Source organism: Miniopterus natalensis, chromosome 6 (genome assembly GCF_054644295.1).
Source record: "Miniopterus natalensis isolate mMinNat1 chromosome 6, mMinNat1.hap1, whole genome shotgun sequence".
Lineage (NCBI taxonomy): Eukaryota > Metazoa > Chordata > Mammalia > Chiroptera > Miniopteridae > Miniopterus > Miniopterus natalensis.
The window spans coordinates 88175846-88315076 of record NC_142086.1 but is presented as its reverse complement, the minus strand read 5'-3'; the positions used below and the strand labels follow the sequence as shown (position 1 = coordinate 88315076).

At 52.5% G+C, this 139231-nt stretch overlaps 5 protein-coding genes across 23 annotated transcripts; 3 read left to right on the top strand and 2 right to left on the bottom strand.

Moving 5' to 3' along the window:
* The first annotated feature begins 31814 nt into the window (after nucleotides 1-31814).
* Nucleotides 31815-51315, top strand: PTTG1IP (PTTG1 interacting protein). Its single transcript, XM_087818459.1, has 6 exons — nucleotides 31815-31944; nucleotides 38081-38133; nucleotides 40654-40762; nucleotides 45394-45568; nucleotides 46566-46612; nucleotides 49446-51315. The coding sequence occupies exons 1-6, from the start codon at nucleotides 31830-31832 to the stop codon at nucleotides 49490-49492; spliced, it is 546 nt and encodes a 181-aa protein (XP_087674585.1). The 5' UTR covers nucleotides 31815-31829; the 3' UTR covers nucleotides 49493-51315.
* Nucleotides 51316-62250: 10935 nt separating this feature from the next.
* LOC107537455 (small ubiquitin like modifier 3) lies at nucleotides 62251-69892 on the top strand. The gene is made up of 4 exons (XM_087818458.1): nucleotides 62251-62337; nucleotides 65062-65190; nucleotides 66801-66872; nucleotides 68543-69892. Exons 1-4 carry the CDS (start codon nucleotides 62317-62319, stop codon nucleotides 68633-68635), a joined length of 315 nt encoding a protein of 104 aa, XP_087674584.1. The 5' UTR covers nucleotides 62251-62316; the 3' UTR covers nucleotides 68636-69892.
* Nucleotides 69893-71748: 1856 nt separating this feature from the next.
* Nucleotides 71749-96865, top strand: UBE2G2 (ubiquitin conjugating enzyme E2 G2). Its single transcript, XM_087818456.1, has 6 exons — nucleotides 71749-71854; nucleotides 81983-82018; nucleotides 82111-82156; nucleotides 90242-90360; nucleotides 92261-92401; nucleotides 95136-96865. The coding sequence occupies exons 1-6, from the start codon at nucleotides 71812-71814 to the stop codon at nucleotides 95246-95248; spliced, it is 498 nt and encodes a 165-aa protein (XP_087674582.1). The 5' UTR covers nucleotides 71749-71811; the 3' UTR covers nucleotides 95249-96865.
* Nucleotides 96866-131385: 34520 nt separating this feature from the next.
* LOC148092970 (uncharacterized) lies at nucleotides 131386-132327 on the bottom strand. 11 transcript variants are annotated; one of them, XM_087817991.1, is made up of 3 exons: nucleotides 131891-132327; nucleotides 131627-131746; nucleotides 131386-131485 (listed from the first exon to the last, which is right to left on the bottom strand). In XM_087817991.1, exons 1-3 carry the CDS (start codon nucleotides 132325-132327, stop codon nucleotides 131386-131388), a joined length of 657 nt encoding a protein of 218 aa, XP_087674117.1. The 11 variants fall into 11 exon arrangements, with proteins under 11 accessions (XP_087674117.1, XP_087674118.1, XP_087674114.1 ...); XM_087817992.1 differs by having other exon boundaries at nucleotides 131627-131754; nucleotides 131917-132327; XM_087817988.1 differs by having other exon boundaries at nucleotides 131386-131616; nucleotides 131668-131751; nucleotides 131917-132327.
* A 4093-nt stretch (nucleotides 132328-136420) lies between these two features.
* On the bottom strand, nucleotides 136421-137203 carry LOC107537450 (uncharacterized). Of its 9 annotated transcripts, none has more exons than XM_087818001.1 (3): nucleotides 136924-137203; nucleotides 136692-136824; nucleotides 136421-136598 (listed from the first exon to the last, which is right to left on the bottom strand). In XM_087818001.1, exons 1-3 carry the CDS (start codon nucleotides 137201-137203, stop codon nucleotides 136421-136423), a joined length of 591 nt encoding a protein of 196 aa, XP_087674127.1. The 9 variants fall into 9 exon arrangements, with proteins under 9 accessions (XP_087674127.1, XP_087674125.1, XP_087674124.1 ...); XM_087817999.1 differs by having other exon boundaries at nucleotides 136421-136903; nucleotides 137030-137115; nucleotides 137164-137203; XM_087817998.1 differs by having other exon boundaries at nucleotides 136421-136524; nucleotides 136663-137203.
* Nucleotides 137204-139231: the final 2028 nt, after the last annotated feature.

Below are 139231 nucleotides of genomic sequence, written 5' to 3'. Positions count from 1 at the left end.
ACTTCTCTTCCATGAACTCATGTGTGTCCTTCACAGAATCCCGGGACCTCTCTGATGTTCGTTCTGTGTTTTGTTTCAGGCAGGCTGCATTCCATCATGTCCAAGGCTGTCTTGGGCTCTAAGGCTCTGCTTCTAATTGTTTTGTTTTGTTTTGTTAACCCTCAACTCTAGGGTACTTTCTTCCATTGATGTTTAGAGAGAAAGGGAGGGAGGGAGAAACATTGATGTGAGAGAGGCACATGGATTGGTTGCCTCCCGCACGCACCCCGGCCGGGACTGGAGATCCAACCCGCAACCCAGGTAGTGCCCTTGACCAGGACTCAAACCCACGGCCCTTCGGTGCAGAGGCCGCCGCTCCAAACCCTGAGCCACACGGGTCCGGGCTAAGGCTCTGCTTCTAGATCACTGCTCTCTCCTTGTTACTCTGTGACGTTTGTGGGCCTTCAACTTCCAACAGGCGTCCAGACGAGTTCCGTGGGTGGAATAGAGATGCCACCGCGGGGAGACAGTAACGTGGGGACGTCGGGGCCTGTCCCACGCCGTCTCCGCCGAGCTGTGCCCAGCGTGTGCTCCGGGCGCTGTGGTGTCTGTGCAGAGAAACTCCAGCTCTGAGAAATGACACCGACTCCCGCAGATGCTCGTCTCCAGGACTCATCGGGGGGAGGAAGACGGAGCCACCCAGTGCTCATTAATCCACACAGAAGTAAAAAAGATTAAGCAGCATAGACACTGCGACCGCTGGGAAAATTACAGAAATGAAGATCCTCACGTGCAGCTGGTTTTCCAGGGGAGGAAATGGAGATAAAGCCCTAAGTCCTTAATAAGGCTCGAAATTAACACGCGGATTAGCGCTAACAAGGAGCGTCTGGGCGACGCTGCACACGGCACCCTGCGTCGGCTTTCCTGGCCCGATCCCCGGAGCATTTTCGATGCCGTTGGTATCTGGGCACCAGCTTCTCTGGCTGAGAAAGGCAGGCACCGCCCGCTGCTTCGCCCGCATTCGGCTCTGCAGGCTCGGCCTGCTTCTCAGGGTGGCCCTAGCACGAGTTTCTGCAGAGATGGGGGGAGGGAACCTGAACGTCCACGGAGCTTTGGGGCCTGGCCTTGTCCTCTGACACAGACAAAACAGCTCCCACGAGGAGTGATGGGGGCCACGCATCTTGGGGGGAGGAAGGCCCCCCACATGGATACACCTCAGATTCTCCACCCAGAGTCAGCGAATCCCCAGGAGGTTCTGTGACAAGAAACCTGAGCCACTTGGCTGACCAACTGTTAGGGCTTAAATTATGCACCCCCCACCCCCAAAATATGTCAAAGCCCTAACCCCCAGCCCCTCAGAATGTAACCTGATTTGGGAACAGGATCTTTACAGAGGCGATCAAGTTAAGATGGGGTCATCAGGGTGGCCCTCATCCCATCTGACCGGTGTCCTTTTAAAAAGGGAAGTTTGGACACAGAGACGGGCACACAGAGTCCGGAAGGCGATGTGAAGAGACGGGGAGAGGACGCCTGTGGAAAATCCACGGGGGGGGCGGAGAACTGGAACCCAAAGGTTGCCGGCCTGGGGCAGAGTCTCCCTCGTAGCCTCCGGGCACCTTGATCTCAGACTTCCCGCCTCCCGAGCTGTGAGACAATACATTTCCCTTGTTTAAATCACCCAGTTTGGGGAGTGGGGCTGGGGGCAGATAGAAGGGGTACAGGGGGGATAAATGGAGATGGAAGGAGACTTCCCTTGGGGTGGCGAACCCACGCTACAGCATACAGATGATGTGTTGTAGGATTGTGCGCCCGAAACCTGCATCATTTTATTAACCAATGTCACCCCCAAAATTCGATAAAAAATAAATACAAATAAAAAAGTAAAAAATAAATAAGTCGCCCGATTTGTGGTGCCTTGTTGCATCAGCCCAGAAACTAATGCACCAGCACGTCAACCAGGTGGAAAGTATTAGTGTTGGAGCTACTGCCACCCGGCAAAGAACAGAATTTGAGGGATGGACAGACGATGGAGCCGGATACAACAGCCGTAGGTAGGGGTGACGGGTTGAGGGAGGCGGGTAGACAGGTGCTTTAGAGAAAGGGGGGAGGGAGATGGGGAAGGGGGGGGTGCGGATGGGGGTGGGGATGAGCGTACGCATTTCCCCCGGGGTTGGAGGGGTAGAAGGCACCCGGGTGGATGAGGCAGGATACCTTACAGGTCTCCGCCTCCCCATGTCCTGCAAATACCTCAAAGTGCCCCTAGGGGTCCTGGCTGACACAGCTCGGGCTGGTGCTGCGGGTGGGGGGTGCAGGGGCGGCTCGGGGCTGAAAGAGTGGCCGCCTCCCCCGGGAACCCCCACCACCCAGGCCCCGGGTCACCCCCAGGCCTGCCGAGGAGGGAGCGCGGACACAGCTGGAAGAGGCCCCCCCTGAAAACTAGGGTCGTGTTTGCGTGTTTCGCCTTCAGCAGCCTTGTCTGCACCGGGCCTAAATGTTATCAGGAGGGGACAAATGCCCCAGGTGGCCGCCGCCTCCCCCCCAGGGCTGCCAGCCAGGCTCCTGCTGCAGGGCCCAGCCACCCTGGGGGGAACCACCAGGGGCAACGTCGGGGACGCGGCGTCTGCAGCAAAGCGCTTGCCCCATGCCTCCCGTGGGGTCATTGTTACTTTCCACTGACCAGCTGCCTGCGAGCTCCAGGCGGAGACCAAATGGGGACACGGCCGCCTCCATGCCGTGGAGATTAAAGCCTGACATGAGGCACACCTCCCAACACGGGCTCCCTAGAAGAGGGACGGCACCGAGTGGCCGGGGGCCCCACTGGTGATGGCTGTAAGAGAGGTGAGGCCTGCTGGAGGGGAGGGCCATCCCTCGGCACCCCTCAGACCCGGCTCCGAGCCTCCCCCTCCCCCTCCTCCCCCGACTGCCCATCGGCCCACGTTGGCCCAGCCGGCACCATGCCCCCACGGGCAGGGCCCGGGCGGCCGCCTCCCACGCACGGATGTGCTGCAGGAAGTCCCGTCCCGGACCCAGCGGTGCTGTGGCCTGCGGGACCCTGTCACTGTCGTTCACACCGCGGTCAGCGTCATGCTCACTTGGATGTGAGTGTGCCGTGTAGTGACGTGCAGCCTGCCGCGGAGACAAGCACACGCCAGGTATTTGGAACTTCAGGTGATGCGAAGCCTGCTGGCTGAGTTGCGCTCGGCCCCAGCTTCAGTAACATTCGCCCGTTCACTGGCCACTTGGCGGTTCTTTTCGTTCATTCTGTTTTCCTCTGTCCCACCCTCCTCCACCCAAACCAAAATAAGCTCCTTTTTGTTTGCTTGCTCCGTTGCTATTAATCTACAAGATGGGGCGTAGTTAGCAGCCACCTCCAGGTGGGACTGTTTTTCTCATTCCTGCCTCCTTTAGAGGAGGATGAAACAGTAAATGGGGAAAAGAGAGGAAAAGATGGCTCTGCAGCCGCAGGGTCGTCCTGGGCGCCGGGAGGCTGCTGGTTCGATTCCCGGTCAGGACACACGCCCGGGCTGCGGGCTTGACCCCAGTGGGGGGCCTGCAGGAGGCAGCCGATCGATGTTTCTCTCTCATCGATGTTTCTCTGTCATCAGTGTTTCCAGCCCTCTCTCCCCCTTCCTCTCCCTGAAACAAATAAAAACATATTTTAAAATTTTTTAAAAAATCAAGTCTCTGAGAGCTAACGAGTTGTATGAAGCACCGAGGAGAGGAGAGCAAATTTCGGAGCGTAGGTAAAAACCAAGAGAACAAGATGATCTGATCTCGAGCTCGGGCGGGTGGGGGTGGGGGAGCTTGGGAGCAGGGCTCTCAAAGCTTAAGGAGCGTCTGAACCCCCTGGGGCTCCCCCGCAGCTGCTGGCCGGGTGGGGAGGCCCGGCTGAGAGGCTGGTGTCTAACGGGCTCCCAGGCCTCGCCAGACCCAGCAGCAAGCCCCCCGTGTACGGTGGTGCCTCCATCCTCAAAGCTACACGCAGCCCGGTGTCCACTGCGGCGCCGTTCACAGCGGCGAGGCCGGGAGAGGGCGGGAGTGTCCTGCGGGAGGGGCCTGGGTGGAGATTGGCGCGTGCGTGCGTGCGGTGGACCGCTGCTGGGCCTAAGGAAAGGTGAGCCTGCCGTTTGCAACAGCACACAGGCCTCGAGGGCGTCGTGCTGGTGGGGCAAGTGCGGGAGGCAATGTCTCTCTCCCCCCCCACTCTCCCTAAAACTCTATGGAAAAAATACCCTCTGACGAAGATTAACAAACAAAAAAAAAAGAGGGACTCGGGGAGGGAGGGGACCTATGCATTCACATTAATATTGTCACTCAATAGCCCGGCTCAGCCGAATGTCAACCAGTGGGGCACAGGCCCAGGCTGTGGCCTCGATCCCCAGTGGGGGTCGTGCAGGAGGCCCTGGGGCGATGAGTCTCATCATTCCCATCTCTCTCCCTCTCCCTTCCTTTCTCTCTTAAAAAAAAAAAAAAAAATTGATAAAAACATTAAAAAAATATATTGCCATTCAACAGTGTTAGTGCGAGATCACACATGTGTTCTTCAGTACCTCCATTCCCAAATACTTCGGCAAATTTTCCATTTGGAACTATCTTGTCCGTCGCAGTCCAGCTCGGCGGCAGGCGCACGGGTGAGATCACCGCTGACAGGCGTGTCACAGGCCGGTCACCCCGCGGGCGCTGTGTAGGTGAGGAAGCCGGGACCCCGTCACAGAGCCTCGTTCACTTAACGATCAACGAGAGGGTAAGAGCAGGGATTCGAACCCCTGCCACACTGAGTCGTTCAAAGCACATATTTCTTTTTACAAATATTTACCGAGGCTGTGACAGGCCCTGCTGAGCATGTGGCAGGGGACTCAGCAAATAGCTGCCCACCATGGAGCTCATGTTTTGGGGATTCGGTATCATTTAAATTCCTATTTTCCGTTTAGATGCTGCTAGTTTAGCAATTTTCAGGAACCACCTAAATATAATCCAAAAGGACGAATGAATTCTCTACTGAGACAATTTGGAGAGTGTAGAAGCTGCGAGTCGAGCCTGTTAGTGACAAAGAGTAAAGGAAGCGGAGTGATTCAGTTTGTTTAAAGAGGAATTAAACCCCACGGAGAAACCAGGGCTCGGACGTGACATCCAGGTCACCAGCCACGTCTCCTGAAACAGAGGCAGGACTCAGCGCTTCCGAGGAGTCGCGGGGCGGGAAACACTGAACTCGGCGAGAGGCCCACGGCCGGTGCCAGCGGGGAGGAGGGTCCAGCCACACACATCAGAGGAGCCCGGCGGCTGTGGCACAGGGGAGGCTGGGGGGTCCCGACCACTAGGAGGACCAGCCAACCCATGTCACAGCCACAGTCCCCCTGTGCTCTCCGCTCCTGCGCATCCTGGGCATCCTCCCAGACACCTGGACACGCGTGTGAACCGGAGGCAGAGCCTGCTGCTGTTCCACTCTGGTCCTTGGACCCGCGATGACACCGCGGACACGGGCAGAGCTTCCTTTCCTCTCGTTCTGGTGGTTACTTTTTTAACCAACTCTCATTTCCTGCTGGGGGCTGTGTGTCCCCATGACTATTGATGGGATTCCCGCCACCCCAGAGCTCAGCGGGCCACCGGAACGGCCCGGCCACCCGGGCTTTGTGGGTTAGCTTGAGGCCTGCGCAAGGAGAGCAAGTACCCAGCCAACCTTCTCAAGAAGCCAGTGTTTGGAGGTTGGGAGAAACCGTTCCACGGAACAGACCCATTCAGGTCCTCGGGGGGCTGGGGCTATCCTGGCGGGAAGCTGCTTTCATCACTATGAGATAGAGTGAGTTTTTCTTTCATAAAAGAGGGTGAAGTAAGAGGTGACTACAATAGGAACCAGCAGTGATTTAGAATATCCTCATAACCCCGAGATGCAACTAGTTATCTACCAGAAAGTATAATAGCTCCCGTGGCACAGCATTTTCTAAGCGGGGACGTGAGAAGCATTTTGGGCCCGATCACCGGTTCACCTGATTAAGTATTCTTCACAGAGTGGGTGGAGCTAGAAATAAAAATTAAAAGTATTCGCTTTTTAAAGAACGTTAAGTATACTTCAGTAAAATTTTCCATCGCCTACATTCGAACACGGTATTATGAAAATGTAGCCAAAATACTTATTAAAAGGAAAATGTCTTCAAAATTATTACATCAAGGAGTTGCAATTTAAATGTCTGGGAAAGTGACATCCCAATTTTCAGAGGGCTCTCCTATGTGACCGTGTTAAAATGCAGCTGCGGAAAGAAACAAAAAATCAAAACCGTAAAGCAAAACCCAGCTGCAACCTCAACCCCTGGAGCTGCTGAACCATCTCAAAGGGGAAAAGTAACAAGTAGCAGCGTCTCCTTCCCAGCCCCGTCAGCAAGTGTTTGATGTTACAGCGCAGATTTCCATCAGGCCCTCTGAGTTAACACAGACACGCAACTTAATGCAATAAGCCTGCCTCTCCCGTGGGGGGTTCTTAAAACATAAGAAATGCAGTGCTCTGGCTACTTACTTGGTTTGAATTAATAGCAATATTCATATAAGATATGATTAAGACTGAGTTACCCTGTGACCACTTGCTGCTAGAAACTTTCCCATTCAGTAGAATCTATACACGGCCAACGTTAAAAATGAGAGGGGTTTTTTTTTTTTGGTGACAAAAAGGAAAAAGTATTGGATTGTGTAAATCTTCAAAGTGTTTAATTTGTGTGAGAGCTAAATCCAGAGGCTCCGAAACCTTGGGGGCTCTCGATGTGGATTTTGTTCTGGTTCACACACCTTGAGACAAAGGCCCGTAGTCAAGACGTGGAAGGAAAGAGACGTTGTTTTGTGTGTGAGCGAGATGTAGGGCAAATTTATTCCCGAGGCGGCCTGAGCCGGGCTTCAGAAAATGGACAGAGTGTCTTCTCGGAGAAAGGGCCTCTGAGTAAACTCGCTGCCATTCAGGAGATTTGCTCCGGCACTCCACAAGTGCCGCGGGAAGAAAGGAAAATCTGCTGTCAGGTTTGGGGTGTTTATCAGCCCCCTCGAGACACTTGACCTAATGCTGTCCCCCCTAATCCGCTGATCTGCATGCGGTGGCCTCCGGCCCCAGCCACCGCCGACTGCAGAATTGCCCCGAACACTTGTCCCAGCACACTGATCCCTCGGGACATTGTGCGCCGCTCACCTACCCCCCCGCCCCGCCCGCCGCTCCCCCGAATTGAATTCTGCTCACAAATTGTGAAATAAGTTGTTTGGGCTGGATTTGCCCGGCGAATTGTCCCGCTAATGAAACAGCCTGTTCATTACACAGCGGCAGCCCCGAGACGGGCGCTCCCAGAGCCCGGCCTGGGCAGGTTAACGTTTGCAGGCTGACAGTGGACAAAGCCGTGAGTGGCTGTCCCCTGTCAAATCGGGCTTACAAACAGCTTGGCACACAAACAGTTACCGCGCGGGCGGGTGGGCGCCCCGGACTTAGGGCCCCGCCCGCCGGTGCCCCAGATTTGTAAGGACAAATCGCTCCGTCTTCACACTGTTTGCGAAAGGAATGAAGTGACCAAAAATTAGTTTGTTTTAGCTTTCTCCCCTCCCCCCACCGCCCGCGAGTGAAACGCTGAAAAAGAAAAGGGTAGGAAAAGTGTCTAATGGGCTCAGGGACGGTGTTGGGTTTTGTGAAGGCATCAGGCTAAGCCGGGCCATTGTTTGGCAGGAAACATTTTGTTCTGCTCCGGGCACCCTGCTTCTCGGAAAGCAGCTGAGTTTTCATTCGATTTCTAATGGAATTAATTTAAGATGGGTGGTTTCGAAAGATCGGGGGGGGGGGGAGCAAAAACTTTTATTTCTATGCATGTTGGTACCTGTTGCTGGAACCTGCTCACAACACCTCCTTTGGCCTTCGTCCGGCTCTTAAAACGGGCCGCTTAGGTCGCGGAAATTTTTTCACACGTGGTTATGTGTAGATTAGATAAAACCCATTTTATATTTCTGTGGTGGTTTCCATAGTTTTGTGAATAAATTAAACGAATGTAAAATCACGGAGCCAGAAAGCTTTACGGGAAATAAGAAAAATATTTTTACCACGTGATTCATCGTTAGTTTGGCGATAATTTGGGGGCTGGGTTGGGTTAAATAACTCTTTGGTTTGTTATAACTGCGGCAGAATAGTAAAGAAAACAGTTATACATTTCTGTCGATTCGTAGGAGAAACAAACAGAAAAAGGTAACAGGCTAAGAATTTTCCAAACGCAAGCGCATCTAACAGCTTCGAATTAGGGGCTCCTGCCTTCTCGCTCGGGTGGATCAGATGGCCAGACCCCTTGTGCTACGAGGAGCTACTCTTAAATATTTTTGTAAGTCCATTGCCATGTTTCCATGGACTCTAAAGGCAATTTTTAAAAAATCAGACATTTGGGGAACTCTGCAAGCAGCAGTCACGATTGATTCAGAGTCCTTAAAACCCCTTCTCTTATCTGTGTCTCGTCCTATACTGATATTTTGCAGGTTTGAGTTCCAAACAGTAAGTACGACCTTGGAACCCAAAGTCAATGACAAGTTGGCTCCTGGAAACCTGAGTGAAGCAGAAGCGTGAGGCTGCTAGAGAGGGGGGTGGGCGGCCTTGAGCCCAGACGCGGTCGAACCGTTTCTGTGACGTCGTGCAAACCTATGGGCTCCACTGCGCTTACGTTCTGCAGTCTGGGGACGGGAGCGGGAGAGTCACGAACAGCTCACGGCGACGACCCCACACCCCGGCTGCACGTGGGACGGACCCCAGTGGGCTCTTTCCATTTCCCTTCTCTCCCCACTACCCCCAGAGCTTGCAGACAATTTCCTGTAGCATCCTTTCCTTTTCCGTCAAAACTAAGACTTTTTCCTACTTATTCTTGATGTTTTAGGGCATTTTAAGGACAGAGGCCGTGACTTGTGCGGAAATGTGGGCAACGAAAATGTCCATGTTGAGTGAAATACTACTTTAGGGAAATGTTTGGAGAAATGGCATTTCCCTGTGGAAGCTGTGATGTGATGGCTACTTAAAGATGGAAAGTTATCAGAAAATGCAGGGCTGCCCTAGCCGGGGTGGCTCCGGGGTTAGAGTGTCAGCCGGAGGACTGAAGGGTCCCGGGTTCGATTCCCAGGCAAGGGCACGGATGTGCCTCGGTTGCAGGCTCGACCCCCAGCCCTCGTCGGGGCACGTGTGGAAGGCACCCAGCCCGCCTGTCTCTCTTCCATCGATGTTTCTCCCTCTCTCCCTCCCACTCTCTCTGAAAAGCAATGGAAAAAATATCCTCAGGTGAGAATTTAAAAAAAAAAAAAAAAGCAGGCTGCCAATAATCAGCCCCCTGAGCGGGGCAGGCCTCCCCTCGCAATCCACTCAGATCAAACAGAACCTGGGGATGCCTGAGACCCAAGCTGACCCAAGGTCCATGCAAAGATGGAAGGAGAAATGAATAAACAGGGCTTGTCTTACTCCTGACGAGACGCAACAGCTGCTGGCAGAAGTTATTTTTTAGCAGCAAATGGTGGACTAACAGGCCAAGCCTTCCGGCCCTAAAAAGGAGACCGATGCAGCACGTTAGCAGGAAGGGATGGGCGTTGAGTGGGGGTCTCTGCGGCGGCGAGTGGGCCCCCGACAGCTTTCCTGCCGGGCGCGGGCGCGGGCGCGGGCCCGGGCGTGGGCAGCCACGTCTCATGCGGTTGCCAAGCTGAGTGATGTCTGCGTAGCACCGCACCTGGCCCCGGGGCCAGCGACCAAAACATGTATTATATATATAATATATCTGTATCTACAGATACGCTTGTGAGGGTTTTGAGCAACCCCAGCAGGCTGAAGTAGGAAAATACTAGTGTCTCAGGAGGCGTCCAAAAGAGCCCGTGGAAATGAGCTTAACAAGGTAACCCGACCGGTGGACCTCGCTCGGCCGCCCTGCCAGGTGAGGTTTCCTTCGTCAGACCTCGGGTCGGGGCGTCTCCTCCCTCATTTCGCAGATGAGGAAACTGAGGCTCAGATTTCCACAGGTGGACGCTCAGGCCTCCTGGCCCCAGCGTGACGATGTTCTCTGCCTTCCGCGCGCCCATCTGAAAGGCAACGCTGTAAATGGTGTCGCCCGGTTTCTTGTTGATGCCCAATTCTAATTTCATTTGTAGAAAATGGGGCCTCTGGGTGAGCTCAGTGACTTTTCTGCATCCAGGGCTACCTTTTGCCTCTTAGGTAGTGTGTGGGCCCACGGGAGCCGTTTTTAGATGTCAGTTACACTGTCCACGTGTTTCCAGTTCCTTGCTGAGGTTCTGGTTATTGTTTGGCAACTTGTGAAGTCGAGTTCACGGGCAACATAAAACCAGCCTATTCACTAAGGTCTTTTCACAATAGAACATGGAAAACACATTTTTCACGTAAAAAAAAAAAAAAAAGTATAGATTTGAACGCACTGCACCTAAACCAAGGCCCAAGGGGAAATGAGCAGGAAAGCCAATTAAACGGGTCCTATGAGAAACACCCCTGCTTTACCTGAGGCAGCTTCTCTAAGGCGCCTGAGGGTCCCAGAAACCTCTGAAAGGCGTTCGTACCTCCTTGGCGGCCCCTCCAGGAAGGCGCCCAGACCAGCTCCACGGTACCAATTCCACAGAAGGGACAGAGGCCGAACGACACCACTTGGGCTCCGGTTAGGCCGTCGACAGCTCATTGCCTGGGCCACGTGTTGCCTGATTCAACAGACTCTTAAAACTCAAGGATGATCCGTTTCCCAGATCAGCAGAGATGATCTTTTGGAGAAAGGGTAAGAAAAGAGAAAGCTAGAGCCCCCAAGACGAATTTCATAATCCTGCCGGGACCAGCCCGGGGAAGACCTATTTACGAGCCGCCACGATTTAACTAAAGAGGGGGTCAGGGGATTAGATCCCATGTCAGAGGAAGAGTGGAGGGGTCAAAACCAAAGCCACGACCAAAACCAAACCCCAGGTCAGCTGGGCAGCCGGAGGGCCCTTCTCTGAATTTTAGCTCCGTCCGTAGAAGCTGTGTGGCGTCGGGGCACTTGCTGAGCCAGGTGGAGCTGGTTTCGTCTCCCTGAGGCGGGGGTGACAGTGGGAGCTGCGTCCTGGGGTTGGGGGCAATGGAATAAGTGGACCCGCACCCACAGCACTTACCGGGCAGAGCGTGTGCTCAGGAAACATGAGCTGTTGTTACCGGACGGTCTCAGTGCCCTCCAGTGCCGGCCCTTCCAGGGCTGGTCAGCAGCAGCCGCGGGGCCCACTCTCAGCCCCCCGCCCCAGACCTGCTGAGTCAGAATCTGGGTTTTGATGAGTCACCCGCACCTTAGGGTTTGAGGACCGCTGGCCTGGGGCTCACTTCTGTCTGCTCGCCGAGCGCATCCCCGAGGCCTCGGCTACTTGGGGCATTAACACAGCCCACGCCGGGGTCTTCGGCAGGGTCTCGTGTTCCAGAACACTGCCCAGCATGGGGGTGCCAGGCTGGTTACTTAATGAGTTTTATGATACATTAAATCTTCCAGACCTCACGGCAATCTGACCATTAAAGAAATAACTTTTTTAAGGTAGCCCGAAACAGGCCGAGTCAAGCGAATGATGGGATTAGCGTGGCGAGCTTGGAATCGGGGTCGGACCACGGGCGTCCCTCTCCGTCGGCCACGGCTGCTGTCCTCACGGCTGATTATGGCACATTGTTTCATCAAATTAAACACCGAAGGGAGGTCGTAAAGGCACCGTATGGTCTTCTTTCAAGAGCAGTTAGCCTGGCATTGCACCGGCGGCCTCACCAGGGCTCCCCCGAAACCCCTAAATCACCACACTGAGGGCATTTGCTTTTGCAAAACTACGTCTCCTAACAGTGGCTGCTTTTCGTGGCAGGCTCGCTGCTGTCGGAAGCTCGGTGGGATGTGAGACGGGAGAGTAGACGTGAGGTTAGGGGGGGAAGTCAACTGTTCCCCCGACAGGGCGGGGGGAGGGGGGCGGCGATCACCAGACAGCAGACGCCTGTCCTCACTCCTGCCCCCCGATGGATGCCGTGTTCTCAGAAATCTGTCCTTGGTCCCCTCTCTCTCTTTGTTTAAATTTTGTTTGTTAGTTTATTTTGTTCATTAGATTCCACACATAAGTGAAATCCTATGGTATTTGTCTTTCTCTGACTGGCTTAGTGTATTTGGCATAATCCCCTCTAGGTCCATCCAGGCTGTTGCAAATGGTAAGAGTTCCTTTTTTACAGCTGCATAGTATTCCACTGTGTAAACTGTCCCGCAGCTTTGTTATCCACTGATGGGCACATCTTGACTATTGTAAACAATGCAGTGAACACGGGGGCCATATCGTCTCTCCGATTGGTGTTTCGGGTTCTTAGATATATTCCCAGAAGTGGAATCGCTGGGTCAGAAGGCAGCTCCGGGTTAATTTTTTGAGGTAACTCCTCACTTTTCCGCAGTGGCTGCACCATCTGCGTTCCCGCCAGCAGTGCACCAGGGCCCCCTTCTCTCCGCGTCATCGCCAGCACTTGTTGTTTGTGGATTTAGTGACGGCAGCCGTCCTGACAGGCGTGAGGTGGTATCTCGTTGTGGTTTTAATTTGCGCCTCTCTGATGGTCAGTGACTTCGGGCAGCTTTTCATGTCTTTGTCCCCTCTGTGAAGCAAAGCCCAGTGGGGGCAGGCCTTAGAATCCAGATGGGAATCACTGCGTGTGGTTAAAAGTCTTGCTGAGGCGGTTTCTCTGACCATCGGGGGGGGGGGGGGAGGGAGGAGCTCTGGGGGCGCCGGTCAGGCCCAGTGCGGAGGATCGCCTCACGTGCGGCTGAACTCAGGGGCCAGCCCGGGACGGAATTTCAGGAGTAAAGTCATGGGAGCCACGTTTGGTTGCTATTTGGCCTTTATGTGGCTGGTTTCCTCCAAGGAGCAGGGGCGCCCGCGCGTAATGAGCAAACAGCGGCCCGCATGGCTCCCCGACAGCTCGCGGGGAGGGTGTCAGAGGGGGTGAGCCACCTCCCCTCCTCCAGCTGCGACTCCTTCCCCTCCCCTCCCCTCCAAGCACCCCCAAAATAAGAGGGCGTGACCACCCTGGGCGCGCAGGTCCCGTGAAGATCGCCGAGGGGCACTTCCTACCTTCTGGGGTGTCACTGCTCAGTGCACAGTGGCCGCCACCCAGGGGCCTCCCTAAGGCCACAGCCCCTTCTCTGTCTGCTCAGAGGAGACACAGCCAGGCAGGCAGGGAAGCTTCGAATCGCCGCCTAAAGTAAGACCTGTCTCTGTCTCTCTCTGTGTCTCCCTCTCTCTCCGTTTCTCTCTGCTGGCATTATTGAAAACCAAGATACAGTTGTGTGTGTTTTTAAAGTTTTTCAGAGTATACTGGAGAGGGTAAAATAAAACGTGAAAGTCTTGTCCGCCGCCCCCCTGAGCTTCGCTCTGCCCCAGGGAACCACAGCTCCGGGTGTGTCGCGTGTCCTGAAGGGACCGCGTGCGGCCCCAGCAGTTTCCCAGCACAGACTGGAGTTTCCTCTTCGGTGCTGAAAATGAGCCTGCGTGTTCCTGCAGCTCCGCCCGGGGGGGGGCTGTCTCACCGACAACACAGCATTTACCCTGGAAGTTGGGAGACCCTGTTTTTTTATCCCGATTTTTTTTTTTTTAACCCTGATCGGATTATACAGTATCTCGGGGCTGCTGTTTATCCTTCATAAAATGAACTTGATAAAACTCACCACTTTCCTACCAGGGGTGAAAAGCAATATATAAAATAAAAGGTAGCCGGGACAATAAAATCCAGGAGGGGACCAATCATTTTAGTGACCTCCAAATTCCGAGTTATTTTCCTTAATCAGATTAAGCATTTAAAGCTTCACGGGAGCAGAAGTTGAATCCACAGTTGATAAGGTCATTAGCTGCCAAAGAAGCTACCCACAAAGTGGCAAGGGGACTCTATAGGACACAGAGGAAACAGCTTTCACTGTGGCCGTGCAGGAAACGCGGGGGCCCTGCTGGACGACAGGCGCCTTGGAGTGGAAGCAGCCCTTCCAGCGCAGGCCTAGGACATACCCACAGCTCCGCGCCCAGCTAGGCAGAGGCAGGACCCGGCGACCAGGTTCCTGCACGGGGCTGGCGCACGTGCACGGCCCTGTCACTCGGCGAAAACGAGGGATGCGCCGAACCAATTTAAATGACCCTAATAAACTCATAACCCGGGCGTGCGGGCCGCCTTGGGACCTGCCGTAGCTGAAGCCAGCAAACGAGCAACCTGCCGGGGAAGGTGCTGCTGCGAACACGCCTGGTAACAAGGGGGGTTACTTTGTTTTGGTTTGTTTTTTTGTATCAATTTAAAACCCAAACACTGGTGCGCTTTGGGCCTCTTGCTCTCTGGTTAATTAGCGGCCGTAAGATGTTGCCAGTGGCTACACGGCTGGTAAACATGTTGCGAGGCCCGAGCCCCTGAAGGCCGCCCTGGTAAGTGATATCTCAGCGGGGGCTGGCAGAGCCCTGTGGCCCCGGGGACCGGCGGGGGGGGGGGGGGGTGCAGCCTCTGGGCGCGACCCAAACAGCACTGCAGGCCCTGGGCTGTGCCCGCAGAGGCGGCGGCCTTGTGGCAGTGACGATAATGACAGTGAGGAGACGAACGCAGAGCCCGGGAGGAGGCACAGGAGGTGCGGCGCTCAGGCCTACGAGGCCAGGCGGGGGCCCCAAGGCGAACCGCGATGGAACCCCGCCCTACCCTGCACAGGCCGAAGCTCCCCCCACGGAGCCACACCAGCCAGGGCTGGGCTTAGGTCTTTTTTTTTTTTTTTTTATTAAATATATCTTTATTGATTTCAGAGAGAGGGAGAGAGAGAGAGAAAAACATCAGTGATGAGAGTCATTGATCAGCCGCCTCCTGCACGCCCCCTGCTGGGGATCAAGCCTGCACCCCGGGCCTGTGCCCTGACCGGGAATTGAACCTCAATCTCCTGGATCCAAGGTCGATGCTCAACTGCTGAGCCACACTGGCTGGGCAAATGGTTGGCGTTTTTAAATTAAACTTTCTACAGACACATACAGGCACCTCTGGTTTCTCAGCAGAGGCATAATATGCAGGCTGTCCTGACACCACGGAAGAGGTGGGCCTGTGGCATGAGGGGCTTGGGGCCTAGGGGGGAAGCTCCGCTTACCCAGCCCTCTGATCCCTAACTAGGCAACGCCTGAGCAGGGCGGCACGCCTGGAATAATGTGTCTCGGCCGGGGAGAGTGAGTGAGAATACCTCGCAGGCGTCAAAAATGTCAGAACAGCCTCAGCCCTTAGAACACAGTTCAGAGCGAAAAGTCAATGTACTCTGGGGCTCATCCTAATGAAGCCCTAGAAATACAGGCAGGTGTGCTGGCAGGAGGTCAGAAAGTAAGCAGTAGATGGTGTTTGGAGTTTACGTATAAATTTAATGGTCTGGGAAATAGCTCTCTGATTGGATTTTCCTGCCACTCTGTATTAGTCATGCTACTGAGATAATGATGGGGCATCTTCTTTCTCTGGGGACACAAGAGGTCTACTACCGTAAAGAATTGATTAAATATGTGGCTGTTTCGAGGCAAACAGTACGTAAAATACCCGTACATCAGGGAGCGGCGCCTAAGCCAGGTTAGCAGGTGCGCGAGGCCGCAGGAACCTCGCGTCTCCGGGCGTAGTCCCTGTATCTCCCTAGAACTGTGACTAACCCTTTTTAGTTGAACGACTGCAAAGACTCTGATTTGACACACGGCCCACACAGAACAGACAAACTTAGCTCCTGCCAGCAGGTCATCAGGAGCAACAGAAAGGTGTGTCTTGATGAAGAATTGCCTTGTCCGAGCCACCACTTCATTCCACCCTGTCACCTGCTGCGCAGAGGCAGGAAGAAGCCCGGTTTGCAGAGGTAAAAACACCACAACAACCTCATCTGGCCCGTCGGGCTTGGAAGTAATCGAGTTCATTCCTCTGGGTTCACGTATAGAAAACCTATTGGTTTTTGTATAGCTGACTTTGTAACCAGGCATTTACTTAGTTACCTTGTTTCTAATAGCTTTTCGATTCATCTTTGTGAATTTTGGAGATACGTAATAATAACTCCTGCTCGTAATCCATTCTCCACATTTATCTTTGTGGTTTCTCTTGTTTAGTTGCATTGGCTGGCGCTTCTGGATTAATATCAAGTAATAGTTTCCATAGTGATCAGCATTGTCTTTTTTTTTAATATGTTTTTATTGATTTCAGATAGAGGAAGGGAGAGGGAGAGAGAGAGAGAGAAACATCAGTGATGAGTCATTGATCTGCTGCCTCCTGCACGCCCCCTACTGGGGATCGAGCCCTCAACCCGGGTATGTGCCCTGACCGGGAATCAAACCCAGATCTTCTGGATCCTAGGTCGATGCTCACCCACTGAGCCAGGCCAGCTGGGCAATATTGTCTTATTTTTGTTAATGGGAAAATGTTTTCGCCATTGACCCCTAAGCCTCGTGAAAAGTTTTTCAATTATAATGCGTGTATGTGTTTACATGTGAATTTATTGTGTCCAGGATCTATTCCTGATTAGAACTTTTAAAATAAAAAATAGCTGTTAAGTTTTGCTATAAAGCTCTTTGGGCTCCCAAAAGTATAATTTACAGGGTCTTGTCCTATGACCTAAATAATGAATTTTGATATCAGTTTTCACAATACCAAACTATCCTTGCATTCCTATGATTTTTGCATTTTAATAAACTCCTGAATTCAATATGCCAATATTTCCTTTTAGAATTGAACCTAAGGATATACAATACAAAGAAATAGTCCGTATTACCTCTCTCCATTCCAGTGTTTCTATTCTCTTTTGCACTGTAGGAAGTGCGATGCTATTAATATACTTCTAGAATTTACTTGTAAAGCAAGTAATACTAATAATAATTGTAGCTCACACTTAGATAGCATGTATTCTGTGACAGGTGCTAACCTAACAATTTTGCATATTTTAATGCTTTCAATCCTCAGAACAGCCCTGTGAAAAAAGTACTATCATCACCACCATCATCATCATCTCTAAGGAAACAAAGCTTAAGTGACTTTTCAAGGTCACAGGTAGTAAGTGACAAAGTCCAGGCAATTCTGCATGAGAATTTATGCTCTGGTTCCCTAAGCCACTCATTTACTCAACCTGCAACCTGTATTTGCCTAATGCCTCCTATTTTGAAAGCACTAAACAAAATGTTCCTTTAAAAAAGCAAATGAGCATTCTGATGACTACTGACGTCGAGATGATGGGTTTAAAGAGTTAGTGTCTCTTTAGTCCGGACAGTATGTGCATAAACTTTCCCCCAGCCTTTCCCCATGTCTGTCTGTGACCCAGTGCCTCAGCCTGAGGGAATATTAAGTTTAGCCCGAGACACTGGCTTCGCTGGGCGGCGCCCTGGGAGGTCCCGCGTGGATGCTCCCGGCGGGCTCCCCGCACACAGAGGAGAGAAGCTGCGTGTCAGCTCCGCGAAGGGGCTGCAGCGGGCCCGGGCGGAGGGGACTGGCCAGGCAGGGGTGTGCGGGTGTGCGCAGGACACCGCACGCTCGGGCACGGGTGCGCACGGCCCTCACGCCCGTTAGCACAAGGCGACGACCGAGGGCCAGCAACAGGCAGAGCGGGAGAGGGCCCACACCCGGGAGGTGGCTTTCATGCCATATGTCTTTGCCCCGAGCCCCTGTGGCATCTTTAAAGTGTTGCCCTCGCTTCCTCCTATTACCTGGTTTTAATTAAGCTCCCGAAGCCCCTTTGTCTGGGGGGCTGTGTCAGCTGTGAGGGTGATGAATGGAAGGCACCCCGGTCGATATTTTTTGGAAGGAGCTCTGTGAATGGGCCCGAGGAGCCGAGGCTGGGCGGAGGGGAGGGTGGAGGGATGTTTCCTCTCTAATCCAGCATTTAATCCCCGAACCCAGAACAATGGGGGCTCCTCCAGCCTCCCAGAGCCTGAGTCCGTGGGCGGGCCCAGCCCTCTGTTGTCAGCCCCACAAGGAGGCCCGTCTTCTCCATGCTCCACACAAGACTCGCTTTACAAGCGTCACCGAGGTGCAGCAGCCAGGCCACGGGACTAGCGACCGCCGGCCCAGCCTTTGCCACCAGCCCTCGCCCACCCGCCACGGGCCTCTGTTGCTCTGCGGACCCGCAATTCCACAATTCCATGAAAGGCCTTAGAGCGAATTATTTCCAGGCACGTTGATATTTAGAGTCCCCCGGGGAGTACAGCCCACGGAACTATTTCATGCATATTATTTTTCCTAAAAATCATGATTCCACTGAAGAGCGGGAGGCTGCCAGATGGCTCCCTGCAACGGAAATCCTGAGCACAGTGGCACAGGGATGAAAGGAAACCTCTCGGTGACTTAACTTTTCTCCCTTCCTGTCCAGTCCTTAACCACTGTGACCATCTAACAACAATCACAGCAAAGGTGTGATTTTTGTACTTTGGTTTTTTTCAGCCAAGTATTTTTTAAATATTGCTGTGTTGCTAATAATTATTATTTTTTTTAATTGAGCACCTTTTCTTCTTATTATTTCTCATTAATCCCAACCCAAGGATATTTTTTCCATTGATTTCCTAGAGAGAGTAGAAGGGAGGGCGGGGGAGGGGGGAGAGAGACACATCAGTGTGAGACACATCAATTGTTTGCCTCCTGCACTCACCCTGGCTGGGGACCAGGGAGCAAACCTGCAACCTAGGTACGTGACCTTGACCTTGACCCTTTGGTCTATGGGCAGATGCTCTAACCACTGAGCCACACCAGCCAGGGCACTAAGGATTATTTTTATGGCTCTGTATTTATTTCGTCATATAGTGAAGCTTCACCCCACTGCTGGACGCATACATAAAGGGATGTCACGCTGTGGGCAAGGAGGCCCAGCTCTGGGCCCGGGAGCCTGGGCCGCGGTCTGCCCGTGATCTGTGCCCTGTCTCCGCTCTGACCAGGAGCCTCTGCGTCTGTGAAGCGAGCGTTACTATGGCACCTGCCCCCAGAGCCACTGGCAAATCAGAGGAGGTGACGCCCGTGAAAGCCATCTCTGAGCTACAGCACCACAAAAGTGGTTCGTCTTAGCTTGTTTCCAAACGGTGAATACTAAGAGTGAGGCTTAGAGTGAACATTTTCAAGCCCTTAGTATTCAAACTTCCTTTGAATTCTTGGCTTAGGAGACGTCCCAAGAACTCCAATTACTGGATCACAAAATATGAGCATTTTTATGGTGTTAGATCCCAATTACTACCTGATTTTCAAGAGGGTTGAACCAGTTTACATTGGAACCGGCTGTGTGTGGATGTGACCTTCTGCCAAGGGCTCAAGGCCTCACGGGCACAGCAGGATTTCATTTTAAGACACGTTGGCTAACTGTAATTTGCCTCCATTTAAGTTGTTTGACTGCTGGTGACGTCTGAGCATTTTTCATGTGTCCCCTTACGGAAAATAATTCCTCTCGTATGTGACCCCTCACCCATCCGTCAGTAGGTGGGCTCTTGTACAGCATTAAGACCATTTCTAAAAGAATGCAAATTCCCCAGCGTAGGGAGAGAAAGGCTATATCATGTAGAGAAACCGATTGGAGCTTTAAAACATCACTTACGTATAAAAGCGTTTGCAGGCCCTGGCCAGTGTGGCTCAGCTGGTTGAGCGGCATCCCAGGCACCAAGAGGCTGCTGGTTCAATTCCCGGTCAGGGTGTGCGCAGGAGGCAGCTGACCGGTGTTTCTCTCTCACATCGATGTTTCTCTCTCTCTCTCTCCCCCTTACTCTCTCTCCAAAATCAATAAAAACTTTTTTTTTTTTTTTAAAGTGTTCGCAGGACTCTAGTCAATGACCTCACAAAACCCAAGAATCCAGGTTTCATCTTTCTTCCTGAAATGCGTCCACCCACCGTGGTTTGTCCAGATCTGGAGGTCGCCCCCGCGTCTTCGGTCTTTTTCTGGGGTGCAGATGTGACCTTGTGAAGACGACCAATAACACAGGTTCCTACTTTTTACCTGTGAGAAGGAAACGGAGGCCTGGAGGGCTGCACTTCAATGAGTGGATTAATTTATAAGTATTTATTAGGTGTCATTAAGCGCTTATTAAAACATGGTTCCCAGTCTCAAATGAGCCCAAAGAGTCAACGACAAGAAGCCATCCTGGAACACGGGGTGCACGGGGAAGCCTGCTGGTGTCGCCTCTCAGGCCCTGGGAGAGCGGGGACGTCTTCGGAGGCGGCAAACACCGCCCTGCCCGCAGGCGCGAGGCCTGGGCCTCCCGAAGCACTCGGCGCCCGGCTCCTGTGCTCAGCTGCCCCGTCCCTGAGGAACTCAGTCCTGGTGACAAGGGACGGATGTTCCCAGAGACAGAACTTGGAAATAAATGGCAAGTCACAAAACAGAGATAACTATGAGGAAGCTCTGAGGATAGTATTAGAGTTGCAATATGTGAGTATCAATATAACGGTCCAATATTTGAGTAGGGTGTTATAATGGCAATATTTGAATATCTGTATTTTGGTATAACTTTTGAAGATGGCATCATAATTATAACATGTGACTATCAGGACTATAGCAGAGCGTCTGAGCCTGGTGTTGCCGTGATAGCATTTGAGTATGAGAATTTGAGTAAAATCTCGACAATATTTGGGTTGCATCCCAGCTATGTGACTTCACTTTAATGTACTGGAGCCTCAGTTTCTTCCTGGGTGCTGCCTGGGCTGACATAAGAAAAGTGTGTATGGAAAGATAAGTTTGTAGCGTTCATTTAATGCTTTATCATTTACAAAGCGCTTTCCCGGTCCCCATCTTGACTGAGTCATATGGACCCATTTTGTAGACAAAAACGCTGAGGTTCAGAATTGTCTGACTTGCCCAACATCACAGGAGCCAGCTCAAGCCCACCCGAAGCCCAGAGGGCTACGTACAATGGCGTTTTATTTTGCATCTGCCAGGTGTGTGCCGAGCATTGTGCTGGCCCTTTCCCTGGGGCTCCCTCGGGCAGCGCCCCAGCCTCTCCAGCGGAGAGGTCGGCGTCACTTACCCTGGTCGAGAAAGCGACACAGAGGTTCAGGGAGATGTAATTGCCTCTGCGGTTGGTGGCAGAGCAGGTCCAGCTCAGGTCTGAATCCAGTGCCTGGGCTCTTCCCACGACACAACCAGCCTCCCTGGGAGACGATGGAGATGACGGATGGCGTCTTGGACAGGGGGCGTCACCTGCAGGACCCGCGGGTCCCACCTGAGAGGGGGGCTCGACAGGTCTCTGCAGAGAGACTGGGTGGGCCGTGGACCACGGAGGCCAACAGCGTTCAGCTGTAGTCTGTGCCAAGCCACCGTTTGGCTGTGAGATGTGTGTTCCTAGCTGTACCACACATCAGGGAAAAATCAGCCCAAATCCTGCTCCTCGCAGTTCCTCTGGGACAGGCGGCGAAGGGGAACCGCGACCTAAAATTCTTTGCCCTTTGAACTGATCAATGAAACAGATTGTTTGCCCAAGGAAATGAATCTGTTTCTTTTTCCTAAACTTTAAAACACACACACACACACACACACACACACACACTACACTGCCATTCATTAGCTTGTTGATAAATAGGTTTAATGCAAGTTTCCGTTTCTTTGGTTATTTTTGTTTTTAATTTTGATTCCGGTGTACTCTGTAACACTCTAACAAGATAAAGTAACAATTAACCACGTAAAACCTTTTCAAGTAAACAATGAAACGTTGCCTCCCCTTATTTAAGTAGAGACACTTTATTCTTCAGATTTAGGGCCCTGCGTCTAAAGCTGTGTGAGGAGTTTTGTACTCACACGACTCCATGCGAATTTGCGTGCTTCCTTCCTCAGGAGGGACGCCACAGTGTCGCTGACTTAGTCATCTGAATCAAATGGAATGGGCTTTGCTATTGGGTTTTATTCCTTAGCATCCAGTATAATTTTTAGAACGGCCGTGTTTGAGTTATGATCCCTGCAAATATTGAGGCAAATATTTAATATTTTTAAAACTCAGAATCTTTTCATAACTTTTCTTTAAAAAAATTACAATGAAACTCCTAGTCCTCCTCTATTCAAATAGACCCGATTAAAATGTAATTTTTAGTTACAAAAGGAAATAGAAGTTATTTCAAATTAATTTGAAATATATTTATATGATCAGTTTTCATTTGGGGGGCTATTCCTTGAATTTTATGCAATAAATAAATAAATAACACATCTGTTAGAACCAGAGATGATTTTGAAAGAAATTGAAACAATTTATTTTATTAACTGTTCATTAATAAAGTTACGCAACACGTTTTAATGTTGCCCGGTGGATGCCGAGCAGTGCTGAGTGCAGGGGAGGCTTCTAGGGGTAAGTTTTCCACTGCGCGCGGGGGAGAGCGGGCAGGGGCCCAGAGGACAGGCCCGTGGCCCCGGCGCTGCAGCGGGGCCCTTTGCAAGCTTCTCTCGGGCCCTAGCAAGTTCCTTGGACAAGCACAGAAATATTCTGAATAAAACAGTTGATGTCGTGAGTTTCAGAAAATTCTCATCTTTCCACAGCCATCAAATGATATGAAATATTGCGAACAGCAGTGGCTGGGCGCGGGCGCGTTGATAAAATGTGCGGTTTTGTGGCTGATCTCCGCTCGTGGTGGGAGTGTGCGCTGGTGACTAAGGCTTGGAGGAAACCGCCGACGTGAGAATCTGTTTGGGATTGTTGGCTACCTGTAACCATATTGACAGCATCGGAGCATGAGGCTGACGGTGAAAATAAAATACCAGAGAGCTGCGCAGACCCCTGGGGAGAAATCGGAGCCCGGGGAAGGGCCATCCGCCTGTGCCAGGCCCGCGCTGGTTCCTTGGCCCCTGGCGGGGAGTCCGCCCGCCCACCTGCCCGGGTGACTTGGCTTTGCTCTTTGCTCCCAATGAGTTGGGACTAGAGGGGCGAAAAGACCACGTGGGGCAGGCCAACGGGGTCGGCATCTGTTTCTCGACAGCCTGAGGCTCCGGGGGGAAGTTCGCCTGTATTGCGAATGCCTGTGACCTCTTTTCCCGGCCTCTGCTCCCCTTCTTAGTCCCAGCTCTTGGTAGAAGATCTGACATCCGTGTCTATACCTCCCGGTCATTTTAAGTACTCGGTTAACTCTTCCATTTAGGTTTAAACTTTAAACCCTACGTAGATGGTAGGGCGTTAAGCTATCATTCCCGCGTGAAAACGAGAATTCACAGCGGGAGCGGAGAGTGCCCGGTCCTGCTAGCACCCCAGGTCTCAGAGCGACAGGGGCCTCGGGGGCATCTGGTTTGGCCTTCAGCCTTCTGCCTCGAGGCAGGCGAGGTGCCCAGGCCTGTGACTGCCTAAGTCTGCCCAGTCAGTACCTACTGAGGGAGCAATTTAGCCAATGCATATCAAGAATTTAAAAATAGTTTATATATAGCAACCCAATAACTTGATGTCTATGACATTCATCTAGAGAAATAAGCCAAATGGAGACAAAACTCCCTATGTAGGATATTAATCATATCATTGTTTATAATAGCAAAAATAGGATAGCACTCACATACCTAGTGATAGGGAAACAGTTAATTGTAATAATCCACATATAATAGAGTATTTTGTAGCCAATAAAATCAAGTTTTTGTGAGATCATAAGTAAAAAAAAACAGCAAATGAAACCATACAGTATGGTCCCCATTTGGATTTTTTTAAATTAGCATTAAAAATGAAAAGTTAGCCCAGCTGAGTGTCGACCCAGGAACCAAGAGGTCACCAGTCTGATTCCGCGTCAGGGCACATGCCCAGGTTGCTGGCCGGATCCCCAGCAGGGGCCGTGCGGGAGGCAGTCGGTCAGTGAGGTTTCTCTCCCATCGGTGTTTCTCTCTCTCTCCCTTCCTCTCTCTCTCAAATCAATACAAACATATTTTTTAAAAATGAAAGGTTAACCACGATCATCTCTGTGTAGTAAGAGTAGGAGTGACTTGATGTTCTTATATACGCCTCTTTGAATTTTCTAAACTTTTAATAATGATTTTGTAATAGGAGAAAAGTTTACATAAAAATGGTGACAACGACGTAAAAGCTAACATCTGTTGGGCGTTTCTTATGTGCCCGGCACCGTGGCAAGCACTTTGCCTGGATTATCTCATTTATGAATAATCCTGTCTTATAGGGATTCTCATTAATTGTTTTTTTGCAGATAAAGAAACTGATCAATGTTAATTTCAGAAATCAAATTAGGCAGCCTCGCCCAGCCGGGCATGGCTTAGAGGTTGAGCATCGACCTAGGATCCAGGCGATCGGGGTTCGATTCCTGGTCAGGGCACATGCCCGGGTTGCGGGCTGCAGCCGATCAATGACTCTCTTATCATTGATGTTTCTATCTCTCCCCCCCTTCCCTCTCTCTGAAATCAATAAAGATATATATATATTTTTTTAAAATTAGGCAGCCTCTCCCCAGAATTCACATTTGAAGAATTTTTAATTAATCACGAGAAACGCTCCCGATAATGAAATATTATGACAATCTTTTGTAATGCGCAGAGAGAAATAGTGACACCAAAATGCCAACATTATTATCTCTGGGGTAAGTTAGGTGACATTACAATATTTTTCCTTCTATTTATACTCTTTAATAACCACAGATCGCCGTAATGGTTCTGGACAATGATGAAATATGAAGTAATAGTATGGGTCAATTTGGAAAACCGACTGCTATGTGGAACATTTTAATTAGAAAATGTATTTTGAGTTCCAAAATATTGACCATAACAGCCAGCACCTTCATAGACAGCTGGCAGGCTGTGCCGTTTGAGTAAGCGCCTTGTCAGGCAATTCGAACCCTGGCCGAGTCATACTAAGGCCTAAAGCCGCCCTGCCTAGTATCCAGATTCTTTCCAAGACAACTAGATGAAGAAAGTCTGACTTCGGAGCATCTGAGAGAAGGAGAGCAAATTCCAGTCTCCCGGGTTCAGCCCAAAGATCCTTCCCCACGAAGGCCTCCGCTCCCCTGTGCGTTTTCTCTGGAGGGTTCGCTGGGTCAGGTGGGCCTCTCTTCTCCACTCGCCCCCTTCCCTTCCCCAGGGCTAACTTAGTCACAAGCCTCAGGGGACATCAGCATGGCCCCCCCTCCGTAAATAGAAGCTTGTGCCACTTCTAATTTGGCTTCTGGAGCCGGGAAAGCTCCTGGGAGCTCGGGCGCCTCCTCGGGGAAGCCGGGGCGCGCCCTCGTCCAAGCGCGAGGTCCGGCTTGGTTCGCAGAAGCACATCGCCACCTGGTGCAAGAGAAGAGCATTTCCACTCCCGCCTTCAGCGGGTTGAGTACAGCGCCACCTCTCTTGTAAGATGAGTCACATTTAACTTTCCCAGAGGTTTTGATCTATGGGCAACGCTGTGCTTGGGGGAGGAATGGAAGGAAACGCGGCTGGGCGCTGCTTCCCCCGGAAATTCCCCCGGACTCGAGCTGGACAGGAAGGGGAGCCGGGAGGAAACACAGGGTGGCTCGTGATCCGTTGCTGTTGCCCTCATTCTCGATGGCACTTGATTTTTTATTTACTTTTTGGTAACGTACATATGGTGATTCTCTTGCCAAAAGCTTCGCCTAATCCAGGCCCCTGGGCTCAGGTTCCCCAGGTGCTCATGTTAGCCGACCTTCCGGGTGGTGCTCTGGTTTGGGGATCTTGTTATGTTATCAAGAAATCACTGTCGCCCGGCCGGGCGTGGCTCAGCGGTTGAGCGTTGACCTGGGATCCAGGCGATCAGGGTTCGATTCCTGGTCAGGGCACATGCCCGGGTTGTGGGCTCAATCAATGACTCTCTCATCATTGATGTTTCTGTCTCTCTCCCTCTCTTTTCCTTTCTCTGAAATCAATAAAGATATATTTTTTTTAAAAAAAAGAAAAAAAAGAAATCACTGTCAAGATGGAAATCCACCAAGGACTGAAAACCCAGGGCGAAGGCTTCAGACTTACGACAGTCAAGCTGGGAAAGACTCGCAGCACCGGCCTTGCCCCGCGAGCGTGGCAGAGCAAACCCCAGAAAGGTGAGACTAAAAACAGAAGAGGCGTTTGGAATAAAAATTTTTTAAAAAGGCACAATCCATTGTGGGGCAAATGAGCACAGCAAATCTAAATATACTAATATTAATATTTATGCATCAAATTCTCACAGGAAAACAGACTGGGTTAAAATTCTGCCACATTCTATTGACAAAAGATAAACCCAAAGCATATGAATAAGGGAACAAAGTGAAATGCTGAATAAAGACATACCGGAAAAATATATAAAAGTCAGAATAGGGACTATCTGGAGGCAGGGTGAAGACGGAGGGGGCTTCGGGGGGGCTGGGCATGTTCTTTCCTTGACCTGAGCCCGTGGAGGTTGCACACACAAGGCGGGTAGACTCTGCTGCCGGGGTGTCGTTCTCCCATAAAAACGTGCTTAATCAGTCTAACAAAAGGTGTGCGAGATTGCTGTGTAAAAGTTTCTCAAGGACACTAAAGAATATTTAAATAATGGAGGTATATGCCATATTCATGGGCAGAAAAAGTCACTATCACAAAATGCAAATTCTCTCCGAGTTTTTCTATAGATTTATCGCAAGCCCGATTTAAAAAAAAAAAATCTTTAGGGGGTTTTCTGGGAAATGGGCAAAGCTGAATCTAAAATTTTTAGAGAAGACGGTGGGTCTAGAGTCACCAACACACTTCTGGAGAGGGTTAAGGTGGGAGAGAACTTACTGAACTTACTGAGATGTAAACTGATGGCGACAACCTGACCCGGGCCCGGGGCTGGACACACTCGCTGCCCGGGGCGCAGGGTGGAAAGCAGACGGGATCGCACATCTTGCTCAGAGGCAACATTTTCTGTTTGCATCCAATACGCGGAACTGGGGAGCTCCGAAATACAAAGTAGATGCTAATTTCATCATGCTCAACATGAATTATGGATTAAAAACTCACGTGTGAAAAGCAACACTTTAAAATGTTCTGAAGAAAGTATCTTTATAACTTGGGAGTAGGGAAGGGTGCAGCTGGCCCAGGTGCCCCGGCCCCGCTCCCAGCTCTAGGGCTCACTAGCTGGACGAGCCGGGACAGGCGGCCCCCTGTTCTGGAGTTTCTGCATCTGGGGAGAAAGGTAATCCCAGTGCCACCGCCTCGGGTGGCCGAGGAGACTGCGGGAGTAACAGGCCTTACGTGCTCAAGGCGCTGCCTAACGCTCATTGAGTACTATTAGGTTTTCCTTGTTATTTTTATAAGTTGTTGTGCAAGGAGCAGGCCTCCTCGACGTGTCAGACCCACGCCTCACGGAGTTTAGAAACCTTAGTAATTAAAAGAAGAAAAGGGTATTCCATTCGGAGGGCAGCCAAGAAGAAAAGCATCGTAAAAACTGAAAGGTAAGTTCTGAGTTCATGATCCAGTCAAAAAACCCACCAAAATATGTCAGTGAGTGGAATTACTCTACTGATCACTTCAGTTAATTATGTCATCCCCTACCTACCCCTAAACCGTCCCCAAGAAGAACGAGCGCCCCGGGGAGTGCCCGTCTCTCTCCGCTCTGCGCCCACCTCCCGACAGGCGCGGGCACCACAGGCCTTCAGCAGGAATCAGCCGCCCTGATGCCACAGGAGCGGGCGGGGTGACGCGCTCCTGGGCCGGGGGCACACTTTCTAGTAAGATGCCAGGCAATCAGAAACATACCAGAGAGCCTTGCAGTGAGCCTCCCTTTATGCTTGTCTCGTGCAACATGCATTTATGATGTCTTAGTGTTTTTTTTAAATAGTTCTTTAATTCCATAGTTTACTTCGGGGTTTTCAAACATTGAAATTATGACTCACCTGCAAAACAAAAGGCAGATACTACGTTTTGTGGTGTTTCTGCAGTCACTTTACGATTACGCCATGCTTTTTATTAGAAATGTGTTCCTTTTATCCTAATCGTATCAACCCGTTTAACACATTTGCAGCATGTCCTGTCTTTGCAAAGTGGTATTTAAAATGCTAAAGAATTGATTTTTAAAAAATATTCTGTGAATCCTGACCCCAAATTTCATTTTTAACTAACCAAATAGCAACATCCCTTTGTCACCTAAAGCTAGTAGCATTCCATGAGTTTGTAAAAATACTATTTTATGCAAATCACACATGTGGTAGTTTAGTGATCTGAAATGCCCAGGCTTTGCTATTTCCTCCCCTGTGAACTTTAAGGGTTTAGAACAGATCTGAAGGCTCCGCGTTAGGAGGGATGGGTCAGAATTAGGGTGAGGTGGAGCAGGAGTGCACTTGGCCCGTCTTGCCATCCTCTTGACTAGCTGGGCCCCGTCACCAACACAAGCAGCTGGTTTTTGTTTCTGGTTTCATCACAGCAGTGTGTGTCTGGCTTGTCCAAAATTAATTTTATTGCTTCATGGGTAGCAGCCCTAACAGACACTGGTTTTTGGTCGGTCGTCAGGGGCTAACGCGAGGGTGAGCCTCCCTCTGACAGCTGAACCAGGGCAAACCTTCGCGCCCCAGGGTCTAGGGCCTGACTCTGCGAGAGCCCGGTGTCGCCAGCAGGGGGAGCCCTTGGCCAGAAACCCTGGGCCGGGGGAGGGATGGGGAAGGCTGGGGCCCAGCTCCAAACACTTAGAGCAGAGTCTGAGCAGATGCCCGTGGGCCACACCGTCTGGCAAATATCAGGACATGGGCGCTGCCAGATGAGGCACCAGACTAACTGGAGATGGGGGCACGAGTGAGGAGAGACGCTGCTGAGTCAGAGCGGCCCTCCTCGCCGGTTCCACGGGCACCCTCTGCGGGGTGGCAGCCCAGGCTTCACTGCACCCTCACAGTCCTCCAGGCCACGGCCCTCTGCACCCAGCTGGCTGATGCCCCCGAGGGCACCACAGTGCGGATGCCAGCACCTGCCTGCAGCAGGCCGCCAGCGGGTCCCCAGCTGTGCTCACGGCACAGGCTGGGTGGGGATTCGGGAGCTAGGCCCAGGGGTTCCCTAATCCCTGGCTCTCCACCAGTGATCATCCCCAGGATCTCTATGGGATATACTTAAATATACCCATTCCCTCCCGCTGGCTGTTCAAAGACCTGGGCCAAGTTATCTCCCAGCTCTCCTGAGAGTCCCCTCCCGCTTGGGCAGGTATTTTGGAAGCTAAGCTCTTTGCACAAAGCTAGCGAGCTAATAGCTGCCCATTCCCTTCTCCCTCCTCCCCCCTCCCCCATCCCTCATGAGCTGTGCCCCCCACACCACCACCCAGGCGGTCAGATGCCCAGCACGTTCATACATCAGTCGCCTAAGACTCTGGGTAGCATGAGCTGGTTCCTCAAACATGATCAAGTCCAAATTTACTGAAAAAAACAGTTTTGGTGCCTCAGAGTTACATCAGACCCTGAGCCACGACAACCTTCTAAACGACCAGCCACCCACTTCTGCGGCATCTCTGAAATACGTCTCCAGATCCACGGCATGAAGGGTTTCACGGCGTAATATTCCAGTTCTGAGTCTGGGAGTTGGAGGTCTGGATTTAAACCCCACCTCTGGCCGTGTAACTCAGCTTCATTCCTGCCTGAGTCTCGGGCTCCCAATGGTTGAAAGCAGGGGTGGAAAGGGGTCACCTGTCCCTCCCTTCCTGCTGGGACATTCTAGGTATCCAAGCTCGCTTTCTGCTCCTACGCCTGTGCTATTCCCACTATCATCGCCCCTTGTGGCTTCCTGATTCCAAATGTGTGTTTCTCGCGCCCAATGCGGGGAGGCTGACGTGGGGACTATAGCTGCCAGCATACGTCAGGTGGTAGTGCCACGTGAAAGGTGGCACACGCGCACACAAGGCCTCAAATACCCTTTCTCTAGCTCCACCCTGGTGCTTGTACCTTTTCTCTGCCAGGCCAGAAGCAGAGAAGATGGAAAGAAGACTGCACCTTCGCCCGTCCACCTGCAATCCTCCAACTCTCACTTTCCGGGGGGATCTGGGTGACTGAGTCACTAAGTCTCTCAGTCGGGGGCTCCTATGCAGTCTCTGCAGCCCACTCTTCTGGCTTCCCCAGCCTTTCTAATGAATAGCTAATTAGCATGGAAAAGGTGGTCTTTAGCGAAACAGACCTTTCCGAAGTTCTTAAACAGCCATGCAAAAATTATAAAGGGGATTCAAGATCCTAGGTCAGAGGTCAGCAAGCTTCTTCTGGAACAGCCAGGGAGCAAATGGCTTATGGTCTCTGTTGAAATGCCACGTCTCTCCTCATAGTTTGACTGCAGTTATAGGCAATATGTGAACAAATAGGTGTGCCTGTATTCTAATAAAACTTTATTTGTGGACACTAGAGTGTGAATTTCATGTAATTGTCATGTATTAGGCCCAAGGCATCCCTCAGACTCTCCAAGCGAGGGGCCCAGGGCCCAGACTGGCCTTGCAGGGTTTGGCCACGCTGAGCTCTCCGAGGACAGGCTCGGCTATGGTTGGATTATAGGATGGTTTACCATATCACATGCGTCCTTGGGGGTGCTTCGCATCTGAGGGGGCTGAAAAAAGGATTACTCTGGCATTTCAGCAGTTAACCTGGATGCACAAGGACAAAAAACAGGGCTTGCTTAAGGCAAAGATAACCTTTGATTAAAGAAGTTAGGCGGGCCCTGGCCAGTGTGGTTAGGTGTGGGGTTGGTCCCCCCATTGCATGGATATTTCTCTCTCTCTCTCCTTTCCTCTCCCTCTAATAAAACTTTTTTTTTAAAAAGTTCGGTGAGTGCTCTCTGGAGCACACCCATGCCTTTCTTCCCTCCCAGGTGCGCATCTTTGCTTTTCTCTCCTAAACGCTAAAGGTCCCGGTGAGACTGGCCCTGACTCCAAGGCCCCCTTTTCTCTGACTTTTACTTCTCAGTGCATATACACAGCCCAGCGGCAGGCTTGTTTCTGATAACGCGGCCAGCCGAGGCTCTCTCCTACTGCTTCTACCCGAAGCTTACCCTTTGTCTCACTGTCCCCAGCTTTAATAAATGTACTCGCAAAATAAATAAAAAAATAAATAAATAAAAGTTACATGCCTGGGCAGTAACTGTCTGCCCACCTCGGCCATGGGTTAGGGGTCTGTGGTCAGTTCACCCTGGGACATTATTTTTAAGCCTATTTTCCCACTGATTTTTGAAAAGTGGGAGGGAGGGAGGGGGGAGGGGAGAGAGAGAAAGGTCACCCACTAGCTGCCTCTGGAGCTCTGCAGCCAGGTACACCTGCCCTTGGCCGGGGTCGAACCCACAACCCTCTGTCCAGGGCCGCGCTCTGAGCCCCGAGAAGGGGCCAGGGCCGCGCGGGCCGTCCCGCTGCCGGTTTAACACGGAGCCTGTCCCTTCGTGGGGGGCCTGGGGGGGGATGGTGGCGTGTGGATGACTGGCCAGGGGTCAGGGAGCCTGGGCAGGGCTCTGCAGGCCTTGGGGGGCGGGGATCGTCGGTGAAGGGCCCGCGAGTGAGGATGTCAGGGCACCGGGGTTCCCCAGGGCGCACGGAGGATTGGGGGTGTCCTTCTTCCAGGTGGGAATCCGGCCTAGGAACTGCTCTGAGTGCCCGCGTGACCACGCTGGGAGGGGCCGCGGCGCAGTGCGTCCCTAGGGCCACCTTCCAGGGCGCGTTCCCCTTTCAGGGTCAAGGCCAAGCGCACCCCAGCTCCTCGAGCACCGCGCGCGGCCGCGCAGGCGAATGGAAGCGCACGGACCCCGCCTCTCCGCCGCGCGGGCGCGCAGACCCACCAGGGGGCGCCCTTAGCAGCCGCCGCCCTCAGCTGCGCAGGCGCACTGGGCCCCGCCGGCGGCACGCAGGGAGGCGGGGAGCGCGGTCGCAGAGGGTGGGCCTCCGGGCGAGGGGCGGGGCGCGCTGGGGCCCGCGGCTGCGCACTCGTTGAAGCGCCCGCCCCGCCCACTTCCGGCGCAGGTCTTCCGGGTCGAGGCTGCGAGGCTGACGACGGACCCGCCGACCGGCTGCGCCGCAGCGCCATGGGGTCCGGCGGGGCTTGCGGGCCGACCGGGCGCTGGGGGCTGCCCCTCGGCGGCGCCGCGCTGCTCCTGCTGCTCCTCCCGGCGGCCGCGGGGCAGGCTTCGCCCGGAACGGGTGAGCGCGGCGGCGGGGGCTCGGGCCCTGAGGCGGGCGGGGCGGGGGCGCGGGGCCCGGCGGGGCCCGTGGGGAGAGGGCGCGCTGGGTCGTGGGGTCCGAGCCGCGCGGGGCCGCGGTCTGCGGGGGCGACAGAGAGGGGCCACCCGGGCGTCGGGCCCGGGGTCGTAGCCGCAGCTGGGGCCCCTGCAGGGGGCGGGTCGCCCTTCGTCCCGCTTCAGCCGCTGCGGCGGCCCCGCGGGGCTGTGCGAGGTGGTCCCGGTCCGCGGGGGTCCCGGGAGCCCGCAGGGGCGCCCCGGCCTGCGCGCCGTCCGCTCGCTTAGCCTCCCGCGACCCCCGCCCCCGCCCTCGGCCGCGCTCCCGGGGCTCGGCTCGGAGGCGGGGTTGCGTCGCTGCACCCGAAGAACCCGCCCGGGCCGCGCAGCCAGTCGGTCGCGGCGGGTGTCCCGGGGCCAGGCCCTCGAGGGTCGGCCGGGCTGAGCCGGCGTCGCGGGGGCCGGGGGCGGGGGAGGGAAAGCCGGGGCCGCAGCGCCCCCGCTCCGAGCCCGGCGGCTCCCGCCCGGCCCCAGGGCTGCGCCGGGCCCTCCTCGCCGGTTCCTGCGCCAGTTCCAGCCCCCGCGGTGCCGGGCGCGGCCACCAGGCGGTGACCCGAGTTCCCTTCTGCTGGGGGAGCGGAGTCTCCGGGGAGGCTGCCGGGAAACCAGCCCTCAGTTCGGGGGGTGTTGGGGGGAAGCTCAGGACCTGAGGGCCTCCGGGGGGCGAGGCGAGGCGGGGCGGCCTGCCGCTGGGGGCGCCTCGGGAGGGCGGCGAGGGGGCAGCCGGGCCCGTGGGGAAGGGGGGGCGTGGGCGGGGCCTGGATGCCGACCTGTGTCAGGAAAGTCAGGCTGGCCGCCGTGGGCACGGTGCCCGTGAGGCCCCTGGTGGTGGGAAAGGGGCCGGGGCCGGCTTCTTCTCTCTGCTTTCAAGACCTTTACAAGTAGAAGTGACCCGGCCCGCCCGGGGCCAGTGGTTTTCTCAGCAACCCGTCCTGCACAGCAGACGCCTCTCCTCTGTATATTCAGGCAGTTTCTTCAGCCTCCTTCCACGCGCAATTCTGGGCGTGTCTGCGCCGCTCGTTCACGGAGCGCTCCGGCTGCACACGGTGGAGGGAACTTTTGGCCTCAGTTGAGTTCTCAGCAGAAACGGGATGAGTACTTTTTAGCAAACGGAGTGGGTGTCTGCCCAAAGAATCTGTGATGGCACGAGAATCTCTCGGTGGCTGAGGGTGCGGTCAGGAAATACCCTGAAGTGTTCAGGAATTAAACTAGAGCTGTCGGTGTTTTGGGTAAAAAGCAGCTCGGTTCTAGCCCATGTGCACTTACTGTCAGTCCAGTTGGAAGCCGTTCTCATCTGCTTTAGCTCATAGTAATCCCATTCTTTGACTCCTAGATATGCCCTAAGTCCTGGCTTGGTGGTGGGTGAACTGTTGTTTCTCTCATCAGCAACACCTTCAGATGGGAGGAGTGGTGTCATGGTGTTATGGGGTTCGCTGCCCAGGTCCCCTTGGCAAGGTCTGCATTCATCTTTTAATTGGAGAGGGGGCACTGTAACAGCACTGAGGTCCCCCCTTCCCACAGTATTTACTTAGTATGAGGTTTCTACTGCTTGTCCTGCAGTAGAAATGTGAGTACACTATTTAAAACATTGTGTCTTCCTTGTAGGGGTGTTAGTTGGTGTTCTCCAGTGAAGCAGAGGTAGCAAAAGTTGTTAGGAGGGATTGGTTCACATGATTATGGAGGCTGAGAAGTCCCAGTATCTGCCCTCTCCAGGCTGGAGGCCCAGGGAGGCGGGTAGTGTAGCTCCAGTCCAGATCAGAGGGCCTGAGAGCTGGGGAGCTAGTAGTGTACATTGCAGCCCAGTCTGGAGGCCCAGGAACAAGGGGCACTGATATCCCAGGGCAAGAGAAGATAGAAGTCCCAGCTCAAGCTAGAAGAGAGCAGATTTACACTCGTCTGCTTATTAGTTCTTTTGGGCCCCTCGACAGACTGGATGGGGGCAGGAGGGCATCTGCTTTCTCCAGTCTACTGATTCAGATGCTAATCTCTTCTGAAACACTCTCATAGACAACACCCCAAAGTAGGGTTTTACTAGCCCTCTGGGCAATCGTTAGCCCAAAGTGATACATAAGATTAACTTTCCCAGGCGTGTGAATTCTATGCATACATCACACTCATCCCAAACCAACAATTTCTACTCTCTCCTTGTGTGCTCTGTGGGAGGGAGCTGTGAGAAACCCACCAGGCATTGAAGATCCGAGAACAGTTTCATTACATTGAAGAAACCTTCCTGTGCTTTGGACCCACTTGTGTTATGAGTAGGGTTAGACTCCATCCTAGAGTTTTATCTGTACATCTCAGGGAGAGACAACACCTCAAAGGACCTCAGGCTGGTGTCCTAAACAGGGTTCCAAAGGAGCTACTTGGAGCCACGCGGCTGCTCCTGATAGTGGCAGCTGAATTTGCAGAGGTCTGCAGCCCTCCTTCCCACTGCCTACCAAGAACAGGCTTTTTCAGCTGAGGGCGCAGGTGTTCCCATGTGTACATGTGGTCCGTGGTCTTATGTACTACAGTCTTTACTCTTCTACAGGGATAAGAACTTGACCAGGGCTTTTTTGTCTAAGTGGATTTTCTACCCTCATTTCTCACAGGAAATGGACACTGCGGGCTCTGTCATGTGCAGTATGGGCACAATGCCGAACAAGGGGCGTGTTCAGCTATAGCCCTTTGGCCTATTGTGTGACGTACACACTATAAATAATTTACTTATTTGTTTCCTTATTTTTAAAGAACATCTCTTTGCACACACTACTGTATGTCTTTTGTACTTAATCAGTTGACTCATCTGAGAACTGGAAAGTGGGTCATGGGTTAGTGTATCCTACAGAATAACTTTTTTTTGTCTTTTAATTTCCAAAGTGAGTGAGAGTTAAGGTTCCCTAATAGTTAATAAATAGAACCTGAGTTGAAGGTTTTCAGCCCTAATTTCAGAAGTCAGGCAGGACATTCACATTCAGCAGTAGACTTGAGAAGCAGGGCCCTTTCTTTTTTCTTTCTCTGGCTTTGAGCACCTGGTTTTCTGTATCCCGTGATGGGATGAGATACAGTGAGTGACCCCTCACAGAAGGAAAACTCCCCATCTTTGAAGCAGTAGCAAGTGGTTAATATATTGTCCTTTCTTACTATGAGAGAGGATGAGGTGTTTTCGAGGGAGAAGAGAGTGACCTTTCCCACTTCCCAGCTCTGAGCTTGTGTAACGCTGATGTTTCTGCCTGTGTTGAAAACCTGCCCTGTTCCCTGCTGCGATGTTGCTGGAGAAGGGCTGGGCAGCTTCCTTGGCCTCCACCTCCCGTGCTTCTTTGTTGAGTCATGCTGGCCCCTAATCAGAGGCCCTGGGGTGGACACAGTTTATAGTGTGTGCTTTGGAGCATAGTTCTTCTAGTTCACCCAAGACCAGTTCACAAAGACTTTAAAAATGGAAATCCCCATGAAAAAATTCCTGTACCGCACTACCCCTGCTCCCTGTTTCCGCTCTGTTAAGATTGATGAGGAGGAAGTGTGTCCTTGCAGAAGTTTTCAAAGAAGATGTGAGAGTGGGTGTGTTAGGTGGTTCACAGGTTCCCACCATACTGCCTCTGCCCAACACTTTTTTTTGGGGGGGGTTGTCCCTTAACTAACTCCTCTTATTTTTTTAAGTATATTTTTATTGTTGACAGTATTACAGATGTCCCCCATTTCCCCCGCTTACCTCTTTCCCCTGCCTAACTGTATTTAGAAAGTCTCAGAGCCACGGAGAAGCTGAAATACCTAGAACAATGAATTCTGAATCCCTTCTGTGCCCACAGCGATGGCCACGCCCTCTCCCTTTCTGCTTGGTAGTTTAACCAAACATTTGAGAGTAAGTTGTGATGCGGCCCTTTACCCCTGAATTCTCGATTGTGTCTCCTGAGAACGAGGACATTCTTTTACATAACACGAATATAATGACCAAAATCTGGACAATTACCAGTGATAATGATACTTGAATACTTGATTTAACATACGCTGTTCTTACAAAATGCCACTGTCACCCTGCCTCTCTTAGCAGTACTTTGAGAAATGGAGGCAAATGGGGGTCTTCCGTTTTCTTCACCTTCCCAGGCCTAAATCAAATCTGTTGTTCTGAGTACTTAAAGTAGTTTAACAATCAGCTTCAACATAAGCCCAGTAGCACACCATTAGAGACGCTGAAAAGAGTACTATTTAGTAATAATTGCTGCAGAATAATACGCGAAAAGAATTTTGATTTCACTTGAAATAAAATAGTATTTTATGTAAAGGAATGGAATGTAGAAAAACTACACTATTAAATAGAGGAATCAACTGTTTTAGAGGAAGTCCCACTTAGCAAGTACGGTGAATAAAAATTGTAACCTGAAGCTAAGCTCTCTTCCCCTGCATTTTATTATGAAACTCTTCGTGCAGCGGAGCTGCAAGAGCAGCCTCATGCGCACTGGGACACCTGGCCACGCTTATCCAGCAGGTTGTCTGTGCCGCCTCCGTCCTGGGCCCCCCTATCCTGTGCTGAAGGCATCTTGAAGGAAGGTGCAGGCTTCGTGCCCCTCCCCCCAGTACTTCACTGTGTCATTACAGTTTAGCATTTCTTTTCTTGAGATAAACTTTAGGTAACAGTGAAATGCAGGAACGTAAGTATACAGTTGGATGAGCTATGAGATCTGCTAACCTGAAAATAAAAGGCCTTTCAAAGTGAGAGGCAGCAAGCATTTATCTGAGGTCAGTAAGAGTAGTTATTCTGGATGTGCTAATTTAGGCAGAAGCCCAAGTCGTGTTCCCTACAGGAGACAGAAGCATTGGGTATTGATGAGGAGGGGAAGGGGAACAGTTACATCAGTAGGAGGAAGGCATCGTTATTGGTGCAGATAACATAATATAGTGACGTTAATTCTAAGCAGTTTTTAACTTTCAGTCCAGTACTCATAGTACCTGCATTCTTGTCATCTTTACAAATAGTTTTTTGAGACACAAGGTTGCTCAGGCGCAGTCCAAAGCTTATTTTGTCCTTTTCTGACATTCCAAAGATTTGGGAGGGAAAACATGCGAGACGGTTCGTCTGGCATGGCAGCTCCGGCTCCATTTTCAACTGCTCCGTTTAGATGATTGTTTACAGATCCATCCACGTTTTATGTATATAGCATACATGAACATCTTGGCTGTTTTCAGCTTTTGGCGTATTAAAAAGTTGCAATGAACACTCCTATACAAGTCTTCCTGTGGACATTTGCTCCAACTTTTCCTGGGTACAATACCCAAGCATGGAATTGCTGAGTCACAAGGCAGGCACATATGTTTGTTTTGTGAGGAAGTGCCAGATCTACGTTCAGCAAAACTGTACGCGAGTCCCCATTTGCTCTGTAGCCTTGCCCATGTATATTATTATCAGTCTTTTTAATTTTAGCCATTCTGGTGGGTGTGGAGGGGAATCTTATCATGACTTTAAGTAGCGATTCCTGGTGATTAATGAGTTTGTGCAGAGCTCTTTTCAAAGCGGGTGTTTTAAGGGATAGGCTGGGGTAGGTAATAGCTGCCTGATAGCGTATGGGAAATGTTTCCTTCATATACACGTTCTCAGTGTGGGGTTTACCCCTCCCTGAAGCAGCAGTGCTGGGAGAGTCCCAGGTGCTGCTGCTCATTACAGCCAGCTTCTCCCGTATGCCCAGAGCATGTCCTCATCTGAGGGGCTGGGGGCTGGCCAGGCCCGAAACCCTGGCTTTAGTCATGTGGGCCTGGCATTGCTGTGGCCTTTGTTTCCACAGAGAGTGTCTACGGCTGAGCTGGTGGCCCCAGCTGGCTAGTGGTCCGTGGTACCTGACCCCGTGGTTCTCCTGAGGGTATGCTGAGTCGTGTTTCCCGGAAGACCCCCGTGGGTACAATCGTGTGCTGCTTTCGTGTACCTCTTGGTTCAGCGGGGCTCGGTAACCACTCTGTCCCTGGAGGCTTGGTGGCCGGAAAGGACCCTGAGCATCACTCACTAGCACCCTGCCTGCCTTCCTGACTGATACGCATGATTCTCAGTGATTTGTTGTTGTTTTTTCCCCCCACAGCTTGTTCCGAGAACACAAACAGGACCTGCCAAGAATGCCTGAAAAATGTCTCTGTAAGTAGCATGTGGGCCAGCACGTGACTGAAAGCAGCCCACTTTCTCCAACGGGGGGTCCCTGGTGTGGGTTAAGGGTTTTGCTGTTGGGGATGTGGGGTATTGTCATGACAGTTATTAAATATTTTAGCCTTTCTCAGGTATCTCAAGCGATCGTCCCGTGATGGCTACAGATACCACCTGAGCATCACTAATGGGCATATTTAACTCCTGAAACAGGTGTGGGGTTATAAAAGGTGTACGCCAGGCCTGTGGTTGGGAGCCTGTGTGGGCTGGTGGGGAAACCTCAGACCTCCCGGAGGTGGCAGTAGACGGTGAGCAACATTGCTCAGGGTGGGGGCTCCGGGGACAGAAGAACAGATGGGTCGAGTTGTGGGCTGAGGGGTCATATTTACTTGTAATCAACAACTGTGACTAGGGCCTCGTGTTGGTGTCGTTAGACCTTGGAGGCCTGTTGGGGACAGGGGTTATGACTCCATCTTGCAGATGGGCCGTGGAGACATGGCGGGAGGGCCCAGAGCCCTTTTCATCCACCACTGTGCTCAGTGCTGGGGTCACGTACATGGGCCGTCTCCAGACCTCTAGCCAGAGTCCTAGCTCTGTTTCCCGGGCCTTCAGCAGGGTCAGGGAGGTGCTTCTCTCTCAGCTCTTCACACAGGAATGGAGAAGAGAAGCAAGAGCCAGGAGAGAGACAGGTGTCAGATCAGTGAGGGACTTAGGGGGCTCTTGTCCAGTGGGGTCAGACTGTCCATAGCTCACTAGTCACAAAGTGAGCCTCACATTCGGGATGTTCCAGTGTCTGTAGTTCTTATAAGCCCCTGTGTGACCTTAAGCAAGAGGGTAGCTGCTCTGGAGTGCAGGCCCAAGGCTCATGGGGGTCACCTCCAGAGGGGCCATCCTGGGATCTAACACGTAGGTGTTTGCAGCCAGCCATTGGGGAGAAGTAGAGAGTCACATGTGATGCTGGGGAAACGTCCCACCATATCCGGCTCATCACTGGACTTGTGGGAATAGCACTGCTTTATTAGGGTCCTATTGCCACTCCTGAGGCATTGACTTCCGGACAGCACCTGATCCAGCAGCCTGTGAGTGTCTGGCTCTGTGTCACTGCAATACTGTGTGGTGAGCACTGAGAACCTGAGAGAAGCTGATGGGGAGGGGTGGCTAGGAGAGAAAACCACCTTTGTGGGGCCTTGGCCTGGGGCTCTGGAGAGGCTGCCTCCCCCTTCTAGCCAGGTGTCTGCGTGTGTTGGAACTACAAAGCCTTTGTTTCTCTCTCTCCCTGGCAGTGGGGTTGAATGGCACGGGGCAGGCCAGGAAAGATATATCAGACGATTTCCACTTCAAAATGTGGGCTGTGTTTTTACAAAAACATGGCTGTGGCCCTAGGCAGTTTGGTTCAGTGGTTAAAGCGTCAGCCTGCAGAAGGGAGGGTCCCAAGTTTGATTCCAGCCAAGGGCACGTACCTCTGTTGCAGGCTTGATCCCCGGCCCTGATCACGGCCAGTGTGGGAGGCAACCAATCATGTGTCTCTCTCACATCGATGTTTCTCTCTCTCTCTCTATTTCTCTCTCTCTGAAAAGCAATGGTGTGGGGGGAAAAAACATGGCTGTGTCTTGGGTCCCCCACACACCTGTGGATGCTAGACCTTGCCTCTGCCAATTAAACTGGGAAATTAGACATTTAAAACTTAAGCTGTTTGAAAATGGAAGATTTACCAAAAATTTTTAAGCCAGAACAAAACCACTAAAATGCAAGATATTCTCAAACAGCCAAAATAAAAAGGGGTTTTTCCTGCTGTTCATTAACTGTGCTCAACCATTTTAAACACAACACACTAAAGTGGGTGTTATGTAAAGACGCCTGGGTTAGCCCATGCTTTGTTTTAATATTTTTTGTGGTAGACTTTCATCCTAACCTGGGACAAAAAAAATACCATGATTTTCTATCCTATTAAAATCTCAAAGTCAGCTCGGCTCAGCGGTTGAGCGTTGACCTAGGATCCAGGAGATTACTATTTGATTCCCGGTCGGGGCACATGCCCAGGTTGTGGGCTCGATCCCCAGTCGGGTGTGCAGCAGGCAGCCTATCAGTGACAACTCTCTCATCATTGATATTTTTTCAACTTTCTCTCCCTCTCCCTTCCTCTCTCTAAAACTGATAAAGATATATTTAAAAAAAAAAAAAATCTCGAAAAAAAATGCCATAAAACTATTACCTTCAAGATCTAAAATAACAAGCCAAGTCCTGACCTGCACAGGCACTCTCTGCAGCCTGAGCTGCACTTCCTTTGTTGCCAGTGGCTGCAGTGCCAGCTCCAGGCCCTCCTGCACACTGGGGTGAAGGGTGAAGGCACTGTCCCTTCCCCCAGACCACCTCTCCCCAGCACTGTTAGGGTCCCTGGAACATCTGAGGTTCCAGTAGGTGCCTTTGAGCCTCAGTTGCACTATCTTCAAGATGTCCGGCTGGTTCGTTGGCGTTTACGTTGAATTTCTAACATCTGATGTTTATCTCTCTCAGTGTCTTTGGTGCAACACTGATAAGACGTGCATGGACTATCCAGTGTCAAAAATCTTACCGCCTGCTTCTCTTTGTAAGCTGAGCTCTGCACGCTGGGGCGTTTGCTGGGGTAAGTGGTCATTTTCAAAATTGGCTTCTTACAAAATCAGTACAGGTTTTGAAAAATCTGGTTGTGCTCATTAACATAAGCTGCCAGCAAACATACACCCATTAGTTCTTTGATGCTCCCAGCGGGAAATCGGGAAGCCAGTGACAGCTTGTGGTGTCTCAAAGCAACTGGAGGGTCCTTGGGGTTCTGGAGGCCCACCTTCAGGCCATGCCTTGGCTTGGCAGGGTCTCCACACCCTTGGGTGGGGGTAGGCGGGTGAATTGAAAGCTACTTTTTGAATGGCTCACTACCTTGTGTCTTGGTGGTGTTCGTGGGCTGCCTTGACACCTGCAGTTCCTGTAGCGGCTCCAACTTCCCAAGTAAGGAATCCCTGCTCAGCGTGGGCATGTCCCCACCTTTTCTCGTGTGTCCCTTTGCGTGTGGTTGTTGTAGGTTTTTTTTTTATTGGATATTAGTCCTGTGTGAGAATCAGATTGTTTTCTAGTTTGCTTATTTACTTGTTTATGTACTTATGTATTTTTTAGAAAGGGAGGGGTGAGGGGAGCATCAGTGTGAGAGAGGCACATGGTTCTGCTGACTCCTGTACGCGCCCTGACTGGGGATTGAATCCAAAGCCCAGGCACGTGCCCCGACCGGGAATCAAACCCACGACCTTCTGATGCACGAGACGGTGCTACAGCCAGCTGAGCCACACCGTCCAGGGCTCTAGCTTGCTTTTAAATTAGGTCGTGGTGTGTGTTGCTACACGAAACTCATTTTTATGTAGTTGGGTTTATTAGTCCTTTCTTTTATGGCTTCAGGTTTGAGGTCATACAGAGATCATGGCCTTCTTTTATTATTTTTTTAAAAATTCATTTTAGCAAGAGAGGAAGGGAGAGAGAAATGTCTGTCGGTTGCCTCTAGTACGGGCCCCACGGGGGATCAAACCCAAAACCTGGGCATGTGCCCTGACCAGGAATCGAACTGGCGACTTGGTGCACTGGATGCAGTCGACCAACTGAGTCACCTTCTTAGGCTGCTAAAGGAGTTGTTTCCTCCTGAGGGGACTTTGCTGCCTCACTTTGTGTGTCAGCAGCTTATTTCCTGTGTGTCTTCTAATTGATTTCCATCTTAGAATCCATCCACCTCCATTGGAAATACTTGTGTTGTTGAGACCCCAGGAAATCCAGGAGTGTGTGTGCGCATGCGCGTGGGCACGGTGGCCAGCGTACCCTTGTCATACTCATGGCTGCCCGTCCTCTCTGCTCTCCTCCTACCAGAAAGGCTTCGCTCGCCCCTGCCCTCTGCTTCCGTCTTGTTGGCCGCCTTCATGGAACCTGTCCTTGCTCACTGTTCCACAGAGACCACTCCTGGACTAGGGGACCCTGGTGTGTTGGGCATGACCTGTTTAAGTTGAAGCTTAACTTCTAACGGGGTACACACATGTTAATTCTCTCTCTGTAGGCTGTAGTCTACAACATAAACACACGTATACGTCTGTTCGGTAAACATTTACATGGTACATAGGTGATTCCCCCCTCAGCAAAATATACAGCCCATTTCCTGCACTCACAGCTGTTACTCTCAGGACCCCGTGGATAGCTGCTGGACTGACCTGCCATCGGCACAGGTTAGTGCGGCCTGTCCCTGCCCTTCACATACAGGAAATTCTGAACTGCCTTATCTGACTTCATTCAGTAGTTTGTGTGTCTGAGGCCCTTCCTTGTGTGTTATGGTGCCAGTTTGTCTCTCGCTTTGGGCAGTGTTCACAGGTGTCCCTCTATTCTGCTGCTGAAGGCCATTTGGGCTGTTTCCAGCTACTGTGGACAATCTTGTGTTGAATGGGTGGCAGCTCCCGCCACAGGGTAATACGCAGGCTTGGAATTGCTGCCTTACCGCATGCACTGTGCTCAGCCTTAGTAGGTCTGCTAGCGTTTCCCCAGAGTGGTGCACCAGCTCATGCTCCTCCAAGCAGCGCTGGGCTTCCAGGTCCAGTTCCTGCCAGCATGACCACTCAAGTCATCCTCGCAGTAGTGCCATCTGGCGGATGTGAGTGGCATCTCACTGTGTGGTTTTAATGTGCAGTTCCCTGAAGGCTGATGATGTGTTGAGCTCCTTTCCAGGTGGTGGGCAGCTTTGATAATTCTCTTGTGAAATGAAAGTCCCTCCCAAGAGCTTACAGATGAGTTCCACAGCAGTTTATTCATCAACCTTGGTCACAGCCCTGGGAGAGGGGATACGGGAATGAGCTGCGGGCTGTGGGAGGAGGTTTTGCTGGAACAAGAGGGCGTGGTGCCTGGGGCTGAGAGAAGACGTAATTGATTGGTTGAGCAATTCCAAGGGATGACAGGGAAATGACACCTGCCACTTGGGAATAAGCAGGAACTGCACCTGGTTCCCACAGTAAGGACAAGCAGGGTTATTTGGCTGGGGCCTTACCTGTGGGAGGAGATGGGATGGGGAACTTGTTGGCCACTCAAGGCCCTCCTGGTTTCACCAGATGTCAGGGCACACTTAACACTAATGTCAGGCCTTATACCACAGGTGCTTCCCGCAACCACCACCCCGCCGCACCTCACCAGAGGATACGTTTATTGATTTTGGAGAGAGAGAAACATCCATCGGCTGCCTCCCACATGGGCCTGGACTGGGGATTAAACCCACAACCCAGACATGTACCCTGACCAGGAGTCAAACCTGCCACCTTTTGGCGTACGGGCCGATGCTCCAACTAACTGAGCCACCCGGCCAGGGCCACCACGGTGCTTTTTCTTAAAATTTAGAATCCTTTTACCCAGTTTAGGCAAAAATGTTTTGGGGTCTTAATTGTAATGATCTTAAAAATATAAGGTGTCCCCAAAAATGTATACACACTTTGATTATAAAAGTCAGTGTTTATTAACATACAGTTCATTTTCAAAATTTGAAAGAATCTACAGAAATGAGTACTTTTTTTGTCAATGCCTGTTTCCAAATTGATGACCGTTCTGGTCCAGGCCCTGCTGATAACGCGAAGTAATGGAGTCACAAACATCAAGAATCATTTCACTCGGTATTTGTGCACCCTCAACGCGTCAACCGAGGCTGGTATTGTACCGTAAACTTTATCTTTTGTGTGTCCCCATAAAAAAGTCTAGTCGCAGTTTAGGATAATTTTTCTTTGTTCAAAGCTTAGTCTGGCTTCCCCCATTATTTCAAGTCAATTAAACTGAAAAGGAGTGAGAATTCAGCACGTTACCAGCTGTTAAAGCACGTACATGTTTGGGGCGCCCTGTGTGTGTTTGCTTGGAGGAGAGTGAGGGCTTTGCCATTCTGAACCTTTGTCCGGAGGAAGCAAGGCGTCACTCCCTCGTTGGGTCATTCCAGTCATCCCGCCTTCTTTAGTAGAATGTCGTAGATTTGCCGTGCTGTTGACAGGGAAAGGAGCCCATAGCTTTGCTTCCTCTTACTACGATTTCTGTTTTTATTTCACGACTGGTTTTAGCTGCTAATCAGGAGAGCTGTTTTGGGGGTAGATATAGTTTAGAGCCAGTTATCTAAGGATCTCAGTGGTTTTTAAAGTTAATTATTATCGAGTTCTCAAGTCAAAAACACCATTTGCTAGTGAAGGTCTGTTTTCTAACTATATTAGTACTAGCAACTCTAGTGCTTCTAGAGCAGGTCAGAGAAGGAAAAAACATGATTTGTAGCTCAGAGGGATGTGATCAGATGTCACACCTATTCCTGATTGTAAAGTGATTGAGGAAGCCACAAGTGAGCGCTATTCTGGTGGCAGCCAATCCGAATGTGACTCGGTCCACACAGGCACAGAGCCCCGCACTTGCCTCCCGGTCCCCAAGACAGAACCCTCACCTTCCCAGCCCCACCCTGACCACAACCCAGTGAGACTGGAGACCTTCAGCTTCCTGTGGTGGGCATTTTAACCTCATTTCCATTAATTTTTTTAGAGAGAGGAAGGAGGAAGAGAGAGAGAGAGAAACCGAGATTGGCTGCCTCCTGCGCGCCCCCCACTGGGAATCGAGCCTGCAGCTTTCAGTGCACGGAATGGTGCCCCGCAAACTGAGCCACACCTGCCAGGGCTTCAGTGGCTGCTTTAACTGGATGATTAAAAAATATACTCACAAGAGAAGTATTAGAAAAACAGTGACTGGTTTTAACTATAAATCTTTAAGAGAAGCTGAAAAGAAAGTGAAGTTTGTCTTGGGTTTGCCTTTGTCTCAGAAGTTAGGTTGCACAGGACGTAGTGCACTCAGTTGATGCCGATGGGCGGCTGTTTTCAAGCCCTTGGGGGAAGAGCCCTGTCCTGTCTGCTTGCGGTGGTCAGAAGTGAGTTCCTATGCAGAACAAATGGATTGCTCTTGACTTTGACGTAAATTATCAAATAAGCGGCATCAGGCTTACATTTTGTTTTAGGAAAGTCCAAATACACGGCTGAATATTCTCTTCCTGGTCTTGTTAACCTTCCTTGTTCTTGAAACATCTTTTCAGTGTCTGGTGGACCTGGAGGCCGGGGCCCATGTGGGTCATGGGGAAATTGTTAGGTGGGGCAGCCATGTCCTAAGAAAGGCCTCACTACACAGCTCCCCGCCCGGGGGGCGTTGCTCCCGGACGGGTTCCGTGCCCGGCAGCTCTGACTCACCCCTCACTTGCAGTGAACTTCGAGGCGTTGATTATCACCATGTCGGTGGTTGGGGGCCTCCTCCTCCTGGCAGTCGCCATGTGCTGCTGCTACTGCTGCTGCAGGAAGAAGAAGAGCCGGAAGCCAGACAAGAGTGAGGAGAAGGCCATGAGGGAGCAAGAAGAGAGGAGAATACGGCAGGAAGAAAGGTGAGGCCACAGGCTCATTCCCACTGGGAGAAGTTCCCTTCAAGGGACTCAGATCGGGAAGTGACATGCACACGTCATGAGTCTTCTCCATTTTTAAAAACTATGAACACGTGAGTGTCTGTGGGTTTTTCTAGGTTGTGGTATAAAGAGTGAGAAGCTATATATGGGGGCCTCGCCAGGGGCCACGACCCTTCTTGTCACAGGCCTGCTGCTTCCTTGTCTGTTTCCTCCAGTCAGTGATATCAGGGCTGCAGCTCGAGGTAGCTGGTGACAGAACACTCCTGCTTCTGATGTCATGGTGGAGGGGTCGCAATGCTGCAGGGGCAGAAGCCTATGGAGGCAGATTGTTCAGTCGTCATTTATGAGCAGACCAAGGCTCAGAGGGAGGAAAGCATTTGATTGGTCACTTGTTCACCTGTGGCTAAATTGGGTCTTGTGCCAGCAGTGCTGATAAACAGCACTTTTCCCGGTTACAAAGCATTTTGGGGGGTGTGTGTGTGTGTGTGATGCAGCCACAGAACAGCCCTTGGTCACTGTCCCTACATGATTAAGGACACGTTGTGGCTTGGGGATATGCAGACTTGTCAGGATGGCAGCCTGTGAGGCTTAAGGCTCGACAGGTTTCCGTATCATCACCTGAAGTCACGTGTCCCAAATAAACTAGCATTTGTGTGTTCCTAGCCACTTTAGAACCTAACATAAAGGTTTTACTGATCACTAAGTTTTCTTTATATGAGAAAACAATTTCTAAAAGAACAGTATTGGACATTTGAATTGCATTTGTTGAATGACATGATATTGGAGCAGCTCGGAAGGCTTTGCTCAACGTCACCCTGCCTGTCCCAGTGGGAGTGTGACCTGATGGCCAAGCTCATCCCCACCTGCTCATTCCAGGAAATTAGAACGAGCCACTGCTTCTCTGCTGAGGGTAATGGAAGGTGCTTCTTTTAAAATTATGTTGTATTTTGATGCTAAATGAGGTTTCTTTGTTTTTTAGGAGAGCAGAGATGAAGTCAAGGCATGATGAAATCAGAAAAAAATATGGTAAGAATCAACTGAATCTGTTTCGGTTGGTGAGAGATTGATGCCAAGCCATCCTTTTCATTATTGATGTCGCACGAGGCCTAAGTGTAGGGTTTGGGCTTTGGGTTCATTATGGGAATAGAAAGATGTCTCTACTGGGAGATGGTTATTACAAGTGGTGCTGTTAACTAATTCTTCGTAATGTCTTAAGAGATGGAGTCTTGGAATTTTTTCTTTTAAAGATTTTTTTTTAATTGAATTTTCTAGAGAGAGGAAGGGGGAGAGAGAGAGAAACATTCATGTGAGAGTGAAACATAGGTCGACTCCCTCCTGCACATCCCCTCCCGGAGATTGAGCCAGCAACCTGGTCATGTGCCCAGACGGGGAACTGAACCAGCAATCTTTCAGTGCACAGGATGACGCCGAACCAACAGAGCCTTACTGACCAGGGCAGCTTTGGAATATTTTGATTTCAACCAAACTTTTCCAGAAATGCTTTTTGGCTTATGAAGTGCAGGCCATCACAGTAGTCTGCTGTGGCCCCTTTCCTGCTCTGTCATCTTGTTTGCCTTGAATATCTGCGGGGGTTGAGCCTGGTCTCCTCCGTGCTTCTCTCCACCCTGGGTTCATTCCAGCTTCTGGGTGTTGAGCTGCATTCCCTCTTTAAGGAATCAGCCAAAACTGAGGCCTTTATCCTTTCCCTGGTTCCTGGATATTTTGTCTTGTCCTGGTTTTGTTTTGTTTTTTGTTTGGAGGGATTGGGGTGTGTGAGAGACTATTTTTTTAGTGTTTGGTTGGTTCACGTTCATGGATAGCATGAGTACTAATGCTCTTGGTTGGTAATTGCTCAACAATCTTTTGGAAATGATAGAAGTGGACTTGCTTGGCCTATCCTGAGGCCAGGCCTAACTGATGACACCATGGCCTCTAGCCTCGAGCCACTGTGCCTCCCTTGACCTTGTGACCTGGGGATCCTGTTTCGTGGACCAGACAGCTGTGCTGAATCCTAAATCTGACCAGGAACATTTCAGAATCTTATCCGACTGAGGCACTTACTTTGAAGTCCTCAGTGTGTATAAGGAAATACTCTGTTTAGTGGTATTTTAGGATCCTACTCACAGTAAATCCTGAAGGCTCGGTTCCCTGACGGGCTGCTGGTGCTCAGCTGTGCGCACTGGCTCAGCGGCCTACTGGCTGGATGCCCTTCTCATGGTCTGCAGGCTGCAGGACACAAGCGTGTGCTGTGTACCCGGCTTGGCCTCAGCCTGGGGTTGGCCCTGGTGGTCTCCAAGTGTTAGTTCCAGGCATGAGCCTTTTCTTGTGTGTTCTGTGAGGTCAGAGCCACCAATCTCTCTCTGCCACCTGGCTGCCACATTCTTCCTGCCCACAGCATGGACCCCAGTGTTGGGCCTTGTTCCAGCGCAGGTGGTGGTGGGCTCCTGTGTGGGAGCAATTCCCTTGTCCGGTGGCCTCCGCACGTTGCCCACTCTCCCTTGGTGCCTCTACCTGGGTGCCTGCCCGTGCCCACTGAGTGGCAGTGTCGGCTCCTGTGGCTGGGGGCTGCTTGGTTTTCCACAAAAGTCAGGAGCCTCAAAAGGAGCTTTGGACATCTGGTTAGCATTAATGTAAATAAAAGACAAGGTGTGTGCCGAGCGCAATGGTGTGCGGCAGGGCCTGGGGCCAGGGCTCAGGTCTCAGGGCTTAGTGGAAGCTCTGCTCCTTGTAGCAGTGCACTGATGTCCTTGGTTTCTATCGTTTTCGTTTGGCCTTTAACTGTACTGATAAAATTAACTTGTGTGCCGGTTTATGTGAAGCCCATTGAATGTCCTGGACTTTGGAAAGCCTCCTACCTGGAGTAAGTCTCAGGGTTCCCGGTGGTGAGGGGAAGTGGCACATGAGTGCTCTCGGTTCAATCAGCACACAGAGCGAGCAGTACAGGCCAAACCCTGGCCTGGGTGTTAGAAGGCATTTGATTTCCATATCACACAACAGTTTTCCTTCTGACTAGAAATAGAGCTGGGAGCGGTTTCCTTTTTTGAACACGTCCTGCAACTGCTTGTACTTGGCCTTTGACGTATGGTAGTTCTTTATCGATGGAATCCATGCACTTTCCCCCAGGGCCTGAGGCTCCCATCCTCCTGCCACTCGAGCACCGTTGTTGCATCCCCTTCCTTTCCCCTCGTGTCTCTTTCCCACCCCACCGTGAGCAACCCTGCAGTAAGCAGCTGAGTTTCAATGGCTCCAGATAATTTCGGTGTATGATACAGGTCCCTGCTGAGAGAGAGAAAATTCCTAGTCTGGTGTTTAGCACTGTAGATTTATTTTTAAGGTTAAATAACACATTTTACTGCAGGTATGTCCTAATGCTTGACAGTTAAATTGGTGGTGGCTTTATTTTTATAGTCTTAATTTTAAAAGTTAATCCACATTTATAAGGACATTTAAAGGAAGGTGCTTTTTGTTCATTAGTTTTGTGTATGATATTAGCCAACCACAGTGAGAAGAAATACTAGCTTTAAACTCCTTTTTTTTCTTCTGTTCAAGTTTTTTCCCTATTTATTCAACCTTTTTTTTTTTTCTGGCTGTAAATTTCTTAACTTATCTTTGAGAGAATCAGCAAATAAGTCTTTATTTCTTGAGATCTGTTTTTCTTGAAATAATTGGGTTTGGTGCATTTTATTTCGATGTTAAAGTCATTGTACTTGGACTTTTGGGAAAGGTTTAGCGTAGTATTTGAACCTGCTTAGGATCCTGTTTCCCTGTTGGCCTCATATAAAGCTTAATTTTATTGCTTTCTTGAATTTTGTTTCTTGTTGACCGGGTGCATTTGTAACCAAGTCCTTTTTTTTTTCAGGTTTGTTTAAAGAGGAAAACCCATATGCTAGATTTGAAAACAACTAGAACACACTTCTGCCCTGTCAAGCAGTCCCAAAGGCGCTCCTAGGGAGAGCAGTCTGCAGACCTGGCCGCCCATCCTGCCTCCTCACCTTGACGAAGTGAGCAGGACACAGCTGCCCTGAGGCAGTCCTGTTCTTATCCCCTGAGCTTCTGTACCCTGTTCTGTTTCTGTATTTAGTTACTTGTGATATTGAGTCTGTGGGGGTGGGGGAAGGTTGCTTTTGTTTTGTTGTTAATTTGAGGAGGAATCATGCACATTCCACTTCTCGGTTTGTGACCTGATTGCAAACTGATAGCCATGACACTAACTCCAGCCATCCTCCTGCTGGATGGACCAGTCTCACATCATTTCCCCCTAAGCCACAGGGGCAGATCTCAAGTCCCTGTCACACTTTCTCCCCAGTGTCAGTTCTGGTGGCTTTCCGCATCCAGGATGCAGTGTCAGTGGCCCTACTTCCTGACTGTAGTTGCCATGAAGAGCATTGAGGAATAAGCTTATTTAAAATTTTAAAAAATAATAATTTCTAGATTTTATTTCCCCACCTACAAGATTTCACCAAAAACTTCACTGTTAATATTCAGACCACATATTATATGATTTAATTTGTATCTTTACTGGAACATGAAGGTTATTATCCAGTGAAAACATGAATTATAAATGAAGTTTTGAAACAGCTTCTCTAAGGCAATAGATGGTACTGTCTATCACACACCAGCATGGAGCACGAGAGTGCTGGTAACTGCCCTGTAACTGGCCCTGTAACTCATTGTTTCTGGCCCCAGTAACAGCAGGCGCTCTCCTGGGTCTCTCCCTGCTGCTGGGCTGTGTGCCAGCCCTGAAGAAGGCACCATGCCCTGGGCAGCCCCTCTGCAAGGCTCTGTGCACTGGGAAGTGGGGCATCCAGGGCCAGCTGAGGAAATCTCCACATGCCACACAGACACTGGTGATTGTCCTGCTTCTAAGACAACCCTGGCTCTGAGCCTTGCTCCTTTGGCTCAGGTGTGTCTTGGGACTTCTTTAGAGGCGGCTTTCATTAGGGCATTGGTGGCCTCCAGGTGCCCTGTGGCACCATATGTGGTGGTTTCATTTCTTTCAGATCAAGAGACTGGGCCTCAGTAATAGACTGAGTGCATGTCAGGGACAGCAGCAGACAAGGAAGGAACAGTGGGAGCAGCATTTCTTAATCTGACACATTCCCCGGTACCAGCTTTGACTTAGAAAAACATTTCACTTTGGAAAAGTAGGCCAGCAGGCACATAAAAGAAGCCGTGCGTTCAGTATCCACACTCCTGCTGCTCTTAGCTCCAAATAAAGCTCACATGCAGATCAGAATGATCAAAACCGCACGACAGCCTTTACCCGCGGAGCCGGTGCTGGGAGTAATTCCACAAAACCAAGAAACTAACCTGAACAAAGTCCAGTCTTATTTCTCCACTCCTTGGGCATTTAACTGCAATTTAAAGTATTTCAGGACATTCCTTAGTGTTTTAACGTAGCCTAACAACTTGGACACTCTGCTCTTTATTCATAGGGAAACTTTGTAACCGACTTGTAACTTTGTAACAAGCTTTGTATTAATAAGTAGCTAGTGTGTATGTAAAGGCCCTTGCTATAGGTTGTTGTGCTGATACAGTGAATACAGTGTGTTTAATCCTCTCAGGAGACAGCCCTCCGAAGGGCATCTGAAAGGCATCCCAGTTCACATGCTTTTCTCTGACAATGCTAAAAGCAACCAAAAATTCCAACCTCAAGAAACTATAAAGTTTGGAGTGCCTTAATTTTTAACCAGTTTCCAGTACATAGTTTAATACATGCTTTTGCTGAATACTCTGTGTTTCTTGTGTTTCATTTCTTAGTATTAATATGATTACAGATGCTCCTCAACTGACAGTGGGGTTACATCCTGATAAACCTATTCCAAGTTGAGATTCTAAGTCAAAAATGCTTGTGATATGCCTGCCTGACTTACCGAGCGTTCGAGCTGAGCCAAGCCCACCGTAAGCATGCGCGGCACACTCGCGTGAGCTCGCAGCTGGGCAGAACCGTCCAACAGCAAAGACACACTGTAGGTGTTGCCTGTTCTGACTCTGATCACGTGGCTGATGGAGAGCTGCAGCTCACCCTCTGCCCAGCATCACCAGAGGATCACACCACGTGTACTAACCCCGGAAAAGACCAGAATTCAAAATCCAAAGGACAGTTTCTGCTGAATCTGTATCACTTTTGCATCATCGTAAAGTTGAAAAATTATAAGTCAAAGAACCATCGTCAGTTGGGGACTGTACTCGGAGAGGGCGGTTAGACTGTCTAGATAAAGACAGACTTTCGGCCCCATCGTGAGGTATGTGAACACCCGGCGCTAATACCCACGGCTGACAAGGAATGACCATGCCGTGCCCCAGCCCCCAGCAAGCCAGCTGTTAGCTCTCCAGTGGGTGCAGCCCCCCTTCCCCCGGGGTTTCCCTTCTACTTAGCTGGAGTCTGATCCAAAGAAGCCCAGGAGGAAGCAGTTTTCCCTTTGAGCTTTGCGTCCTTGACTCCCTTGTTTAAAACATAACTATCAACAGGGGCCCACCCTCCATCTCTCTCTTTTGGGGGGAGTCTTAAATGCCTGGTTCATGAGGAACAGCTCATCCTTCTCTGAGCCATTTTTACCATCACATCAGTATTTGGGACTGTGGGGCCTCTCTGCTGAGTTCGTGTCTGGAGATGGTCATCAGTCCCCTTGGGGAGCGAGCCTGCCCCACAAGACCCAGCCGTGTTCTACTCCCACCCAGGTGGAAGTACACGCGCAGGTCAGCTCCGGCCTCTGCTCTGGAACATCTGGAGGTTACCATCCTGCATCTAGGATGCGGGACACCGGAGGTTGTGTCTCTACCCCCAGGTGTGGTCGCGGGATGGCCTTGGGCCTGGCAAGTCCTTAGAGAGTCTCCAGTTTATGTGGGGGGCTCACATCAGCCTTGGCCTCATTTAAGAAGCTGGACGGTGAGAACTCTGCTTGGAAGGTAGGGACAGTGAGTGCAGTGCTTTGGCACGGTGCCTGCTCTTAGGAAAAATCACTGCCTGGTTAAAAAGGCGCATCAGATGGGTGACAGTGGCGGTGTCCCCATCCACTGGTTCTGGGCTTCCTTCCAGAGCTGGTCTCTGTCGCAGGGCTCCCATCATGTACATGCAACCATGCACTCGGCCACTGCCTCGGGGCAGGCCTGCAGCGCCTGTTCTGTCCCCTGGGGGGGGGCACTGTAGTTCCTACCCCAAGTCTGTTGGTGCTGCTTTGGCATGACGTGAGTGAGCTGTGGGTCAGTTCCTGGAGGTAGAATTCTGGCTCAAAGTGTGCGTGGCGCTCATTTCAAGTGCTGGTAGAATCTGCCAAATCACCCCCCTCGCTTGAAGGGGTCTATAATGCTTTGCAAGGTGGATGGAGGTACATGGCCCCAAACCAGAACCTCATCTGGAAGCCAGCAGGTGGGGAGGGCAGCAGGGCACCCCGGCTGGGGAAGTGACACCTCCACTGGATTCCATTGGCAGGAGGGCACTGGCTGGGCAGCCACCTGCCTCTAGGGCCACATCCAGAGCATGTCCAGCTGGCGGGGAACTGCATCCACTTGAGATGATCCCATTCTACCAGCACCCACGCCTCCAGAAAGCCAGCTATGGGGCCCCAGGGCCGGTCCTTCCCTGCGCGGAGAGGCCGACCTCGCCAGTTCAGCGGAGACAGACTTGGTTTTATGGGTGTTCTCTCCAGAGCTAAAGAACATCACTAATCCCCAGTTGTGGAGCAGACACAGAATTGTTCTAAAGCCTGCAGACTTAAGAACAATTCCTAATTACGGATAAATCACCAAATACAGTCAACATAACAGTTTTGAGTATTTCCATAAATTCTAGTTCTCTAAGCTTAGGGGCAGGGGCACTGAGTCCACAGAATGGATTTTCTTTGATAGTGGGACTTGCCGTGGGGCTTTTGCCATTACTTGGAGTGAGGCTGGGGTGCTGGCCTGGCAAGACGCCCCACTTTTTTTTTTTAAATATATCTTTATTGATTTCAGAGAGAGGAAAGGAGAGGGAGAGAGAGAGAGAGAGACAGAAACATCAATGATGAGAGTCATTGATCGAGCCCGCAACCCGGGCATGTGCCCTGACCGGGAATCGAACCCTGATCGTCTGGATCCTAGGTCGACGCTCAACCGCTGAGCCACGCCCGGCCGGACGGCCCCACTTTTACTGACATTTCCAAGAGGACGCTGTTTACCAGCCAGCTCTTGACGGACCAGTGGTGGCCCTGGTCCTGTCCTCTGCTCCCTGCTGGCCAGCTGGATCGTGGTGAGCCCTGTCCCTCCCCGAGGCTCCCCTCCAGCCGCTGGCCTTTCTTGATGCTAATTCTGTCATCGCTCACACTCGCCTCTGGCACTGCCCCTCTCGGGACGTAACCTCATGTCCCGTGTTTTGAATGTGTGTGTCCCTCTTGTCCCCTTTACAGGGGATCGCCTTTGGCCCAGCTAAGTTGAGTTTGTCGGGGTGAAGTGTTGCACTTCCTTCGTGCCTCCCGCTTGTGATTCCCGACTTTGGATCCTAAGTAACAGTGTTGCCATTTTTGTTTTTTCAGTACTTTTACAACATCACAAGAGCCGCTTCCAGTTACTCAGTCCCAGGGACTCGTTTTCAGAGGGCAGCAGCTGGGACGGGGCTGCCCCTGTGTCAGCTCAGGCGTCAGGGCCCCAGCCCGGAGCAGCACCGGATCTCTGACTGGAACCTAATCTGAAGGGTCGTTAACTCCGCATAATGAGTAGTTAACTTGGTCCACATAAACAGTAGTTAACCCAATATAAAGAATTTTTAACTAGGCATAATGAATAGTCAACTTGTATAAAGAATATTTAACCACCCTCGCCGGTTTGGCTCAGTGGTTAGAGCACTGGCCCGAGGACTGAAGGGTCTCGGGTTCAGTTCTGGTCAAGGGTAACTACTTCGGTTGCAGGCTCGATCCCGGCCCTGGTCAGGGCACGTGCAGGAGGCAACCAGCCGATGTGTGTCTCTCACATCGATGTTCCCCTCTGTCTCTTTCTCTCTCCCCTCCCCCTCTGAAAAGCAATGGAAAAGATATCCTCAAGTGAAGATTTAAAAAAAAAGAAAAAGAATATTTAACCAGGCATAAAGAATAGTTAACGGGGCATAAAGAATAGTCAACCAGGCATAAATAATAGTTAACCTGCTTGCCACAGAGGGTTGCTAACTGGGAGGCTAAGGGGCAGTGGGCATGCAGAAACACCAGCTGGCACCTGGGAGGAGGTGGGGTGCCTCGCGCAGGACCTGAGTGGTGGGCCTGGCCCCAAGCAGGAGGCACCGCTCTCCTGAGCTTGCTTGGAGGACTGACCCCACTGGGATAAGTTCTTCGGAACGGAAACCACAGGGTGGGAGCATGCAGCTGGATGTCTTGCTCAGGAGACCTGGGCCCATTTGCCGAGAAGGTTGCCAGGGCACCCCCTCCCCACGTGGACACTGACCAAGGGAGGGTGGGAGGGCAGGGAGAGGTGGGGCCAGCCCATGAGAAGCCTGCCTGCTCAGCCACAGGGCTGGGACAGGCGACAATTCCGGGGGCTCAGACCCAAAATCAGGAGAGGCTGTTTCAGAGGACACGGGAGCTCGGTGCTGTGCTCTGGAAGCATATGGTGGTGGCTTCTAGATGGGAGCCAGCAGGCCCAGGACTGTGGGGGGCTGCGGGAAGCCCATGCTCTCACCCTCCCCTCCTCCCTGGCCCCGGCTCCAAGGCTCCCAGGCGACCCTGACGCCACACTCCTCCTCCACCGGACCCCTCCCTGCCCCCATGGTGTCTCAGAGGACTCTCACCATGACCGGCCCAAGCCAGACCCTGTCACCTGAGCTCTACAGTCTGCAGAGCACTGCAGTGTCCCCATGCTGGCCTGCCGTGGTCCGCACCACCATCCTGCTCCTCTGGAGCATGGCTGGCGCCCTGTTCGCCCCACAACCTCTTCCCCTCCCTGGCCTGAGGGACCCCTTTCAATTGCAGATATGATTGTGGGGACCCACTGAACCCCACTCCCACCCTGCAATGGTTCCAACTGCACTTAGGAAAAGGCTCGAGCTCACCCTGGCCGGTTGGGCTCAGTGGTCAGAGTGTCAGCCCTCGGGCTGAAGGGTCCCGAGCCGATTCCGGCCAAGGGCCCGCACCTGGGCTGCAGGCTCCATCCCCGGCCTTGGTCGGTCGGGGCACGTGCAGGAGGCAGCCAATCCGGGCATCTCTCTCACATGGATGTCTCCCTCTCTCTCCCTTCCACTCTCTCTGAAAAGCAATGGAAAAAATATCCTCAGTAATGGTTAAAAAAAGAAAGGAAAAGAAAAAGCCCTTGCCCTCCGCCTGCAGCACACCAGCTCCTGCGTGCCTGGAACTCACCCAGGTCCTCACCTGGAGCACCTTCCCAGGCATCCTGGCAGCTCCTGACCCCGCTCCCTCCATTTCAGGGGTGTGAACTTTCCCTAGCCACCTACCTGAAGAGCTCTCCTTCGCTACAGTCTGATCCCTAACTCAGATCTACTATTCTGTTCTTCTGGCCACCTAATGTAGCAGGGTTTAACCACAGAAGCAGAACCAGTAGGACACCTGCCTGCCCACCCCCACTCATTCCTCCATCTATATACCCATCCACCCATCCACCCATCCACCCATCCATCCATCCACCCATCCACCCATCCACCCATCCACCCATCCATCCATCCATCCATCCATCCATCCATCCATCCATCCATCCATCCATCCATGTATCCATCCATCCATCAATCCATCCATCTTCTATGGATCTATTACAGGGAACTGGCTTCCGCGATCATGGGGTTGTAAGTCCCATGCAATCCCCGTTAGGCACTCTCCCCATCTAACGCTGGGACTTAAAGTCCACAGGGTGGGCAGACAGGAAGGGAGGGTCACGAGCAGCAGGTCTTCTCAAGGAAAGGCTAAGCCCCAGGACAGCACCAGCACTTGCTATGAGCACAGTAATATTTGTGAAATGGATTAATAGAGGGGTGAATGGGTGGGTGCATGGATGGGTGGATGGTGGGTGGATGGATGGATGAGGGGATAAATGGTTGAATGGATGGATGGATGAATTGATGGATGGATGGGAGGTTGGGTAGATGGATGGGTGGGCAAACAGGTGGATGGATGGATGGATGGATGGATGGATGATGGATGGTGGATGGATGGATAGGTGGGCAAACGGGTGGATGGATGGATGGATGGATGGATGGATGGATGGATGGATGGATGATGGATGGATGGGTGGGTGGCAAACGGGTGGATGGATGGGTTGGATGGTGGATGGATGTTCAGAAGACATTGTTGATGTTGTTTTACAGAGTCGGTATTTATCTAGACTTACATATGTATGCTCTTTATTGTATTTCCATGCTTCATTCCCTCTTTGTTCCCTCTTGTATTTCTTTATCTTTTCTCCACCACCCCCCCTTTTTTTTAACAGCACAAGCTTTTAATTCAATGGCCAGAGAATGGAGAATTAGGAGTTAAACTCACAGATCAATTTCTCATTCTAGAGAAGTCTGGGGGAGATAATGGGGCAACATAATGACAGGGGGCATATGCATTAGTTTTCCAGGAATAGGCAGGTCTCTTCCCAGAATTGGGGCACCATCCCTTTTCTTCCCTGATGGTCTAAGTCAGATCTGTCATAGCACAAGCAAGTGTGCCAGTTAGCATTGCTGATGCATTATAATCAGGGTATAACGAGGTTCAGGGTCTCCTGGAGGTGAGATCAGTGCCAGCTTGGTTCAGGCTAGCTCGGGTCAGTTTTTTGTTATTCTAGTAAAAATCAACCAACACAGGTGAAACATGGTGGTAGAAGCCCAAGGCGGAGGGTTGGATGGTGTGGTTGGCTGACAGTCTGGCGAGAAGCAGGGTAGGAACAGGTATCATGTTGATTAGATTACAACATATAATTTAATTATAACTTGGCATTTATTTGGTTTGTTAATCATAATGTTCATATTTGCACACATCAGGAACTCAGCAATATTCTTAGTATATTCAGCCCTTTGTATTTGCAGGGTCTGCATCTGTGGGTTCAACCAACTTTTGAAGTGACACACAAGCATATTGGAGAGAAGAACCACTCATTGCTCAACACCAAAAACTTAAAAACAATCTTAACCATACTGTTGCTGGGTCAGTAAACCTCTTGTACTTCTATGCTTCCATCTGGGATCAAGCTACCTCTGCCAGAAGATGTTCCTTTAGTATTTCCCTTACTGCATGCTTTCTGGCAATGAATTCTTGATGATTTGCTTTATTTCACTTTTATACAAAATTTTAACTGTTATAGAATGCTTTGTAGGCAGTTATTTTCTTTCAGCATTTTGTAGATATTATTCCATTGTCACCTGGCTTCCATGTCTCTATTGCAAAGTCTGATGTACGTCTTTTTGTATCTCTAAATATCTGGCTGATACTCTGTCTTTGGTTTTCAGCAGCCTTACTATCATATACTCAGGTGTAGCTCTCCTTGTATTCATTCTGATTTGGGTTAGCAGTTTCTCTGTAATGTGTGATGTATTATCTTTGGTGAATTTTGAAAAATCCTCTTTTATTATCTCTTCAAATATTGCTTCTGGCCTATTCTTTTCTCTCCTTCTGGGAGTCCATTTTACAAATATGTTTCACCTTTTATAGGTCAAACAATATTGTACATGTTTCTTAGGCCTTTTACTACATCTTCCATACTTTTTTCTCTCTCCTTCTGTCTGAATATTTTCTTCTGACGTATCTTCTAATTCATAATCATCTCTTCCATTATGCCTAATCTGTTGTTAAACCCATCTACCAAATTCATAATTTCAGTGATTGTATTTTTGTATTCAGTGATTTGTAGTTTTGTTTTCAAATTTATATTTGATTCTCTTTTACAGATTCCACTTCTCTGCTGAAAATTTGCATCTCATAATCTATTTTTTTGAACATTTTATTTAAAGTGACTTTCAAATCTGTGATAATGGCTATTCTCCTGTGGGATATATATATATATATATATATATATATATATATATATATATATATATATATATGTATATCTTGGTTTTGGTTCATCTTCAGTTTTCTTTGAACACTTTTATTCAGTTCTGGATGCCATGTATGACAATATTTTAGTTAATTTGAGGCCCTGGATGCTAGTTTCCTCCAGAGATTTTTTTCTTCTTCTTAAGGCTGGTAATGGGAAGGAGAGCATATCAGCTTAGCCCAATTTTGGAGTGAGCTGTCAGGATGCTGGGGTTTCTGTCTTTGTGAGGACTGATCTATTTATACCTCAGCCTTACTTCTTTGTTGTAGGCCTCAATGCTTTAGCTCAAGTTCCAGGTTATTTATCAGAACCACCCCCCACCCCCACCAATTTTTCTTGCTGTTGGCCATGCCCATTCTGAGACTGAAAAGCTGTGTTCAGTGTCTTAACTTCCTGTCCGTTGCATATATTATGGACTGCCTTATATGGGTATCTCCCTCTCCCCCTCCCTCCCTCCTTTCTTTCTCTTACTCTCCCTCTCTCCATGCGCACACAGAGGAGAGGACACAGGGAGGTGGTGGCCATGTACAAGCCAAAGAGAGAGAAACCAACCCTCTCAGCTTTGGTACCTGAAACCAACCCTACTGGTACCTTGATCTCAGACTTCCAGCCTCCAGAATTGTGAGAAAAAGAGTGTCTTTATTTAAGCCACTCAGTCTGTGGTATTTTGTCCTGGCAGCTGGAGCTGAATAATACATCATACTAATCACCAAATGTCTCAAAGGGAAAAATCACTTCCCTTCTTTCTGGGATCTTTGTCCCTCAGAGAAATTTTTCTGTGTTTTGATAGCTATCTCATGTCTTCAAACAGATTTTCAAAATATTTCATACAGATTTTCTGGTTGTTCAAAAACCACAATAGTTTGTTGTGTTTTTTGTTGTTTCTTTTTAGATTAAAAAACAAAATCTATTTTTATTGATTTTAGAGAGAGGAAGGGAGAGGGAGAGATAGAAACATCAATGAGAGAGAGTCACTGATTGGCTGCCTCCTGCATGCCCCTGGCTGGGGATGGAGCCTGAAACCTGGGCATGTATCCTGACCCAGAATTGAAACTTGATCTCCTGGATCATAGGCTGATGCTCGACCACTGGGCCACCCTGGCTGGGCTTTTTTTTTTTTTTTTTTAAGATTTTTAATTGATTTATATAAAGAGAGGAAGGTAGAGGAAGAGAGAAACATTGATGTGATATCACAACAGTGATTGGCTGCCTCCTGCATGCCCCCCGCTAGGGATCGAGCCCAAAACCTGGGCATGTACTCTGACTGGGAATCGAACTGGCATGGCAGCCTTTCAGTGCACAGGACAACTCTCAACCAACTGAGCCATACCGGCCAGGGCCACAGTAGTTTTATAATTTGCTTTAAAAAACATAAACATCATATGAGCATCTTTTCCTGTTATCGACTACTCCTTTTTCTCATACATTTAATAGTGACATAACATTTCATTAGTGGATCATAGTTTAACTAATTTCTTATTGTAACACGTTTAGATACTGTTTCATCAGTTCTAAGTTATATATTTTTCACACTTTAGGTCTGAAACCAGGATGTGTCTACCATCCATAATCCACCATAGTTTAATGTGTATGTGGCACATATGATGTTACATTTTGTAATTGTTGCTATCTTGGAGTTGATGGATCTGAACACTGTTGCCCAAAGTCACACCACAGCCAACAATGTGGGGTGTGATTCCCACTGTCCATCTCTGACTTTGAAGGGGCTGGTGTCTAAAGGCTCTCTTCTCCTGGAAGCACAGCTTGAGCTGGCCATTCTACCTAGGGATCCTCTGGGAGGCGGGCCATAGTCTAGATTCCAGGATGAAAGGGACTGGATCCTTGGACGTGGCTGAGATAGGAGGTTGGCTCTGACTAGACCTTTCACAGAGAGACTTTATCTACCTGTGACGTGACAACCCCCTTTTGGGGAGCTCCCTCCCCCTCTTCTAAATGTACCTGTGGCCAAGAAATTGAATTTTTAGGAGTCAAAGCTGGTTTGTGAAAACAGAGTCCATGAAAACTTGGCTCTCTGCCTTTGAGATGTTACCAGGAAATGAGCGGAACCCACTTGGCTGGGTCTCAGGATGGAAATGGTTCCATCACTTAGGTTCAAATCCAGACCCTGCTATTTCCTAGCTGTCTGATCCTGTGCAGTCCACCCTCCCCCAAACCTTAGTTTCCTAATTGGCAAAATAGGGATCATGAGGGTCCCTACTTCAATTTTGTGAGGCTTTAGTGGATGATGCGAGCTTGCTACCATGCTTGGCACGCTCTGAGTGATAGATAAATGTTGGCCACCACTAGTCTATTTCATCTGAGGGCATTAATTAGGGTTACAGACAGGGAGGACAGGAAGAGCCAGGGCTTTCTAAGAATGTGCGTGTCAAAGTACCGAAAGGATGTACTTCTCACTGTGGCCCCCCTTCTCCAACACATTTCCAGTGTCCACCTGACCACCCACATGGCCCATCTTGGCAGGGGTCTCACCCTGGGTTTGCCCTGACAGGTAGTAGGGCACACTGTCAATCTTACTGACCAGCTGCCTGCTTTCACATCCCAGTCGCACTGCTTACAAACTCTGGGACCTCAAGTATGGAATGTAACCTCTTAGCACCTCAACTTCCTCACCTGTGAAATGTGTTGCTGTGAGGATCAGGTGCAGAGTACTAGCATCTGGCGCAGGATGTGCACTCCAGAAATGTTAGCAAAATAGTCACAAGAGGGTCTCCTGCACCCATTGCACCATTCTCCCAGCTGCTCAGCTTTCACTTGCCAGGTTCAGAAGCCTCAAATGGGGACTAGACAAAAGGAAGAGAGGAAGCCTCAGAGGGAAGCCTGGCTAAGGTCAGGGAGAAGCGGACAGAGAAAGACATTCTGCCCCCCTAATCCTTGTTTGTGCCTCCGTCCACCTGCAGCTCCGGGTGAAGGCCAGAGTTTGTATGGGCTTCAAAATGCGTGCGGTGTGTCCTTGGTGGAAGGAGCTGATGGAAGGAGGGTCAGCCTCGCCCGCCGTCTTGGTTCACCCCGCAGTTCTTCATGACCTGACACTTCGCACCTGGGTGAAGGCGCCTTTTCCAGTGGGCACCCGGGCTCTCACCCAGGTCCTCAGTGGCCACTGGAGGGGCTTCACCAAACTGGCCTCATTTTCCTTGGGGAAACGCACTCTCCACGTGGGAAATGAGTGGGGGCGCCTGGGCTTGGCTGGCTGAGCTCACGGAGGTGACGCGCCGGGTGTGTGGGCCAGGGCACCCAGGCAGACAGGCCCCAAGGTAGTGCGCCAGTCCTGGCCCCTGAGCCCGCACCTGGCCCGCGTCGCCGCTCAGCGCTTGGTGCGCCCCTCCCCTTCCCGCGCCCCTCCCCAGCTCGACGTCCCGAGCGACCCGCCCTGGATGCCTCGAGCCCCGGAGGTCCCAGGTGCCCTACCCCTACCCTTCGGGGTCCTGAGCGCCCCCCGGTGTCGGGGCGCTGGGATGGCGCGGGCCCCGCCCCGTGACGCATTCCCAATCGCCGGGAACCTCGGCCCGACCGGCGCGCGCTCGAGGCCCCGGGTGCGCGCGTCGTGCACGCGCGCCCGCCACGTGACCTCGCACCGGCCAACCGGCGCGGCGGGATTTGGGGGGCAAAGCGCGGCCCCGCGAGCAGTTGCGGCGGGAGAGCGGCGGGCCGAGAGCGTGACTCGCCCGCTGCCGCGCTGCCTGATTCCCCGCCGGCGCCCCGCCGCCCCGCCACCGCTCGCAGCCATGTCCGAGGAGAAGCCCAAGGTAAGGGCCGGTGGGCGCGGGCCGAGCCCCGCGCTCGACTCCCGCCCGCGCCGTCCCCGCCCGCCCCCGCCGCGCACCGGGCGCCCTCCGCGGCTCAGCGCGGCCTCCGGGGCCAGGGGACGGCGGCGTCGGCGGGGCCTCCCCGCGCCCGGCCGCCCGCCCCTCCCCCCGCGGCCGCGCCGCTGGGCTCCCCTCCCCCCTCCGCCCGCCCAGGCCCCGCCCCGCCCCCGCCCGGCTCCGCCCCACGGGCCAGGCCTCGCCCCGCCCCGCGCTGAGTCCCCGCCCTGCGCTGAGTCTCCGCCCCCCGCTCAGCCCGCCCCCGCCCCCCGCACCCCCCGAGGCTCCGCCCCAGTTGCTCGCGCCGCTCGCCGCCGTTACGCCCTTGGGGTCCCCTGGCGCTGCGGGGCTGCGGGGCCCTGGTCCCGGCCTCCGATCGTCTGGCTTACGCAGAGCTCCGAGGTGGAGCGGGGCGACCCCGTGTCGGGACCCTCCTCGCCCTGGTCCCCAGCCACAACCGCCCCTTACCCTCCGGGACGCGCCGTCTTCGGGACCCCAGCGCCGCAGCCAGACTCCTCCTACCCCGGAGTCTCCCGTCGGGGTCCCCTCCCCCGCTGGGGAACCCCGCCCCCTTCCCGCTCTGACTCCAGTTGCAGGGATCTCGGACGCCGCCACCCCCTTTCACGCAGAAACGCACTCTTCCGCCCCCTCCCCCTCCACATCTCTCGGGGACCCCCATCTCCCTAGGACCTTCTCGGTCGCGGAGGCCCTCCCCCACCATGTCCCTCTCTCCGGGCACCCGCGTCTGCGATCGTCGGGGGTGTGTAGCCTGTTCTGTCAGTGCGCACTGCCGACCTTTACCCCACAGCCGGTCTGCGCCTGTCTTTCCGCCGCAGGCTTTGCGGTGTGCGCCCCCCTCCCCATCGCTGTCCTCCGAGTGTGCGCCCCTCTCCCCATCGCTGTCCTCCGAGTGTGCGCCCCCCTCCCCATCGCTGTCCTCCGAGTGTGCGCCCCCCTCCCCATCGCTGTCCTCCGAGTGTGCGCCCCCCCTCCCCATCGCTGTCCCCCAGTGTGCGCCCCCCACTCTCCGTCGCTGTCCCCCAGTGTGCGCCCCCCACTCCCCATCGCTGTCCTCCAGTGTGCGCCCCCCTCCCCACCGCTGTCCCCCAGTGTGCGCCCCCCTCCCCATCGCTGTCCTCCGAGTGTGCGCCCCCCCATCACAGTCTTCCGAGTGTGGGTCACTCTCCTCTTTGCTGTCCCCCAGTGTGCGCCCATGCGCTCCATCACTGTCTCCTCCGGTCCCTAATGCGCTCTCTGGTGTGCACTTTTCTAGGGCAGCGATTTTCTTAATTTTTTTTTTTTTTTTTGGTTAACCCTCACTGGAGGATATTTTTTTCGTTGATTTTTAGAGAGAGTGGAAGGGAGGGAGGGGAAGAGAGAGGAGGAGAAACATCGATGTGAGGGAGACACGTCCTGGCTTCCTCCCACACAGGTCCAGATCAGGGAACCCCAAACCGAGGTACCTGCCCTTGACCAGGAATAGAGCCCCTCGACCCTTTGGTGTGCTCTAACCACTGAGCAATACCGGCCAGGGCTTCTTTTTTAAACAGTTTTATTGATTTTAGGAAGAGAGAGAGAGAAACATCGGTTTGTTGTTCCACTTACTTATGCGTTCATTGCTTGCTTCTTTTTTAAAAAACATATCTTGATGTCAGAGAGAGGAAAGGAGAGGGAGAAGAGAGAAACATCAATGATGAGAGCGTCATTGATCGGGCCCACAACCTGGGCATGTGCCCTGACTGGGAATTAAACCCTGATCGCCTGGATCCTAGGTCAACGCTCAACCGCTGAGCCACGCCCGGCCTGGCCATTGCTTGCTTCTTGTGTGTGCCCTAACTGGATCCTAGGCTGTCGCTCGACCGCTGAGCCACGCCCGGTGGGCTCTTCAGTGGGTTTAAACTTAACTCTCCCACATGGTCAACTTCCATGGTCCTTCAGTTGAATAAACCTGTTTGAACTGTGTCCAAAGTGACTAAATGGTTTGCAGTGCTCTTGGCGCCTGCTGAAGAGCCCTCTCTGCTCTGGTCCTGGCGAGGAGGGGAGTAGGCACGCTTCCCCACCATCATGCTGGCGAAGGGAAAACCCTGTGCGTCAGCTGGGACAGCAGCTTCTGTTCCCTGCATAGCTGAGTCAGGGCACTGACTGCAGTGAATCGTAATTGTTTTGTTTTGTTTCTTTCCTTTTACTTATTGTTTCTTAGGAATTCACCAGGGGTAGGTATAGGCCATTGTTCTTGGTGTCCCTCCTTTGGAGAAGAGAGGTTCCTGGGGCTTTTCCTGGCTGCACTAGCTTCCCTCTGGCTTCCCAGGGTAATCTATGGCAAGCATGGACTTTCTCTGAGTTTTTTCTAGACTTATTGAACAGATATTTTTCCTTTGAATTACCAATCTGTGAACTCTGTAGATTTGCACTGCATTTCCTTACACACGGATGCTTAACAAGTAGAAATTAAAAATAAATTCTGTGTAAAAATAAAACCATCACATGAGTGACTGGATTGTTGGAGAATTTTAAGAATTGGGTTGCTTTTAATGACTTTAATAACCTCCAGCAATTACCTAAAGATTTGCCCTTTAAAAAACTCCAGCAATTAGCTAAAGACTTGCCCTTTAAAATAGTGGTTATTTTGGGACACGGTGTTGAGGCCCAGTGTCCTGTCTTTTGCAGGAGGGAGTGAAGACGGAGAATGACCACATCAACCTGAAAGTGGCCGGGCAGGATGGCTCCGTGGTCCAGTTCAAGATCAAGAGACACACACCCCTGAGCAAGCTGATGAAGGCCTACTGCGAGCGGCAGGTGCGCCTGTGGGCTGGGCGCGACTCTGCCATCAGCCCATGTCCAGGCTGTTCAGGGCTACACTACCCTGGAAGTATGCGTGTGTGTCTGCAGGTGTGCATTGGTGTGTGCAGGTGTGTCTGCAGGTGTGCATTCGTGTGCTTTCATGTGCATTGGTGTGTGCAGGTGTGTCTGCAGGTGTGCATTCGTGTGCTTTCATGTGCATTGGTGTGTGCACATGTGTCTGCATTTACATTGTGTGCACGCACACTTTCCTTGGTGGCCTCTCCTCAGCCCTCTGCGCCTCCAGGTTGTGCCCATCAGCTCTTGCTTCAGCAGGCAGGTGAAATGGTGCCTCTTCCTCTGGGGGCGGAGTGCGGTCACACCTCTGCTGCTGGGATCAGTGCCTATTCGGGTGCCTTCCCCAGAGGTTGCAGAACAGTGAGCTTGAGTGCAGTCCCATTGCTCCTTCACACGGTGGCTGGAACACGCTGTGGAGACACAGCCCTCATCACAGTTGGTTTCCACAAAGTGCTTCATTCTTTCCCTTTATTGACCCAGTTTTCAAAGTAATGAGCTGACTCACTTGCGTGCTCCCAAAGTGACCGGTTAAATTGAGCGTTTTCAGTTGTGATTATTGTTAGTGTTTCGAACTTACAGCTCAGGCGCGTTTATCTGTGCCTCGTCCTGCATCTGGTCTGCTCCCATCAAGCTCAATTGGACTTGCCTTTGGTCCTGGGCCTGTCCCACCCACTCGTCCTCACTCATGGCTTTGCCTGTGCACTGCTTCGGTTGACAGGTGCCATGGCCTCCTCCCTGAGGAGATCTGTCCCTTTGAGCAGGACGAGGCTTTCTGGATGCTTTGGAAATACAAGAGCTTAGTCCATTTCCGTTCCTGGCTTTGGTCATTCTTGCCTTGGAATTTTTGTTGTAAAAAACACCATAGAAAAGCTACACCTCCTTTTTGCCTTCCCGCTTCTCAAACCCTGCTCCTCAGAGGCATCGTCATCAACTCCTTCCACTTTTCTCTCATTTTTTTTGTAAATACGCTTCCTGTTATTTTCGCCTATGAAAGGCGGGGCTTCAGCTCTGACACTGCCACCGCACGCCCCCCTCGTCCTCTACTATGTCTTTTCAGTAGTGTTTCAGGAGGAGCAGAGATGCATGTTTTTAAAAAGGCAGCGTCTGCACCCTGACCATGTTCACCATTCCCTCAGGATGCTCCTCACTGGACGAAAATGCCTTCCCTGCTGCCCTTCTCAAGGCCACAGCCGTCGGGATTGCCTCCCAGTTCTATGCACTCTTCTTGTCACATGCCTCCTGTCCCCTGACCTGTTTCTCTGAGAATTTTTTAAAGGGGGAAGGTGTAGAAAACCTGCTTGGCTTCTGGAGGGAAGTGAGAAGGCTGAGTGATGGTAGGTGCCAGGGGCTACAAGCCACTAGAACAGTGGTTTCTGAAGGTATTGGTGTCAGTGTCACATGAAATGGATTGTAGGCCCACCAGTAGGTCATAACCCACTGGATTATCAATCTGCATGTTCAGAATTCTGGTATTCTGGTGTAAATATTTGATGATTTTGAATTAATGCGTTGCCTGGAAATACTTATTTATATTTGCTTTTTCTTTTCAGGGCTTGTCGATGAGACAGATTAGGTTCAGGTTTGATGGGCAGCCAATTAATGAAGCAGACACCCCGGCCCAGGTATGAGTGCAGCTTCGACCTGCATTTGACCGACTGCTGTTGGAAATGTTCTTGTTGGGGATCTACCGATTGATGCCCATAGGGGATGTCTTACTTTCTCTTAATGTTCTCATTTATTAGATATTTAACTTTTTAATTGCACAGTTCAGTGTTTCAGATGAGGGTGATGCCCTTTGTCGGACATCCTGTTCCAGGCTGGGAGGCACAGCAGGCAGGCTGTGGGCTCAGCACAGGGGTCCAGGCGAGGGGGGCAGAGCACTCACTGGTGGTCTGGACATTGCATTTGCAGTGTCAGTCAATTTGTAGCTAACTTCCTGGCTTGCTTCTCGTGCCCTTAAGCATTTGCACAGAAGGGGTGTGGATGGAAAGGAGTGTGCACCCCTTCATCAGTCAGGAGTTAGTTTTTGCTAAGCGCGTGCCCCTTGCAACAATCTCAGCATCAGCCCAGCCTGTTGCGATGCATGGCCCCCCAGTGACAAAGCTTTGGACGGGGGTGGAGGCTGAGTTCAGTCTGTGGTTCTTGTCATTCATCAGCTGGATGGCCTTGTGACCCAAAGTCACTGACTGGTCCTTCAAAGGCAGGATCAGTGGGTTGGCTCATGTCAAAGGGCTGCATGTTTCTGCCCAGTTGAGGAACTCTTCTGCTGCTAGATGGTGGTTGGCTCTGTGAGGATTTCTGGGGGGCTTTCCCTGGGATGGGGGTGGGGGGCAGGAAAGCTCTCCTCAGGCCTGTCGCTTTGTCCAGGTAGAGTCACTCCCGCCCAGGTAGTGTCTGCAGCAGGATGGGGCTGCTAACCTGGACGTACTTCTCTGAGGATGTTTCTGGGAAGCATTACTGCCCCCAGCCCTGTTTAGTCTGTGTGATTTGGCAGAGCTTCATTTTGTTTGAGAACGGACAAAGATCAGGGCAGATGTCCATGCCCTCGGTGTCAGAAAGGAGCAGGTGGGGAGCGTTTGCCCATCTCTTGCCTGGTCTTGAAGGGGTGGGGTGCAGCCAGCCGCAGGTCCCTTACCGATGGGCTCCTTCCTCACTTGCTTTGCTTTGGGAGCCACAGGCACCATCCACTGCACTTGTTATGAAGTGCGTGGCCCCTGCTAGTCCCCAGGACTTGGTGCCACTCACTGAATGTTCCTAATTGGAATCTGATTTTGTGTGATTTTCAGTAACAATTTTAGATACTTGTTCATTTAAAAAATTTTTAAATTTTAATCCTCACTCAAGGGCATGCTTAGAGAAAGAGGGAGAGAAACATCGATGTGGGAGAGAAATGAGAGAAGCCTCACTTGGTTGCCTTACACGCGGACTGGGGGCTGACCCGCAGCCTGGGCGTGAGCCCTCCCGCGAGTTTGCGGCAGCCTTTTGGTGCCCAGCATGGGCTCGGCCACCTGAGCCTCTCTGGAGGGCAGCTTTTAAGGGGACCGAGTGTCTCACGTCAGTTAAAGGCAGTTGTGGATGTTCTGTGAGTTCTGCTCGGGGAGGTGGCGATGGTCACTCGCTGGACCCCGAGGGCGGCCTCTTCTCCTCGAGTGGCCCAGGTCCCGGGAGGGGGCGCCTCAGGGCACGGGAGGCGGGGTTGACCCGTCCGTCTGGGATAGTGATGCCAGATAGTGAGCACACTAACGGCTGTGTCGTGTGTCGTCCCTCCCCACCCCCCACGCGGCCCGGTCAGCTGGAGATGGAGGACGAGGACACCATCGACGTGTTCCAGCAGCAGACTGGGGGCTCGCGGGCCGCCCGCCGCCACTCGGGGTGCGGCCTGTAGCGCCGAGGGACGTCCTCGCATCTGCTGTGGAATAGTGACCATGTGACCACGCCAATCACAAGGAGCCTGCGGGAACTGAGGACACCCACCCGATCCCCTTCCTCTCCGGCACACTGCGGGTGCCACTCAGAACTGTCTGCAGGGCGCACCCGGCCAGCCGCCGTCGCGCTCCTTAGGAAAGCAGTTGCGAGGTGTCGGGGTTTGTCTTTGCTTTCATTTTTGTCTCTCCCCCTCCTGTGACACTTCCCGAAGTCTGTGGCGTGAGCCTCCCTCCCTTTTAGCCTAGGCGGGGATCTTACCCCAGGAATGGGATAAGGCCCCTGCTCATTCCATTGTGAGCGCTCCTGTCCCCACAGTGGGGGCTTCTGGGGCAAGCCTCGGGGCACTGTGGGGATGGGAGACAAACTGCCACTTAATGTTTCTTGTACGTTTTAAATGCTAAATATTGCAAGTTTAGGTTTTGTGAGAATATGGGAAAGGTGAAGGGAGAAGACTGGAATGCTTTTTAAAAGGTGAAAATAACTGAGTCCCTCCGTAGTGTGGCCCTGGGCACCCTGTTCCTTTGGTGACCGCTTGGGCAGGGGCGGGCCCAGGGCCCTCGATGGTGTGCGGGCAACCTGGGGTGCAGCAGAAATCGGCTTTTCCCCTTCCTTTTTTTAAAAAAAATTTTCAGTTACAGTTTACATTCAATATTATTTTGTATTAGTTTCAGGTGTCCCCTTTTACTACAGAGGAAGGTCATTCCCACGTTTGTCACTTGGTGGTAGTTCTGTGGCCTCAGATTTCTTCCAGTACTTGCTTTTGATGAATAATTACAGTCTCTATATAAGAAAGTACGATTAAGTAGTGCTGATTTTGCAGTGATGCTTTTGTGTAAAAGAGCTACTTCCAAGTGTAGTTACAAATGGGCCCCGTGCAGACGACTCATGTTATTCTCATGGACTGTGCTCTGCCGCTTTCCTGACATTAGCTGATTTCATTTCTGTGAAACATTTTAGAACCTGTACTGGTTACTTTCAGTTTGCCTACTGCCCTGTATGGAACCCCTGCTGCCCCACGGCCCTGCTCTGCCTCGCTCTGGCACCTGGACAGTGTGACCTCGACCATCATCTATCTCTTGCTTGCCTGGAATCTTGCCTTTCCTTTGTGTTTTGCTATTGGGGTGTGGATGTGGTGTCTGCTGGCTCTACTGTTTGTTCACAATTTGTACATTCTTTGTTGTCCTTTACTACTGTAAACAGTAAATATAGTTTGGTATTCTGTCTCTTGTACTAAATACTGCGTTTGGAGGTTGCGGCTGACTGTCACAATTGAGCATTTGTAATGACCATTCAGCGAGGCCACTCAGATTTTGATTTTAAGGCTAGTTGCTGAAAAGTAAGTATTCACCTGCTGCCTCCCCCATTCCCTGCATCCCTGGCAGAATGTACTAGGCTGGCACGTCCCCCCCCCCCCCCCCGAGGACTACACCCTCTCACATCTCCCAGGGCTCTCCCTTGGGGTAAGCTGAACTAGCGTTGTGACCACACTTCCTCTCCTGGGTGTCACATGTAAAGGAGGGTTGGTTTTGGGGGCAGTGGATATGGACATCAGTCTGGCCTCTTAAGTTGTTCGGTCCCTCACAGACTAATTTTCCTGTGTGCAATCGACAACTTTGTCTGCTCTGTACTTGAGTGATCTGCTAGTTTGACAGAACTTCCCAGTGGACTGCTATGACAAAAGCAGGGTTGAAAATGACCATCTGGTGAGGAGCACAAGCTGAAAGGTCAAAGGCGGCTGGGATATAAGTCGTCCACACTCCCACCTGGTCTTTTACACAAGCCAAAGCAGGTGGGCTCAGGCGCATTACATTGACTGAGTCATTTGCTGCGTGCCCTGGAGAGTGGAGGTGTGGGGGGTTCCATCTGCAGGGGAGCCCCTGCACTCCTCCCTTAAGCGAGGAGAGTGAGGCCAGGAGTTTGGGACATCAGAGCAGAGCTTCTTGAATTCCCACCCACAGCATGATGGTAAGAAGAGAGAACAGGGCATGTCCTTGAGATCTTTTCTCTTAAAATTTTATGCCAATCACGCATTTGGAATAATACCTCTTGGTATTAATATTTTAAAAATATTTACAGCCCCTGGCTGGGTAGTTCAGTTGGTTAGAGTGTCCTGATATGCCAAGGTTGTGGTTCGATCCCCAGTCAGGGCACATACAAGAATCAGCCAGTGATGCATAGATAAGTGGAACAACAAATCGAGGTTTCTTTTCCTCCCTCTAACTAAAATCAATAAAATTTAAAAATATACTTACATACATCTGACTCCTGGGGTCTTAGAGTTAAATTGACGCTTCAGGAGGAGCTATGCCCTGTTAATCCTGTTAGTGGTGCCAGGGTCCCAGCTGGCACTGCCTCATGTCCGCGCTGGAAGCCCCGCCTCCCGGGAATCCCTGGCGGGTGTCACCTGCGGGGCTGCACAAGCTCACAGCCAGGGAAGCAAGACGTTCATGTTAACATCAAAGCGCCACCCTAAGCCAGGCTCAGCCGTGAGGTACTTTCCATACTTAAGGACTTCAGTGGCTGAAGACAGAAAAAGACTTGATTTCACCCTGACCTTGCTGGCCGCCTCGCCTCAGTGTGACTCCGTAGGAAGCCCTCACCGGTCACACCTGCCGCTCGGCGCCCGGGTCTGGCTGGTCAGCGGCCTGGGCTGGCCTGGCCTGCCCGCGGCTTGGGCCCCCGGGGCCTTTAAAAGACACCCCATCTGAACGCCGCCCGCCGCCGCCGGCCCTTCGTCCCAGTCCCGCGTGTCCCAGTCCCCCGTTCTCCACGGGACCCTCCCGCGGCCGCCGTGACGGAACAGGCGTTTGCCACGCACCTGACGCGGGCGCCCGCCGGAACCTTCGGGGAGACCGGGCCCTACAGGAACCGGGGCTGCCGGAAGCGGCTTTAACCCCACAAAGCGTCCCGGGACTAGCGGCGGGAGACGCTGGGACCGGCCCACGCCCCACCCCCGACCCCCTTCCGTGTCCCTGTCCCGCCCCCTTCTGCGCCCTCCTCTTCACTGCGCACGCGCACCCCGCGGCCCGGAAGGGCTTCTGCGCCCCGGCGGCGACCCGGAAGTAACCCCGTCGTCGGGCGGGAGGCTACCAGAGCTGAGCGGCTGGGTCCGACGGCACAGCTGTTACCCCGGCGATGGCGGGGACGGCGCTCAAGAGGCTGATGGCCGAGTACAAACGTGAGTCCGGGGCCCACCCCCTGCCGCCTCACGTCGGGGCGGCGCCCCGTCGCCCCTCCTCCCGGCCCCAGCCCCGCGCCCCCGTCCCGCGCTGCTCCCTGAGGCCTGGGCGGAGCGCGGGGCCCGGGGAAGCTGCGCGCGGCGCCTCGGCCTCCTCAGCCCGCGGGCCTGCCCGTTTGCCCGCAGTTAGCAGCGAGCGGCCGCAGGGCTCTCCGGTCGCCGTGCCCGCCGCCCCCTCCCGAAGGTGTCCCTAAACCTGGACGGAGGACGCGCTGAGGGCCGGAGTGAACGTACCCGCCGCGCTGGTTCAGCCGCGGTTGCGGTCAGGTTCAGTCGTCGTTTGTTGTGGGTTTTCCTCTTGGCCCCTTTTAGTCGCTTGGAGAGCTCCCCAATTCCAGCCTCGCCCACGTGCGGTTGAGGGGGGTGGGGAGGAAAGCCTAAACTGCCTATTGGGTTAAAAAAAAAAAAAAAAAAAGTTACAAGAAAGCAAGCGCTTTGTGATGGGTCTGAGGTGAAAGGTCAACTTTTGGCTTTCTCTCTAACTCGGGAACGGAGGTTTTGAACTGTGCCACCGCCTGTCGGAAACCCTCAGTGCTTGCTTAGCCGCAGAATTTTTTAATATTTGGGCGAAGCAAAGGGAGAAATGAGGACCTAGAAACATGCCGTATTCCAGGTTCTCACCGCGGAGTGCTCCCGGGGAGAATTGCCGCTGCGAGTCCCGGGGGGCCATCCCCGCCGTAGCTGGTGGGGACCCGCGGCGTCCCCTCCTGGTTAGGGGCAGGGCCTCCGGAGCCGCAGACCTGGGGTCGGTCGCTGCCTCTGCTGATTGGCAGTGACCTTGGCCCTCAACCTCTGCACTTCCTCACGTGTGTCAGCGGAAGACACAAGAAACGTTCACACCTGTAGATAATTTTTATGAGTTTATTTGAGCTAAATTGACAATGGTCGGGAAGCGAAACCTCAAGGAATTGGAAAATTGGTCCAGGAAATGGAAGTTCTGCACCTTACTTTATACATTACAATCAAAAGAGAAGGCGTAAGAGGGTTACTTGAAATCCACTGGTCTTGGGTTAGGGAGGCGGGAGGGAAAGCAAGGCAGGGAACCTCTGGGATTGGATGAAAAGTAGAATGGTAGACACACACTTCTTTCCTCACCTAGGTGGGTGCGGGATAGTTAAGTCAACAGTTAACCGGATAGCAGTGATAATGCGGGGATTTGTGGTCTCACCCTGCTTGGAGGGTTCCGGAAAAAGGGAAATTACTTTGTTTTTGCAAAGGCACGTTAATCAGATATGTTATTCTAGATGCAAAAAGATGCCAGGCTTAGTTAAGGTGAGGATTAACCTTTGTTGCCCTGGCTGGTGTTTTCAGTGGTTAGAACGTTGGGCGGGCAGGTCAAGGGTTCGATTCCTGGTCAAGGGCATGTGCTTGGGTTCTGGGTTCACTCCCTGCCCCCGGTCAGGGCTTGTGAGAGAGGCAACCAATCCTTGTCTCTCACTTAGATGTTTTTCTCCCCCCCCCCCCCAAAGTGATGGAAAAAATATCCTCGGGTCAGGATTAACTACATAACTACTTGCCATGAACCACCTTTAGTTAAAAAGTTTTAATTTCAGACCATCCTGTGTGGTTATTTTAGGTCTCAGTTTGTAAGGCCTCCACATAGACCTTTCCTGAGCTTTTCAGGTTTAGTATGTGGCCCCTTTTCGTCCACACCTGGGAAGACTCGTGCTTCTCAGGGTCCTTGATAGGTGGCTTTTGATAATGTTAGATGTTACTGTTATTATTACATTGAGGATACCTTCAGAAGGAAGTTGAAAATGAGCTAACATGATGAAGTCGTAAAAATAGTTGGTAGATACGCATGCAGTGTAATTTCCTGAACCATATCAGTGGCACTGTGCTGGAAGAGTTGATGTTTGGCTTGGGCAAACCAGTGTTGCAAATGCGGGGTCATTAAAATGAACGTTTAAACAATGCTCACCACCTAGCACCCTCCATAGTAGGAACATATAGTTAAGAGAGACTTGGGAGAGGACAGTGGGGAAAGATGGTTCACTCTGAACGGGCGGGGGGGGGGAGGGGGGGACGACGACGACACAGGACGGGACAGGACGGGACTGGTGCCTCTGTTTCTTCATGGGAAACCTGATGGCTGGGGCTGCTGTTAATGTGTGGGAACACCTACCATTTCCTGTCATCTTGGTCTCTGTTTCTGGATCTGTTAGCCTGTTTTGCCCCGTTTCTAGACTGTGAGCAGGGATTAGTTTCTCATTTCTGTAGAGAAGGAATTAAGTTCAGGTTGTTGCTTCAGTCCAGCCTTTGCACTGTTGGACCTGGTACTTGGGAATAGTTATAGAAGGACAGAAATTTAGAGGTGGTAGGACCTTGGATAGGATTCTGTTTAGGCCCTTGATTTTACAGGAAATTGAATTAACAGAGACACAAAATTATTTGCCTAAGTTCTTAAAACCAGAAAAAAGGAGAGCCAGGAAAAAACTCAAATGTTTTCAACTGGTATCTTTTCTTGAGGTTTTTGTCTTCATACATCATCTAGCTTTTCCTAGGGGTGTCAGAGATAGACTTAAAAATTTATTCTTTCACAGTTTTGTAGGCCAGAAGTCCCAAATCAAGGTGTCAGGAGGGCCACACTCCCACCAAAGGCCCTTGGGAAGAATCCCTTGCCTCTTCCAGCTTCCTGTGCTTGCTGCAATCCTTGGTGTTCTTGGCCTGTGGTAGTGTAACTCCAGTCTCTGCCTCTGTCTTCACATGGCTGTCTACCCTCTTGTGAAGTTACCAGTCATTGGTTTAGGCCCCACCCTAGTTCATTGTCATTCTCATTTTAACCTGAGTACATCTGCAAGGCCTCCATTTCCAGATAAGGTCATTTTCACAGATTTTTGGAGACATTATTCAACCCAGTACAGTGTCTAACAGGAACCCCAAACTTCCATGTGTAAAACTGAGCCCCTGCTTTTCTTGTACCATTGTTGGGCCCCATTTCAAGTGTTTGCAGCTCATTCTCTCTGTTGTTTGGGCTCAAAACCTTGGATCCATCCTGATGCCTCACTTTTTTAATATCCACTATTTTCTTGATGTCCTACTTCAGACTTTATCCAGGGTCCCATGTGGGCCCAAGCCAATCCCCAGGCCTGGATGACTGCAATTCAATCCCAACTGGTCTTCTGCTTCTACTCTTGCCCCACTTGGTTCTAATGTTAGTACAGCAGAAAGTCAGATCATGTCACTCTGCCTGGGACCCTTGGTTGTAGTAAAAACTGAAGTCCTTGCAATGAGCTGTCAGGCTCTACATGTTCTGGCCCTTCTGCCTATCTGACCTTATCTACCCCTCTGTCCTGGCACCTTGCTTGCTGGCCCTGCTCACTTTGTTGTTGGCACACTCCTGTCTGGACGTCAGCACTTCCTTTCCCTGGATATCTTCATCATTTGTGCCCTGCTCCCCTGGAGAAGCCATCCCTGAACCACTGGACGCAACCCATCCTTCCTGGTACTGTCATCTTCTCTGTCATGAACCCTTTAGCTTTTTAAAACGTTTAACCTGAATCACTTCTCTAGAGATGCTAGTTACACACTTTCCTTCACTTTGCTTTTTTATTTTATAATGTCCTAGAGTTTATGCTGTGCTAGTGCACAGGAGTGTTCATCATTCCTTTTCACAGCTGCAGGTATTCTCTTGGGACATGTGAACATAATTTGACTGGTCCCCTATGGATAGTATTGGGCTTGTTTCCAGTTTTTTACTATTACAAATAGACCTGAATTGAATAGCCTAATGCATGTATCTTTTCTTATATTTACCAGTGTATCTGTGGAGTAGATTCTGAGACAGGATTACCGAGTTAAAGGTTAAATGTATATTTCATTTTGCGTGGCAGCTATTTTTAAGCTACTTAAAAAAATGCTTTTAACAACATTGTCAAAGAATCAGTGACATAGTTTTGCAAATTTTTCTGACAGTGTTAAGATTTTGTTTCTCTTTTTGAAGTTGTTTTTATCTGTAAATATGAAACTCTGTTGGGGGGTGGGGGTGGCGGGTGTGTAGTCCAGAGCATTCCTTCCATCTGGAGAACTGGGTTTCTGTAGTTCTGTATGACCAGTAGATGCCGCTGTTGAATAGGAATGCTGGTGGGAAGGCTGCTGGATGTGGACTGGTTCTCCAGCTACAGTTTAGACAACCCTTTGCCTCTCCCTAAAGGAGGGAAGGTGGCACAGAGGGAAGTTCCAAGGGGGAACTCCACAAATGAAGAAGAAAGCTAGCTCTTTTTGGTGTGAGCTTCTCCTCGAGATTCCTTGAAAATGATTGGTGTAATTATTTCCCTGTGTTGCTCTTAGGCATCCTACTCCCATTCCCATCAACATTGTCTTCGCCCACCCCCACCCCGTCCCCCCTGCTCCCCTTAGCAGTTTATAATTCAACTGCCTTAATCTGTTGTTTATTTTATTGTTTTTACAAACCCTTGCCAAATCCAAGGGTTTCAGCCTCACTGGTAATTGACCTCATTTGCACTTGGTTTTTCCCTCCTTGAAGTATTTAATGCCCTGGGTGTTTGGGACCAACACTCATTTGTGTGGCTTCACTGCCCCCCCCCCCCCAATCTGCTGCCTCTTCCTCTTCACCATTGGTAGCAGACTTGGCTCTCCTGTGTCCCTTTACTTGTTTCCTGGGTCAGAGTTTCTCTGCAGTTGTTACTGGCATTTTGAGTGAGATAATTTTTCCTTGTGTAGGATGTATTTATGGCAGAATGTTAAGTGTTCCTGATCACTTCCTATCAAATGTCAGTTCCCAGTCACCGTGCAACCTAAAAACGACCCCCTGTATTTCCAAATGTTTCCTGGGTAACACTGCTCTGGAGAGTCCATCAGGCACTGGGGGCTCTGTGCACTCCCCATGCAGTAAGTTCCCCACTTTCCGTCTCCAGCATTCATCTTCCCTGGAGCTTCAGACTCATTCTTGACCTCCTTGTTAGTCACCTTGCTTGTCTGTTTACTGATGTCAGCCTTCACAGGTTTAAGTGAGAACTCCCCCATTCCAGCCCAGTAATGGCGCCACCACTCACTCACTGGTCTGGACTCCTTGTTTGTCCTCACGTAGCACATCAGCTTCGTCAGCAAGCCCTGCCCCTCTGCCTGTGGACCAGAGCTCAGCCTCTCTGTTCCTTACCACGTTCACAGTTGCCACTCTGGCCTAAGGAATCATCTTCCCTGTGGGAACTGTTGGAGTAACAGCTTTTAAAACTATTTACTAGCTTGAAATATAACCGACAAAGAAAAGTACAAGGAAGGACACAGTCAGCCCAGGGAGTTCTCAGGAAGAGCATTACCAGCCAGGGGAAGTGAGATGGCTGCCAGTTTTTTGAACCCCGTGGTGTGCGCCCATCCCCAGGCAGCTCTTCCTCACAGAAGAGTCTCCTTGTTTAGCTTTGCTTTTCCACGAAAGCATGCACTTTTTAAAAAATTTTCAGCTGAGGATTTAGAGTCATTGGATGCTCACTTGCTTAAGCTGGTATCCTCTGTCTCTTTAGGGAGCATGCCAAAACGTTAAATATCAAACTCTGTAATTATTCCAGTGACATTTCACCTGTTTCCCTGTATTTTTCCAGAGGTGGATTCATAGGGGATTTGTTATAGTTTGGTATAAGTTGCTCTGCATAGAAGCATGTTGGTTGCTTCTTAGAATCTGAAGCTCTTCTGAGCGATGATGTAAGCAAGTGAAAAAAAAATTCTTAGACATGTCTCTTGGTGCACATGTGTGCACATATCTGTTTGTACTCCTACGAGGAATTGCTGGGTCTTAGTAGGTCATAGCAACCTCATTTCCAAAATAACAATTTATACTCCTCCCAGCAGCGTGCTTTTGTTGCTCCTCATCTATGCGGACACTTCTTATTGTCAGTTTTCTAAACTTTGGTGACTGCGTTATTCTGGTGGAGGTGGTGCTATCTCATTGTGGTTTTAGTTTGCGTTTCCCTGTGGTTAATCAGGTGGATGCCTTGTCAGGTTTACTGACCACTTAGATATATATATTTGTGTGTGTGTGTGTGTGTGTGTGTGTGAAGTCCCTGTTCAAATTTTGTGCTTGAATCTTTTTTTTGGGTTGTTTCTATATTTTTATTGGTTTGTAAGGCATTCTTTAGAAGTTCAGGTATTTGCCCTTTGTTGGCTATATCTGTTGCAAATACCACCTTCCTCTGACTTACCTTTTTACTCTCTTAAAGATGCCTTTTGAATATATTTTTTTAAAGAGATATCTTTTGATGTCAGAGTTTCTTACTTTTAATGTTCTTAATTGTATCAGTCTTTTCCTTTATGATTAGTACTTTTTGGTTATTCAATTGTATTGTTAGTTCTACAATGAGCATGAAGATATTCCCCTGTATTATTCTCTAGGAGCTTTATTTTATATTTCATAAAACAACTGACATTAGTTTGGGGTGGGGGTCAGCTTATTGAGATATAATTTACACTCAGTAAATTGCACCAGTTTCAAATATACCATTCTTGGAGCTTTGACAGTGTATATTGCTGTGTAACTATCAATACAATCCTGATACAGGACATTCCTATGGCCCCAGAAAGTTCCCTTGTGCCCTTTTGCAGTCCCCTCTCTCCTGTGTGGCCCCTGGCCTCCGGCCACACTTGATATGCTTTCTATTACTATGGTTTTGTTTTTTCTAAAGTTTCATATAAATAGACTTCTTTTGCTTAGTGTTTTGAGAGTAATCATGTTGTTGGGTATGTCAGTGGTTTGTTCTTTCATTTCTAAGTGTGTTTCCGTTGTACACACAGATCACACCTTGTTCAGTGACGGAGGGTGGACATTTGGGTTGGTTCCTGTTTGGGGTTATTAGGAATGAAGTTGCTGTAAACATTCATGTTTGTGTCTTTGGGGATGTATGTTTTCATTTCTCTTGAGTAGATAGCCACCAGTAGAATTGCAGGTCTCAGGGTAAGAATACTGTATGTTTAAACTTTTTATTAGAAATGGTCAAACTGTGTAACAGGGCAACCAGACCGTTTTGCATTTCTATCAATGCATCAGAGATCCAATTGCTAAACTTGCCAACACTTGGTATTATCAGTCTTTTTAATTTTAGCAATTCTGTTCTGACTGAATAAAGGTGTTTTTACAGATAAAGATGTAGAGCCATGTCTTTTTGTGGTTTTAATATTCATTTCCCTTACGACTCACAGTGTTCAACATCTTTCCATGTGCTGATTTGCCACCCATGCCGTCGTTGGATGTCTGTTCACATCTTTTGATGAACATCCAGATGGAAGAGATGTATAGAGCCAAGTATGGGGAAAGGGTGTGGAGCTTGGGTGCCCTCTCTGGGAGCACCACTCTCCCAGTTCCTCTGAATGTTCACCAACCTTGAAGCTCCCTAAATGTCATGCTATTGGGATTCTATGGAGGCTTCCTCTTGTAGGCATGATGGATCATTACCTCCATCTGCAGCTCCTCTCCCATCTGGAGTGTGGGGGGTGGGGCTGAAAGTTCCAGGCTTATTTCTAATCACAGCTTGGTCTTTCTGGTGACCAGCTCACATCCAGGAGCCACCCAGGAGCCCTACCCTAAGTCACCTCATTAGAACAAAAGACTCCTTTTACCCAGGGGAGTTCAAGGGATTTATTTAGGAGCTTTGTATCAGGAACAGGATTTGGGGGGGTAAGGGGGTGCGCAGGGCACAAATAAAACCAAAGATGCTCCTGGTGTTCTTATCACTTAGGAAGTTCCAGGGGTTTCAGGAGCACTGTGCCAGAAGTTGGAGACAGAGACCAGTATATATTTTCTTATTACGTTAAGTGTCTTTTCTCCCCTTTTAAAATATTTATGTATATTTTAATTTTTGTATGTAGTATGAAATAGGGGGAAGGTTTTATTGTTTTTAATTTTTAATTTTTTTATTGATTTTTATAGAGAGGAAGGGAGAGGGGTAGAGAGGAAAAACATCAACATGAGAGCAAAACATTGACTGGCTGCCTTCTGTGCGCCGCCTACTGGGGATGGAGCCTGCAACCCAGGCATGTCCCCTAACTGGGAATCTAACCGGCAACCTTTTGGTGCATGGGATGAAACCCAACCAACTGAGCCACACCGGCCAGGGTGAAAAGTTCTATTTTTTTGGTCTAAAGATTAGCATCATTTGTAGAAACGACTGTCCTTTCCCTCTCTTCTGTAGTACTGCCTTCCGAGTGAATGGAGGGTCAGTATTTCCATGGGTCTGTTTCTGGCTTGTGGTCTATCCTAGTCCATTGGTTTGTGGAACTCTGCTAGCATCACAATGCACATACTGTAGTTTTAGAGTAAGTCTTGAGAGAGTTCTCAGTTTATTGCTTTTAAAGAGTGCCTTGGCTGTTCTTGGTTGTTTCCATTTTCATGTATCCTTAGTCTTGTCAAATTCAAACAAGAAAGTCTTTTGGGATTTTGGCTGAGGTTGCACTGAACCCATAGATTCATTTTGTGAAGGATTGGTAACTATATAATACCGAGTTTTTTATCCTTGAGTATGATATAATCTTTAAAAAAAAAAAAAAGTTTTTATTGATTTCAGAGAGAGAATAGAAACATCAATGATGAGAGCAAGGGTCAGCTGCTCCTGTACACCCCTTACTGGGGATCGAGCCCGCAACCCAGGCATGTGCCCTGACTGGGAACCTCGACCTCCTGGTTCATAGGTCGGTGCTCAGACGCAGAGCCATGCCAGCTGGACATAATCTTTCTTTAATAAGTTCTTTTTAGCTGTTTACAGATCTTTCACATCTTTTTAAAAGTTATTTTTATATATTTCTGATTATAATTGGTATCTTTTTTTTTTAGACTTTCCCTTTCTAACTTGTTAATATATAGAAATACAACTCAGTTATACACACTGCCTATTCAAAAGTGATGGCAAACTCAGTTTTTCTAATAATTTATCTTCAGGCTCTTTTAAACTTTTTATGTACAGTGGCACAGCATCTGTGAATAATGACAGGTTATTTTTTCTTTTCCAGTCCTTAGACCTGTTTATTTAGCAGAGATTTGTTAATTTTATGTCTCTTTAAAGAACCAACTTTGGGTTTTGTTGATCTTCTATTTGCATGTTCTTACTATCTTAGTCATTTCTCCAGCACTCAAACGGGGCATGCATTTGGCCTGATTCCTTCCTCCTGTGTTGTCTCCCCTCTGGCCCATTTTTCATCTTGTGCTCCTCATATTTCTGGATTTGTTCACTGGGAGAGTTTCACTTTGGAGCCTCTCATATAAAAACTAGGAGGCCAGGAATTGAAATACACTTCTTAGTGGCAGCTTCTAAGTGGCAGAGCTGGGCCTCAAGTTTTTCAACAGCTACTAATGGTAAATTGCAGAACAGTGCTGCTGCGGACTTGTCTCTCACTGTTCCTGCCTCAGCTCTGCAGTCTGATTCTCTGTGGTATATCATGTTTGTGGGCCCATAGGTTGTGCAGTGATGTGAGAGGCTGGCAGCTGGTCAGTGCAACAGCGCTCGAGGTGCTTGATTCAATCAAGCTTTTGAAGCCTCAGCTCTGGTCCCATCTCTAGTTTGTCTAATAGTGACATGAGATACCTTTCAGTTGGAAAATAATACACTGTGTTTGATTTATGAGCTTTAAATAACTAGCAGGAGTATTTTGGAAATACAGTTAAGCTCTTTTGTTTGTTTCTCCATTTGTAGAATGAACGGGTTTCTAGCTTAAAATTCTGCTTTTTTGCTGGTATAAAGACTGTTCACGTAGTTTTTATCAGAACTGTAACCGGAGCAGTCATTCACTTTGTACAAAGAATTTTGATCTGCTAATATGTATACTATGTAATTTATAGTTTATATACTTTTTTTTTTTTTTAATACATCTTTATTGATTTGAGAGAGAGGAAAGGAGAGGGAGAGAGAGAGAGAAACATCAATGATGAGAGAGTCATTGATTGAGCCCACAACCCAGGCATGTGCCCTGACCGGGAATCGAACCCCGATCGCCTGGATCCTAAGTCGATGCTCAACCGCTGAGCCAGGCCCGGCCGGGCTAGTTTATATACTTTTTACAGTTGTTTTGTTAAAATGCCAACATAATATTTGTTCTGTTTCATAATGGTTTTACTTTTTAATTTTGCAGAGTTAACACTGAATCCTCCAGAGGGAATTGTGGCAGGTGAGGCACTAAAGTTAACCTTTTTCTAATTTACTTCTAGTAGCTAAAGCTGCCTTTGAAGTGACAATGTGGATATTTTTCTTTTCCTGCAGGCCCCATGAATGAAGAGAATTTTTTTGAATGGGAGGCATTGATCATGTAAGTTAATCATATGTGTTGTTAGTCTTAAGACTTTACTGGAAATTGGACCTGTGCATCACGTTTGGCAGCGCGACTGTGCTCAGGAGTGTTGATTAGAAAAAGGGCCAAGTGCATCTGAAGTTTAGCTCTTCTCTAATCTGATCATCTGAAGGTGGAAAACAACACAGACATTTATCTATGAGAAATGAGTGTTTCCTTAGCACCACCAGTAAAAGGTTTAGTAAGCATTATATATTTTGTAGAGTTTTAAAGTAAATGAGTGTTCTGGGCTGTGCAGCGTTACCTTCAAACAGCATGGGTGGCTTTGGCTTTAAGAAATTCTAAGCACCAAGGCTTTGAGATTGGAAAGGCTCTTTTGTGTGGGGGTGACCATCCTGTCTGTGCACCAGCTCTGGTTGCCCCTTTGCCTCTCCTTCTGTGTGCCTGGCCTTTCATGTTCCTGACCAGGAGGCATGCTCAGTTCTTCTGAGATGACCAGTACACTTCCTGCTCCATTCTAGAAAGACTGTGACTGGATTTCATGGTATTTCATGTACAGTGATGTTTAAAGAGCAACAAATGGACCTCTGATTTTAGAGTCTTCTATGTCTCTGTGACCCAGGCTCTTTTTCTTCTTTCTACCTTAGATGTGCAATTTTTGGCCATTTCCTTTTTTTTTTTTAATCTTCCCCCGAGGATATTTTTTCCATTGCTTTTTCAGAGAGAGGATGGGGGAGAGAGAGAGAGAAAACCATCAACGTGAGAGACACACATCGATTGGTTGTCTCCTGCATGCACCTCACCGACCAAGGCCAGGGATTAAGCCTGTAACCAAGGTATGTGCCCTTGGCCAGAATCGACCCTGGGACCCTTCAGTCTGTGGGCCGATGCTCTAACCACTGAGCCAAACCAGCTAGGGCTGAAGATGAGTTTTTTGATAAGCAAAATATTTTCAAAATCAGTAAACACTATCCAGAGACAGTACAGCAGCATGCTAATGTTTCTGATCATTTGTAATGACCTCATTGCTTGAGTCCATGATACTTTATAGTTTTTCTCTGTTTTAGTTTCTGGCATGAGGATGTCTTTGCAGCCTGTATTTGTATCTATATGGTATTGTGTCTTTCACTCCTACAGCAATGATAAATTGGATTGGGTCATCGGTGACCTACCTCCAATGAAACACGGCACTAGTTAGTGTAGCTTTTTGTGTTTTAAAGAAACAGGAGATCACACTGTAGGGACTTGATCTGTAATCTGCTTTTCTCATTTACTGTATCACTTGCACTCTTTATATTAACACAGTCATACACACATACCACCAAGCAGCAGGCCTGGTTGTAGGGGCAGATTTTTGGAAGTCTCTTCTGAGTGCAGAGGTCCATGGGCACCTGATAAGTCTTTTGTTTCTGGGAGGCAGTGGCCATGCAAAGCCCAGAAGACTATTTAGAAGCCCTTAAAGGGACACATGAGCCTTTCACTATGTTTTTTTAATAGTGCTATTGTTAAAAATCTGTTAGGGTAACGATTACTAATTTTAGATAAACAGTATAAAATTAAATCAATATTTTGAAAACCTGTCTTAAAAAGTAATTAGAACTGTTTTTAGGTAAAGCACTTTTATGTTTGAATAAGGCTTTTGCTTTAATGTGGAATTCCCCTGCTTCAGGATCTGGTGAGTTTGTGGGCTTTGGTCCTGTTCCAGATCCTTTTACAAACAAGAGTCCGTTCACCAGTGTGCTTAAAACATCTATTAAGGAATTAACTGTCCTCCCGTTGATTCGGCTCACCCTCCTGTCTTGGCAGACAGCTGGCTGAGTTTTTCTACTTAGTGATAGGTTTTCTTTTATTTCTTTTTATTCTGTGACTGTTTCCAGAGTTTCTTCTGTACCCTGGTGTTTATAAAAGCTACGCTCGCCTCATTTTCCAGAGTTGCAGCTTGCCTTTGGAGCCCCCGTCCCAGCCGTGCCGGGAAGAAAACATCTTTCCACATGTCCCAGACACAGATACTGAGAGCCTGTTATTAGGGCCGTTGTTCACAGATACAGACATGTCAGGAGTGACCCCAAACCTCTACCCTGAAAGAACAAGATTTAGGGACTGGGGTGGGAGCACAAGAAATTAATGAACGGGAAGAACTAAATAATAAGATTGCCACCGCCTATTTTCTGATTAATAGTGGGAAATAGCTCTGTTTACTCTTCGGAGCTTATGTTAGAGCCTGCAACTGGGGCGGGGGGTGGGCAGGGCTGTATGGCTGCCATGGCTTTATGGTCTTTGACTAATCACTGTGCCTCTCTGACCTTCACTTATCTGGATCAAAACAGAGGTTCAGCATCCTTTTGACAGTGGCTTCATGTTCCAGAGTCTTGCTGCATGACCTCATTGGCCCCTGGCCTTGGTTGGGGGAGCTAAGGTTCTTAACTGTGCAGGTTGGGTGTGCTCGCTCTTTGGAGCCCTTCAGTAGGACAGAGCCCTGCGGTGCAAAGGCAGAAGTCCCTTGGACTTTTGCCACCTTGTTTCTGTCCTTCCCAGCATTCTCCAGGTAGCTGGTGGTGGTGACCTCCCTGGTGCAAAGTGGGCCTAGCTGCTGCTCCTTCTCCAGACCAAGGGGAAATGACAAAGACTTCCCCTTTTTGAATGGTTGGGGATCCTTGGCTGACTCTACCCCCATGTTACTGTGGCACATTTGGGTCCAAGCTGGGTTACCACCGTGGGTGTGAGGATTCCCAGGCTGTTGCTTCTCTCAGGACTGTGCTTGGCCTACCCCAGGTATGAACATCGTGGTCACAGCATCACCCTTAGATTGGGCTTTCTAGTTTACAGAAGACTACCACAGAGCTTCTCTCATGGGTGTTGTGCCTACTAAAATAAACCCAAGATGTTAAAATAGATGCTTCTGATTTGTACTGTATGTTCTCTGACCCAGAAGTCCCAACCCCAGGTATTTCTTCAACAGAAGTGCTGTCAAGTTCTCTGTGTGAGGCCATTTATGCAACACTACTGCAGGAATATGGACATGCCACTATCTAATGTAATTTACTGCTCATCCACACAGTGGAATGCCATGTGGCTTTGGACAGGGTCAGGCAGCATCCACTCACTGGCCTAGAGAAGGGTCCACAATGATTATGGGGTGGAAGAAGCAAACTCTGGAAGAGTATGTCTAGACCAGTGTTGTCAGCTGGTATTGATCTCACCCTCCACCCCCTCCACTCCCAAGGGACATTTGGCAATGTCTGGAGACATTTTTGGTTGTCACAACTGAGTAGCGGGGGTTACACTACTGGCATCTAGTGGGACACTGCTAAGCACCCTGCAATGCACAGGATGGCCCTACACACAGCATGGGACTGTCTGGCCCAAGATGCAGCAGTGCTGAGGCTGAGACACCCTGATGTGGCATGAGGCATCCCCCAGTGTAAGATTTTCAGTTTTATTGAGATGTAATTTATATCCCCTAAGTTGTCCTGTACTGTCAAGTCAGTGATTTTAGTAAATATGGAGTTCTGTAGTCATCATCACAATCCAGTTTTAGAACATTTCTAAGAAGGTCCTTATGCCTATTTGCAGCCAGTCCCCATTCCCACCTCAGCTGCAGACAGCTCTGCTCTAATTTCTAACTCAATAGAGCTGCCTTTTCTGGACCTTTCCTCCAAGTGGTATCATAAAATACCTAGTCTTTTGTGTCTGACTTCTGGTACTCCGTGTACTGCATAGATTGAAATCCTCTATTGCAGGGTGTTGGTGGTTCCTCCCTTTTTGTTGCTGAGTCGTGTTCTGCTCTGTGATGGGCCACATCTGATGTATCCACTCTCCAGCCAATGGACACTTGGGTGTCCATGTTTGGGCTTTAGTGCCTCTGTGAACTGTCTGTGTGGACATGCTTTTCCGTTTTTTTGGCTGGATTCACAGGGTTGGAATTCCTGGAGGGTAGTGTAAATCTATGCTTAACAGTTTAAGAAAGTCAAACTTTTCCACAGTAGTTCACTTGCCATTTTACATTCCCACCAGCAGCACATGAGGGTTTTCATTGCCCCTCCCCTTCCCGCCACACACACTTGGTGCTGTCTGGTTCCAGCCGTCCTACTGGGTATGAAGTGGGACCTTACTGTGGATTTGATCAGCTTTCCCTTGAGGACTAAGTGCATTGACCAGGCCCCTCATGGCCTGCCAGGCTCTGCTGGGAACCCTTCTGGAAGTGGAGGGTGTTAGAAAGTAATGTGCCTTTCTTTTCTTAAAATATATTTTTATTTATTTCAGAGAGAGGAAGGGAGAGAGGGAGAGAGATAGAAACGTCAACGATGAAAGAGTCATTGATGGGCTGCCTCCTGCACGCTCCCGATTAGGGATTGAGCCCATAGTCCGGGCATGTGCCCAGACTGGGAATCGAACCTCGATCACTTGGATCATGGGTCGATGCTCAACTGCTGAGCCATGCTGGCCCGGCAGTGCCTTTCTTTTTTATGCTTCAGGCAGTTATATCTTTGGAGCAAAGCAGTCCCTTAGTAATCCAATTCAAGTTTAAGTACTAATGATGGGTTTACAGTCTTTTTTATTTAAACCCCGGTCATATGTATGAGACTTTTTTTCCTGCGCTATGACAAACCTGAAAAAGGGAATGGCAAAAACAGTGTCTTCACCACCTGCCCCAGCTGGAGAGCCGTGTGGGCTGTGGTGCTGGGACACGCCCAAGGGCAGGTGGCTCACACCAGGTGCACCTAGCTCCACAGGTGATCGGTTGTGATGGATGGTACAGGATCGGGGTGCCAGGACTCCGGGTGGAGGCAACAGGCAGCTGTCCCTTGCACAGAGCAGTCACTGTGAACCAGCGGTCAGGGTTAGACCTTGGTGTTGCTCTCGGTATTTGTTCCTCGGCATCTGGCTCACCTGAGCCAGTGATCAGAGTGAGCGATTTGGAACAATTTCTTTTACAGAGTACAGCATGGGTATTTTGTTTTAATACTCATCTTAGCAAATAAGTAAGCACCTGTTTCAGAGCTCTGAGATAACTTAGGCCATTATTTTAATTAATAAGACGAAAAGTAATTTTGGGGCTTTGAAGAATGTGTATTTGCCTCAGATAAATATTTGTTTCCTTTGCTTTTCTTGTACAGTTTTTTCCTGGAGATTTTGAGATGAGCGTTTAGTGATGAAGTGAGGCTGTATCACTTCTGTATTGCCTGGAGTATGGCACTAAAATGCGTCCAAAAATAATACTAATTATGCCTCCCTGTCTTGCTTCAGGAATTTACTCGCTAGTGTTTTCCATCAGTCAGCTGGATGCCACTGCCCACGTGGCCCAGCTGCAGGCTCTCCCAGGCACCAGAGCTTCTGGACGAGAAAGGAGCCCTGGTTTTAAACCAGTAGCGAACCAGAGCATTTGAAAATCACTTTGATATTTAAGATGTGGGAACACTTTAGGAAATGTTTGATCATGTTTCTGAGGCTGCAGACGACCCAGTGGATTTTTTTTTTTTAATTTTAAAGAAAGCACTATTATGAGAAACAAAGAACTGTTATCAAAGAATTGAGCAAGTACCATTTGGCTCATTCCAAAGACATTACCCAGACATTTTTCTCTGTCAGGGGTGCCAGGAAGATTGAAGCCCTGGCACGCATTCCTGACATAGTAACCCTGTTGCTTTAACGATAGTATCTCTTATTGCCCAACCTCTGAGTTAGCAGTTTGAACTGTGTTCTCCTCTTAACTCTGGGACTGAACTGATTTAGGACCTTGACCAACTCATTTCATCCTTGAATGTCCCAGCTTTGCTTAAGTGAAAGCAGCACTTCCTGACAGTCTTCATCAAGACATGTGGAGTAGGGTCCAAGTGGCATGTCCTGTCTGCTTTGAGCTTCTGGGAAAGAGGCGTGGACCGATGGGAAATCTCCCGTGAGTGGTCTGTGCTGACCTGTGTGCAGAAAGATAGGCTTCCAGGCATCATTCAGGAAGAGCACAGCAGGGCTGGAGCTGCCCTGTCCCAGGCTGGACACCCTCCCCTGCAGCGGAGCTGGGCCACCTCCCTTCCAGGGGCCCACCCAATGCCCGCCTCTTCATGTGGCTTTCCTGTCCTGGTTTCAGGCCAAGGCTCAGGGCGCTGTCTTGCAGTGACATCCTCCAAAACAAAGTAGCTATTCACTATGGCTTCCCCCAAAGTAGCAAGGACACAGTTTTCAGAATCAAGATTAGCCTCTTAAATGGAAAATATTTAGCTCCACCGAACACTTCACCTTGTTCCTGTTTCGACCATTTTACTGCAGCCCAGCCTCCAAGGCTGGTGACTGCGTCCTGGCCTCCACTGTGGTGGTGTCATCGAAAGCTCTGAGTGTTGACACCAAATGAAAATAAAGCTCTTTCCTGTCCTTTCCCTTTCTTTTTTTCTTAAAAAATGTTTTTTTAGTTAATTTTAGAGAGAGGAAGGAAGGGAGAAGGGAGAGAGAGAGAAACATCTATGAGAGCCCTGGTAAGTCTGCTCAGTGGTTAGAGCGTCAGCCTGTGTACCAAAGGGTCGAGGGTTCAGTTCCTAGTCAAGGGCATGTACCTCGGTTGTAGGTTCACTCCCCACCCCTGGTCCAGGCACGTGTAGAAGCAACCAGTCTGTGTGTCTCTCTTGCAGCGATATTTCTCTCTCCTTCCCTCCCTCCCCTCTTCCTCCTCCTACTCCCTTTTATTCTCTCTGAAAAATATCCTCTGGTGAGGATTAACAAGAAAGAAAGAGAGAGAAAAGAAACATCAGTTGGCTGCCTCCTGCACACATATCAACCCGGGCATATGCCCTGATCAGGAATTGAACCGGCAACTCTTCTGTGCAGGGGACGGTGCTCACCCAACTGAGCTACACTGGCCAGGGCTAAAGCTATGCTTTTGAATTTTTTGTCTAATTTTTTTCCAGTGCCATATCTTGTATTTATTTATTTTGAGAGGCAACAGGTCTCCTGTGTTGAACTGCCTCTGCAGTGGCCAAGGCTTCAGTCCCTGTGATGGACTCCCTGTGCCGTAGGATTAACAAGTTAGGGTCATTGCTTAGAGAGAGACAGGTGTTTCTAAAGGGGCTTCCTCTCAGTTCTCAAGAATAGAGTGGGATTTCTTTTCTTACTGAGTTGATGGGGCATACCCAAAGTGGTTGCTGCTGTAGTGTTTGTAGCTGTCATTCAGCAGTCCTATTTCCTTTGAAAATTTATATAGGAAAAATGGTCTGAGATATGTTAAAACTGCTCTAATGCAGATTTTGTAAATGACATTTGTATGAGGCGGACGAGTTCATCTCTGTTAAGATGTGAGCTGGTGGTTCTCACTCCTCTCCTGCTGGCCACTGTATGTATATTGATCAAGAGAGTGTTCATTGATACGTATAGAGTTTTAAAATGTGATGGGACTTCTGAAGTGGTTCAGTCCATTTCTGCCACTTTCCACAGGAGGAGTTGGTGAACCCAGGCAGACAGGCATGCACGTGCCTGGCGACACTGAGTGCTTGGGTGACCGTGTAGGTGCAGGGTGTGGCCCCTAGCTCAGGCCTTCAGGTCAGGGCTCGCTCGCTGCACTGCTGCACGTGTGCACGCCTGGCCTCCTGCAGGAAACCTGGTAGGGACCACCTGTGTGCTCCTTACCTGCTTCTGGAAGGTTACAAAAATTACTTCTGAGGCTCCTTTGAAAATTAAAAATAGCCTTTGGAAAACAACTCTCAACCCCTTATATATTTTGCTACAATAGAATCTTGCTATAACAGGTGCCATAATTTATGTCTTTCTCCGAAAATGTAATTGTATCGCATACACAGAAAAGCAGAGTCCTCAGGGCCTTGCCGGGCCGCCTTAGTTATTTTCTCTGATCCATGATGGAGGCTCTGCTGCCCTGCTGCTGCCTCTTATGTAAAAATTGCCAGTAACTTCGTCTTTGTGCTTGTACCTAAGATTTAAACTAGATTAGAAAGGGACAATGAGACAGTATTTTCCATTCAGGAAAAAATGCCAACTTGTCATTAGTATTTAGATAATCTTTTCATGTGCAGTAAAACAATAAAAATGTCCTGAACTTATTTCCAAAGTGTGGTAGACATTGAAAAATCTACCTTCAAGTGCTATGTATTTTATATCTTCCAGGGGCCCAGAAGACACTTGCTTTGAGTTTGGTGTTTTTCCTGCCATCCTGAGTTTCCCGCTTGATTACCCATTGAGTCCTCCAAAGATGAGATTTACCTGTGAGATGTTTCATCCCAACAGTAAGTGCTTTTGGAAGTTGCTTTGATGGTTCGAGGAGGGTCCCAGAGTAACTACATGAAAGGTAGTGTCAGGAAGTGACATAGACCACTGAAAATATTTTTTATGTTCTGAACTTGAGCAGATTAATCATGGTGATATTGACAGTGATTTCAGTTTAGAAGGACAGTGAAATGTAGATAAAAGAAAATGTGGACCTAACATTGGGTGCCATTTGAGCTGGCCATCCTGCTGGTAGTGGGGTTGTAGGAGGAAGCCAGAGTGCGTGTGTGCTCAGAGAGGGCCACCTGGTCCTCCTCGTCACAGTGTTTTTAACAGTGGAAAAATTGAAAGCAACCTGGGTTATCAACAATAGAGAATTCATTGAGTAAGTTGTACTAATCCATATGTTAGCATACTACATGGATATTTTAAATGACTTAGAAAATATTTAATGATATTTGTGCTATATTGAATGAGAAAAGCAGGTTATAATCTGTAAATTTGTTAATTTATTTTTTAAAATACATCTTTATTGATTTCAGAGAGAGGAAGGGAGAAAGAGAGAGTCATTGATTGGCTGCCTCCTGCACGCTCCCTACTGGGGATCAAGCCCACAACCCAGACATATGCCTTGACCGAGAATCGAACCATGACCTCTTGGTTCACGGGTTGATGCTCAACTGCTGAGCCATACTGGCTGGGCAGTTTGTTACAATTTAATTGGAAATGTAGCACAAAACTGTTTTTGTTTTGTTTTGTTTTGTTTTTATATCTTTATTGATTTCAGAGAGAGGAAAGGAGAGGGAGAGAGAGAGAGATAGAAACATCAATGATGAGAGAGTCATTGATCGAGCTCGCAACCTGGGCATGTGCCCTGACTGGGAATTGAACCCCGATTGCCTGGATCCCAGGTCGACGCTCAACCGCAGAGCCATACCCAGCCGGGCAAAACTGTTAAAATTTATTCTCTCTCAATAATGGGATGAGCTTTTCTTTCTATAAATTTTTTTTCCCGCTAAAACCACCATGTATTACTTTAAAAAAGAGGAAACTAATGTGATTTAAATAAACTTACTGTACTTTATTTGAAAAAGTATCTAGTATCAGGGATTAGAATTCCTGAGTGGCTGTAGTGTTTATGTCTTCCTTGTCGAGGTAGGTAGAGATTTCAGGTAAGAGAGTTAATAAGGAAAAATGTTGTTTTCAGTGACCAAATTTAGAATAATGTTCCTTTTTTTTTTTCCCTTTGTTAATCCTCACCTGAGGATTTTTTTTTTTTAGAGAGGGAGGGGGAGAGAGAGAGAGAAACATCAATTGGTTGCCCCCTGCACATGCCCCAACCAGAGTGAGGGACTGAGCCTGCAACCGAGGTATGCGCCCTTGGCCAGAATTGAACCTGGGACCCTTTACTCCTTGGGGCCGATGCTCTAACCACGGAGCCAAACCGGCTAGGGCCGCTTTTTAACATTTTTAGTAGGAATGATTACATTACTGTGAACTGAAAATTCATTGCTCTCTAGTCAGTCCATGGGCGTCTTGTTAATGATGCTATTTGATGAGAGAGGGATTAGATTTAAACATAGTTGATTTCCAGAGAGTACAGACAATCATTTTTATATTAGAGTAAGTTAATAAGTCCAGTTGCCTTTGTCCTAGCCATGTGACCATTTAAAAAAAACAAAAACCATATGAAGGTGGAATTGTCCCATGATGACTAGAACTGGACAGACCAGCCTAGAGCCCCATCGGGATGAGCAGTGCCCTGAGGGCCTGCCTATGCCCACCAGGATGTGGACGGGAGTGTGACACTTGGGGCCTCAGGTTGTGCTCCAGCTGTGCAGATAGCCCACTCTCTGTGTCTGCACCTCCTGCTCCCTTCCTCTGTGGCCTGACCACGTGCCGTGTCACTGGCCCCTGCAGTCTACCCTGATGGCAGAGTCTGCATTTCCATCCTCCATGCTCCGGGTGACGACCCCATGGGCTACGAGAGCAGCGCTGAGAGGTGGAGCCCTGTGCAGAGCGTGGAGAAGATCTTGCTGTCGGTGGTGAGCATGCTGGCAGGTAAGGAAAGGCCTTGGCCGCTATGGGCTCACCGCTAGTGGAGGAGCCAGATGGCTCGGTGGCTGTGCTGCCTCCCTCCTTTCATTCTTGTTTCACTGGGGAGTTTATATATATGCTTTTCTGCTTTTTTATTCCTGTTATTTGTATACACTGTTCCAAGCATAACCATACTTCTCATAATTTTGAATTTTAAAGATGGTATCATGTTGTATATGTGGTATTGACCAGAAGTAGCCGTGCTGCTTCCCGTGGGCCTCTCCTCATTTGGTAGGCATTTATCAGGGGACCTACTGTGTACAGACACTTTACACCAGGGGTGTAAAGCCCAGTATGACACATACCCCAGCTTTAGGGCCCCACTTTCTGAGGAAACAGTCCAGATTCACTAGCCATCACAGGCCACTCTGATAAATCCTGTGGCCGCAATATATCTGGGCTCTTAGGCCAGCTCCCAAGCTGGGACTATCTGGGATGAGTTTAGGACATTTGGGAGCTATGAGGGAACGGAGAAGGAAAGGCGCTAACTCTGGTGGAGGCACTGCCAGGACCTCTATGGCTGGAGCCCAGCTGCGGCAGGGAGCCCTGCAGAAGTGTGCTCTCTTAGAGTCTGCCCCCCATGGGATGTCAGATCATACAAACTGAACCTTAGAAAGATCCTTCTTGACACAAGAACTTGTGGGCCAGGCGTAGCAGTGGTTACAGCAGGCAGGGCATCCTGGAGCCCAGGGAAAGGGTGTGGGAGACACAGGCTGTAGAACTCAGGCTACTGGGGTGTAGGTGACTCCTTCCTGTGTTTCTGATCCAAGTGCCTGGGGAAGGGGGTGTGCTGTCTTTGGGGACAGGAATCCAGAGGGAGCAGGATTTGGGGAGGGAACAGTTTGGGATATGAGTGTCCACCCTGTGGGGCTTGTCTGGGAGCCATTCAGCCGAGGGTGGGTTGTGGAAGTGAGGTGGGATCATCTGTGGATAAGACAGTGGGTCACGGGTGGGACAAGGAGCATAATAGAAAAAAGGGCACATGGAAGGAGGGGTCCTCAGAGAAGTGTGGGGGAGCGGTCTGGAAAGTCAGTAGGAAATGGAAGCATGTCTGAAGGAGGAAGTTGACAGTGCTGTAGGAGGCCCGGGGGGAAGTTCCACCTGGAGGCCAGCCTGAGTAGCCACTAGGTTTGGGCTGACCGCCTGGGATGCAGTGAAGTCGAGGATTTCAGTGCATGTGTGGTTTAAGCTGGGAGGCTCTCTCCATTCTCCCACTGAGTGGACGGAATCAGACGAAAGGTGTTTGAAGATGGGAGAGAGGCAGTAACTTGGCTATCTTCAGATGTCAGCTATAAATTCTGTTATAAACATTTTGCTATAAATTCTTTTACTTTTTTTTTAAGGTTTAATATAGTCTTTTCACACTTCTTTTGGAATACCAGTCCCCTGCTCTGAGCTGCTTTTCTAGTGCTGGCACCATGCTTAGTCTGGCTGGGCTGCCTCCCCTGCTTAGCTGTCTCCCTCCTGGTGCTACTCTAGGAGGCTGTGTCCCTTGGGCCTCTGCAAGCCAACAGAGCATTGGGGTTTCCTCGGTCAGAGTCTCTGGGCAGGGATTGGGGGCTAGCTCTGTCCAGGGTGGATGTTCCCTGCAGCCTGCCCTAGTCAGGGGTCCCCTAAGTACCATATTATTTGAGAAGCCTGTGCACCCCCGGTCATTCTGCCTCCTGCTTCCCTATTCATTCTCCCCTTTGTAGCACTTAGTTTGAAATGAGGCGTTTGTGGGTGTCAGTGGTCTCTGTGGGTTCAGTACATGCTGCCTCTCTGAGGGCTCAGATCATGGGGCCGGCTGCATAGCCAGTGTCCAGAGTGAGGCCTCACGTAGGGCCTGGTGAGGAAGGGTTTGTTCAATAAATGGAAGGAGGGAGGGAAACAATCCTATTGGAAGGTCAGAGAAGGTGTGACAGCTTAGGGAAGGAGGGCTTGAGTGGGAGGGAGCAGCCCTGGGCCACGCTGGGATCAGGACTGTGCTTACTATTCTGTTGATCTCTAGGCAGCCTTCTCTGCTCTGATCTGGTTGCTTCTCGGCCTTCTGACTGCCTGCATGGTGGTCACTGCCTGCACCTCTAACTGCCGGTTCCCCTGTCCCCTTCCCAAAGGCCCTGGCTGCCTCTCTGTTTGTCTCCTAGTTCTCTCCTGGAGCCACTGCTGGCCCCATCTGGCCAGCTCACGGACTAGTTAGCTTGGGGTGAGGTGTCCACATGGGCTAAGTGTCCATGTGTGGCCACATCTGCCTGGCCGTTACTCCAGTAGGAGCTAGCGGGGAGCTGCACTGAGAAGGGCTCTGAGAGAGGAGCAGTCTGCACAGAGCATGCTCTAGGGGAATAAGCAGGCGGTGGGTCATCTGGGCATGCTCTCTGGGCACCCCACAGGTCATGTTCAGGCTGTTCTTGTGTGCCCAGAGCAAGATAGGTGACTTCTGTGGGCACATTTGGACGCTCAGGAGGTCCAAGTCATGAGAGTAGATCTTGCCCTGAGATGCCTCTCTCCACTGACCTCTCACCTCTTCTCAGGCGAGGGCCTCTTATTTGTTAAAGAACATCCCCCGACCCCAGGCATTTCAGCCCTTAGTCTCTTACTTATTTCTGGGACACATCCCTGGAAAGGGATGTATTCAGTATTTTTGAATGAAATGAAGAGCTTGCCAATTCAGATCTCACTGTAAGAGCCCCTCTCAAGCGGACAATGCCTTCTCTTTCAGAGCCCAATGATGAAAGCGGCGCTAATGTGGATGCTTCCAAAATGTGGCGGGATGACCGAGAGCAGTTTTACAAGATTGCCAAGCAGATCGTTCAGAAGTCTCTGGGGCTCTAAGGCTTTGCCATGTGTGCACAGTCACCACCAAGCAGCTTCCAGTGTTTCTCCTCCAGGACGCTGAGTGACAGTGACACTCTGTGCTGGTACCAAACAAGGCAAGGCCGCAGAACTGCAGCTCTGGTCTTCTTTTCCACCCTTCCCACCCCAAACAGCTTCTCTTCTGAAATTACAGTTTATGTAGGATGATGACACTTGGATGCAGCTTTGGAGTGTTCCCAGCAAGGTGGTTCAGGTAGATTGTCCAGGCTGTCACCACTACCTCTCCCAGCTGAAGCGCCTGCGAACCCAACAGCTAGTAGCCTCCCTTCCCTCCTGAGTGCTGAGGGGTATGTGCTGGCCTCCCGGGACTGGAACCAGTAATGCTCCTTCCGAAGAAACGGGGCCAGGTGTCTGTGGGTCCCTCCAGCTCCCTGTGTGCCCACGAGTACGTTATATTTTATAAGCAGGTGTTTTTCTTATAATCTAGTTACATCTCTTTTATTTGTTGTATATTACAAACTATCACGCTTAGAAATACTTTCAGGAAATAAATACTTTCTAAGAATGTGGAAGAATGAACAGTAGGGCCGTGGGGAAGCTCACTGCTACCACACAGCCCCATCTTTCCTGACCGCGTTCCTCAGACACCAGCCGTGTCTTAGTTGCTAATGCGGGGGATAGGAGACTGGAGTTTTAGTCAGATTTCTTCTGGATCTACAGGAGTTTGTCTTCCCCAAGCTCAAAACCGGGGAGTTCTAGGCCTTTGTACATTGTGGCTGCAGTAGGAACTTGACAGTTGGGACAAAATTGTTCTTTGCAGCTTGGAGTTGGAAGGGCTCTACTGTTGGCGCCGTGCAGAGGCGTGCCTTATCTCCAAACTTGACCGGCGCTCGTGGAAGTGGGGCACGCAGGTCCCAGCCCTGGTGGGCACAGGTCACTTACGTGTGGATTGTGGTTTTGATGCCGTCGGTCTCCAGCGTGGGCGGCTCAGCAGCACGATGTCGGGTCCATTATGAGCAATAACAGACCTGTTGCAGTCACACATTCAGCCTGTTTCAACAGGCTGCTGTCAAATAGGAATTTCTATTTTTTAAGTAAGGGACGGCCTCCAAGACCTAGAATAGCTTTTACTTTACTTTGTCCTTTCCTTCCCTTCCCTTCATGATGTGTCTGGTGGACAGGCCGTGGCGTCTGTTTTACTGCCACCTCACACGTAATTTCTTGGGTTAACAAATACTGGCTGAAGGGGCTTTGTATCGGGCTTCAATGGAAACCAGATTCTCTCCTCAGAAGGGCGTCTTTTAAGATTTGGAATCCAGTGCAAGGACTTGTATTTGGAAGGGGAGGGAGAGGGGAGGCATTGCACCTCAGTAGTATTTGTAGGCCCGTTTGCAGGAGGTGGAGCCCTCTCCACAGAAAGGAAAAGTGTGTGGGGATGTGGTCTGTGGGCACGGCTGGAGTGTGGACGTTGTGGCCACACCAGCAGGTGGCCACAGGCTTCCATGAAATCTGGAGAAAGAAGAGGAGGTGGTCTCTTTGCAAAACAAAGTATTTTTATTAATTTGTATTTATTAAATACAATTAAATGGAAAAGAGAATCCCCTGGTTAAAAATAAAGTTATATATTTTTCCCCATTCTGCACTGTATTTTTCTTTGTCACATTTTTATATAATCATATGGAGACCCATGGCCAAGTTGCCCACCGTGGAATACACCAGAGGCCCCTCAGCAGAGCTGCCCTCCTGTGGGCATTGCCCATGGGCACCAAGACTCTATTCTGAAGACTTGTGTGAGCCCTGGAGAGGTTCATTCTCTCAGTCCCTTTCCTCCATTCTCCGTGTATTTCCTTCTGGAATGCTTGGGATCCTAGCTGGGGTCTGGGATGGCTTCAGGACTGTGATCTTGGGTAGAGGAGATGTCTGTGTTTACCACTGACTGTGGATGTGGGCAGCAAAGAGCAGTTGTGGGAGCAGGAAGCCAAGACCACATGTGAATTCTCATCGGGACTTGAAGTCACAGTCACTGTGGGACGTGCTTCTGAAGCTCCTGAGTGTGTAATTAGTAAAGGGGCACAAGGTGCCAGTCTTGCTGACCTGCAGTACTGTGGTGACTATCATAGTCGGCTTTTCTTTGTCGTCCACAGGCTTCCCTAGAACCAGGGCTGGCCCTCCTTTCCTGCCCCCAGCTCTCTGCAGCCTCTGAGGTGCTCCCGGTTCAGGCTCGAATCCCTCCTCCCCGAGCAGTGCTCTCTGATGTGATTTTGAGTTGGGGTGCCCAAGACCATCCCAGGTTTGGTGACTTGCTGGACTCACAGCTAGGATACAGGAGAGTAAAAGGATATAAGGCACAGGCAAGACCCCCATGGGGAGGAGTTGGGGACACCAGGTGCAGCATTTAGAGCCTGTCCTGGGGAATCATGCAGGACATGCTTAACTGCCCAGCAAGGAATGTGACAGCACCTGTGAGGTGTCTGCCTGGGGGCTCATCAGAGATCAGAGGCCATGGTTTTTATTGGGGCTGGTCACATGGCACCCCTTCCTGGCACTTCCCAAAATTCCAGGCTCCCAGAGGGACAACAGCTGCCAGCACAGCCATTGTGCCAGTGAGGCACTCTCATCGCATATGGTGGGAACCCTCCCGAAGTCCACATTCCCAGGAGCCAGCCAAGGGCCAGCCTTGGGCGGGTGGGAGAGGCCACACTGGCTGATCCTGCTGAGCACTCAGGCCAGGGCCCTGGTCCCCTTGGATAAGTCTCAGGAGGTCTGATTGCAGGGCAGGCAGGCACCCTTGAGGACCCTACACCACACATCCCCTCCCACACAGGGAGTGCTGTTCCTGGGCTGAGCTGTGCGGCTGGGATCCAGTATTACAGCCCACAAATTTGTTCAGGTCGTGCTCCCCGCAGAACTGAGCTTTGTACAGGGAACAAAACTGTTCACTTCCTCAGAGGCCTGCCCGCCACCAAACCAGAACCCTGGCCCAGCAGCACCTTCAAGATCCCCTGCCACCTGCACTCCCTGGGGCATCAGGCCCTGTGTCCGTGGTGTGAGCCACCTGGTGCCCGCTGCCTCCCCACTCTACTGAAGGCTGGCTCTGGAAGATGCTGGCCCCAGCCAGTCACAGAGGCTGCTCCTCTCTTCTCCACATTGCCAGGGTGCCACTTACACCTGCTACCCCAGCCCCAGAAACCTCGGCTTTAGGAGTGGCTTGGGCACTTGCTGGGGCTTCCTCTCCACCTGGCACCTGCCCTAAGGGGTGTGCCACAGTGCCTGTGGTTGACCAGAGTGCCCAGGCTACTCCGGGGCGCACAGGTGCTCACAGGTGTTCTGCCCGGAAAGCTGGACATGGCTGTGCAGACCCACCCGCTGCAGCGTGGGGCTGGAGGCCGTTCAGCCATACTGGGCGCCTGGACCTGCCTGGCCGGCGCGCAGCTCGCTATTGTAGAGAGGCTCGGGCATCTGGTTGGGCTAGGCTCCGGAGCCAGAAGTCCCCGATGGCCTCACTGGCAAGAACTAAGAGACCTGGGTTTCCTCCTCCAAGTGCTGCTCTGTGAGCTGACTCATCAGCAGGCCAGGGGGCACTCTGGGCAAAGCCCCTCCACCCTCCACAGGAGGTGGGTCTCTGCGTGGCTGCCCGAAGCCCCTCCTGTGCAGCTCGGATCCAGGTCCGTCTCCACCCAGGGACCTGTCTGGCTGCTTCTGGCCCTGTTACCTCCTCAGCTCCTGCCACCGACCTTCAGTAACGCTAACCCTTCTGCCAGGCATCAGCCACTGCGAGGCTTGCCAGCCTCACCTACTGCTGGCGAAGCCTGGAACAGGGCAGGGAGTGGGCCTCGAGGAATCGAGACCAGAGCGTGAGTCTCGCAGGCTGCAGGTGGCTGGTGCTCGGTGCCTGCCCCTCAGGCCCCAATGGCCCATGCAGTGTGTGACTCTTGAGTGTGTGACTGTGTTGATGGCACTGCCCTTAGGTGCCCACCTCAGTCCTGACTCTTGTTTGCTCCCGGGTAACGGTGGCGACAAGTCCCTTTCCAGTTGTGTGTGCGTGTACATGTGTGTGCGGGCTTACCTGTCTGGCAGACGACCTGACGTTGGCCAAGATTCAGATGGAAACCAGGGACCGAGGGATTGTCTTGCTAATGGCTCTTTGAAATCCTGGATAATACACTAAATGAGTTGGAACCACATGAAACAGTTGCAGCTTCAGGGCAGAGCAGGCTGGGGGTTCTCACGGGTTTCTCCCTCTTGGACCAGTTCCCACCTACGGGAGCAGCTAAGCGGGGAAGAGGCAGTAGCGAGGTCGCACCCACCAGACCTGTGGGCGCCACCTCACCCAGCATAGCCCCGCCTTTGTGAAGACCTGTGAACTCACACGTGTGCACATGCACTCACACCTGTGTGCACAGAGCTCATACGTGCATACAAACGTGTACACACACACACCGTGCCTCAGAGCAGGAAGCCCCTGGGGCTGGGGACCTGATCGACCCCTCCACCTCCATTGTCCTGGCAGCGCATCCCCAGGAGGCAGTGGGCACCTGAGGTCTGACTGTGCAGGGTGGGATGGGGCTTGGCTTTCACAGCTCACTGCTGTAATTCCCTGGGCACTGCCGGGGACCCTGCCAGGCTGGCGGGTCCTGTCAGGGACAGGCGGACGCTCTATAGGGTACTGGGAGGGTTTGGGGAGACGAGGGCAGGCTTACATCGGCCTGGGCTGCAGGGACAAGGGTGGAAGGCTGTCCCAGACCTGCTGAGCTGGAGTGGAGGAGAAGGGCCCCTGATGGGTGATGGCTGCAGGGGTGGGACCAACCCCTGCCAACTAGAGCCCAGCTGTTGGGGAGGGTGGGGGTGAATTCCTTGTCCATTTTCCTCCCACCTACAGAGATATGCTGGACTCAGTAATGCAGGGCCTGAAGCAGGTGCAGGGGTGGGCTGGGCCCCAGGGCTCAGCACACAGCATGTGGGGTCTGCATGAGGCTTCAGGGCAGCCTTCCAGGCCTGGGGCCCATGGGCAGTTAAGGGAAAGGGTGGCCCGGGCCCATGGATGTGCCCATGGACGTGCCCCAGGGCCCATGAGGTGTCTTGAACAACCTCAGGAAACAGAACTCTGTCTCTCTGTAGACTCTCCCTCTCCTCTCTCCCAGCCCCTCATCTGCCTGGGCCGCTTTTCGGGATGTCCTGTCCCATTGCCCTGACTGCTGTAAAGGTGGTTGAGGTGGATGAGCTGAATGGTTCCCTGGGCCTGGTCCACGCGAGCTCCCTGGTTCTGTCGCCGTATGTGGATGGTAGAAACTGGGCTGGAACAGGAGCCCTACCAGATGACCACTCACTGGGGACCCCAGAGCAGCACAGCCTGGTGGCCGACTGTTTGAATATGTTTCTCTCTCCTCTGCAGGCTGTGAGTGTGACAGTGGCAAGAACTCGAAACCAATGGGGAGGTCGGGGGGTGGGGTCCCAACACACATATACTTTAGCAGGTCCCTGTGGGCCCAAAGAGTTCTGTGCCTGGGGCCTTGTGGTGGGCGTGGTGGTGGGGTTAATGGCTCTGCCTCTTTTTTAATCCTCACAGGAGTTGATTTTTTTTTTTTTTTTTAGAGAGAGGAAGGGAGAGAGAGAGAAACATCAATGTGAAGAGACACATCGATTGGTTGCCTCCCACATGCACGGGACTGGAGCCAGGAGTGGAGCCTGTGGCCGAGGTACCTGTCTTTGGCCGGAATCAAATGAGGGGCTCTTCAGCCCGCGGGCCGGAGCTCTAACCACCCAGCCCAGCCGACTAGGGCGTGCATTTTCCATATTTAAACCCTCTGTGTTTCTCTGTCACCCAGTTTGATTGAGGTGTGTTCTTGGGGTTTCTTTGTTCAGTTTGACTTGCTGGTGTCTGTTGCAGGTCCTGCATCCATGATCAGGAGTGCCTGGGGACCTGACTTTCCCTCTCACAGCGTCTGTCTGGTTTGGGCATCAGTTATACGGGCCTCAGGGAAGGACTTGGAGAGCTTTGTTTTTTCCTTATAAGATTCCTCTTGAAAGTCTGGCAGAACTTACCTGTTAAACCACCTGGGCCTGCTGATCTCTCTGGGGGAAATTTTTTTTTTTTTTCAATATTTACCCCATCTATAGAGTTGTTTTAAAGTGGGTTTCTTTACTGAGACAATTGGGTCTGGGTCAGCAGTTTTACTGTTTGCCCTCTGTTGTCCCTCTGTTTTTTGTTACTTTGTACCTATTTTCTTGCTTTTTTTTGGATTATTTGAATTTGTTTAGTGTTCCATTTACTTTATTAGCTTTTAAAATATATTTCTTTGTATTAATTTTTTAGTGACCACTCTAGAGATAACAAAACACAGCCCTAAGTTCCACATTCTGCATACAGTTAATATTATATTTTACTCCATATATTGTATTTTTGTCCAGCATGTTGTTGGTTTAGGGCAATGGTCAGGACCAGCTGCCGTCATAGCTGCGTGGGACTGAGGCCATTGCCGCCTTTGCTTTGCACTGGTCCCCTTGTTACAGCCGACAAGTGCTGCTTTTAAAATTTGATAAACAGAAAGATTAAATTGCTGGTAAAGCTGGAACCTGCCCTGTGCAGGTGCATCTCTGACCGGGTTTCAGACTGTTCAGATTATCTCTTGGGAGGTAATGAGGTGAAGCCAAGGAATTCCTTCATTCATCTCTCAGACTCTGCAGTAACGAGCCCTGCCCGGGGAGGGGGCGTGGGATTAAGGGCCGTCCTGTTTGATGCCTGTGCCTCAGCCTCCACAGGCAGCCTTTCCGGGGCTCCCATTTTACCTCTGGGCTGTAGACCAGCCTCTGTAGCCAGGCTCTGCCTGGGCCTCACACAGACCTTGTGTCCATCCAAAGCAGCGTGAACCCGAACCCTGGCTCGCAAGGCTGCTGTGCAGGGGGTGCCTGGCCTTGCTGGGCCGGGGGTGTGGTCAGTGCACTTGGGGCAAGAGGTTGTCCGCTGTCTGTGGGACAAGACCAGCTGGGAGGTACAATCCCTTGGGAGCAGGGCAGGGTTTCCGGCCATGCGTCTGGCATGGTGGTCGAGGGAGAGGATGCAGTTTGCAGGGTCAGCCACAAGGCAGCAGGGGTCCCCCTGGCTTCTAGAGCCTTCCAAGTGGGTGCAAAGGACGAGCTGGGAAGGAGTGCCAGCAGGGCCAGCGCACTCTGTGGCTGTGCTGGCCACGTGCCCTTGGAGCTCCTCTCTGAGGGGACAGGTCCCTCATGTCCATGGTCAGCTGGAGAGCCAGACAATTCTGCCAGCAACTGTGAGCCAGAGTGATGGCCGAGCCAGTAGGTGGCCCAGAGGGCTCCACCCAAGAAAGGGTTAGGGAGGCTGCTGTCTCGGCTCAGGGAGCCTGGCAAGGGTGCTGGGGCAGCGGGGAAGCAGCAGCTGTTCTAGAATGAGGGTGGAGCTCAGGGAAAGGCAGGGGCCTTAGAGCCCAAACTGGTGGGGCTGGGGGCTGGGAGATGTGGGGGGCAGGGAGGGAGGGACTGGCAGCACAACTGGTCAGTCTTTCCATTCCCAGGTTTCAAGAGTGACTTTCTGGAAAGTTCAGTCGCACTGTTAAGAGAGGACAGGATGAGGAGACCAGGGAGGAGGGTCCGGGGGGGGAACCCAGCTGCAGTGACGGTGCACAGGGGCCACTGGTGACATGGAAGAGGGCTCCCCAGGTTCCCAGGTCTCAGTGTGCGGGCTTATCCATCAGGTGAGGGCCTCAGAGGCGCATGGCCGGGGGTGGGGATGGGGCTGCAGGGCTGAGCAGGCAAACTGCCCACATTCATGTCCAAGTGTCCGAAATCCCCACGGGGCAGTCAGTTTGCACGCTGGACAGACATGAGGTTCTCTCCAGCTGGCTGCCCTGGTCCCCTTGCGAGCAGGGCAGAGCCCGCACCACCGGGCTGGCATCCGACCCATCAGATAGCAGCGTCGGAGCTGTGGGCCAGCTTCAAGTATCTTCATGTACCCTCGGGAGAATGGTTAAAAAGTAATTAACCTAAATTTAGCCTGATTGTCATAAAAAAATTAGCCACGTGAGTCACCTGTGACTACCAGCCCGCACATGCTTTCGTCCAGGTGAGCGTCACCCTGGGGCAGAGAAACATCGATGTGAGAGAGAAACATCAATCGGTTGCCTTCCACACGAGCCCCGATGGGGGAGCAAAATGCCTTTCGGTGCATAGGACGACACTCAACCAACTGAGCCACTCCAACTGGGCTTCTTTACCTTTATTTTAACAAAATCACTAATTATGATATGCAAAATTTTTATTAATATTTATTAACAGTGTTGGTCTAAAATATTTTTAAAGACTGTAATTGTATTTAAAGTGTACAGAATTTTCACCCGGCCAGAGTGCTCACTTGGTTGAGATGGTTGTCCTGTGCACCGAAAAGCTGCCGGTTTGATTCCCACACAGGGCACATGCCTGGGTTGAGGCTTTGATCCCGGTCGGGGCACATACAGAAGGCAACCAATCGATGTTTCTCTCTCTCTCTTTCTCTCACCCCCTTCCTCTCTCTGAGCATGTCCTCTGGTGAGGATTAAAAAAAAAAAGCAAAGTGTACAAAATTGGAATGCATTTCCATAAAATATATAAATTAAAGTTAAATATAAAAATAAAAGCTGAAAGTATTTTTCAGTGTTTTCAGAAAGCTATTTCCTTCTGAGATATTCAAAGGCACATATTAAAATTAAAATACAAACTATAATTGATAACTAGTAATTTGCAAAATGTGAATTATGAATATAAAATGTAAATCCAAGTTATTAAAATTAGGCTTTTAAAAAATTAATTCTTTTGAGAACTTAATTAAATTTTATTGAAGAGTCTTTAAAGAAACAACCTTCGATCTGAATGTTCCTGCAAAGTCCCGTATCGGGCATGCCCGCCTGGCCTGCCGTCTGTAGGGTGATTCATGATGAGAAATGTGCCTGGGAGACAATAGCAACTTGCAGATCCTGCAGTAGCACCTGTGGACCTGTGGCCACCAAGTAGGACGCGGGGAGAAGCAGGACAGCATGGGCCATGCACTGCTTTGCCACCAGGAGCCCACAAGTTCATTCACCTGTGTCTTCTCTCACCTACACTCTTCCTCCCTTCACATCAGGCCCATGTGCGGCTCTGCAGCTGAGCATGCCGCAGGCCCACCCATCCCAGGACATGGCTGAGACCCCAGCTGGGTCAACTGGGTGCCAAGAGCCCTCCCTCACCCTTCAGTAGGTGCCTTGTTCCGTGTTGGTGACCTGCAGGCGTCTGAAGTGTGGCCCAGGGCCGACTACCTGGCCTGCACAGACTGCACAGAGACCTCACGGCTCTTCTGCGATGTAGGTCACTTTGCTTACAGCCCACTGGCTGGAGGCTGTCATATGCAGAGCCTGGGACAAGGAAGGGTGGACTCTGCAGGGCTGGAAGGGGTTCGGGAACGGAGGTGTCCACACAACTTCCCAGCACCCGTCTTAGATCAGGGTCTACCTCTCAACACACCTCGCCTGGCCAATCTCCCTACTCTTTTTTTCATTTTCATTATATATTTTTAAGATTTTTTATCAATTTTTAGAGAGGAAAGGTGAGGGAGAGAAAGAGAAACATGGATGTGAAAGTGAAATATCGATCAGCTGCCATCTGCACGCCCCCTATTGGGGATCGAGCCCGCAACCTGGGAATGTGCCTTGACCAGGAATGGAACCTGCAACCTCTTGGTGCATGGATGCCGCCCAACCAACTGAGCCACACCGGCCAGGGCCCATCTTTCTACTCTTGAGAATTGTGGGCTCATCTGCGAATTGTGGTGCCCTCTGGGTGGGAACCTACCAGCCGGGATTTTGCTCAGTTACATTTTATATTTTTTAAATTTATTGTTTCCTTTTAAATTTTGCAAATGCACAGAATAAATATGATTGTTCAAACAACCTCCATGTCCTCTTTTCCTGCCCAGAAGTTGAATGGGGGTGTCAAGTGGAAGGGCCCATGGAAGAGTATGCCTGCCCCGAGGGTGTAGCTGGGGGCGCCTGCTGGGACCTGAGCGTCCTGCTTCCTTGGTGCCCTCCCTGATGGGCCTCCTGTGCCTGAGGGGACCCTGCTGGCACTCGGGAGTGGCTCCGTCTGTGTCTGCGGCTTTCAGGGAATAAAAACTATTTCCCACCCTGTTTTCAAACACAGTGAGCACAGGCGTTTACACTGTGTGTCTGAAGTCTCTGCTGGTCTGCTCCTGCCGCCTGTTGTTTCTGCTGACTCTAGTTCCCATTCCTTCCTGGGCTCAGTTCATGTTGCCCTGGAGCCCACCGTTGGCTGGAGGCGCGCTCCCCCAGGGGGTGTTTGCCTTCGCTTCCGCCAGGCGCAAGGACACCACCCGTCTCGGACCTCCTCTAACCACCTGCGCTGCCTGAGGGTTGGGTTGGGTTGGGCTGGACTGCACACCTGCTGGGCTCACCTCTCCTCCAGGATGGGTCTCCAGCTCGCTTTCCTGGACACCCCTCAGTTGGGGCTGTGGTCACTCAGAGGGAGTAGCCCTTTGGGGGTCCCAGCTTCAGGGGGTAGGATCTATGACACACCCCATCTCGGGAGCCCTGGGCTCTACCTTCTGTCCCATGAGCTGGGCCAGGTGGGAGCCTGCAGCCCAGGTGCACAGGTGCAGTCAGCGCCCTCAGGAGCAGGCGGGTTGCACCCTTTGGGTTTTTATCTCATTTCCCACCTGGGCCTGCGGGTTCCCGCTGTGGTGTGGCCTTGGCTGCACTGAGAAGTGTTTTTCATGTTCCACCCATTGCGATTCTCATTTCGGTGTGCAGGGACTTGCAGGTGCCATTCCAGTATGAGCCAGCTGGGCTCCTGTGACAGAGACCCCCACGGTCCCTCTCCTTCGAGTCTCCCACTGACACTTCATGTCTCAAACTGGCCACCCCTCCTCTAGCTGCCTCTGAACCGTGAGCTTCTTTCTGCCTGTTGTCTTTGTGTGCTGGGCATTTCATTTGATAATTTATTTGTAAAAGTGATTTGAGGCCCAGGGCGATGCCGTCTTCTAGGTAGGATTGTAAACTGCGTCTGCTGGACGTGTGCAGGCGGCAGCCTTCGGAAATTGTAATTTCTGAGGGAAGAGCGGAAGGCTGGCCACGGGCTGTGCAGGCCTCCCTGCTCCTGCTGGCCAGCTCTTAAGGTCAACCCTTCTGGGGTAGGCCCAGGTCCTTTGTTCAGAGCCTTGGGGCAGGGGGGTCCCAGCTGCTTCTCCTAGGCTGGCCAATGCCCTCAGGGCGGGTGGCTCCAGATGCCAGGTCCCCTCTCTGCTCTGTTCTCTCTTGTTGGGCCTCGTGCCCATGGCTCATTCCTTCTTTGTTACCATTAATGAGATTTAAAGGACCCTTTCCTGGCCTTGCGAGCGGCCTTCAGTGTGAGGACCTGGTCTGCGCTGCACAGGGGCTGAGGGGGCCCCTTCCCCTGAGTTACTCCCGGGCCGCTCAAGGCCAGGCTCGCTTCTCCCTCTCGGCGCCACATGCACACTGTCCTTACCTTGCTCCTGCACGGGGATTCTCAGGACAGCCGCCCTGCTGGCTGCGAGCTGACCCTAGAAGCTGCAATGATAAAACTCTCCCTAAACCCCCTCATTCTGGGGTCAGACCACGGTGTCCCCACCCAGGGCCTTGCAGAGCGGCCAAGGAGCCGGTTAAGAACTTGGCTTGGGAACCAGATAGACTTGGGTTTGGGCCTGGATACAATCCCAAAGAGCTCGAGCCTGGCGCTTTGGGGGTGTGCGGTCACCAGACCCATTACCATTATTATTATTACTGTCACTGTTGCAGTTGTCATCACCGTTGCTGCCCACTGTGGCTCCCGCAGGGGGCCTCCAGGGCTCAGGCATTTCCACAATAAAAGGCACCTTCTGTTAAAGTGTCTTCCAGAGCAGGGGCCTGGACCTCCGAGCAGCACGGCTGTGAAGTGCGCGGGTTCCACGGGAGCTCTTCTTTCTCCTTTTATGGGCACAGACACGTGTTGAGACGAGTCGTGAGCCGACTCATTAGCAATGGCACCGAGGACGTCGCTCCCGGTGCTTCGCCCTCCACACTGGGAGTCACATTCGGAACGCATCCAGCTTCCTCCCCTTCAGCCACCTGGAGATGCAATCACTCAGTCTGCCGGCTCCTATCTTCCTGCTCACAGCCACGGGCTTGCCCCCGTGCTCGGTCCCTGGGGCGGGAGGTGACTCACAGCCTTGGATTTCGTGGGGCTGTTGTCCTTACTGGTTAAATGGCCACACACACATACATGCACACACATACATGCACATGTGCATGCGTGCACACATGTACACACGCCACAGACAGACAGACACGCACACAGAGAGGGCTGTGAGCAGTGGCTTCCCCAGCTGAGGCTGGACAGGGAGCAGCCGGGCCATAGGCCCTGTGGGCAGTGTGTCCAGCTTGGCTGTTACTCTGCAGGTAGCAGGGCCATCAAGATTTAAGGAGCCTCATGTTTGGAGTGGTATCTTTAAACAGCCCCTCCTGCTGGTGGGGGACGGAGTGGGAGGGACGTGTGGAGGCCAGAGGCCCATCTAGAGGCTGGGGTGGGACGCTGGGGGACCTGTGGAGATGGGGGTGGTGGATGAACCCGAGATCAGTCTCAGAGCAGGATGGACAGGGTTTGTCAGTGGGTCAGAGGACAGAGGCTGGAGCCTCCAGGAGGGCAGTGGGGCGGTCGGAGGACTGTGGGGACAGGGGACAGGCTGGGCAGTGTGATCTGTGTGATCATGCTTGTTAGGGCTCCATGACCCCTCTCTCATTTTGGCCATGCCCCCCTTTTGGGCATCGACTCTCTCCATAGTGTGCAGTCTGTTAGGACACGGGATCGTGTAAACCTGGCCTCAACCAGCGGGGCTGTGCCTTCTGGGATGTGCGCCCTGAGCTGAGGGTCCCGGGACAGACATGCCCAGAGCAGGCTGCCCTCTTGGGATGGATGTCCTGGAGGCTCTGTCACAGGAGCCTCCCACCCTGTTCATTCTGCCCGGGAGCCCAGTGCTGGTCCCTCTGAAACACTCACCCCAAGAGACGCATGACACGTGTCCTAGCTCCAAGGACCCAGGCAGGTTAGAGGAGCACGAATGAATGCGCAGAACGTGTGAGGTCACTGCAGGGAACTGTTGGAGCTCAAATGGGACATTCCCGGTTTTGTTTTTTTGTTGTTAATCTTCACCTGAGGATATATATTTTTTCCATTGCTTTTCAGAGAGTGGAAAGAAGGAGGGGGGGAGGGAGAGAGAGAGAAACACCAACGTCAGAGAGACACAGCCATTGGTTGCCTCTCGCACGTGCCCCGACCCAGGGCGGACAGCGAACCTGCAACCCGGGTACATGCCCTTGACCGGAATCAAACCTGGGACCCTTTTGGTACCTGGGCCTACACTCTAACCACTGAGCCACACTGGCCGGGACAGGGACAGTCCTGGTTTTGATGCTCACCCGTCAGTGGCCTGAAGTGTTCTGGTGAGTTCTGTGGGTACCTTCTCCAGGTTGTGCGTCCATCCCTGCCCCCAGGGTCCACCACTGTTGGAAAAACAGCCCCAACCCGGGTCATTGTACCCCAAGGAACAGCGTTTGGTCACCTCCGTCTGCCCCGTGCACTCCCACACCCCCAGCCCTCACCCCGACGTGCTTCCTGAGTTCGCTTGGCTGTCTGGTGAACTCACACCTAGCGTTTAATTCACCTTTCACGCCCCCCCCCCCCCCCGCCCCGTCCTCGGTGGGCAGGAACCGCCAGAGCTGGGAGGCAGCGAGGCTCGGGCCCGGCTGACTCACGGGCGGCTCTTAAGTGGGAAGGAAATGGGCCGGAGCCGTCGGGAGGCTTCGCGCTCGGGTGAGGCCTCTGGATTATGCAGCCGGGAAGCCTGGGTCCCGGCCCCTGCGCTCAGAGCCAGAGCCAGAGCCAGAGGAGGTTCCTGCCCCAGACTGGGCTCCGGGACACGGTGGTGATGCAGCCAGCGAGCCCCCAGTCCAGAGCGGGCGTTTTCCTCCCCAGGTATCGCCAGCTTATGAGTGAGGTCACTGCAGGTGAGGTGAGGCAGGAGCAGGTGGAGACACAGACACAGGGCAGGGCCGGGTAACGACGGAGGCAGAGGCCGGGGTGATGCCACCACAAGCCAGGGAACACCGAGGATGTGGCAGTGCCAAGGCTGCAAGAGGCAGGAGGGAGCCTCCCGGAGCCTGGGGGCGGGGAGCGTGGCTCTGCCCACACCTGGGCCTCCAACTTCCGGCTTCCAGACCGTGAGGATGAATTTCTGTCCTTTTAAGCCCCTCAGTTTGTGTCCATTTTTCCCGGCTGCCCCAGGAAGCAAATGCACCTGTCCTCTCAGGCCTCGTCCCTGCCAGCCTGGCCGGCACCCCTCTCCCTGCGGTGCCCCCTCTGCAGGTAGCACCCCCAAAACCCGGTGGGGGTGAAGATGCTGTGTTTTCTGAAAGCACATGACACGGGGACACGGGAGTCATTCGACTGAGAGACGACCGTCACCCCTCTTTCGTTGTGGCCAATGGTCCTGACGCCAACCCAGCCTTGCAGCTTTGAACCGGCTACAGCCGAGCAGCGGCGTCCCCAGTGGGAAAGTCCTCTGCAGGTCCTGCCCTGCCTTCCTGCTGTCTGGGCTCAGAGCCCAGACATACGGCATCGTGTTCCTGCTCCCGGTGCTCCGTGTCTTCGGAGGGCAGGGCCCCCCTTGGGAAAGCGCAGAGAGCAGTGTGGGCCCCGGAGCGGGCGGGCGGTGCTGGAGCCCGGGACACGCCACCGCAGGCCAGGGCCGGACTTGGAGACAGCACCCGCTCTTCCTGCGACCCAGAGCACCCCTTCAGGCTGCACCCTAAAGTCCCGTCTCTCTGATAACATCAACGACTGTCGCCAGTGGGCCTCACTCAGGGCTCACTGCGCCCCACCAGAGTTTCATGAGCATTCACCCCTCTTCCTGGAGCATTAACTCCACTGAGAAGTCAGAGAAGCAGCCACAGCTCCCTGGCCCTCCAGGACCAGGAAGCCCACGCTGGGCTGGGCTGGGCTGGGCGGTGACAGGGTGACAATAGTGAAGCCCATGCGTGTTCCTCCCTGTCCCTCCCCATCCCTGCTGCCCCCCTGCTCCAAGGTGCCCACCCCTGCAGCCTTCTTGCTCAGGAGGTGCCCCTCTGGCCCGATGGTGTCTTGCTGGCTCCTGGAGCAGCTCCCAGGCATCCGCTCTGGGTTGGGGCCTGGAGACCCCAGGCCCCTGTCCCAGTGCCGCACAGCCAGGCAGGACCAGGGGAGGGAGGCCGGGACAGCAGGGAGTGTTCCAGCTTTGGGTAGAGAGGCGGCTCAGGGGCCAGGCCCGGGGGGGGGGGGGGGGGGAGGCTGGAAGAGGGAGAGAAACGAGAGGCACAGGCGGAAGAGGGCAGAGACTCAGCGTCTACAGAGCTGTGTGGCCCTGTTCACGCTCGGGCCACATCCCTCCCCGCTCCACAGAGGCTGGGGAAGAACAGGATTAAACGTGTGTCCTAAAGGCCTGGACCGTGCCCTGCACCTGACGTGTGGCATAGAAGCCATCTCGTGAGCCAGTAAACCCACACGGAGAGAGGCCTCCGCGTGCCGGGTGGAGGGCCGGACTGCACCGTGTGTGGGGAGGGACGGAGGGTGGGCCTCTGCACTTTGGGGGCTCCGGGAAGAAAGCTGTGTTTCCAGGGGCTGCTTCACAGCATCTGAAAGTATCTGCTGCGCTTTGTACTGACGGAAGCAACCCCTTCCTGATGGGGCCGGGCAAAGACCCTCCCTCAGTGGGCCCAGGTCGTCTGCTTTGTGCCAACTCAGGGAGGCAGGGCTGTGGCCACCACTGGGGTTCCCGGTGTAGGACCAGGAAACGGAAGCTTAGCAAAGCAAAGGGACCTGCTCTCCCTCTCACCCGTGGGTGGTGTCCCCCAGTCCAGGGGCCTGGCCTCAGGCAGAGAGCTGCAGGGTGTGGCAGGGAGGCCAGCTTCCCACCAAGTGGGTGCTGCCCCCTTTTTAAAAAAAATCTATTTTTTTATTGATTTCAGAGAGAGGAAGGGAGAGGGAGGGAGAGAGAGAAACGTCAATGATGAGAGTCATTGGCTGCCTCCTGCATGCCCCCTGCTGGGGATCGGGCCCGAGACCCGGGCATGTGCCCTGACAGAGGGTAGAACCATGGCCTCCAGGTTCAGGGGTCCATGCTCAACTGCCCTGTGCCCTGCAGGGGAGCTGGATGGAGGTTGGGGGCCTGGGTTGCAGGGAGCATCTGCTTGACTCTGACCTGGAGAGGGGCACATGGGGACCCTGGGCGGGCTCAGAACTGCCTTTTCAGCTCTGCTCAGCCATACAGGGGAGCAGCTGTGCCTCCTGGGCCCAGGTGGGCCTCCCCCCCCCCCAGATTCCTGTAGGAAATGGGTGCGGAGCGTGCCCTGCTTGGGGCCAGGGCTGTTGACAAGGATGGGCAGTGCTCATGTTGATTCACATCGTCAGCTGTGTTGTCAGCTAAGACGAGATGGCAGAGCGTGCCTGTGTATACGTCTACACGTCTGTAGTATATTGTGTGTATATAGCATGCTGATACGGTTCTTGCTGCATTACACCGAGGCGCTAAGTGACCTCCTCTGACAGCAGGACTCGGGATAATTTTCATTTCCTTCTTTTTGTCATTAGCACATGATGAGATTTCAACGACGAACCTATTTTTACTCGTGTAATAAGGAAAACAAAGCTATTTTTAAAAGCACCTGTGTGTCTAGGTGAGGTAATCTATTTGCAGGCTGTAAGAGGCCAGGACCGTCCTAGACTGTTGGGAAGGCTTCCCGGCCGACAGCGCCCCTCGAATCTGTCAGCGGGGAGTAAAGCTGTAAATGTGCAATTTAATGGCCTCGCTGTCATTGTTATTTTTAACAAGTTACACAAATCAGAAGTGAGCGCATTCTTGCTGAACCACATAGGCGTGTGTCACCGGCACACAGGTAGGACCTGTGCTCCCAGCGCAGTGTGACCCCAGAACCCCAGCTGGGAAGATGCAGGCACCGCAGGCGCACACACTGATTGAACGTGCACCGTGTGTGAGGAGCGTGCACAGCGTGTGAGCAGCGTGCACAGTGTGTGAGGAGCGTGCACAGCGTGTGAGGAGCGTGCTCGCCCCCCCCCCACCAGGAACACCCCTCGGCGGGTCCGAATGTTTGGGCAGCGTGTTGCCAGTTTTATTCCCGACACCGAGAACAGGGCTGGTGCCACGCTATGCTTTTACTTATTTACTCTCGTCTTAAATAAATAGTGACGTAACCTCTCTCTTCTATGGTGATAGTTTTTTCTGGGCTGAGTTGTGACCCCGAAATTCATCTGTTGCAGCCCTAACCCCCAGCACCTCAGAAAGTGACTGTATTTGGAGATGGGGTCTTCAGAGAGGAGATTAAAGTAAAGTGGGGTGGTTAGTGTGGGCCCCGATCCACCGTGACTGGCGTCCTTGTAGGAAGAGGTTCGTCCCGGCCCGCGCGTCACCGTTTGACGCCAGGTCAGGGCACATGCCCAGGTTGCGGGCTCCATCCCCAGGAGGGCGTGTGCCGGGGCAGCTGACGGGTGCTTCTCTCTCGTAATGTTTCTAACTCTCTCTCCCTCTCCCTTCCTCTTTCTGAAATCAATACAAACATATTTTTTAAAAAGAAGTTAGTATACAGACCCATGGAGGGACGACCATGTGAGGACACGGGGGAGACACAGCCCTCCCTGCCACCGCGGCCACCGCGGCCACCGTGGCATCAGGTGGCACTCAGTCTTCCCCATCGCCTCACGTCCCCCGGACCCCTCTGCCTCCCTCTGTCTCCTGCTTCCCTCCCTTCCCTCTCTGCTAGGGGCTCGGTTCTTTCTGGAACACCCCAGCTCTTTCTGCTCTGCGCCCACTGCCCGAGGAGCACACGGCAGCCCCAACCCGCATCCTTGGGGAGGCTGGCCGCCAGGGAAGGAGGCCGCGTCCCCTGCCATCCTCCACGTCTGATCTCCCTCCCTGCTGGGCCTGCTTGTCACAGCCCCACCATCACCACCCAGCAGCCCGCGGCTGGCACGGGGTGAGCGCCCCACTGAGGTTTACCGAGCGCGTGGATGGTGTGGGATTTTGGAAGGTGGCAGCAGCCCCGCTGGGAAGTCCAGCAAGTTCCCTGCTGGGAAGTGCGGCAACTGGGACTCCCGCTGAGGTATCCGTTTCTTCAGGGAATCCATGAGGTCTTGTGACAGGCAGGCTCAGTCATCTTTCAACTCCTATGACCTAAGTGTTGGACGTGGGCCCCTTCGAGCACCCGAGCACACACATCACACGTTTACTGAGCCTCTGCTGGACGCCGGCTGAGGACCCGAGGCCTGAAGGCAGGGAGCCCGCGGTCTGTGCCCGATGGCGGGCAAAGCTGGAGGAGGCGTGGAGCGTGAGGGGGAGAGGGGGAGCCGGGCCCCGCTGGGACCAGCACAAGGGCATATCCCCCGGAGTGGAGGGGAGCCCAGCAGGTGCCTGCGCCTCCCGTAGAAGGAAGAGCTGGAGCGTTTCCCAACACGCCCCGGTCAGGCCCGTCCTGGGCCCAGGCTGGACCCTCCAGGGGCTCCTGTGCCCCGAACTTAGAGAACCACTCCCCTGGAGCAGCCCTTAGCAGACGGAATGAATGGTCCTTAGGGGGAAGACGTAGCAGGGCTGAGGAGGGAGGGGACACCTTAGGGATGAGGGCCGTGGAGAGGGGGGGCGGACGGACGGCCCAGGTGGCTGTGGTGGCTGTGGATCCAAAAATGAATCGGCCTCCCCCGCCGTGCAAGGGGCGGCGCAGGGCTGGCAGGTGCGTGGACCTGGCGGGGAAGGGGCAGGCGAAGCAGTCAGCGGGCTCCCACTTCCCACTGGAAGCGAGGTCGCTGGCCGTGGGAGAAGGAGAGCGGGGAGCCACGGGGAGGGTGCATAAGCCTCTGGTCACGGGGTCCCACCAGCCAGCTCGCGGGCGGGCAGGCAGCGGGCGGGGGCTGCAGGTGCGCCCAGCAGAGGCGGGTGGGGGACGCAGCCACGGTGGGCCTGTGCGTTCACTGTGGCTCCCACGGCCCCGAGATGACCTGCTGTCTGTCTCACCGCCCAGGCGAAGCACCCACCCAAGCCCGCACGGGGAGGGAGATGCGGCCACAAAAAAATCTTTTTTTTGTTTTGTTTTTTGTTAATCCTTACCAGGGGATATTTCCACTGATTTTTAGAGGAAGTGGAAGGGGGGAGGGAGAGAGAGACAGAGAGAAACATTCATGAGAGACACATTGGTTGCCTTCCGCACGTGCCTGAGCGGGCCGGGGATCGAACCTGCAGCCCAGGGACGCGCCCTGGACCAGGAACCGAACCCGAGATGCTTCAGTGCACAGGTCAGTGCTCTACCAGTGAGCCACACCAGCCGGGGCTGCCACAGGAAATCTTAATGCAGGACTAGGCCAGTCTGCAAATGCCCCCAAACTCTATTTCTACGGAAGCTAAGAGACTGTGCATTGATTAACTGAAGAGCCTTGCCGCTGCTGAGTGAACATAACATTTTAAACTGAACATACAGGTGCCTCGGTGACAACATTTGAACACCCTGGTCCTTGGAAAATGTGGTTTTAAAAATGTCTTAAGATAAAAATGATAGGACATCAACACAGGGGCCCAAATACTACGATTTGAGGCCAGTCTGGGGCCAACTGGCCATCAGTCAAGTGGCCAGTGGTTGGCAGCGCGAATCCCACGGTTCCTTGTCTCTGTGCGGGCCCTTCAGGAGGCCTCCAAGCCAGTGCCCCGGCCCCCCGCTTTCCAGGTCCCGGCGGCAGGGAGGGTGTGGGCCCTGCTCTCCAAGCCCTTTCCTACCCAGGCGCCCGGGATGCGCCCTGACCGGAGAGGATGTGCGTTCTGCCCGCGATGCGTGGCTGGGGTGCAGGCCCACCCCGGTCCCACCGCGTGGGAGGGAAGACCACGGGCATCTCCAGCCTGCTTTAGGGCCCCCCGAGGGTGCCGGCAAGGGGCAGGCGCGCCTGGTCCATCTCCCCGAAGCCTGGCCTCCTCATGGCATCCCCAAGTCTGCAGGGACCTGCGGAGGGCGGGCGGGAGGCCTGCGGGGGTCGCAGGCGCAGGGCGAGGGGCGCGCCCTCCCGGGACTCTGGGTGATTCACATCAAACACGGGGCGCCTTTGTTCCTCCGGCTGTGCGTGCGCGCGCGGGGCTTTGTTGCTCCCCGGCAGCGCAGCCGGGGCTGAACAGGCTCGGGGTGCCCGCGGCCGCTAATTACAGCTCTGCCCGCGCCCGCCCCTCGCGCCTTTGAAGTGGGTGCCGCCGCCCGCAGGCCTCGCACCCCAGTAATTGCAGCTTCCCTCCAGGCCGGCTGCCGGTTGCTAAGTTCCCCTGGGTCTTTTCAGCAGGTTGTTGGGGAAATTACAATGCGGCTCGGAGCAGAAGGCAAAACCTATGCTTTTATCGGCGTTAGATTAATGTAGGTTAAGCTGTGAGGAATGTTAAGAACATGCTCTGTGCGGTAAGGATAGGTTTCGCCTGGAGGTGGGACCGGTGCCCCGCGCAAGCTGAAAATGACAGGCTTGTGAGCCGGGGCAGGAAGCAGCCTGGTGGCCCGGGTGCGAGGCTGAGGCGGCGCCCTTTGTCCCCACAGCCGTGTCCGGGGCACCCTGGTCTGCCCTTGGAGCACAGGCCCTCTCCGCTCCCCATTGCTGCGTGCGCCCCTTTCCAAAAGCGGCTAATCGAACCAACTCGGGTGATTAAACTAATGGGTTTTTGGTATTTGAAATGAGGGAAAAGCCAGTTATAGGGAGGAAATGAGGGAAATAGTCCCTCCTCCTGGTAATCCTCACCTGAGGATATTTTCCCACTGACTTTAGAAGGAGTGGAAGAGAGGGAGGGAGGGGGAGTTAGAAAGAGAGAGAGGGAAACAGCCATGCGAGAGAGACACACCTATTGGTCGCCTCCCTCACGCACCTCGACTGGCGCCGGGGATCGAACCTGCAGCCGTAGGGTGTGCGGCTCATGCTCTAACCACTGGGCCACACCAGGCAGAGAGGAAATGTTTCCTTCTTACACCCACCCCCCATTTGGTTCTCTATGAGAAAACATCCTGGGTGGGGCCTTAGAGATGTCTACTTCAGCGGTAAATGTGCTTCTGGAAATATTTGATTGCGGTTGGGATGGAGGGTTTAGACAGGAATCCAGTCTGCTTTGCTCTGGGCTCGCTCCTGGCCAGGAGCTGCGGTCCTTCTTTGTGGAGCACACGGCTTCCTTCCGCCCGTTCCACGTTTGCTCCCCACACACGACCGTGAGACCCACCGCGAGCAAACCTGGCTGACCCCAGGGCCTTGAGGAAACTCCCAGGGTCCTCCTTGAATCACAATTCCTGAGCCGTGGACAGGCCTTGCCTGGGCAGAGGCCGTACTGAAGGTCTCTTAGACACTTCGGGGATGTTATCACAGGACAGGATGGCCTAGAAAACAGTACACAAGTGCCTCAGGCAGGGCATCACCAGCTCAGGGAGAGAGGGGCTCGTTCAAGAGAGACCTTGCCGCCGGAGCCTGCATAAACGAGTCGCATTGAAATTCCCAGGACGGTGCTTTCCAGACTTAAATTTTAATCTCGGAGAATCTTTCCCCCCTGAAATGACATTACCTGGGACTCCAATTTATAGGAGTAATAAAAGCAAAACTGCTTCACCCCTCGGCTCAACTGCATCCGCCTCCGCCTCTGCCTCCCCCTCCTCAGCTCTCCCCTCCCCACCCTGGGGTGTGCCTTGGGAGATTTTTTTTTTTTTTTAATTCTCACCTGAGAATATTTTTCCATTGCTTTTCAGAGAAAGAGGGGGGAAAAAAACCATCAATCTCACATCAATTGGTTGCTGGGGATCAAGCCTGCAACCAAGGCACGTGCCCTTGGCCAGAATCAAACCCAGGACCCTTCAGTCCATAGTCCATGCTCTAACCACTGAGCCAAACTGGCCAGGGCTGCCTTGGAAGACAATTTAAGGAGAACTCCCCTAGCCCTAGTAGTCAGGGTTCTCCAGAGAAATAGAACCAATAGGAGACAGAGCTGTGTCTAGCTATATCTATATATTCTACTTATCTATCATCAATCATCTATCCATGTATTGGGAGAGATTGGAAGGAATTGGCCCACATGACTCAGGTGGAGACTAGCAAGTCCATAAAGTTCGAAATCTGTAGGGCAGGCCGGCAGGCTGGAGACCCAGGGAGGAGCTGGTGTTTTTCGCAGCTCAAGTCTGAATGCAGATTCCCTCCCTCCTTGAAGGGACCTATCTTTTCCTGAAGGCCTTCAACTGGTTGGATGAAGCGCACTCACATTAAGGGCAAAGAAGAAGAGACCCTGGGAATGACCCCGCCTCGCAGGCACTTCAGTTCTAGGTCAGCACTGGGGTCTTACTCTGTTCCTACCGGTTCTTCTGTGAAGTTCCCCTTCCACAGCTGAAGGACACAGAGAGGATTCAGGCTATTTTCACAGGTTATTTTCTTTCTTTTACTGCTTATGATGCTGCCGTAGGATTTCTTGTCAACCGCCGTCTCTGGCAGGGGAGCTCCCCTGCCCTGAACAGCAATGTTAGGCCTCCCCTCAGGCCTCTTTGCTGATCCCTCCCCTTTTCTTGTGGCCTGTGTGAGGCTCACACCTTGCCCACCTTTCTCTCTCATTGCCGTGTTTTCTGCAGGTCAGCTTCTGCCACGTAGACCGATTCACTCAGATTAGAGAAAGAACCAACATTAGGCAGGAATACAAAGATGCTCTTTTTTTTTTTTGGTCATGATACAAAAGAAAAAGGCACCACCAACAAAGTAGCAAACACATTTAACAAAATTCTAGACATATAAGAACTTTTGGGTAAAGAGGAATGTTCTATACCAACCAGGAAAAAAATAACTGGGGAGCATGTAGTGATCCCAAACATACATGCACCTAACAACACAGCAACGGACAGAGTTACAGGGAGAAGCGGAGCAGAACAGGGAGCTTGGAAACATGCACGTTCACACACTGCCTGAGAATATAATATATAAATACATTTATAGGGTATTTCTAGGAATAACTTACAGAGAAAGCGGAGGACCTCCATAGTCAAAACTCTAAAATTTTTTTAATGAACTTAATTCAAGATTGGAATAAACAGAGAGATACACGTCCTCCTGAGTAGGAAGATGTCATATCATAAAAACATCCGTTATTCTGAAATTGATCTACAAACTTATGCCATGCCAATAGGTATTCCTATGATGTTTTTTGACTGTTTGGTTTTGGTTTGGGAGGTGAAGATGAGAACCAATAATTAAAGTTCATGTGGAAGAGAAAATATGTGAGAATTGCTAATACATTTGTGCAAAGGGAACGCTAATGCACGTGTCCTTTATCTGTAGGTGTGAACGCTTACGATAAAGACCGTTACGGAGATAATGTGCTGGCAAAGGAAAGAGACCAAGGGATTTTCAAACAGAGGCCAATGGGCTGGAGCCAAGCATCCTTAGGAGCCCAGTCTGTCCTAAATGTGACATTTCAAGGTGGGGGGAAGGAGAGGCGTTTAATAAATGGTGCACAGCAGCTTCTGGAAGTAGAGTCCCACTCGCCACGTTGCCCATGGTCATGCTCACACTCCAGGTGGATCGCAGAGCTAAACATAAACACACAGACAGCAGAGACATTTAAAACCTGTATCTTAAGACCTATAAGTCCTAAAGAAAATGTTACTGACTAAATAAAAGCTTAAAATACCTGGCAAAAGACAAAAGCACCAAGAAACATTCCTTTAAAAAAGGCAATTAAACCAAAGCATCAAAAAAGAGGCGACAGGGAGGAAATACAGGGTGTCCCAAAAATGTATACACACTTTAACAGCTGATAGCTCAATTAATGTTTCTTTCTTTTCAGATTTAACCCACTGGAACTGACAATTATTCAAAGTATGTATACGTGTGTTTCATTTTTTTTAGACACCCGGTATCTGCAGCAACCGTTCAGCAGACAAAGGGCCAAAGAACCCTTCTGGTGATAGGAAAAACCAACTTATTCTCTTACTCAATAACCTCAAGAGACCCCTCTTATTAAATCACTTTCAAAAGGGAATTCTAACCTGAGTGTCCTGGGGACACTGGGCCTCACGGGTGCCCCCGCAGGTGTCAGTGATGATGGCCGGACGCTGGGCAGGTGGGAGCCGGCCCAGGAGCGGGCCCCGGAGCAGCGAGCCCAGGGAGGTGGCCACTGCTCCTTGTCAAAGACTGCCACCTATTCTTGTCTACCGAGACCCATGGTCGCGTGTCAAGGACTCTCTTCCCCCCGCCCCCAGTATCCCACATAAGCGACAGACAGGTTAGCAAAACCGGGGGCTATTAGCATGGTATTAGTGTCTTATCTTTGAAACATGGAGTTTAGTTATTTTATTTTATTATTATTATTTTTTGTAACCCTCACCCGAGGATATTGTTTCCCATTGCTTTTCAGAGCGAGTGGAAGGGAGAGAGAGAGAAGCATCGATGTGAGAGAGACACATCAATTGGTTGCCTCCCGCACCTGCCCTGGTTGGGGCCGGGGATCGAGCCTTGGCTGGAATCGAACCCAGGAACACGAGGGGGCCGGAGGCAGAGTTACCGTTTAAAATTTCTCCTTTACCTGCCACTTCACCTCATTTTTCTAGAGAGAGCTTCGTTCCCTGGTTGGCATGTGAACAGCCCCTGAGGAGACAGGGACACACTGAGGGCCACCTTCGGCCACACGGTGATGCTCTCAGGGTCATTGTTGCACTGAAAGGAAGTCCCTGGACGACTGCCTGGGTGCTCGTGCACCCATCTGGGTAAATGCCCATGTCCCAGTGGAGTCAGAGTGGCCCTGCTCTCCACCCGTGGGCGGACAGAGGTGAGCAGCGAGGCCTGCAGCGGTCAGACAGGATGTTCTGGGGAAATTCTTGGGCGGTTCCCTGTTTTCTCATTCGGAGGGAGCTGGTGGACCAGGATGGGCTGGGCTGGCCTGGTGTCCGGGGCTGGCTGGAGCTGTGCCTGGCTCCCCGAATAGGACATTCAGCCAGCCTGCTTCCTGGGGGCGACACTGGTCCCGGAAGGGCTGGGCAGGCTCTGAGCGGCCGTGGCAGCAGCTCTGGTCTGTGACGCTGTGGCAGGGCCACGCTCTGCTCTTTACACCTGGGCTGGTCTAGTGGGTCCCTGGGACACGTCTCCATGGCCTTAGTGTATGTGACACAGGGCAAGTGATTTCAGCTGGGAGAACATGGGACAGAAAACTTGAAGTAGGTCTTTGCCACCAGTGCCTCAGAACCTTCAACGGGCCGGTGCACTGGTGTGTCCCCAGGGAGGGGACATGGAGGGATCCCACACCTAGTCTCCTGTCCTCACTGAGCAAGCATCTCAGAGCCCGTGCGCTGGGGACGTGTCTGCAGAAATGCTGCTTTGTGGAAGTTACACCCCTCGCTTAATCTGCAGGCTCTGCCGACCATGCAGGTCCCACCAGGCGCGTTTCGCAGAAGGGGAATCAACCTTCAGAGCATGTCAGTGACTTGTCCAGGGCCACAAGGGCCCAGTCCAGAGATGGCGATTCTGAGCCCTTGCCTGCGCCCAGGCACGTATTTTTGCAGTTTTAAATAGGAACAAGATCCCGATAATTACCCCGTTTGTCATCGAGAGCATTACCGGCATTACTGGGTCGGATGTAACAGAGGAAACCTCTCCTGGGAGGGTTCAAGGCAACTTCGTTCTGAGTCTGCACATCTGGTTGTTAAAAGATGACACATGATCTCATTTTTATCAACCAATTAAAAGTCAGTGAGAGACTCGAGATCAGAGGTCAAGGGTCATTGGGTGAGGTTGATGGAAGTCACAGTGACCTCTACCATTCTGGGCAAGTCGCCTGCCCTCTTGACCTGCTCCTGCCCCACCCCCACCCAGGGCCACTGTGACCCACGGGGTTCTCATCAGATGGGAAGGAAAAGAGGAAAGCTCGCCCTGGCTGGTTTGGCTCAGTTTTAGAGTGTCGGCCGGGAGACTGAAGGTTCTTGGGTTCAATTCCGGCCAAGGGCACTTACCTCAGTTGTAGGCTCGATCCCCGGCCCGGTCAGTGTGAGAGGGGGAGGCAGCCAATCGATGTGTCTCTCTCACATCGATCTTTCTTTCTTTCTTTTTTGGGGGGAAGATATGTCTTTATTGATTTCAGAGAGAGGAAGGGAGAGGGAGAGAGAGAGAGAAATATCAATGATGAGAGTCACTGATCGGCTGCCTCCTGCGCGCCCCCTGCTGGGGACCGAGCCTGCAACTTGGGCCTGGGCCCTGACCCGGAATCGAACCTCGATCTCCTGGATCCTAGGTCAACGCTGAGCTACGCCCGCCGGGCTCTCACATCGATGTTTCTCTTTCTCTCTCTCCCCCTTTCACTCTCTCTGAAAAATAATGGGGAAAAATCCTCAGGTGAGGATTTTAAAAAAAGAGGAAAGCTGGATTTATCCAGTTTAAGCAGCTGTCCTTTCCCGAAGATCAGGCCTGTCACCTCTGGAGGGCCAGGTCCTTCCTTTTATCAGATATTGGTCCTAATGAATGATACTGTGAGTGAGGTTTCACAGCTCCTAAGATCCAATGGGTCAGAAAGCCTTTGTCCCCACACAGTGTGCGCCAGGCCTGCAGGTCCTGGAACAGAGGCGAGGGAGGCCCAACTCGAGGGCTCACCTGGTGCTGGGAATGGGAGCCTGTGTAATAAGCCACTTCCAGGTCTTCTTCCTAGGACCCCAGATAACTGAGGCCACGCGACCAGGACGAAAACCGTCTCTTAGCATCTGTGGGATATATATATATAATCTATCTAGCTATTGAGAGAGAGAGCGAGAAAGAGAGAGACAGAGACAGAGAGAATCTCTCCAGGCACAGAAGTTGCTTTAGGGAAAGAGCCTTTAACACTCGCCCTCCCTCCCTCCCTCCCTGTCTCTCCCTCCCTGTCTCTGTCTCTCTCCCCGTCTTTATCTCTCTCCCGGCTCTGCCTCTGTCCCCACCCTCCAGCAAGCCCTAACCTCAGGGTGTGTGCTTTCCACAAACACCTGTGTCCCACGCAGTCTCTGCCCAGACCTGGAGCTGGGGTTCCCCAGGGGAGCTCAGGGCTCACAAGGGCAACCTGTCCCTTTGAAACATTCACTTTAGGGGCCCTGAGAGGAATCCCACTGACCCAGGGACAGCAGCCACTGTGGGCCCGGGAGGCCAGGGTCTCCTCCAGCGGCGTAAATCCCTGCCCACTGCGGGGAACCGCCTCCAGCCTCCCCTGGAGCACTGTTGGGAGGGGCAGGCAGGTGGGGCGTTTTATGGAGAACAGTCACGCTGAAAGGCCCGGGGCAGCTTGTCAGCTGGGGTTTGGAGAGGTCAGAGGGGAGTGACCCCAGGCCTTGAAGACACAAACTGCACACACGCGCTCACTCCCCTCCCCGGCGGGCGGCGACTCTCCTCTCTCCTCATTAGCTGTTCCTATGAAGGACTGACTTCCCTCCGGAGGGAAATTCCTGAAACCCAACAGTTGACAAACCCACACACCCTCCGGAGGGCCGGGCACCAGATAAAAGGGGGACGTCCACTGCGGAGAGTGGGGACCTGCCGCTGCCACCAGGGGACCCAGCAGAGCGTGGGGACCTGCGGCTGCGACCCCAGGAGAGTGCGGGGACCTGTCCTCGGGACCCCGGCAGAGCGGGACCGCCCGCGCCCCGGGATCCGCTCGAGGCCCTCCCCAGCTGTGGCCGATTCCGTCCTAAAAGGCTGCCGGCGGCGTCTCCGTGCGAGGAAAACAGGTTCTCTGAGTTTTTCTGGTTTGCTCTCAGCTCTCCGCTGGCCGACGATCTATTTCTGTCGTTCCTTTGGGAAAAATGAGCTTTGCCAATGACTAATCGAGGCCCGTGCAGAGATGTTATCGGCTGTCACCTGCGCGGCAGGACCCGAGCCCCTGCAGAAATGAGGAGATAGACGCAGCCCCGACCTGCCAGCACCACCTGCCTCCCCGGCGGAGCTGCTGGAAGCTGGCTACCGCCAGGGCCCCCTCCGTCCCTGCCGCAGGCCCTGGGCATGCGGTCACCCCGGTGACTGCCAGGGGCCCCCCGTGGAAGGGCTGACCCAGGTGTCTGAGGAGCAGCTGCCTCCCCTCGGGCCAGGCCCGGGCCCTGGATGGAGCTTGGGACCCAGACCCCTCATGTCTATCCTGCTGACGCTGTGTGTCGTGCTCCTGCCCTTGGTGACTCCAGGCCGAGGTGGCCGGCGATGGGAGCCCTGCACAGGTAAGGGGGCTGCTGCCCCGGGAGCCAGGAGGGGTGTTGCTATGCACTAAATGCAACTTTCTACTGCCACTCAAGGTCCCTGGTGCACTGGGACAGGTAGAAGTGGGGCGGGCAGAGGTGGTGAAGATGAAAGGGAACAGGGAGGCCATCACAATAGAAATGCTAACAGGGTGGGGACGCGGTTCAAAGAGTTAGGCAGCCACCATCTGAGGCCCTCCGCGTGTACGTGCCTGCTTGCCCTCGTGAAAGCCTTCCACCTGCTTTAGGAATGAAGCCCGTGGAGGAGGCGGAGAACCCCAGTCTGCACTCAGCAAAGCGGGGGCCGCTCCCTGGCCTGGCAGTTCTGTCCCGTGAGAAGCGAGAAAGATGGGAACAGCCCCAAACATACCTTTTGGGGTGGCCTCCATCGCAGTGGGGCATTCACTGGCCAGCTCACCAGGGTGGCTGGGTGGGCAAAGCTTATGTTCCCTTCTTTTCAGAAAGGCTGAGTGGACTAGCTAGTGACCATGACATCATATATCTTTCTGGATTTTCTACCAAGAGATTAAAAATAAATAAATAAATATATATATGTTTTATTGATTTCAGAGAGAGGAAGGGAGAGGGAGAGAGAGAGAAACATCAATGATGAGAGAGACATTGATCGGCCGCCTCCTGCACGCCCCCTACGGGGGATCGAGCCCACAACCTGGGCATGTGCCCTGACTGGGAATCGAACCGTGACCTCCTAGTTCATAGGTTGACACTCAACCAAGAGATTTTACTTATCAAACCGAACATTAAAAAGCAAAGTAACAGGGAGATGAGGCCCGGTAGTTAGAAGCCTGGTGTGCTGGACTGTGCGTGATGCAGGCACAGGTGGCCTCGGTGGCTGTGGCAGTATGGATGTCACAGGGAGTCACTGAGAGGGTTTGTTGTGTGGTTCTGGTTTTATTTGCAAATTACTCATCCTTGGGCCCCTGGACTCAGCCGAAGCCCCTCCATGTTATGGCTCTTTGCTCTGCTGGCACTTGGCTCCCGACAACGTGACAAGCAGGTGTCCGATGATGATCCGAGTTGGAACTGTGACTGGCATGGGTAGAGGTGTCTATTAAAGTCCTCAGCCCCCACCCTGAACAGCCAGGGCCCCTCAGGCGGGAGGGGGGCAGCCGTGGGGGGCTGGGGCAGCACTGCGTGGGGTGTAGGGGAGGCCTGAGCCCCTGCCTGGGCTCCTGGGTCCACTGCCCCTGCCCCCGCGACTGTCCTGGGACACAGGATTTGAAAACCACACAGGAGCCAGGTCAACCTGTCAGAAATCCCCTGGCTTCAAGCGATTGGTGGCACGGGGACCAGCCCAGGAGGTCCCAGCCAGCCCCAGAGGACCCTGTGCAGCACCGGGCCCGAGCCGTCCCGAGTTCTCGGCAGTGTCCCGGTGGCGATGAGTCACTGACATGTAGCTTCACGTTCCCTTCAGCGCTGGGAGCAGAATCAACCTGCATCATAATAATAAAGGTTATTTATAAAGCCCGCCCCCTCCCTCTCCCCTGAAGGTACATTGCAAATAGTTAAAAGGTGACCCAGTTCTAAATACCACAAACCAGGGAGGAAAGATAAAAGCCACGTACATAATAGTGAACTGCGTTTGGAACACTCCCAAGACACTTGCACAAAGACCAGAGAGCTGAACACTCCACTTTGCTTGCGTTCAGCTCTGCACAGCGCATGAGCGACGCTGTAGGGGTGTGTGTGTGTGTGTGTGTGCGCGCGTGTGTGTAGGGGTTGGACTTCGCTCTTTGGGCCTTGTTCATGGATCTGTCATTTTGTGTAATGCTGGGGCCTTTTAGCTGCGACACCTGGGATTTGAAGTCCTGGCCCCCAACTCTGTCCAGGTTGGAGCGGTGGCCTGTGGCTGGTGGCTGACGGGCAGGTGACAGGATGGCAGTGAAGGCTTCAGGCTTGTGCACTCCTCTCCCAGGAGGGCACCTTGCTGGGGAGAAGGTCACTTTGCCTGCCACCACTGTGCCATCTTTCTGCCCTGGTCACACTGCCCTAGTCTCAGGTTGCAGTTAAGGTCACTGGAAGGCTTGGGGACCTCTGGGCTAGGATTTGCAGGTATGCCCACGCGGCGGGGCAGCAGAGGGAAGGGAAACTGCACCTTAGAAAGTCTGGGCAAAGGAGGAAAGCCTGAGTAGCCAGGAGTTGGGAGAATAGGGGGCGATGGCTCGGTGGGACTTGGGGTTTGTGTGGCTGTTTGTGTTCGTGTGGCCCGGCCTGGGGACGGGCTGGCCCCTCTGCACAGTTTGTCTGACAGTGAAGCCTCAGTCTCAGCCAAGCCTGAGACGACCCAGCAGGTGGTCAGCATGAACAGGCCACGGGGGTGGGCGGAAGGTGCAGCCACTGGACCAGCCTAAGGGTGGGAGGGGCTCTGGAGCCCAGCAGCTGGGGCTCAGGGTGTGCCTGGGGGGTGCTGTGTGGCCAGCAGGATTCTGGGCCAAGATGTCTTTAGTGCTGTTGGTCTCTGATCCCCGGAGCTTGGACCCCTTAGCAGGGTCAGATGCCTTGGGACAGGAAGGTTGAAATAGGGATTAGGATCCACCCAGCTCCTACAAAAAGCCCATGATTCCAGCTGCATGACATGTGCGTGGGTGTCCTGCGGGGAGACACCTGGGTGGGCATGTTTTAAGGGGGCTCATGAGGGCATGAGCAGTGGTTGTGGGGGGCAGGGGCAGGACGGTGCTCGTGGAAAGTCCCCGTTGTCCATCCCAACTCAGCTTGTTCCGACCAGACAGGAGGCCGAGGTGGAGAATTCTGTGGGAGCCATCCAGGGATAGCTGGACCCGATGCGCTGAGGTCACTGATGAGCTCAGGGGGCTGGGCAGAGAGAAGGGGTGAAGTGGGGTGTCAGATGGGGGTGGGATATCAGGAGAACTGTGCCCTGACTTCAGCGCTGTGTCTTTGAGTGTCTTCTGTCACCTGGAAACAGTCAGAGGTGGGTCCTCACTTGGGACTCAGGGCCTAACCCACATGGCACCAGGCCATGCAGCCCCGCCGTCCCTCCATTCGTTCAGTACCTAGGCAAGGAAGGCGCCTTGCCTAGGGGCATCCCCAGGGGCTGAGAGCTTGCACCTCAGTCACACTGCAGCTCTGCAGAGCAAGGAGCTGCGACCTCCTGTGGGTGGGAGGGTCCAGGAGAACCTCAGGGGGGTGGGAGCCACATGGGCCAAGGCTTTCCGCAGGGACCCCATGGTGGGCCGAATGAGGAAGTGGGGGGGGAGGTCACCCTTGGAGTGCCCCGCTTCGCTGGAGCTGGAGAAAGTACCCAGGAAGTGCTGGGAACAGATCTGCGTTTTAGTCAGCTGGGGTGGGAGGCAGTGGGCATCCGGCCTCCTTTGCACCTGGGCAGTAAGCATGGTGGGGTGGGGGTGGGGGTGCCGAGTCCTTTCAGGGACTTTGTCTTTGGACTTTGACAGGAGCTCTGCAGCGGTCAGCGGTCAGTGGTGATGTTTCAGCAGGTGACTCCCGGTGTGAGTTCTGGGGAATCCTGGCCCTTTGCTGAGACGCCCCCTGCTGGTGGTTTCTACACACATGCGTCAAGCCTTTTAACCTGTTGAGAAGCCCGTGGCTTCTCCTTCCTGGTCCGCTGTCCTTTGTCCACTCAGAGTGGGGGCGCCAGCCGCAGGCCCCCCCCAGGTCCTGGGGGTCCGGGAAGCCAGGGGCGGGGGGAGGAGGCTGGACAGTTCTACAGGGCTGGGGAGGGGTTGGCAATTGGGGACAATACAGTCCCAACACTTGTGCTGAGACTTCACTTACGTCACTTTTGGCAAAAGTTCACGTGACATTAAATGAGTGACCCCCACCCCATCAGTACAGGTTCTGCCACCTGCGCTTGAAGGAGACCTCAGAACACCCCTCACCCTTGTCTCTCCAAATACAAGTCTGAGGGGCCCCCCACCCCCAGCACAGAAGCCGCGTCGCCTTGAACCAGGGCACTCAGTCACCCTGACGCCTGTTTTCCTTCAAAGGATTCTCAGCTGTTAGGACAGGGTTTATTTTTTATTTTTTGTCCGCACAGCAATCAGGAAACAAAGAATATTCATTTTTCCAACGGAACCTCATAGACTGTGCGCGGATTCTGTGGTTTTGATCTTCAGGAGTAAATCGCGGGTTCCCGGGCGCCTTTTTCCACAGTCAAGGCGCTTCCAGGTCCCGACTTGCTTCCAGCTGGACCCCCTCTTCCCCCGTGCCCCGTCCCCCCGCGCCCCCCACCCAGCTGGACCCCCTCTCCCCCAGTACCCCGTCCCCCCAGCACCCCCACCCAGCTGGACCCCCTCTCCCCCCCCGTGCCCCGTCCCCCCGCGCCCCAGCGCCCCCCACCCAGCTGGACCCCCTCTCCCCCCGTGCCCCGTCCCCCCGCGCCCCCCACCCCACGCCTCACCCCTTCCTCCCGGGCGGTTCCGAGTCCCCGGCTTAGAGAACTCCTGTTGGGGTGGGAGGCGCCCACTTCCCACCCTGAGCCTGGCGGGGGCGGGGTGGGGGCGGGGTGCTGGGCGTCACCCTCCGTGTCCCTCACCCGCGTCTCTGAACGCGGGACGCGGGCTCGGCCCTGGGCTGGGGGCTCACCGAGCTTCTGCGCGACCCCTCCCCACCCCGCAGGCGCCCACGCCGACGCCACGGGTCCCGCCCGAGCCCGGCTCCGCTCGGAAACCGGGGAGGGCACCGGGCGTTACAGCCCCTCCCTTCCCTCGCAGCCACCGGCGGGGTCCGCCCGTGAGCTTCGCCTTTCACCCCAGCCCCGTCCTGCTGGGCGCCGGGGGCCCAGGCACCCTGCCTGCGGCGGCGATCTGGGGGGCCTCGGGCGAGTCCACTCTAAGAGCAGCTGCGGCACTGTCGGGGTACTTACCTGCCATGGGGGGCGGGGGGCGGAGAGAAGACAGGCCCGCCTCGCTGTGACCCCACGGTGACTCCAGGGTGGGCCTGCGCCCCCGAGCCCCCTTTGTCCCCGCTCGGGCTGCGGGCGTCCGAAGGGGAGGGCGGGGCGGCCTGGGAGGCAGAGCGGCCCCCTCTGGGCGGGGGAGGGGCAGTGGGGGCGGCCCCGCCTTCTGGTCCCCCGGCTGGGCGGGCTCCCCGGGAGCACCCCGGAAGGGACGCGGAGGGGTTCCTGCCACCCAGCGGGCCGGCGCTGTGCGCGCAGGAGCGCACCCCGCGAGCGCCGCCGAGAACAGCGGGAGCGCAGCCACCCAGGGGATGAGCTTGTTCCACGGTCTTCTTCCCGCGGGTCGCACGTGGCCGTGACGCAGGTCTCGCGCCGGGATTGGGGGGGTTGGGGGTCTCCCGGGGAGCGGGCGCGGCGCGTGAGCGGCCGTCTGAGCGCCGTCGGGGCTGGTGCGCGCGTTGGGGGCGCTGCCGGGGGCGGGCGCTCAGGGAGCCGCGCTGGGAGCGCCCGTCCCAGGTCCCAGCGGAGCCCGCGAATTGCATGCTCGGGAGTCGGAGGCCGCGCTGAGGACAACCCAGGGAAGGGTCACCGGTGGTGGTGACAGGCCGCTGCTGTGTCCCCGCAGAGGGGGACAGAACAGCGCTCAGGCGGATGGCTTACCTGGCGCCTTCTGGTTAAACCAGGGTGCCCTGTGCCCGTGCGGCTTTCCCGATGCCGCTGGCTCCATCCTGGGTGGGTAGGGGTGGGATCTGGGGCCAGGAACTTGGGTGGGAACCACTGCATCTCTGTCGCCAGGACTCCAACCCAGACACGGCAGCCCTGCGGAGATGCGCGGATGTGCGAGGTGTTCGCAGCACCTGGGACTGTCACATGCTTCCTTGTGCCCTGTGCCAGATTTGCGGGAGCATCTGACCCCCATCCACCTGAGGCCGCTTTTCCTCTTATTGGTTAACACCTTAATGAAAAGGCCGCCTCACCACGTTTGTTTCAAAAATATTTTGGTAACTATATTTTCAAGCCTCCCCTTGATATCTCCAGTATTGCGTTTAAATATCCGTTTCTAAGAAGGGGATTTCACCAGCTGCCCACGGAGGTCCAGGCCCACAGGAGACTGGGCTCCCCAGTTAACTGGTCTCTGGGGGGTGCAGGTGAAGTTGTCCCCGGAGAGAGGCTGCTAAAGGCTTGGGGGAGGGGGTACAGTGGACAGAAGTCCAGGGAATTTTCTGGCCCCATAACAGCTGGGACAGTTGCTTTCTTACTCCCCCTTTCATAGTAAGGTCCCAGAAGGGAGGGCCAGGGTCCCGTCCGAGAGTGGCAGGGGCAGGGAAGGGTCCCCAGGAGAAGCAGCCCAGAATGTAGGAGGAAGGACTGTGGGCTCTGGTCTGCACAGATTCACACCATCCAAATCTAGTTCCTCTGACAGGTTCTCTGAGGACCCTCATATATATATATACATATATTTTAAATATGTTTTTATTGATTTCAGAAAGAGGAAAGGAGAGGGAGAGAGAGAGAGAAACATCAATGATGAGAGAGGCATTGATCGGCTGCCTCCTGCATGCCGTCTCCTGGGGATTGAGCCCGAAACCCGGGCATGTGCCCTGACCGGGAATCGAACCCTGATCTCCTGGATCCTAGGTCGATGCTCGACCGCTGAGCCACGCCGGCTGGGCAGGGCCCTCATTTTGTGAGGGTGGCTCTAGAAAAGGCAGCTCAGCCCTGGGGGTCTGGCCCGGGTTCTCCCAGGGAGATTGGTGAGGGTCAGGTGATCTCTTCAACCTGCTCTAAGAGGGGGGCGCTCGCTGTTGACCTGCCTCCCTTTGAAGAGTGCTCGCTGGGTTTCATGGCCTCCTGGGCGGGAGAGGGTGTCATGTCAATAGCAGGGGAGGGTCGAGAGCGAGGAGGTGGCACTGGCTGGAGCATAGAGGCAGGGGGACCTCAGCTGGAAGTGGCTCTGTCCGGGAGTGAGGGCTGGGCTTGGGAAGTCTGGGAAATGTGGGGACCCTATCCAAACTGGCAACGGGGGAAAACCCTCCAAAGGAAGCAAGCCTGGGCCCCCGAGTGTGGGGTACCTTGAAATCACCTCCCCTCTGGCCTCTTCCCTCTGACCTCTGCCACACCCAGGCTGGACCTGGGTCGGGGAAAGGGTGTTGTCATTGGCCTGCGCAGGCACAGACGGGCAAGGTTGGGACATTGGTGAAAATGAAGAGGTTGAAGGGGAGATGGAGGGACAGACTCAGGGATTTATTTGGTTGTCTGTAGAAAGCCTGTGTCAGCTCTGTTCCCGGAATGTGCTGGTCCAGCTGCCTCCTTGCCCAGAAGGCAGCGCAGGCCCTGCCCTGTGGTGTCCTCAGACTGACCAGGGACAGCAAGGCCTGGGACATCAGGGCCCTCCTGCCAAGGGCCTGCTGGCCAGGCGTTTGTTGGCCACTTAAATCCAGGCATGCAGCACAGCCTCCCAGAGCTCCCCAGAGGTACATGGGGATGGGCATGGGGCCTGCCCTGGGTGGGCCTCAGAGGTCAGCATTGTTGGAAAAGCTCCCGAGATATGACTTGTGTCTGCAGATACAGGAGCCGGGGTTCTGTTAGCCTGGAGGCTGCAAAAACCTGCAGCTAGGCCCAGAGAGAGGGCACCAGGGGCCAGGACAGCTAGTTTATTCACTCAGCTGAGACACACGTAGAGGAGGGGAGGGCAAACAGCATTGGAGGTGGGGGTCGAGACAGGGCAGGGCCCCAATAAGGCTATGGGAGAAAGGCCAGGAACCATGTCTTCCAAAACAACCTGGGGACCCCAATAATAGGGGAGGGCCGTCTCAGCTTCCTCCGGGCCTGATGTGGAGGCTGCAGACAGGCTCGGCCTGGTTGCTGGGGTCCGAGGTCCACCAGCGTTCATGCTGAGACATGTCCCAGTGCATGTGATGGGTTAGATCCTGCAGGCGGCTGTGAGGAGGGTGGGGTCTGACCCAGAGGATGTGCTGTCAGCAGCAGGACTTCTGGGCTGAGGCAGGGACACAGCAGGCCGGGCGGGAGCACGCGGGGCGGCAGAGCAGGGACACGCAGGAGGCCGGGCGGCAGCAGCTGGGCTGGCAGGAGGAGGAGGGGGCACAGCAGGAGGAGGCGGGCACGCAGCAGGCGGGCCTGCACACGGGGCGGCAGATGAGGGACACGCAGGAGGAGGGTCCGCAGCAGGGTGAGGGGCAGGGGGTGGGCTGGCAACACGAGGGGGCTGGGCAGGGGGTGGCCCCAGAGCAGACGGGAACACAGCACACAGGCTTGCAGCAGACGGGGGTGCAGCAGATGGGGGTGCAGCAGACAGGGGTGCAGCCGACGGGCACACAGCAGGCCTGCTGGCAGGGGGAGGAGGTGCAGCAGGAGGGGGTGCAGGAGCTGGTGCAGGCTGGTTGGCAGGGGCTGGGCCCACAGGCCACCTGGCAGCAGGGGCTGGACACGCAGCTCACTGGGGCACAGGTGAGGGTCAGGCAGGAGGTGGGGGCACAGCAGCTGGGGACACAGCAGGAGGGCTGGCAGCAGCTGGGGGCGCAGCAGGAGGGCTGGCAGCAGCTGGGGGCACAGCAGGAGGGCTGGCAGCAGCTGGGGGCGCAGCAGGTGGGGACACAGCAGGAGGGCTGGCAGCAGCTGGGGGCACAGCAGCTGGGGGCGCAGCAGGTGGGGGCACAGCAGCTGGACTGGCAGCAGCTGGGGACACAGCAGCTGGGGGCACAGCAGGAGGGCTGGCAGCAGGTGGGGACACAGGAGGGCTGGCAGCAGCTGGGGGCACAGCAGGAGGGCTCACAGCAGCTCTCTGGACAGTCGTCCACCTGCCAGGAGGAGTCTGTGCGGGAGTCGCAGGACCCGGGCAGGCAGGCGCGGCTGCCATAGCTCAGGTCGCTGGAGCAGACGGACAGGGTGGACGCGGCCATGGCGGGCGGTGGGGTGCAGGGGAGCTGGGAGGAGTGAGTGTGTGAGTGAGTGTGTGAGTGAGTGTGTGAGGTGCCCGGGGCTGTCAGCTTTTATACCCCCCTCTGTGTCGTGTGTTGCCCCGGCACAGGCCCCCAACGCCCTTCCTTCCTTGTTGGTGTTTGGAGCTGGTTCCTGGGGAACCCTCATTAGTGCTGGTTTATTTTCCCACGAGATGCTGCCCAGCTCGTAAAAGTTCTGCTGTGTGTTGGGGAGGGGTGGCCGGTCCTGACCAAGTCTGCTCCGTGGGCCCAAGGGACCAGCTTGGGGTAGAGCTGAGGCAGGCGGACAGAGGGTGGTGGGCTGCTGAGTGCTAGTCACAGGCACCTGGTGACGGGGGAGGGTGGCTTGGATTCTGGGTCCCAGGAATGGCTCCCCACGTGGGTGCCTGTCTCTGGGGCATGTGGCCCCCTTTCTTTTGCATTGTCACTGAGTTCCTGTAGATCGGGGGTGGGGAACCTTTTTTCTGCCAAGGACCATTTGGATATTTATAACATGATTCGCCGGCCATACAAAATTATCAACTTAAAAATTCGCTATGAAAAAAGCTCCTAGATTTATTGAATTTCGAGTCCCACCTTAGCAGGGCCAGACCAGATGATTTCAAAGGCCGTATAAGGCATGCAGGCCAGAGGTCCCCATCCTTGCTGTAGGTGCTGGGGGAGAGGGTTGTGGAAATACTGGGCCCGTTCTGCCTGTGGTTGGGGCCGGCAGCCGCTGCCTCAGGGTGTGGCCTGGGAGATAGGTGCAGCCTGGGGATGTGCAGCTCTGGGCTGTTCTTCCTCCAGACTGTGGCTCTGGCTGGTGGGGTTGTGCTGTGGGCAGGGGCAGGGTGGTCCTATGCCCACCTGAGCAGCAAGTGGGGGTGTGTTTCCTCTGCAACCTCTAGGCTCTCAGGGCCCCGGTGGCCTGGCCAGGAGGCAGGCGGAGCCCCTGGGCCCTGCACATGAGAGGTTAGAGCACTGTCTGCCAGGGTTTGGGAGGTGGCTGGACTGGGCTCCTTAGAAGGCTGAGGGTTTGTTATTATTATTATTACTATTATTATTACTAGTTTATGTTGTCTCAATGACATTTTAAACCAGAGCACTTAGAAAGTAGGAAAGCTATATTTATTATGCAAAGTTTATCATATACAGCAGGTCCTTGAGTAACGATATTTCTCATTATAACGTTGATGAGATGCTCTAGGAACTTAACTCTTGTTTGTCTCAGCGCCTGTGGTCAAGTTGGCTCTGCTATTTGTCTTCACCTGAAGCTGCAGAATGAGTGAGGGCTGACTGTGCATTTGATTTTGTGGCCTGGGGTGGCCGTAACAATTGACCACACACTTGATGGTTTCAAACGACGGGAATTAACCCTCTCAGGTTCTGGAGGCCACAAGCCTGATAGGAGTTCCCAGGTGTCGCAGGGCCCTCTGGAGGCTCCAGAGGTATCTTTCCTGCCTCTTTCAGTTTCTGTGGCTCCAGGCGTGCCTTGGCTGTGACCCTGGAGCTCCAAGCTCCGCCTCTGTGGTTAGGAGTCCGCCTCCTGTCTGTGAGGAGAAAGTGGACACGTGTGAGGCCACACAGGGCCCACCCGGCAAACCCAGGACAGTCTCCCATCTTGACACTTATTAATCAGCAGCTGGCAGTCACTCTTCAGAGTCCTTCCTCCTGCACAGGGTGACACCCACAGGTGTGGGGTTAGGAGGAGGTTGTCTTTGGGGACATTACTGGCCCACTGCAGCAATCTTTGCAAACACTCCATGTTTCCCTGCCCCACATGGTCTCTCTCCTGTGCTCACCCCTCACTCTCGCTGCCTGATTTGGCGTGTGCACCCTTGGTGGCTCACTGTGGGCCTCCAGCTCCTCTTCAACCAGAGGGGCCCCAGTGCACCCCGGCCACTGTGTGATTAGATATGTCAGTGCCCGATGCTTACTAGATGCGCCATAAAGCCACTGGTCTTTCCAGTTTCACTGGCCTCGTGGCAGCCTTGTGCTTAACAAGGCAACTCGGTCCCCACTACACTTAGAACCGCGATGCATTTGGCTGGGAGGTTCCAGGGGCCCAGCGGCCCGGCCAGCATGTGGCTTTGACCGCAACGCCAGGGCCGAGGCTTCAGGTCCCATGGCCAGTGCACAGTACCCGCCCTGGAAGCGCCGGTTTCCTGGACTTCTAGAGCATTCGGACGGAATGGGAGGCCTTGCCAGTGTGTCTGGACACTTTTTTCGCAGGTGGCGCTTACTGAGATGAGCTCACAGACTGTCGCTTACCAGATGGCTTTGGGTAACAGGAGCGCTCCAGGCAGCCTGTTCGCCCAGCTTCTCCTGCTCGGGCCCCTGCCCCTGCCCCAGCTCTGCACCCTCAGAACCTCAGGGAGGGCAGGGACACAGGGACGGACAAGTGGCTCTGCCCAGCCAAGCGCCGCCGACCCCACAGGGCCGCCCATTTCTGCGGTGGCTCCCCTTCCGCCCAGACCACGGCTGTGATGACGCGGGACCCTAGACGGCAGGTTCTCGAAACCTGTCGGATTCTCCATCATCTTTCTTGCAGGTCTGCACCTTCTACCGGACAAAAGGTACATTTTCTTCCCCAAATGCATTCTAGAGGAGAAAGTGCACGCGCCGCTGTGAGCCTGGAACGCCGGCCTCGCTAGGACGGTCTCGCCCCATGGGCATGGCTGCGGGCAGCCTCGGGGGCAGAGAGCTGGGCAGGGCCCTGTCTCAGGCTGCCCAGAGTCGCTTAACAAACGGGGAATGGTGGCGAGGGGCAGGGACAGACCCCGGACTGATGGAAGCATCGCAGGCTCCGTGGCAGGATGGGGTGTGTGTTTGGAGGGCTGGGGGGTGGGGGCGGAGTCCAGCGGGCGGGGCGGGGGTCCCACTCTGGAGGGGTAGGGGGGCCGGGAAAGGCGAGCTTGGAAGAAGGTCCTGTCTGGAGGGTGTAAGTGGCCTGAGTCCAGGAGGGGCCCTGGGGGGAGAGAGCCAAGGTCCCCACGCCATAGCAAAGTGGACGGTGACAGGAGCAGGGGAGACGCATCCTGCAGCTGAGGGCCCAGCTCGGTGGGGACAGGTCCACAGGAGAAGGGACGGGAGTGAGGCTGATCTCAGCAGCCGTGGGGCAGGACCCGGCACGGGGTGGGAGGGGAGAGGGAAGGGTGAGAAGGTGAGAGACGGCCACCACCGAGAGCTGTTGTCCCCTGGGGGATGCAGGCAGCTTCGAGCCCGGAGGGAGGGAGGTGCTGGGTTTTATTGACCGCTGTTATGTGAGAGAAGACTTGAGGATGTGTGTGACCCCTGCGGGATGTTCCAGAGAGAGGAGGGTTTGGGGGCCAGAGGAAGAAGGGGCAGGAGGGCTGGGCAGCGAGTGCCGGTGCTCCCCCGACCCGTCCTCTGGGCGCGGGCAGGGGGGCTGCTGCGTCTGCCCGTCTGCTCTCCTTGGAGGCACTGAGCCCCGTGTCCTGCCAGGCCCCTTCTGCAGGGAGCCTCCCCTAAGGGGACCCCTGAAGGAGATGACCAGGGCAGCGTGGTTACCGTGCCCAGGACCGGCCACTGCCAAGTCCCTGAGGAGCGACCGCCAGTGGGCTCCTGGGAAGGGGGCTGCCCACCCTGAGGCCACCACTCCTGGGACGGACCAGATCCTGTGGGATGGGAACTGGGTGCCAGGCCAGCACGGGCAGGGGCCCAGAGCGAGGCTGGCGTCGGGCAGGGCAGCGAGCGCATTGGGCCAGGCCTCTGTTGGGACTGGCTGGCAATTCAAATAGAAATGGCCAAAGGAGAGCCAATACCATCCAGGTAAATGCAGGTGAGTTTATTAGGTTTTCCGAGCAGCCTCTGAGGAGGTGAGACCACTGAGGCTTGCATTGTGGGCATGACCCCAACCTGACCCCTGGGACCCCAGCAGGAGAGCAGCAGTGGGCATGGGCAGGGTCATCCCGAGTTTGATGGGGCACCCTCCTGGGCTGAGAGGAGGGGCTGTCCGCGCATCTCAGGAGTCCCTACGAGGCAGACCCTTAGGCGGCTGTGAAACCTGCAGTGCCCCATAGTGCCTGGCTGGCCCTGGGGGTGACATGCCTGGTCAGCAGCAGGACTTCTGGGCTGCGACAGGGACACAGCAGGCCGGGCGGGAGCACACGGGGCGGCAGAGCAGGGACACGCAGGAGGCCGGGCGGCAGCAGCTGGGCTGGCAGGAGGAGGAGGGGGCACAGCAGGAGGAGGCGGGCACGCAGCAGGCGGGCCTGCACGCGGGGCGGCAGATGAGGGACACGCAGGAGGAGGGTCTGCAGCAGGGTGAGGGGCAGGGGGTGGGCTGGCAGCAGGAGGGGGCTGGGCAGGGGGTGGTTCCAAAGCAGACGGGTGCACAGCACACGGGCTTGCAGCAGACGGGGGTGCAGCAGACGGGGGTGCAGCCGACGGGCACACAGCAGGCCTGCGGGCAGGGGGAGGAGGTGCAGCACACAGGCTGGCAGGAGCTGGTGCAGGCTGGTTGGCAGGGGCTGGGCCCACAGGCCACCTGGCAGCAGGGGCTGGACACGCAGCTCACTGGGGTGCAGACGAGGGTCTGGGTGGGGACCAGGGTACAGCAGCAGCTGGGTGCGCAGCAGCTGGGGACACAGCAGGAGGGTTCACAGCAGCTGGGGACACAGCAGGAGGGTTCACAGCAGCTGGGGACACAGCAGGTGGGGACACAGCAGCTGGGGACACAGCAGCTGGGGGCGCAGCAGGAGGGCTCACAGCAGCTCTCTGGACAGTCGTCCACCTGCCAGGAGGAGTCTGTGCGGGAGTCGCAGGACCCGGGCAGGCAGGCGCGGCTGCCATAGCTCAGGTCGCTGGAGCAGACGGACAGGGTGGACGCGGCCATGGCGGGCGGTGGGGCTGGAGGAGGGTGTGAGCGTGTGGGGTGTGAAGGAGTGGTTGTGAGGTGTGTGAGCTGCTTGGAGTGGTCAGGCTTATATACAGCTCAGGGGCGTGTGTTGTCCCATCACAAGGGCACAGAAGAGCCAGTTTCCTTGTTGTTGTTGGAGCAGGTCCCTGAGGACGCTGGTCATGGACCCATGGCAGGTAGCTCAGCTCATTAACCCCTGAGAGGTTGGAGCCCAGGGGCCTGCAGGGTGCCCGGGAGGTGTCAACAGCTGGGCCAGCCCTGGGCATGGACTCAGGAGGGCCGGTTAGTCCCAACAGCCCCTCTCTGAGCCGCTTTCTGGTGCTTGCTATTATTTAGCCCATTTCTCAATCCTCGGTTGAATCATAAGTACATTTTGATTTTTGTGTATCCTATTTATTTGGGGGTATAATTCTCTCCTGAATCCACAGCAGCGAATGGTTTGGGAGCTTGTTTATTTTTATTGTATTAGCAAACACTTAAATAATAGCTCTTGCTATGCCAGCAACTCTTCCGAGCAACTTAATAAATATTGACTCCGAAACCCTCACGACAGCTTCGTGAAGTAGGAGCTGTTGTCATTTCCACTTTACAGATGGGGAAACTGAGGCACAGCTAAGCACTTGCACCAGATCCACACTAGAAGCAGAAGAGCCTGGATTGGAACCCCGTGGGCCTGTGTCCTTAACTATAAACTGCTCCCCAGAGAGCAGAGAGACAAAAGTCACGAGAAATCTGGCTTCTGTGGGAGGGGAGGGGGGCAGGATCGGTTGGATTAGAAACCATGATGTGAGTTTTATGTGGAAATGTGCAGTGGGGGCCCTGAGAGCGGGACTCGTGCCAAGAAAAGAGCTGCTTCTATGGGATGTGAGAAAATTAGCCTTTGTTGAGAGCTCTGCTGGGAGTAAGGGTGGGGCTGCTCGGCTGAACCCCAAGAGCCTGAGGGAGCCCGATGCCCACAGGCAGCAGGAGAGATGGGGCTGACCGAGGGGACAGCCCCTCTGAAGCGAAAAGCCCAGGTTGGAGGATCGCGAGTGACGTGGTGCGAAAATTCCCACTGTGGCTCCTTTCAAGCCTTCAGCCGTCTAAGAACCACGCGCGAAGGTCCTGGCTGGTGACCTCTCCCGGGGGCCTGGGCTCGGGGAAGAGGGTCTCGGTGACGGGGGCCTGGGCGCCCCGAGGGAGTGAGCCAGGTTGGGGTATGGCAGAGGGGGTCCCTGGGGTGGCCTCAGCATGATGACCTGAAGGTTCATGTATGGTGTGGCATGAATCGGCACTGCTTGTATTTGCACGGCCGAGTCATTCCACTGCACGGACGCGGGTGTCCGTCCCCGGTGACGGACGCTGGGCTGTTGGCACCTCTCGGTGGCTGGGGGTGAGGGCTGCAAAGAAGGCTTGAGCCCCCTTTCTGGGCCGTATGGTAACTCGTGTTTAACTTTCCAAGGAGCTGCCTAAATGTCTCCACAGTGGCTGCAACATTTCATGGGAAATGTTTGAGGGTTTTAATTTCTCCTGATTTACCAACACTTGTTAGGTTTGTTAAAAAAAAAAAAAAAAAAAAAATATATATATATATATATATATATATATATATATATATATATATATATATATATATATGGCCGTTCTAATAGATGTGAAATGGTCCCGTTGTGGTTCTGATTTGCATTTCCCTAGTGACTAATGGGGTTGAGCGTCTTCGTGTGCTCGCAGGCCAGGGGTCTACACCTTCATTAAAGAAACGTGTATTCAAGACCTTTGCCTGATTTTCAGATCGGTGGTTTGTCCTTTTGTTGAGTTGTAGGAGTTCTTTATACATCCCTGAGATTAAACTCTTATTATACACAGGATTTGCAAAGATTTTCTCCCATTCTCCATACTATCTTTTCATTTTCTTGATAATGGCCTTTGATCCACGAAAGCTTAAAATTTTTATGAAGTCCAATTTATTTATTTATTTATTTATTTATTTATTTATTTATTTATTTATTTATTTTTTGTTGTTCT

What these genes read in the sequence shown, in the direction of transcription:
- PTTG1IP (XM_087818459.1), top strand. Translation starts at nt 31,830, where the DNA reads ATGGGGTCCGGCGGGGCTTGCGGGCCGACCGGGCGCTGGGGGCTGCCC. An exon ending in GCAGGCTTCGCCCGGAACGG is followed by an intron (nt 31,945 to 38,080) that starts GTGAGCGCGGCG and finishes TTCCCCCCACAG; the next exon opens with CTTGTTCCGAGAACACAAAC. An exon ending in TGAAATCAGAAAAAAATATG is followed by an intron (nt 46,613 to 49,445) that starts GTAAGAATCAAC and finishes TTTTTTTTTCAG; the next exon opens with GTTTGTTTAAAGAGGAAAAC.
- LOC107537455 (XM_087818458.1), top strand. Translation starts at nt 62,317, where the DNA reads ATGTCCGAGGAGAAGCCCAAG. An exon ending in TGTCCGAGGAGAAGCCCAAG is followed by an intron (nt 62,338 to 65,061) that starts GTAAGGGCCGGT and finishes TGTCTTTTGCAG; the next exon opens with GAGGGAGTGAAGACGGAGAA. An exon ending in AAGCAGACACCCCGGCCCAG is followed by an intron (nt 66,873 to 68,542) that starts GTATGAGTGCAG and finishes CGGCCCGGTCAG; the next exon opens with CTGGAGATGGAGGACGAGGA.
- UBE2G2 (XM_087818456.1), top strand. Translation starts at nt 71,812, where the DNA reads ATGGCGGGGACGGCGCTCAAGAGGCTGATGGCCGAGTACAAAC. An exon ending in GCTGATGGCCGAGTACAAAC is followed by an intron (nt 71,855 to 81,982) that starts GTGAGTCCGGGG and finishes TTAATTTTGCAG; the next exon opens with AGTTAACACTGAATCCTCCA. An exon ending in TCCAGAGGGAATTGTGGCAG is followed by an intron (nt 82,019 to 82,110) that starts GTGAGGCACTAA and finishes CTTTTCCTGCAG; the next exon opens with GCCCCATGAATGAAGAGAAT.
- LOC148092970 (XM_087817982.1), bottom strand. Translation starts at nt 132,327, where the DNA reads ATGGCCGCGTCCACCCTGTCCGTCTGCTCCAGCGACCTGA. An exon ending in CGTCTGCTCCAGCGACCTGA is followed by an intron (nt 132,240 to 132,287) that starts GCTATGGCAGCC and finishes ACTCCCGCACAG; the next exon opens with ACTCCTCCTGGCAGGTGGAC.
- LOC107537450 (XM_087817994.1), bottom strand. Translation starts at nt 137,203, where the DNA reads ATGGCCGCGTCCACCCTGTCCGTCTGCTCCAGCGACCTGA. An exon ending in CGTCTGCTCCAGCGACCTGA is followed by an intron (nt 137,116 to 137,163) that starts GCTATGGCAGCC and finishes ACTCCCGCACAG; the next exon opens with ACTCCTCCTGGCAGGTGGAC.